The sequence below is a fragment of the Gossypium arboreum genome, chromosome 8, assembly GCF_025698485.1.
Source record: "Gossypium arboreum isolate Shixiya-1 chromosome 8, ASM2569848v2, whole genome shotgun sequence".
Classification (NCBI taxonomy): domain Eukaryota; kingdom Viridiplantae; phylum Streptophyta; class Magnoliopsida; order Malvales; family Malvaceae; genus Gossypium; species Gossypium arboreum.
The window spans coordinates 13,942,064-14,086,242 of record NC_069077.1 but is presented as its reverse complement, the minus strand read 5'-3'; the positions used below and the strand labels follow the sequence as shown (position 1 = coordinate 14,086,242).

Here is a 144,179-nt window from a genome sequence, read left to right as displayed (position 1 = left end):
TACTTCTTATCCTATTTCTTTTTAATACTATTTTTACTTCATCTTTAGGTTTTACAATTTATACTAAGCAATTTATGTTTTCGGCCATTTTGTTTAGAGTTGCCGTAGTTATTACGCAGGAATTTGCAACTCTACTGGGAAAGGTCCTCCACGACTGCCATGTCTTGCTCGACCACGACACCGACCACCACGATAACCTCTTCGCTGGACATTGTGGTTGTGGAACCCAACCTCTACGACCACCAGAGTATCCTCCTCTAATCTCACCCTTGCCTTAGCCGATTACTTTCCATAACTCTAATTTAAGGATTTCATTTTACATTTAGGAAGTTTCACTTCTCTCCCTATCTTATAAACTTATATTTATATTTTTCATTAAATCTATCTTTGTACATTGAGGACAATGTACATATTAAGTGTAGGGGCTTCTTTATATCATTATCAGAAATATCCCTAAATTTTGTCTTATTTTCACATGACTCACTCATATCACTATTAGAATGAATTTTGATTAATTTATGATTTTTATTAATATGTCTTGAATTAAAACATAGGCATTTATGCATTGATTTTTCAAACCTTTAGTAATTAGAGAATCAAGCATGATAAGTTGATTTTTGAAAATTAAAAATTTTTAGGTTATTTCCCCAAGTTTAGGTATTATCTTGAAGTTGAAATTCACAGAGTTAACATCAAAAAGGCATAATTTTTGTAAGATCTTGAGCCTTTAGAGCATATATTATTTCTTTCATGCTCACTTTTATTGTTGCTATGAGTGCGTCAATATTGATTTGTTATTCTAGAACTTGCTTCGATTATGCATGTCAAGACCACATCATTTGATTTGATATGGCGAGATGATAAAGGCACTTAGGTTTAACGCACTCACTCCATTAAATGTCTACCTTCAAAATTAATCCTTAGTGAACCCCTTTGAGCCTAACAAGTCATTCATTGATTTAACCTCAATACTAACTCATAACCCATTATTGTTGAAATCCCCTCAATTAATTTGATCCCTATTTTTGTCGATATTTGATTTGAATAAATAGCTTAGCTATGTTTATTTTTGATAGTTAGTAAAGTTCTATGTTACTTGATTTGTTCTTAAATATATATATATATACATACATACATATTAGTAGTAATTCTTTGTTTTTGAGCTTAAGTATTTAATTCTATATTCTGAGAAGAAAAGCTCAACTCTAGGATCATCTAATTAGGGATGAAATTTGTCATTTTTAGTATTTTTCTAGTTAGGTAATTTTTCAATTCAATCTCGATTCTAACCTTCTCTTTCAGCTTGTGACCACACCCCCTAACCAAAGCCACATTACAACCCTCTAAATACCTTTTGATTGATGTATCATCTCAATATATAGTGGTGGAGATTTGATTTTCACGTAAGCCTATGGTAATAACTTTTCATAGTTACTGCTGAGTGCTAAATTTGTTGTCCTTAAACACCTCAAGTGATTTGAGTGAGTCTTTAGTGAGGATGTTAAACTCTGTGATATTTTGGATCAAAGGTGATTACTTAGTTGAGGGGAGACACCTATGTTTTCGTGATAAAATGCTCAACTTGGAATGTTTGAAACTTTGATGTTCTTCTAGTTGAATTCTTAATGTATGATTACTTATGAATTATTTTGAGATATTATTGATAGGAATTATAAGTTGAGAAAAATGAATTCTTAACTGTGAATTGAGGATTTTGCTTGAGGACAAGCAAACGTTTAAGTGTGGTGTATTTGATAAGTAATAATTTATACATATTTTTATTCCATGCTTAGCACATTTTTGGATGAATTATCATTAGATTTATGGAATTTGATGCTCTTAATCCTTTAATTTCATGTTTTATACTTAGGTGAGCATAGGAGAGTAAAAAGAGTGAAAAACGGGCCAAAAACGGAGAAAATGGGCCAACATGGGAAATCAACACGGCCTGGACTTCCTCACACGGGTATACCACACGCCCGTGCCTATTTAACAGACTTTAACACGATCTGAAGCACTGGCACACGGCCGTGTCTCAGTCGAGCCCAAGTCTAGTTCCATTCGGAGAAGGCCACTTCTAAAGGTTTTGAGGCATTCTAAAGCCTATATAAACACCCTAGATAAGGATTAAAGAGGACACGGAGTGGGAGGCAAGGAATTACTCGAAGAAAGCCGATTATTCCATCTCAAAAGTCAGATTCTCCTTCAAGACTGAAGATCTCCCTTCAATTTCCTTCAAGGGTTTTTGGGTTTCTTTATGTTTTGTTATTATTATTCTTCTGAGATGTTATCTTTTACACATATGAACTAAATCCCCTAAATACCTAAGGGGGATGAAACCTAAGACGGATCTTGTTACTATTTTCTGAATTATATGATAAATACTTGATTTGTTCTTAATTATGTGTTCTTAATTCTTGCTTTAATATTCCAGGATATTGATTCAAGTGTTGATGTGCTTATTTAGAGCAGCAAAAGTCCCTGTCTAAGAGTAGATCTAGCATAATTAAGCAGAGTTAATTGCACCCCTAGACATAGGGCGACATAAATCTGCCGGATTAAGGTCAAACCTAATAAGGGAATCTATAGATCGAGTTAATGCAACACTAGGGGTTTTAATTAGAAAGAGATTTCAATTAATCAACCTAGGGTTAGACGTTGTTAGTCTCGAGAGAGATAATAATAAAAATTAGGGATTTTTACGGATCGAGTCAAGTGAATAAATCGTCTAATTCAGAGTCAAATAACAAGTGAAGTCTAGGTGGATTCTTTCTTGGGTATTGTCTAAATTAATCAGTTTTCCAAAAAGTATTTCCCCAATTTACTTCCTTTGCATTCTTAGTTTAGTTAATTAGTTTAGATAAAGCAAATCCCCTTATTTTTAGGCTAGATAATAAAAAGAAGGTTAATACTAGTACTTTTAGTTCCTGTAGGTTCGACATTCTTATCTTGCTATAAGCTATACTACTGTTCGATAGGTGCGCTTGCCTTTATCGTGATAATAGTTAGTATTCAAGTACGATCAATCATAACTATAAAACTTATCACACACATCAGCTTCCCACAACTATCTCTTTTTCAGAGTAACCAAGGAAAAAAGATAAAGAAGAAGAGAAAGTGAAACAAATTTAAGAAGAATTCTCCATGGGAAGTCATTTCCTGGTTATTTATAGCCCTTCACACTCGGTTATCAACCCATAGAAACCATCCGTTGGTAATCATTTTGTCCGCCATTAAGGAACTAGCTGGTTTTAATCCAACCGAACCAGAATTGGATCTCAACCATGTCAAATTCAGTCACTAGATTTTTCTAATTTTTCAGTAAAGATTGCCAACTTACGGCTTCTTTCAAATTAACCCCCACTTATTCCTAATTTCCGGACTTAAATAAAATCGGGTGTGACAAAATCAATTGAACTAGGTAAAAACCATTTAAAAGAAACCATTCGAACAAGATTTAAGTTAGTTTAAATATTTAATTTAATTTTTTTATAATTTATAACATGAATGCTTATGTTTCTATTATTATTTATTTGTATTTAATTTTTTATAATTTTTACTAGTTTTTTATTTTTTATTTTAAATATTATAATAGTTGAACTAGCATTCAACTAATTCAACCAATAATCGGTGGTCTAATTAGTTTAACCACTAGTCTGATTTTTACAACATTGGTTTTAATGCATTTTTTCTACAATAATATGCCTAATCATTTTCCAACTAAAGCATCATGAAATGTGGGCATCCAACTGGATATGGCAAGTTTCTGTAATGTTACATAAAACATGTTGATATGTGAGCTTGAAGTATTAGTCCTCTTGTTCCAAGTCTTTCTTACTTCACTTGTAAGCACTATTGCAGTTTTATTCCATTCGAGAATAAATCCATTTTTCCAACTAGAAACCTTAAAAAAACTCATTGAGGATGGATGGATTAAACCTTCATGTAGTGCTTAGATCTTAGCTCAACAATGTCCCCCCTTAAAAAGGTATAAAACCTATCATAACAACTTTAAGATATAATTCCCCAAATTTGGTAGTCTTGAGGAGTTTTATCTTCTACAAGGCTTGAACAATGCTATCATTAATATTCTTCTCTTAAATAAGATGTGATTGTTATAGCACAATTTGTTTCTACAAGTTTTATTAAGGAACATTAGTACTTTTTTTTTCAAAAATCATCTTTTTTTTCATAACTTTTGCAGGTGGTGTGGTGACTTGGCATGCCTTTTGCCCTTATTCGTTGTAGTAGTAGTCTTTTCCATAAGATTAGAAAATGGCATAATGTCTCCAAGATCATCTTCAACTCTGAATGGGAAGGCTAGTGGTATGCTTTTTTCTTTGTGTTTGGCTTTGTAGTCACAACTGGTGGTGTTGGAAAAAATCCAGTTCAAAATCGATTTTCCTGAAATAATACCTGTGCTTTGAGCGAGAAGGATTTTGGATGTTCTCAACTTTCAACCAATGACCTTCTCCCCTATTCTCATATAATGAACTGCTTCGAGTGTAAGCTCAAATAGTTTTGAATCAAACACAAAACCAGAAATAATTTTCTTTACTTTCAGTAGGAATGTAAATCTCTCTCAATAGAAGTCGTTAGAATTATTATTATTAGAAAATAGAATTTATTCTTAGGAAATAAATTTCCACTACTTTCTGGCAAAAATGTCCACGGAACTAACTAAAAATTTGACTAAGACAAGTGCACCTATCAAATAATAGTATAGTTATGGTGAGCAAATATATCATTCCTATGAAGACTAAAAATACTAGTAATTATCGTTTTTCTATTATTTAACTGAATAATTCGAGTGATTGATTAAAACTAAAATTAACTAAATTAATAAACTAAAGAGCTCGAAAAAAAGAAAAAATCACAAAAATAATCGACTAACAACTAAGAAGTGAATCAATACCCAGGAAACAATCCACCTAGATTTCATCTGTCACTGTCAATCTAAATTACGCAGTTTCTTTACTTAGCACATTGATCCATAGAAATCTTTAAATTATACTAATATCTCTTTCGAGCATAAGAGTCTTTCAAGCATAAGAGCAATTGACTCTATATGGATTAATTGAAATTTCTTTCTGATTAAAACTCATATTATCCCATTAACTCGTGTTATGGATTCCCCTATTAGATTTGACTCTAATCTGATAGATTTATGTTGTCTTATTTCTAGGATTGCATGAAACTCCACTTAATTAAGCAAGATCTACTCTTAAACGGGGTCTGATTTAAGTATATCAAATATGGATTAATAATCTAGAAATATCAAACCAATAATTAAGCACACATAATTGATAACAAGAAATTAAGTATTTATTGCATAAAATAAAAATCAAACGACAAAATCTATCATAGGGTTTATCATTTTAGGTAATTAGAAAATTAGTTCATGTTTGAAAATAAAAACATCCAAAATATAGTATAACCAAAAGAAATACAGAAACTAATGATAACTTCCTAAGAAGTCAACTGGTAATCTTCAATCTTGACGAAAATGTGCTTCCAAGTTAGCTTCAATAGTGTTTTTCAAGTTGTTTTTTTGAATATTCTATGACGGCTCACTTCTATCTTCTTATTATTATCATATATATGTTTTAGAATGCCCGAAAAACTTAAAAATCGTGATTTTTTGCAATTTGGCATGTAATTCCGTAAAATCGACGCGATCATGAGATCCGGTCTTATAGAATGGTTCAGCCTATGTAGCTTCTATAGCTTGCTCTGACACTTCGATTTTCACTCATTTTTCACTCCTTTTGCTCTCAAGTACTCTATCAAGCATTAAAACATGAATTTAAAATATTAGGCTATAAAATTCACAACTAACATCAAATAATTACCCAAAAACGCATTAAAAATGAGGTTAAAACATGTTACTTTTAGCACTTATCAACAATATTGAAAACTTATGTGAAACTTGTGTTTTTTCTTGTTGTGTCCTTAAAGCCCTTTTAGTGCCATCTATTTATAGGGATAGATGGAATAATCCTAGTTTAGCTAGTAGAATACAAATAATATTTATTTAATAGAAAAACAAATGTCCTACTACTACTAAGACAAAGGGGCGACAAACCCTAGCAAAAAATATTAAATTTGTCATCCCCTATATACATCATAAGGGGATTTGTGTCTCTCCTATATTGTCTCCAATTATTTTTGCTTCCTGGACTTCTAACTCAACATTTTATACTTCAATCAAACTCAATACATGTTTTTCTATTTCCAAAAATAAATATTATTTATTAAATTAATTTTTAATTAAATAATTTTCTCAACTCAATTCTAATTCCGCTAACATTATGACAACTTTCTTGTAATATAATCTATAAGAAAACATATTTAATTTCTACATTCAACGGATTCACAATGATCAATTAATTTAATTTCATTTCGAACTTCAGTTAATTAAATAATAATTGAAAAAATTAAATTAATTCTTAGAAATTTTAGCATTTCTATCCTTTCTGTTCATTTAATTCAACATGCAATTGATTTCTGGTTTCAACAAGCTAGCAGAGGGATTGATTGAACATATGTAATTAAGTTTCAAATGAATTATAATTAAGTTCCAAATTTTCGCCTATTAATTAGAAACTCATTTAATCATGAAGTCATTCCACTATAGTATCGCGACTGAGCTTTCTCCAATTACATACCATTACGAAAGTTACTCGATTAGTGCTCGTCCAATGACCTTGTCATAAGTGTATTACTCTTATAGGATATATTTAATATTTTTTGGATAAATCTATTCTCCCAATATGATCATATTTTATCTCATGGTAACCATTACATCTTTCTTCCTGAAAAGTCAAATACTATCAAATAGTAATTAAGTCATTCATCACAAAGACAAAGGACCCGTAGCCATGTTTAGTTTTCATTTATCATGTAATGCCAATGAGAAGATATCATTTATCCATATCTTGGGCTATGTATTCTACTATTATGAATGATGCTACATATTGCAAAAGTCTTAAACTCAACGCACCATCTTTTGGTTCCTTATCTATTTGAATTTAGACTTTTATTTACACTAAAGTATATTAGTCATGCATACATAGTCTATCATCCACTGAGGATTAAGGTATGCTGCACTATAAACGTCGCAAGTGAATAAATCCATAAACAGATTCAGGATCTATTCTACTTGGGTCCTGTCCGATGTATTGTCAGTACAGTCAATCACATCTATGTCTCTATCTTCTTGGAGTCATCCGCTCTGATGTTTAAGACAAAACATTTCCCCAATTAGACTTGATAGACGGCATATTAGTCTTTCAATCGATTTGCTCATTTTCGATTTGTGTAAGGATATGTTTAGGTTCATCTACTAATATAAATTGTCTTTCCGTATTACGATTTGACTATGTAATACTGCTTAGTATTAGCTAAACATTAGATAACTGGTGAGTTAATATTTACCTCTATTTTGCTTTGCATGCAAAAATTATCGAGGACAATATACAAAGGCTATTAATGTAATTCATGAATAATTTTATTAAATCAAACTATTTGAAAATTTATAAATTTACAAACGAATATACTATACTTAAGACACCAAATCCAACTGGTGGTACCTTAGCAAATTATTTTCTTTTCACTTTACTCAACCTATATATTTTAATTAAGAAAAGTTGGAGAAGAAAGATTTCTTACTTCTCAAGCAAAAAGATTAAAAAACAAACCACTAGTAATTTCGTCTATTAGTTTGTCCAAACCAATATTATTATGCTCAACGTGTATAGTACCAATATTCTCAAAATTAGTATCTACATTCTCACGCTCATCTTCATTCCAAGTTTCAAATTCATTAGTCATATTTGTAGTAAGGGATGTAATTGAGCCGAGTGGAGTTAAACTCGAATACTACAAAAATTTAAGTTCAACTCGAAATTCAACACTTGATATTCGACTCGAGCTTGATCAAACATTTATAATTAAATTCGAGTTTAATTAAATTTTTTTATTTATATTTATACTCAAACTCAAAATAAAGTCAATATATTTAAGCTTAAACTCGTTTGTGCATCAAGCCCGAGCTCATAGCTCGATTAAAAAAATTATTAATTTTAACAAAACAATCACAAAAAATGTGAAAAAGTTGCACGAATGAGAGATGAATAGTTCGACAAAACCAGCAAATCTAGTAGCGAAAATCATCAGTTAGGAAGTTTCAATTTGTCAATAACCCAAAAGATGACAAGCAAATGGAGGTGCAAGCCTAAAACATTTTTAATTCAACCCATTAATTTATTCAACGGTATAAATTAGTTACTAAGTATTTAAAAATATTAAATTTTTATTCTCATAATAAAAATATTTGGTATATTATTAATAGAGTTTTTAGATTTAAGCTAAATTAGTTATTTATGTCAAAAAAATGTATTCGTCAAATAGGTTGATTTTTTTGAAAATTTAGAAAAATATGTCATTTTTGGAGAAAGTGTGGTAAAGCGCACTCAGGACACGTTTTTCTTTTAAATTGCATTTTCTGAATTTTTTAATATAATTTGTTTTTAGTTAAATGGTTAAATATTAGTAGTTTTGTCATTGAGTCACAAGTTTGATTCCTCTCTCACTCATATTTATATTTTTTATTTCATTTTGTTTTAAGCTATTTATATTTTTAATTAATGTTTTAATATATTAGTTTTTTCGGTTAAATGGTTAAATAATAATGATTTAATCTTTAAGACCTAGGTTCAATTCCCTAATCTAAACACATTTGTAATTTTTATTTCATGTTGTTTCAAACTTTTTTATTTTTAATTAATTAATAAATATATAGTTTTCAGTTTTTATTTTTAATTCATATTTTTAATTAATTCATATTTTATTCATAAAATCAAATAATTATTAAAAATATGATTATTTTTAGTAAATATATTTTTATATGTGTAATATTTATTTTTCAATCCATATCATGACTATAATAAATTTTAGTATTATATATTTTTGTATGTGTATTTAAAATAATTATATTTGAAATAATTATATCAATTTATATTATTAGAAATCACTATACCCACAATATATGTGGAGAAAATATATATTTGACATTTAAAAATATTATATATAAAGAAAAATATATCAAAAAATTAGTTGATGTTTATATTATATATAAAGGAGTTATTAATTTCAAATTTTTTAATATAATGATATATGTAAAATATATATTTATTATATAATTACATATTTATTATTTGATTTTATGAATAAAAGAATTACTAATTAAAAGTTGAATTGAAAATAAAAATTGAAAAAATATATATTTATTAATTAAAAAACTTAAAACACCGTGAAATAAAAATTAAAAATGTGTTTAAAAGAGGATAATTGAATCAGTCTTAAGGATGAAATCATTATTATTTAACCACTTAACCAAACGAACTAATATATTAAAAACATTAATTAAAAATATAAAACACTTAAAACAAAATTAAATAAAAATATATAAATGTAAGTGTGAGAAGAATTAAACTTGAGACTTAATGGCAAAATCACTAATATTTAACCATCGACTAAATAAACTAATTATATTAAAATAAATTAGAAAATGTAACTTAAAGGAAAAGTGTATCTAGCTAGACAAGCGCTTTCACTCTCTTTCAAAGACGACATATTTTTCTAATTTAAAAAAAAAAGCCTATTCGACCAATAAGCTTTTTTTTTTTTTGACATATATGACTAATTTAACCATAAATTTCATAAGTAATATCAAGAAATAGCCTATAAAAATATAATAAAATATTAAAACATAGAGATTTTAACTTTTAAGACAGCTTAAAAAATAAAAAATTGTATATTGGTGGGTATATCAAATATTAATCTGCACATGATTCTGATGCCTTTTAAGACGAGAACATAGGTAATGGGTAGGTAGGAGCTTAACCTATTGTAGGTTTTGTCCCACCTAATGGTTAAAATCTCCCTAAAATTAATATATATATATATATATATATATATATATTTCGGCTCTCAAGTTTGAATATCCAACTTTGTATTTAATCATGAAGTTGTACACATTCTTAAATCTTTAAAAAAAAATTAGCTCAATTTTCCAAATATGCTTATTTTTCTAATTTAAGAAATGGAGAGAAATATTGGTATTTAAAAAAAAAAAAAAAAAAGAGGTCACATTTTCCATTAAAATGTGCTTACTCCAACCAAAAACAAACAAAAATTTCCATTTAACAAAACATCCATGAAATAATGACAATTTCTTTGTATACACTAAGGCCAACAACTCTCAATGCTCATCATGATTTGAAACCTCCCTTTTTCTCTTTCCTAAATTGGGGAGTGTATGTAACTTACACGTGTTTTCATTAATCAACTATCACGTCAGCATTAACTGAATAACACTTGATTGTCATGTGTACACGATCCAATTTCATACTTCATTTCTACTCCTGATCCCATATCTAACCCGGCTTGGGCCACAACTGAAGCCGAGGGAGCCACTTTTCTCCTCCTTTTCGGCGATCCGTTCTCTGAGCCGGAGGATGAAGAATTAGACGGCTCAGGTGATGTCCTCTTTGATGTTACCCTCACTGGATCAGGCTCTCCGGAATTGACCCTCAATGGAAAATTCAACAAAGCCTTGGAGCCGCGCATCCTATAAGCTGCTTTATCATAAGCCAAAGCCGCATCCTCAGCTGTTTCAAATGTACCTAACCAAACACGAGCCCCATTTTTAGCCGGGTCCCTTATCTCAGCTGCGAACTTCCCCCATGGCCTTTGCCTAACTCCTCTGTAATGCCTCGCTTTGTTCACAGCCCTATCTACTTTCCTTACCGGTGCCTCAAATGAAATCTCTTGCGGCTCTGGTTTTATAGGCAGGAAATTCATGGAAGAGTTATCGGAGGGTGCCCATCCCACGGTTAAAGCATCTCGGAGGAACCCGAAAACGAGCATGTCTTCAGAATCGTTTTCTTTAAGAGGGAGGTCACCCCAGGTTTCAGTCAAACAAGGGTACAAGCGGTTGAAGCTTGAGCTCCTACAAACCATGGGGGGAGCCGTGGTTGTGGTAGTAGTGGTACAATCAGTGGATGCATCGAGTCGGAAGTCTGATGGCTCGCCGAGTAAGTGTCGCCGAATTGAGTCCAACATTGCTAAGTCGGAATCATTGCTACTCGGATACATCTCCATAACGTAACCTGTTAAATCTTGAGTAAGTTTGTGATCGTGGGATTTGGAGTTCGTTTTGTTTTGTTTTAGGTAAAAGATTAAATGAAAGAAAGAAAAAAAAAAGAGGAAATGTGAGAAATGAGGAGTTTGAATCTTCGTACGGCAAAGGGGAAGTGGGTTTATATAGGGAAATCAGATGCATGAATTTGGGTTGGCGGATTTTTCCTTTTTCCTTTTTGTTATTATTAATTTTTATTTTATTACAATAATAATGGGGTTTTATTTCCTTCATTTGATAATAGCGGGTTTTATTTGTTATTTTCAAAATTGTTGATTGATACCTTTAAGGGACGAACTTCCTTGAAACTTCATTTCATACACGTGATAAATAATTGTCTATAATGTAATTAGTAAATTTTTTATTATTTAATTTTTATAGTTACAATATGATTATTTAATTATTTAATTTTGTTTTTTAAAATTAGCATAATAGTAATTTTATCTCTCAACATTTATAAATTATGTCAATTTAGTTAATTTAATTTTGATTTTTTAAAAATTAATCCTCAACATAACACATTGTGTATTTTTTTCAGTTTTGTTTTTTAATGACGTTAAAGATTAATTTTAAAAGAATGAGAAGAGATAAACTTGAATTTTTGTTGTTTTTATTTTTGTATATTTTCAATCAAATTTATCAGCTAAATTTATTTTTTAATCTTTTAGGTGAAAGTGTTACAAAGAAAAATAAAATTGTAAAAAATAAATCAAATTACAAGGTGTGTAAAGCGTTGAGAGTTAATTTTTAAATTTAAGACTAAATTGACACACTATATAAATATTGAAGGTTAAAATTAAAATAATGTCAATTTTAAAAACTGTTACCTTTAATCAATTGGTGAAAAAAATAAAGTTGAATGAATAATTAAGTGATCATAATCCAATCACTATTAACATAATTTACTTAATAAATAAAAATTTATTTGCTCACTTCCAAAAATCCATGACGTCATCCTTTTGATAGCAACAAATTGTTGGTTATCCATTGTCATGCCTAATTGCCCACTTGCTCTTCCCTCTTCAAGTTGATGGGCTGATAATAGCCGTGCGTTATAAAACTTTTAAAAAAATACTAAATACAAAATTACAAAACAAAAATCAATCAATTTTAATTCTGAAAAAAAAATTGAAGATTGGGCAACTTCAAAGATTTTAAACCAAATAACTTACAAAGGATGTTAAAAATTGCACTTGTATTTTTTTTTATAAAAGAACTAGTAAATGAAACATTGATTTCTATGAATAAATGGAACATAGAAGATATAGAAAAATAATATAAAAAATTAAAAGTTTGTAAGATGAAAACTTAAATTTATTGATTATAATGAAGGAGCATAAAGGACAAAATGACAAGACAAGATTGAGATTTGACTTTCCTTGTCCAAAACTGATACATTGGTCTTAGACAAAACATATGGTAAAATAATAGAAAATAATAAGATTGGATAAGTCAATAAGAAATATTAGAAACGGACCCACTATTCCTCAATTTGCACTACTAATTCCCTTTTCCCTTTGTGTGTTCCTTCTAGGAAGGTGAGTTTATACTGTGGCTACACTTAATTAAGCATTCTCTCTTAATTAATCTCCACTTTATTTAAAATTTTCATTTTCTTTTTGAGATAATTTTGATTGCCCATTGGCTGCTGATGTATTGATGATTAATGGGATTAGCATCATTTTATATAGATTTATTGTGCACCAATGGATCTAAAATGTGATTGGCTTTTTACTGATGCCAACTAGTACTACCCAAGAATCTAAGATATAGACAACCCCATCCTTTATCCCTTTATGCTCGGCTATGTGTTTAGACAACTCTATTGCTGGTGTCACCACTCGAAAATTTATTTGAAAAATAAGAGTATTTAAAGTAGAAATATAGATAAAAAATGAGCTTAAACAAAAATTAAAATTTGTTTTTTAAATGGGTTAGCCTTCAGATAAGATTTTTTTATCTTGACTCGACTCGTCCTGAATTTGTCTAATTTTTTTTCTTTATTAATGTTTGTTATTGTTTTGTTGCCATTTTGCTATTATATTGCTACTATCTTGTTGTTATTATTTTATTGTTAATTTTGCTACTATTTTAGAGGCATGTATCTACTAACAAGTAACTATCTTAAGTATAAAGACTTTTTTAATGTACTTTCAATTTGTTGAGAAAAACTTATTTTAATATTTCTAGTATATTTGATGTATTATATTTTTAAATATGATTTTATATAAAAATAATAATAATCTAAAAAATTTATTACGGGTGAGAAGAGTGGACTCAAGTTTAGTATTTTTTATTTGGGCTAAGTTTGGATAAAATTTTATGCCTATTTTTTGAGTCCATCTAAGCTTAAAAAACAAGACTAAATTTTAACATCGATCTAGCCCGACTCACAATTAGGTCTAATGTAAACTTCAATCGAATGGAATTTACTCGAATTATAAACTTAAATATAAATGTGATATTTAAATATTGATAATGGTTGAAAACATATTCAAGTTTAAAACGTTAGATTCATCTGTTATTGCTAAGAAATATAGAATATAAAAGAAATTAGATAATAAAATCTTTATAACATAAGTAATTGAGTTAGATATACTTTAATGTGTTGATATAAGATTTAGTTTGGTTTGGCATTACCACTTTAGTAATTTTTATGTTGATAATAAAAATTCCATTCCAATTTTGTATTTTAGTTAAAATAAATAATTAAAATAGTTGAAGTTAAGTAGAAAGAAAAAGGATTTCACTGTATCATTCATTGCAAAGTAGTGTAAAGATATTTTTATATGGGAATTGAGACTATGGATTATTCACAGTGGCAACGCCCACCTCGTCTACCAAACTACAAATATAACCTTTGATATTGACCAAACTTTGTTCGGTCATAACACAGACCATTGACAACAAGAAAAGTCTGCTTTCCATCAAGGGCGAAGCCAGGGCATGGCATGAGCCTAGCCCCTAAAATGTAAATTATTTTTTTGTCCTTAAATTTTTTTAAAAATTTTAAATTAGTGAAAGTAAAATTATACTTTAAATCTTCTTAAAATTATAAAATTTTGATTTAATCATTTATAAATTATAAAAATATAAACTATAAAAAATTAAAATTTTATCCGACTAATCTAAAAATTTATTCTAACTTTATCTCCGCTTTCCATTATATCTTAACCTTTGAAGCATTCTATGTGGCCACCACGTGCCAGACATCCCCACGTGCGGGTTTCTACATTCCACGCCGCAATGTTTGAGTCTGCTATTTATGTTATGTCACGACAAAAACAGCATCCTTCTTTGTCTTTGAAATTACACATTAGCTATAATACTTTAAAATACACACATGCATTCTATTTATTATTTTGAATACAATTCTAATCTAGATTTTTGGCTTAACATTTTTTTATTTAATCATCAAGTTGTGCATGTTCTTTAATTTTTCTTTTAAAAAAAACTAAGTTGCATTTCTTTTTTTTCATATATATATATATATATTAAACGCTGATTAAATTATATATTTATATTTTGATCTTATCATTGGTCATGACCCGTGACCGATGACTAAACTTCTTCCCATTAATTTGCAACTGAATGAAAGATTTCCAAAAGTAAATAATATGAACAGTATAGTTTATCAATTTCATATAACTATTGTAAATTATGACGTGATGTTTACATGTATGGACTGAATTTTGATGTCATTTGTTGAGGTTTTAGTACATTAATGCTATATTATTTAAGGATTAAATAGTTGTATCAATTTTAAATTTGAGTAAATTGATCATTCTTAAAAAATTAGAGTAATTTAATTTCTATCACTTTTAAAAATAAGTAAATAAAATAAATAATCATAATGTTAATATTTTATGTCAATTATACTTAATTTTAATTGATATAATAACAAATTTAGTTTTTGATGTTTACATATTTTGGGTAAATATTGATAAAATGTGTAAATTTATTAAACTAAGACCAAGTTGACAAAATATATAAATGTTGAGGGCTAAATTTGTTCAATTAAGACTAAATTTTTTAAAATAATATAGATTAATAGCAAATGCAGAATGAAATTTTTTTTTATTTTATTTATGGATTTCGATTTGATGAATAAATTTCAGGTGTGAATCAGCCGTTAATCTTGAAATGAAGAAATTAACAGCTGCATTACGTTTGTATTAAAACGAAAAAGGCTTAAAGCAAGAAGCTGGTAATCCATGGTCTCAAAAATTGCGGCCTAGACTAAACATTAATTTTCAAATGGTTATAATTTTATTATTGAACTTTGAATGGATTAAACAACACAGAATCCATGACCAACTAAAGCAAAAGATATGTAGTTAAATAAAACTAAAGAATTTGTCTGCTAATTGCTTCATGTCAATCTATTGCTACTTAAATGCACCCGTAAGGAATCTGCGCTCTCTCTCCTTTTTTTCTTTTTTCTTTTTTTATTCATTATTTTGACTGTTTTTCAAAACTTCAACTTTCAAACCTTGATGTGAAAGATGATCATCCTCATATAGTAATGTATTAAATATCTGTACCGACAAAATAATTAATATTAAATGCATATGTCATTCTCCACATGATCATCATCATCTATTTGCATGTGCATATTTAAGAGGTATAACTTCGGTTTCATGGAATTAAGAATAGAAAGGTTGAATATAGGCAATTATATGTACAAAATGGTTATAAAATATTTATTTAATAATATCAATACCGACTCTATAAAAGAGTTTATAACCATTAAAATTTAATGGGTCGATATTGTTTTTTTTTTATAAAATACAAATTTTTAATAATTTTTTAATATTTTAAAATATTTTTTGGTTATTAAGTTAATTTAATAAATTTTTAATTTGCTTTTAATAAAAGAATAGAAGTTAATTTAAATAAATGTATAAAAATAAAAGGTTAAATTTATTTTCATATCTTACCTATAAGAAATTAGGAAAATTGGAAAGTTTTGGGTTGAAGAAAGCTGCAAAATATTCTCGTAGAATTTGAATAAGTTAAATAGGAAAATTAAGAAAACGCAGGGATGGAACGTAATTAGATGATTACTTTAGTAAATTAATTAAAATGGATAAAAGGAAAGAATTATAAATCGGTTGTAATGGAAACCCAGAAATCAACCTAATTCCTGTTATGCAACTCTGTAATTAAAATAATATTTTTAGAGGAATTAAGGGATTTTTTTGGAAGAATTCACATGGTCTACTACGGTTGAAAAAAACTTCATAAGATATATTCAAAAGGCTACGGTAGGTTGTTACTTATTGAAAGAGAATTTGTAAGTTTTCTCTTTAATATAAAAAAAACTGATATGATAAATGTATTTTCTATATTCGTTTTATGTTAAATGAAAATTAATTTATTCGGGGTTTGTAGTTATATTTTTTAACAATATCATTTTTAGTATTTCAATTTGAATTCTTTTCGTGTGAGTGTAATGTGCCTTCATTCTACACGCGACACTTATACCATTTTTAGTTGGGGGAATAGAAATAAATTACAGCCTAATTCGGCAGGCTCACCACCAAACTAAAGTTTGGTTGTCTATAATGGCCTATTACGACCTACATTGAATCCATTCCTATTCAGGGAAGAGGCTGCATGGCCATTCCCTTTCCTCACCACTGAATTCGCATTGAATATGAGTCTTTTCCCTTTTTAGTCTTTAACCTCACCTCAACACGATAGCCCTTCTCACCCAGCCTCCCTTATTTGATTCGCCTCCAGCCACTTTCATTCCTCCGTACTTTCACGTCAGTCGATTGAAGTTATCATCCTCTGTTCTTTCTTCATTTTCTTTCCTCAGTTGATATTACCTTAAAGCCATTAGTTCCTCCTAGACGGTTGGCCATGAAGCTGTGGAGGTTGCCAAGACAGTTCTCGAAGTCGCCGACATCACTTGGACCACCATGGAATGTTGCACCACTTCCACCACCTTCACTGTAACAACTCAAATTTTACCGTTATCTAAAAATATATTTTCGGGTCTCCGTTTCTGAAAAATGGATTCGTAAATATTTATTAAAAATATTTATGAAGTTAATCAAGTGGTTAATTAGACTTTAATTAAGTGAATTTAACTTAATTAAGAGTAATTAAGAAAAATGACTAAATTGAATAAAGTGTAAAAGTTTAATTGTAGATTAAAAGAAAATAAAAAGGACCAAAATGAAAATTATGCCATTTGTCCTAAGTGAGGCGGCAAATGCATAAAAATCTTTAATTTTATGCATAAATATGTATTTTAAATTATTATTATTTATTATTGATTTTTATGCATAAATATGTATATTAAATTATTATTATTTATTATTATGGTTTTATATTTGATATTTATTAATGTTATTTTTATTAAATTGATATTATATTATGAAATAAATTAAAGTAAAGAAAAATGTATGGTAATAAAAATATAAATGTGTAAAAATTATATTTGTACAATTGTGATAAATTTATTTAATTACTTTTTATTTAAGTAAATATATATTTATTATTAAGTAAAAGATATTTATTAATTAAATAATTATATTATAAGATTTTTATGTAATAAATAAATTAAGATATGACAAATGTATGGTGATGAGACCATACATTTGTAATAAATATAAATATGTACACTTGTTATATAATTATTAATTTACTTAATATTAAAGCAAAGATGTTTTAATATATGATATTAATATTATATTATGTTAAAAAATAATAAAACATAAAAGAAACAAGAAACAAAGATAGAACAGAAGAACAGAAAAACAGAAAAACAAACGGGAAAGAAAGGAAGAAAGGGAGAAAGAAAAAAAGAAAAGGAAAAACTAGGGTTTGGGAGCTTTAAGCTTTAATAGGTAAGTCAATTAAGCCCTTTCTTTTAATTTTGATATTTTAGAAGTTTTAGAACAAAGTTTTGTAGAAATTAAGTTGAGATTTTGAAAGTTCTTAGGTTTTTTAGTATAGTTCAAGTTGATTAAATGATTGAATTGGGGATTAAATTGATAGAATTCTTATTTAGAATTGATTAAAAAATTAAATTGTAAAGTAAGCTATAAGTTTTGTGTTTGAAGGACTAAATTGGAATAAATTTGAAATTAGGGTTTTATCATGAACATTGGATATTTATGTTGAATATGATAGAAAATTGAGTAGAAATAAAGTATGAATTGAGTTAGAAAAGCTAGTGAACTTAGTTAGGATCAAATTGAAAATAAGGTATAAATTGAATAGAAATTCAATTATTCAATATAAATTAGTGTTATATTAATAGTATAAATTATCTTAATTTTTCATAGCTAACATCGCACCCAAGGCATCTATGAAGAAAGAAAAAGAAAAGGTGGAAGAGGAGTAAACTCGAGAAAAATTCACGGTTTGTATTTCTATAATCTGAACTTAATATATAATTGTTGAAATTATTATTTAATATGTATGTTAAGTGCATTGAGATGATTATTTGAATTGGAGTAAACATTGGTTGGAATTGAAAGGTGAATTTAATTATTAATTGTTTTATTTTATTAAATGTTATGGTAAGTAATTAAGGTAAGTATTAGTAATTATTATTGAATTAAATTGATATGAATTTGTGATTATTATGAAATTTGAATATTTTTTATTGAAAAGTAAAGTGAATTGTATTGAATTGAAAATATATGTGATTAATTGAAATGTGTATTGGTTGAAAAATTGAAAGTGAATTGAAAACCCTATTAACAGTATTCGGGCTAAGCCGGATATAGTTAGCATGCCATAGGATTGAAAACGTTTAGGGATATTTAGACCTTGAGTCGATGAGGCACTATAAGTGTCGTACTATTACTTTTACTGTTTCGGATTAATTTCGATGAGGTACTGCACTGCATCTTATTCTTTATTTACTTGACATTAATGAGGCACTATGTGCCTCTCTCTGATTAGTGTGATGGTTGGATCCGTGTATCCGTCAGTGTCCGAGTCATGTTAATAGGGGTAAATAAAAGTACTGAATGATTGACTGTTACTAAATAATTTATAGTTACTGAATAACTGATTGCTACGGAGCAAATGATTATTACTGAATAACTAATTGCTACAGAATAATTGAATGTTACTAAGTGAAACTGATAAATTGAGCGACACTGAAAAATATTGGCTAATATTGAGCTTGGATTAAACGGGTTACTGAATGAAATGTAATAGTTGAATATTATTTACTGAAATTGAATAGTGAACAGAAGTGTAAGTGAAACATATGAATGGAAAATATTATTGTTTTAAATGATTTGTGAATTTATTTTGAAAAGCTAATTGGGTTAATAGATGATAAAGATTAAATGAGTTACAAAGAATTTATCCATGAAATGAATAATTGAATATTTATGATCATTATATGATTTTAAGTGTATGTTATGTTATTAAGTGTTTAGATTATAGAAATACCACTGAGTTTATACTTAATGTATGGTTTGTTTCCGTGCGCAGGATAAGTTAAAGTCAGATCGTTGAATCAGCATCCCAGACCGATCCCAAATTGTAAGTGGAGAAGTATGTTCATTATTGGTAATGTCATGTACCTAGGATGTCAAAAGTGGTCATTTTGGAAAGTTATTGTAAATGTTGGTATAAATGATAATGGTTGAGTACATAGCTTAATTAAGTTTGGTATAAAGATACAAATTTGGGAATAATTATAAATAGGTTTGATTAGTAAATTAACGCTAGGTTTTGTTGATAAAAATTGTGGTACCAATGAAGGTACATTGGTTAGACACTTAAGATGGTCAATTTAATATGTTTTAGATGTGTTTGATCGTAATTTGAGTAAGTTAAAAGATTAGAAATTATGTTGTTTGTGGTTTATGATTTGCAAGATTGGTAAACTTGAATTGTAAGACTCATTTTGAGTCCACACGGCCTGACACACGGGCGTGTGTCTTGGCCGTGTGAAACTATTTTGTTCATAAGTAATAAGTCAGAGAGTTACACGAGTAAAGGACACGGGCGTGTCCCCTAGACCACACGAGCGTGTAGGTACTGTTCGATAGGAAAATTTTGAAATTTTGAGAAAAATTCGTAGTGATTTTAAACTAGTCCCGAATTGATTTTACTATTCATATTGGACTTCGAGGGCCTATTAAAGGGACGATACATTAAATTTAGGATAAGTGTAAACAATTATATTAATTAATGTCCGTAATTGAATTGTCTTGACTGGTAATGCCCCGCAATCCTATTCCGGGGACGGATAAGGGTTGGGGGTGTTACATTCACAAGCCTGACGATGATTTTTCTAAAAATCATGACGCTTTCAATTTTAAAAAAGAATTAATGTAACAACCCATTTTTAGTGGTGTGAGAAATAGTGGTTTCGAGACCACGATTTCGACGAGTGAGTAAGTATTTTAATATTTATTTAAGGTCTATGGGGTTATATTAAAGTTGTATTAAAGTTTCTTTAAAAAGTTTTAAAGTTTAAATAGTTAATTAGGTAAAAAAGACTGAATCGTAATAGAAGTAAAAGTTGAATTCTATTAGTTTAATGGGTTATTTGGCTATGGAAAGGAAAGTTAATAAACTTAGATGGTAATTATATCATACATGTTGATAGAGGACAATTATGGACATGTTTATGCTAGTATTCAAGTTATAACATATGAGCAAAAGAGTATATAATTAAATAAGCATGAAATAAATAAAACAAATCCTATCATCTTCTATATTTTTTTGTTCTTGTTCAACCGAAAACACTATTGAAGGGGGGAGAAAAGCTTCTTTTTTTTCTTAATTCACTTGCATGGTATGTATTCAAGTCCAATTTTTAGTAATTTTTATGTTTTTGAGCTCGTTTTAACTTAAACTACTTAGCCCAGGGGTTAAATTGCAAAATTATTTAAGGTTGAGGGATATGCCATGAATAAAATTGATGTGGTTGTGATGTTAATTGATATTTTATTAATTTTGATTTTTAAATGACCATGATTTGTTAAATGGATTTTTATGAATGTAAGGTTTAGGGATTAAATTACTTAGTTGAAGATTTTCATGTATATTGTATGAAATAATGGAAAAATGTAGATTATTTAAGCTTAGGGAAGAATTGGTTATCATGGGTTTAAGTTAAAATGGTTAAATTTCAAGTTACGAGCTTAAGGACTAAGTTGTGAAAAAGTTAAAATAGGGGGTAATTTTGTAATTTCATGATAATATGAATTATAGATTGAATTGAATACTTGAGGTTATTTGAAGTACTTAATTGAATAAAATTATCTATTTAGATCAAGATAAGCAACAATCAGACTTAAATCAGGGAAAAAAAAAGTTTTGGAATATTCTTCAACTCTACTTTTGGAGACTATAGTTATCGAGGTAAGTTAAAATGAATTATAATCTTATTAATGATAGTTTGATTGATTATCTTTTTTATTATTTTAGTTATAAACTGACTTGAATATGTATATAGTTGTTTTGAATAATTTACGGTTAAATAATCCCGTCGAACATTAAGAATTCTTAAGATACGAATGACATGTCATTAGGGATTTCATGTTTTGGGTGCTGATCTTGAATGTCTTACCGATGACTGAGGTCCTGCATTTGTTGCGTATTCTCCACAGCTTGTGTAAGCAGCATCGTGTAGCTAACATTCCGACCCACAACTCGTGTGAGCAGACCCATTTCACAGCTCGTGTGATCACTATTGAAAAGGAAAGGTTTCAGTTATTTGTAAAGGCACGCTATGTGTGAGCATTCCCGAGTATCTAATGAAATTCTAGATGGTTCAACTGGTAAGTAAGGGTTAATGGCAAGATATGTATACAATTGGATAATTGATCATAATCTTATAAAAAGGTAAATTTGATGAATGCAAATGATTTGAATGGAACAAAATAAGGGTGTGACGAATGATGTGTACATGGAGATTTACTTATGATATGGTTGATTTTCTATGTGTTATACATGAGCTTACTAACTTGTGAGTTTGGTGGTGTATATGGGATTTTATTAAGCTTATGAGTATGGTAATGATGTTATGCATATTTCATAAAATAAGTTTAAGAAGGGTAAGTTTATATTTGAGTTTATACGAGCTTATAGCACTAGTTGCTTACGTAGTTATTTTCCTCTATTTTGTAGATTGCCAAAAGCTCGATCAGTTGGAAGCTTGTCGGAGTTCTATCACACTATCCAGCAATCATTTCGGTAGTTTTTGAGTTATTTTGACTAATGTTATAAATGGCACGTGTAGGATTTTATATAATGCTAGTTTTTGAATATGCTAGTGATCAATTTGGTATGGATATGACTTTTATGTATGCTTTTTGTTTGTGTGGACTTATGGTGTTTTGGAAATTTTATGTCCTTTTGTCACTTTCAAATACATTGTAATATTTGGTGTAATTGGTTTGTTTATATATTAAAAGCCATATGAATATGGTTATTTTGGTGTGTTTTTATGAAAGGTGAATGGTTTGACAATTGATGCCATTAGGTAGCTAAATTGACTATGTTTTGTGCTTGAGTTGTGGCACTATAGATTTGTTTTCATTGAAGTTGTTGCGGTATAAATGAGGTGCCTTTGAATGGCATACTGGTTAGGAGAATTAGATTGAATGAATTGGCATGTTTATATGTGTTTGAAATGTTTTTAGGTCTATTGAATGTATGAACAAATGGAGTAGATGGTTGGGATAGTTTTGGACTTAAAATGTTTTGTTTATGTGACAGCCCTATTCTGACCCTAGTCGGGAAGTGGTTTCGGGACTGCTAAACCAAGTCGCAGAAATAATTGAATATAATATTTTATGTCTAAAATATGTGATCATGCATGTGTGAAATTTGAATGCTTTGATTTTTGTCAATTTGAATGTGTTTCTAAATAAAAAGGACTTATGTGAAAAGCTTTGAATATGTGTGTGGCTTATTTTAAGTGATTAATTATTGAATGATGCAAATAAGTGGGTTTGCATGTCAATTTGCCACTTTTAATGTTAGTGGCCGGCCATGATGGTTTTGATGAGCAAAATAAGCATATTTTATATGTATAATAATGAATTGATATTTTTTTTAAGTAGTTTATTGATATATTCATTATTATATAGTTTATTGATAAAAATAAAATAAGAATTTGGTGAAGAAAACAAGAACTCATCTTTGTTTCTTCACCTAGCTGAAATTCATAAAAAGAAGAAGAGTGAAGGATGGTTTTGGGACCGTTCGGTCAATTGGAGGCAAATTTGAAGGTAATTTGATGTGGTTTTGTAAATTGTTGATGAATTTGTGTTTCTCTTCTTTTTCTAGCTGAAACCCACTTGATAAATTTAGTTTATGAGGCATTTTAGATTCGGCCTTAGTGAAAATGAGTGAGGAAATTTGAGTTGAGGATAGAAGATAGTAAACGAATGTTCAGTGGACAATTTGATACCAAAATTCATATGTTTATGAGCTTGTTTTTGAAAAGTATGTTACATGTGAGTGATTAGTTCATGAAGGGATTTTCGGTTATGTTTGTTTTGTATGAGTAATGGATTGTTGAGTTCATGCTATTATGAATAAAATTGATTAAGAGAGGCTTGAGATAATTAAATATGCATGTTGGTGGTAAGATAAGCATTCGGTTTTTATCATGGAAGCATAGGGAGCTTGTTAAAAGTTGAATTTTATAAAAGTTAAATGTGTGTGTGCTTGTGCTAGTGCCGAATGTGCCTCGGGTGATTTAGCATTGAGTTTGGTATTATATGAATTGAGTTTTATGGTTTTGGATTTTTTTTTTTAAAAAAATATAATAATAATAAAGTTTTAGTAATTATACATGTGTTTGCCGAATCTAGAACTAAGGAAATGCATAATGAACATTCGATTTTGGACTTTTAAGTGTTGTTAAATACTTTGAATAATATATATAAGTGGCTTTGATATGTGAAATTCGGCCAAGTGGTTATAAGCATGATTTTAGAAATTCAATGATATTCGGCCAATTTGAATAATTCATGGCACCTCAAGCAAATTAGTTTTAGATGTTATTAAATATTGAAGATTATTTAAGCATATTACCAAATGTGATTTTAGTTAATGATTCGGTTATGAGTGCTGATTTTGTTTTATAATTAGCCGAATGTGTATATGTATGCTATGAGGTGGTTTAGCTTAAAAAAAATTAAGGTGCTCGGAAGGTGATTGCCGTGGATAGTTTAAGTAATGAAATTTAATTTCTGTTATGTAAAGTGATGACATTGCCGTTTCTAAATTGAGTAGTTAAAATTGTTGATTGAGCATCAAGAGCTTAAGGGGACAAACTCGGATTGAGGAAAAAACGAAGGTAGTCGTGTAGTCGATATAGCCGTACGATAACTTTTGAGGTAAGCTCTTAAACGATTAAGTTGAATTTATGTGTTTAGAGATTAAATGAATATAGAATAAAGTTTTAGTATATGTGATATATAAATATATATATTTTCGAATGATTAATAATTTTCATAATATGAGCCGAAAATGGCTAGCTTACTCGATTGAATTGTGCATGGAAATGAGGTATATGCTAAAAGAGTTTTAGAGAATGATATATGATCTCCGTGTTTCGATTAAGTAATGGTAAATAGAATGAGTATGAATTTAGTGAGGACTATGTGTGATAGCCAAATGTCTTATGAACTAATATGTGTGAATGGTATTTTGAATACATGAGATAATATGGAATAACCGAAAGCATCATGAGTTAAGACGTGAATAAAATACTATGAATTTCTTGTAAATGCCGAATAGTGAATACATTTGGCTATGAAATTATGCTTTAAATTCTTGAATGCATTTGAAATCAATATAAGGAAATGGTATTTTAATAAATTATGTGATGAAATTACTGAATGAATTATGAGATGGATTGTGGATTAATGTTACAAAGTAAGTGAAACTATTAATGTGATTAGGAAATTGAAGAAGGGAAATTGAGATCTTAGTAAGTTCTTAAGTGTTTGAACTTTTGGAAATTTAAGAGTAAATTGTAATAGATCTGCTTGGGACAGCAGCAATAATGTGATTTTGGAAAATCACCATAAATTGTGGGAGTGGAGTTAGAAGCTGAATAAATTATGTAATTAAAGCTCAATGAGTCTAGTTTCTAATGAAATCAATGAGAATATATTTTGACTTCTGTACAATTAGAAATTTGATTCGTAGTAAAGGGTGGTCAGACTAGTCAAACAGTGAAACAGGGGAAACTTTAAGAAAAATCTGGTATTGATTGGCCAAACTAAAAATTCTGAAAATTTTATGGATAAAAGATATATGAGTCTATTTTCAGAGAAATTTTATGGCAATTGATTTGGAGTTTCGTAGCTCCAATTATAAATAATTTAATGACTGTTGCTCAGGAAGACAGCTTGTAGTGAATTTGTGATTATGTTGTAAACATTGATAAAACTGTTTGAATTGCTTATAAGATATTGATTAAAACCATATGTGAATTTTGAATTGTGACGTTAGGAAATGATATATGAGTGTTAGATGGATCTTTGATGTTAAAATTTGTGAAATTATAAGTTTATAAGTATTGAATTATTGGAGATGAACATGTCATTGCCGAATGTAAAATAAAATGTTAAATAATTGTAATTAAGAACATGTTTGATTAAATATTGGTAACAAAGTACAGAATCCATATTAAAATGAGGCTATAAGCCATGAATGACTAGTATACCTAGTCGATTTTGATATGACGAAATTGATGTACAAGATATGTATATGTGGTGAGGCCGAAATGGCTATTATTAAATGTATGCAAGTTATCTGAATGGCCTTTATGAAAATGTGTGCTATCTTCTTTGTATAGTGAGGCCGAATGGTTACTTAGAAATGTAATATGGCTAAGTGGTTATATAAATGAAAGCAAAGTATATGATGTATTAGCAAGTAATGATAAAAGCATTATCTTATATATGTGCTTGCGTATGTGGTGTGACCGAATGGGCAAGTGTGAAATGTACATATGTTTATGTGTATATAATGTGGCTGAATGACCAATTGTGAAAAGTGTGTATTATTAGATATTTGATGAGGCCAAAGTTAGTAAAAAGTATATAAAATAAATTGTGCTGAGATTGTATCCGGGTTTAAAGTTCCGTAGGCTTCGTCTTTGGTGTTATGTTGGGTTTTATACCTCGCAGCCAAGTGCTAGTGAATTTGATAAAGTATATGACTACGAGATCCTATGCTAAAATGATAAATTGAACTCGTATTACACATTAAGTGATTCAGGTATGTGATATATATACATTATATATGTGAGATTGATCTGATGGGAATTAAGAATGTGTAATGAGAAGCATATGAAAAGATGTTGTAAATTCATATGTATATTTGTATATGTGTGCATTCAGTTATTATGCAAAGTTACAAGATAGTTTTCGATATGCCATTTAACTATGAATGTTGAAAGTAAGTGTGGGTAAAAAGTGATACACTAGTGAAATTTGAAAGAATTAAAGTTAATCCGGAAGCTTGTAAATACTATGTTTATATGAGTTTGAGTATAAACGGAGTAAAATGATATGTGTTTGTGCATAATCGGCCAAATAGTATTGTACTCAGAAAGTGTTATGTGATTTCGAACATTTGGTTTGTTTTTTTTTTTTTAAGTTCAGCTGTTTAAATTGCTTAAGACTTACTAAGTTTGTAATACCCTGAAAATCTTTACAGTAATATATTATCCTTGATATAATAAAATAAGGAAATAAAGTGATAAAAAGGGAAGTTTTGAGTTATGGCAACATTGGGAAGTAAATTATGATATCTTGATTCAGGAAAGGACTAAATTGTAAAAGTTAGAAAAGTTTTGTTGCCTAAGAGTAAATACTCAAGACTTAAAGGGTTAAAGTGTAAATATGAAAAAGTTGAAGGACCAATAGTGTAAATATTTTAAGGGTAGAATGATCTAGAAACTAAGGAAAATGGATGAATTAGGACCAAATTGAATAAGTGAAGAACTATGAGGGACTAAATTGCAATTTTACCAAATTAAATGATGACTCAAGGATGGAATTCTAAAAGATCATGAAGGGCAAAATGGTCAATTAGTAAGAGAGAATTCTAGAATGTAATGATTATGTTAATGATATTTTAAATTAATTAATTAGATAAATATTATTTTATTAATATTTTATGAGATATTTAATATTATTTTATTATTATTTATTTAGTATATAAGGAAAGAAAGATGAAGAATTTTCATCATCTTTCCTTTCCATGCAAACTAACGTGAGAGAAAGAGAGGAAGAAAGAAAGTTTTACTTTCTTTACAATTTGGTCCTTTACCAAAAATTCACCATTTTCACCAAAAATCAAATGAATTTCCATAGCTACCAAGAGAGAAAATGTTAAGGAGAACATGGGGAGTTAGAATATTAAGTTGGATTCAAGAAATAGAAGCTGGAGGAGAGAAAATCAAGTTAAAGATTGGTATCAAGAGAATAAGGTAAGTACATCAAGATTTCAATATGTTTTAAGTTTGTTATTGTTGATAAATCATGGAAATAATGTTATAGTAGAGTTTTATTACATAAGGTCCTATGTTCTTGATATGTTAGTGAAGAGAAAATAAGAGAAAGTGATGAGAAATGGTGTAGAAAAAGAAAATAAGGGTGTTATAACATGGTAATTAATATCTTGCACTAAAACAGTTATGGACAGCAGCAGTAGTCTAACTTTGAAAAATCACCATAAATTTTATAAATTGAATTAGAAGATGAAAAAATATGGAATTAAATCCTAATGAGTCTAGTTTCTCATAGAAGAAACAGTGTAAGCAATGAATTTGTAAATTTTGATATATAATGAATTTTGTGAGACAAGGTCAGAATGAATTTGGGTTCCCCTGTTCAGACTTTGAAAAATTATAAAAAAATGAATAAAAATAATTAGAGGCTTAAATTTATATTTATAGAATCCTGAATGAGTCTAGTTTTATTAGAAACAAACTATAACATCATTTGAATTCTGTAAAAGGAGATAACTAATTTTAGTGAAGAAGGGTCAGAACTGTCAGACAGCAGAACAGGGGTGACTTTAATGAATAAACTGTACTAATTGGCTAAACCAAAAATTCTTAAAATTTTATGATAAGAATACATGTGAGTCTAGTTTCAGGAAAAATTAACGGATCTTAATTTTGAGTTCTGTAGCTTAATATATAAATAATTTAGTGACTATGACGCAAATGGACAGTTTTGAATGTACATATAAGTAAATAGTGAAATTATTGATAATGTTACTTGTTGTATGTTATATAAATTAAGGATGTGGAATGGAGAGGAGGAGGAGGAAAATATGTATGAATATTCATCTAGCATGGCTAATTTGCATGTTTTAGGCTCGGGACTAAATTGAATAAAAGTAAAATTTTATGGGCAATTTTGTAAAAATGTCGAAATGACTAAATTGCATGAAATAGATTATTTTATTATTTAAATTACAAAAATTTAACGAAATTATCAATTTAGTTCAAGATCGGGGGAAAACATGTTTTAGGGATTAAATTGAAAAGTGTTGAAATTATGGAAAATTTTGATATTTTATAGAATTCATGGACTGTTATCAATATATATGAGAATAATAGTTGGAAATAAGGATTAAATTGCAAGAATTTTACTTTCCTGTCCCTAAGGATGAAATCGTCATTAATTAAAAGTTTAGGGGCAAAATGGTAATTTTGCCTAGAGCATTAATTAAATGTATTAGAATATGAAATGAATGAAAATGATGATCAAATTTATTTATAAAGATCTGGACGACACAAATACGAGACTTGATCATGGAAAAGAAAATATATCAGAATAATGAAATAATAAACACGAGCAATCAATGAGGTAAGTTCGTGTAACTTGAATTATATTCTTAAATTACTTGAGATTGTATGTTTTGATATGAATATGATTTGAATGTTCATTGTATGAAAATTTATGAAACATTGATATATTGGATAAAATGGGAAGAAATCCGTTTGAATGAAAGGAAAATTCGATGGATTTCGCAAAGGAATTGACGGTAAAAAGGATCTAGCAGGACGGGTGATCCTATCTGATATAGCCCTCCGAAGAATATGTGTAAAATGGATTTAGCCGGACGGGTAATCCGAATTAGGGTCTGAATTTAGCTTTGGGTGGTAATTGAGATCCAAGCTCATTAGAGTAATTGTCGTTGCAGGGATTTAGCTTTGGTGGTAATCCCGACAATACTCTATGAGTTTATATTGCGAGGATTTAGCACTGGTGGTAATCCATTGCAAGGATGAGGTTCATGAAGTGTGCTCTCGATATGAAATGTGTAAGACCATGGTTGAAAGATACCATGGCAACTTTGAGTGTAAGACCATGGTTGAAAGATACCATGGCAACTGATATAAAATGTGTAAGACCATGGTTGAAAGATACCATGGCAACTGATATGAAATGTGTAAGACCATGGTTGAAAGATACCATGGCAACTTGATATGAAATGAACAAGACCATGGTTGAAAGATACCATGGCAACATGACGAAAATGAGTAAGACCATAGTTGAAAGACACTATGGCATCATGTCAAAGATAAATAAGACCGTGGATGGGAGACGCTCTAGCATCATTGAACAATTGATATTCGGGTAATATGTATCGGATGACGAATGGTTATATGAAATAATTATGAAGATAGATAAACGAAATAAGTATAAGTACATGAAATATAATTTATGTTAAGTTTGAAATAAGCTATTCTTGGAATAAATATACATAAAATATATGGAAATGATGGAGCATGAAATATTGATATAATGAAATGAATGATATATGCTTATGAAGAAAGCGGTAAGAGCATGATATGTTTCATGACATGTACATATATGATTATCTTTGATATGTTGATACAAGGAAATTATGTAATTGAGACTATTATTAAACTCAAGTGCGATATGTCGAGAAAATAGATATATCAGTGTTGAATTTATATGAGATATGTGCAAGTATACTAACAATGTTGCTGTTTGATGCTTATACAACTGTCAAACTGTTGATTGAATGGTAATATATTTATTTATATGATGCATTGAATCGGTAAGTATTTAAATTTTTTTAGTGATCGTAAATGGTAGTAATGCTCAAAACCTGCTCGCAGCGGATACGGGTTAGGGTGTTACAAAGTTTATGAAAGCTTACTTTGAATGTTATGTTTCTCTGTTTATTTTTGTAGATCGTTGACTCTTACTATTAGCTCGGGGATCGTCAGCACTTCGTCACACTATCTACTATTGTGGTAATCATGTGATTTGGACTTAGCTTATGGCATGTATAGGATAGACTATAAGTAGAATGATATTTTGACTATTGTATATAAGCCATGCGAATATGGCATCTTATGGAAGTTTAACTTTATAAGTTTTAAATTCGATCTTTGTTTGTGTCTATTAGTTATATAAATAAATGATCTTTTGTTTAAGAAAAGGTTCAAAATTTTACTGTTCTGATCCGATTCCTAATTTCTGGTAACATCTCGTCCTATTCCGGCAACGATTACGGGATAGGGGTGTTACAATTTATAGGGTTAAATTGTGGAGCACACGGCTTGGGACACGAGCTGTCATACAGTCGTGTGACACACACAGCCTAGTTACACAACCATGTGTCACTTTTTATTTTAGGTATAATTATCACATGGTTTAAGACACGATCGCGTGTATCAAGTCAGAGAGTTACACGGTTTAAGACACGGGCTGGGACACAGCCGAGTGTCTCATTATTTGAACGCTACACGGTCTAGGCTATGTCACACGGCCGTGTAAACCCTGTTTTCTAAATTTCTAATTTTTCCTTATGTAATGACCCAAATATTTAGGTCATCGAAAAAGTGAATTTTTGGGTCTTCGATTTTGAAAATTAGATTCGTAAATATTTATTAGAAATATTTATGAAGTTAAGTGAGAGGTTAATTAGATTTTAATTAAGTAAATTTAGCTTAATCAAGGCTAATTTAGTAAAAGGACTAGACTGAATATAGTGTAAAAGTTTAATTATAAACTATAGAAAATTCAAGGGACTAAATTAGCAAATAAGCCTTAGGAGACAAGTGTGTGGTATGTATGAATACATTTGTATTATTTTAATTGGTACAAATGTATGTATAAATAAGTATTTACTTATTTAATAAGAAATAATAATTATAATAATTTAATAATATAATAATATATATGTTATAATAATAATAGAATAAAGAAAATAAAAGGAATAAAACATAAATAAAAAGAAATGAGAAAGGGACGAAATAGAACAGGGAAAGAAAGAAAGAAAAAGAAAGGAAAAATTAGGGCTTTGAGGTTTCAAGCTTAATTGGTAAGTCAATTTGATCCCTTTTCTTGTAATTTTGGTGTCTATGGAATCCTAGGAAGAAATATTTTTTGGGTTATATTGAACTTTAGAAAGTTATTGAATTTTTAGATGTTGATTAAGTTGAATAAATGGAAGAATTAAGTGTTAATTTGATGGAAATTCAAGTTAGAAGTGGGAGAAATATTAAATTGTAAAAGAAAATATAGGTCTTGCAATAATAGGGATTGAATTGAGAAGATGTTATAATTAATGTTTTATGCTGTAAATTTAAGAGTTGGAATAGTTTATAATGATAATTGAATGAAAATATAGGATTTATTTTGAAGAAAAGAATGGTTATGGTAGAAGGACTAAATTGGAATTTAAGTAAAAGATACATGGAAATACAAGAGTGTGTTATTAAATAATATATATTGATAATTTTAAATGTTAAATTTTATGTAGCTAACGTAGTATGGAAATGTCATCAAAAAGGGGAAAAGAGAAAGTGAATGAGGATATCGAGTAAACTCGAGAATTTCGGTTTGTATTTCTATAAACTATGCTTAATGTTTTTAATACAATGTAAATGATATTTTAATATTTAGAATGTATAATGAATGATATGATGGAAAGCTATTATCGTTTACGTATTATAATGATATGATTTGAATACCCTATTAACGATTGTCGCTAGTCGGATATAATTCGCATGCCATAGGATTGGAAGTGTTCAGGGATATTCCGACTGTGTGTCGATGAGACACTATATGTGTCGACTACTGTGACTGTTCCGGATTCGTTTCGAAGAGGTATTTCTACGACTATGTATTCTTTATTCTTTATTCTTGTTACTATTACCCTACGATGTATTCCGGTTTCGGCCGATGAAACACTGTATATTATCCCTGGTTTGTGGGTTGGATCGGTGTATCCGTTTAGGTCCGAGTCATGTTAATAGGGGTAAATAAAAGTACTGAAGACTGACTGTTATTGTTTGTGTAACTGAGACTGATATACGATGTTGAAAGACATTGAATGAAATGTAAAAGATATAAATTGAATGTAAGAGACGAAACTATTAAGATTATGAAAGTAAAAAGTTTAAGTTACAATGTATATACATAGCTTAATATTTGTTTAAACATTAGTTTATAGAAATACCACTGAGTGTATACTCAGCGTACGGTTTGTTTCTGTGCACAGGACTAGGCACGAAAAAAAGTTAAGGACTCAGCATCCAAGCCAATCCCGAACTCAAAGTGGTGAAGTACTTTTCTTCTAGTAAAATGGCATGTACCTAGGCTGAATATGATTTTATTTTGTAATTGAAAAGAATGAGTATGAAAGATGTTGAAACATGGTATGAAATATGAATATTTTGGAAGTTAAACTTACATGAGTTTGACTAGTATGATAACTTAGTATAATTTCAATATGAATTGAGGTATTGATGTGAAAGAATGAATATTTGCCAAGTTTGAATGGAATAATGAATGATATTTGATTTAAGAACTATTAGAAAATGTTTGGGCATGAAATAGATGTGTTTAACATGTGAAAATAGCTTAAAAATGGTCAAAAATCATGTTTTCACACGACCAAGTCACATGGGCGTGTGCTCAGGCCGTGTGAATAAGTCAGAATCTACCCATGACCTGGCCCCACGGCCATGTCCCAAGCCACACGAGCATGTCCCAGGCCATACGGGCGTGTGTCACTATCTTCAAGGAAAAATTTTCAAAGTTGTCAGTTTAGTCCCGAATCACTTCTAAAACATATATTGGGCCCTGTAGGCCCATATTAGGGACTTTATGATGAAGTTTGATGAATATTGATCTGGAATGTAGAGTTTATGACTCGGTTTTGTATAAATGTTAGTGTATAAGTCCGGTAATACCTCGTAGCCCTATTCCGGTGACGGCTTGGGGTTAGGGGGTGTTACACCTTAGATTTTCTGAATTGTTTTAAATTAGTCCCTTTTTGATTTCGAACTGTTTATAATGCCTCAAAAGTTCAATTTAAGGCCCAAATGTGTATGTTTGTTGGATTTGTTAAGATTTAAATAAATAATATTAAATACCATTATTAAACTATTTAGATGTTAATTGTTATGATTTTTACGGTAATGCTCCATAACCCTAGATCGGCAACGGAAACGGGTTAAGGGTGTTACAATTGAAAACCCTAAAATTCGAAAATCAACATCTCAATAATCTTTTGGATCAGAACCTCAAACTCTTCAACAATCTCTATGAATCTCCTGCTTATTTAAATGATTATCCTCCTAACGTACATAAATTTCATAACCCTTTATTCATGTTTGATTTTCTCTTTCTTTTTAATTTCTAGACCTAATTATTTAATTAATTGTAGCTCTATACTTAATTGATATCTACCATGGAATCTAATGACTTTTTGCTTTGACTCAAATCTTTTAATGGATCTAATACTAAAATTGAGTTTCCTTTCCAAGAAACTATAGGTTCTTATATTATTATTTTTATATCAATTATTTGCACTTTCTGACATCTTATATAACTTTTTCCATGAATGAAGGGAATGCAACAAGAATTTCTTAATCGAACTGATAAATTATCACTGCATCAAGTTGGATTAATAATTGTGACAATAATGTTGATGCAATTTTTTTCGTTTTCCTTTTATTTATTGTTAAGAATGTTGATATTAATTGATTAGTTACCATGGATTTTTTTTTTAATTTGATTTTAAATAAGGGGATGATAAGCATCCTGTTGAAATTCTTATTAATGTTAACCAAAATGAATCGAGTTGGTGGGTATGGGTAACTGATGAAATGGTTTCGAGCAATGTTGAAGAGCTGAATGGAATCGATGATGAGAATTATACTGTTATTAATGAAGAGCATGTTGTCGATGCGTTACTAACTTTATGGCCAAATGCAATTTTCCAATCCTAAAGCTCAGGTTTTTGGCTGTCGGATATGATTTTTATCCTTTTCAAGATATATGACATGTTATATACGGTTTTCTCATGTTTATTCGTGTTCCTAGTATTTCAAGCTTTGACACAAGAAGAACTACAAAAAACTAAGTTTTCTACTTACTTCACCTGGCTCTATGCCTTTACTACATAAATAAACTTATCTTTTTCCTTGCAAAATGGTTATTGTATTGGATAAATGCTTCATGGTAATTGACGGTGAATCATGCAGTTTCATTCTTATAAGAAAGAGTAAATTTATCTTTACTTGCTGCTAAAGGCTCCTTAAAGGTGGCTTAAATGTCTTATTTGGTTTGAAAGGTAGGGAATTTTGGAATGTTTTTACTTAGCCCTCTAGTGGTTGGCATTGGAAAAAGCTGCTTAAGTTAGAAGAGCTAGCTTTTTCTACCTTTTTTAATCTCCATGCTGGACAACTTTCTACCTCCAAACTATGCGGTGTTATCAGAACTAAAGGCAGTCGAGTGGCTTGGCATAAGCTTCTATGGTTTACTTTGCATGTGCCAAAGCACTTGCTTATTGCTTGGATGGATATAATTAATAGATTGCCTACTTGAGACAAACTCCTTTCCCATGGCATGAGTGTGGAAACTTGTTGCTTGTTCAGTGGTTGTGCCAATGAATTAAGGAATCACATATTCTTTGAGTTTGAACATTCTAAAAGAGTTTGGACAATGGTACTGCAATTATGTAATATCAGTCGAGCAATAGGTTCATGGTAGCAAGAGTTGAATTGTGTTTGTGATGTTTTGGTAACTTTTAGTATATGTAATATTTGGATGGTATAATGACATGATAGAATATCACATGCTGTTGTAACTTTTTGATGCTGTAAAATTTAACATATAGATTATGACATATAAGCTAATGACATTATGTAACTTTTTGTTAATGTATGAACATTATGTTTGGATGTAAAATATAATTCTCAAACTATTTATTACTTCTAATATTTGCTTTTTAGTTTAGGGACAATTAAATTATTTGTTTCGCTAATGACATTCTAGTACATTAAATATGCATTGCAATTTAAAAATAATAAAGTAGGCTATATATTATTTTTAATATTTTTTATTAAATTATATTTTAATAATAATTATATGAAAATTTAATAACAATAACAATAATTATCAACCTAAAAATATTACGCTAAAGGTATTACGATCATTTCAGTTTTTTTCCTTGTGCTATTACACTATCTATTTCATTCAACCAAATACAAGAATACTATTAAAAATTCTATTCCATTCCATTGATTATAGTTCTATTTCATTATAACCCTATTATATTACAGTTCTATTCCATTATAATAAACCAAATATAGTGTTATTGATTCCCCAAAATATATTTTTTTTGGTCAATAAAGGAACTAGATGCCATAACCGAAATTACTAAATTGTTCGGTATAATACACTTCCTTGCATATCATTAGTAAAAAAGGAAATTAAACAACTAGGAATAGTCCTACATAAATAAAATATATTGTGGGTTGTAATGTTGAGAATTGCTTCCAAGACATGCTAATTAAAGCATCCTCTTATTGCCTTATCGGAATACGTTCTTCAATAACCTAAAAGTCATACTATGGAGGAGTATTCAACTATCAATGATCAAAGAAGATAAATGGATGTTAGAAACCGTATCAATAGTCATAAAATGTATAATGGTACTTCTATCACTAACTCTATCACTAATTGAGTAATGTTTAGGTCCCTAGTCAAATTTAGTCTATTTCTCGATACCCATAATTCGGCTTGTTACTCATAAAATATGTAAATATGTTTCAATTATCTAATTTTCAGAATAATTTTTTATGAGAGTCCTAACACCTACACTACTAAAGAAGATCCATCGAATAATTGGATTTGCAAAACACGGGAATAAACTTGAATTGATGTAGTCTATTCAATATTAAAGAGATAGTAATAAAAATTACTGCTAGACAAAATCCAAAAATGTTGTTACAAAAATACAAAATATGAGTGAAAATACAATAAATTCCGTTTATCATAAGATGGAGTTCTAATTAATTCTTACATTATTATTTTAATATATCAAAATTAAAAAGTTAAAAATTTTAAAACTTTTAGATTAGAAATAAAATTTTCTTTTTTACATGCGGGAAGAAAATAATTTAAAAATAAAAGATTAAATCATTATGACAGACGATGATTTCAACAAAATGTGACACATTAGAGAAAAATATTCTCCACCGGGGAAAGTTCCATCTTTTTCTCCCTTGGTCACAACATTCTTTTAACATTTTAAAGTTTATTTTTTTTTTGTAAAATGTCACATGTTATATATAGTTCATTTTTAGCTTTTGGAAGTGATATATTTTATAAATAATTTAAAATTTGTTATGTATTTGTAAGTAATCTTTCATCTATATTTATAAAAAGAGTGGGAGATTACAATCAAGCGTAATAATATTAATAATATAATCATTTGAAAGTGACAATTTGTATATTTTCGTTTCAGAAAGCCATCAATTTAATCCAGAAAAATGTACAAAGAATTGGAAATTATTTTAATTTTTATTTTGTTTGACAAATAAAAATATGAGGTAGACTTAATTTTATATTAAATTTGTCCTTTTCCACTTCATTTTAAATTTATTACGAAAAAGACTTTTTAACTATTAGCTGACTCTAAAAGAAATAGCCAAATCAACCAAAAAAAAAAAAACGGTCGATTTAATAGTAATGACTAATTACGGAAGTGTCTTAAATTTTTATTGTCTGAGTTTAAGTTTATTATAGGGTGATTTTAAGTTCAAATTTTATTTTAGATTCAAGTGGTGTGTAGAAGCTATTTAAATTTATCTTGGTTTAAATTTAGGTATATTTTAATTATTAATTTTTTTTCTTTGTAATAGTTTAAACATTATATTGATTATAATGTTTAGTATAATGACAATATATTTCTTTTTATTTTATTTATTGCTAAATATTTACTTTTTAATATTTTATTATTATTTTACAAAATACTTGTTAATCTTCTGGCCCTACTTGTGAAATTTAAAAATATAAAATATTTTTCTTTATAGTTAAGTAGATGTATTATTTATAATTGTAAAGTGTGTACCTCAAAAATAATAAGATTTAAGTTTTAGGTGTTTATAAATTTTATATTTATTTTAATTTAAATCTAATTATATATAAATCATGTGCGAATATATTTTATATTTTGATTTTAGTTCATTCCTCGATTTAACTTATAATTATAATTGCACTTACCAATTTTTTCCAAAAAAATCAGAAGATGAAAAATAAAAAGTAATATTTAAAAAATAAAATACAAAAATTAAATTAAAGCCACCCATAAGAAAAGCACGTGTTTCTATTTCTATCTTATTTAATGCAGCCCAGCAGTATTGTTTGGTAAGCAGCGCAAATCATATGAATCATTTAATAAAAAAAAATAAAATAGAATCAAATAGCAGACATCAGGTATTGTGGTTTAATTAAATGGCGTATTGCTTGAGATTTCATTTAATTATGGAGAAAGGTGTTTGTGAGTGTATGATTAACATTTAACAGACTGGACTACATATAACTCTTTCCATATCAAAATGTGATTTCTAATGTTATTACAAATAATGAGATAATCTCGATGTCAAAATCAATTTCACTTTCCTTGATTTTATATTATATATATATTTTATTTCAAACTATGTTTTTTGGTTAATTAACTCTACGTCTCAACTCGTATATAAAATTCTGATTTGTTTAAAATTTAAAACCATATAATTAATTAGTCGAAAGAAAAAAAAACGTTATAATTAAAATTTTGCTTTATAAAATAAAAAATCAATTAAATTTATAATGAAAATTTTACTCAATTCAAATCAAGGTTTGATGTAAAAATAGAATGTCGATAATGGCAAGAAAAGAGAAAATATAGAACACGGTTGAGGAGAAGAAATGTAACAACCTGAAATAGGGCCTAGTCGGAACAGTGGTTACGAGACTACAAATCCGAAGTAGAAATATTTATTTTATGACTATTTTAGAGTCCATGATATGTTTGAGTGATTGTGTGCAAATTTTGTCAAGTAAATTTTATTGATAAAGTGCCCAATTTTATTATTGGGATTAAATAGCATTAATTGCAAAATATGAGTTCTAGAATATAAGTACTTGTTTGAAATGGGGGTTTAAACTAGAGGTTTTGAAATGACAAATAGACCATCATATTTTGGTATAGACAAAACTAGACATGAAAGGGTAAATTGAAGGGTTAGCAAAAAGGGCATTTTGGTCATTTGGGTGTTTTAAAGCATAAAAAACAAAATAAAAGCCCAAAAATCTGTTCATCTTCTTGATATGGCTGCTGAAATTTACATGACTCCATGACTAGGGTTTCAAGCTTTTCAAAGCTCAATTATCAAGAAAATCGAGATTTGAGCTTAAATCGAGAAAGTGCATTGTTAAAGACAAAAAGAGAATAATTAGCCGAAATTTCATTTGAGGAGAAAGTGATGTCAAATGTAAATGATATTTATGTGTTGATTGAATGCTTGCAGATTTGATGGAATATGATATTCCATTGAAACGAGTAAATTGTATGTAAATAATACAATTACATTGTTATTATTATGTGCTGAATTGATATATCATGAAATGCTTGATTGTGAAAATGAGAATGCATAATGATAATTTTGTTTCCCTTGATTGTTGCATTTGATTCTAGTGGGATGAAATGATGATTTCTTCTGGACTTTTTCTCTCTGAGGAATTATTGAGGTCTTTCATATTTCCTTAAGAATTTGATTTTGGTTTTCCAACATAGTATCGTACCTTTGGATTTCTCTAATTTGCGTGTAAGGATTTGACATCAACAAAGGCATAAGTGATGAAAATTTCGAATTTCAATTGGTATGATAGATCTTTTTTCTCAAGTAAGTTAATCAAAGCTAATGTCTTCAGTTGAGATATATTGGTTATTTGAGCTAATGCAAGTAAAATGACCTTTGTTTAGTATGATGAGTGAATTCTAAATGATTGTATGATAAAATTTTCATCTTATGAAAGTCGAATGGCTTAATCCATGATTAGCAAAACTTGGACTGATTAGAATATTATTAACCGAAGCATTTGAACTGGTCTGGTCTGCACTTGGGCAGAGACTTTTTAATTTTCAATGATTCACTGTTGTATGAATTGTGATGTGTTTTAAGACAATAAGATAATATGATAGCTTAGAGCATTCGATACCACTGAAAGATTTGAGTTGCTAACAGGGTTACAGCCGAACATCAGGTTTTACAAGAACTATCTTCTCCAGTGCTGATATTAGAATAGAAATGAGAAAGGATTATTCTCAAGGCCCTATCAAAATTATTTCTATCTTGAAAAGAAAAAAAAATGTGATGCAGCTTATTGTTAATGTTTGGTGAGATCTGTAAATCATGCCGGTATGTACTGAATTCAAACTCGTCAAATTGATGAGACTTCGTGTCTTTATGATCGTCGGATTTCTCAGAATACTAGTCTACATTAATCGGATTGTGTGAAATAGAGATTGTAAGGCCAAGATGAACTGACTAGTTTTATTATTTGAATTCGAAAAGATTCAAGTATGTGTGTATATGTGACATGATGGCATAGATGAGACCTTTGTGTATATGAACTCTTAGGTAAATGTTGAAATTTAGCCGAGGTATAGTATTGTGATGAATCGCTTATGATACTGATATGGGAAAGTAAAGAGATAAGTATTACAGACACAGTTGAGTGAAGGTTCTTTAACAATGATTATGGGAAAGAGAAGTTTATATGAATACCAAAACCACTTTCCTGGTAAGATTTTCGGAGAAGAAAATCCCTAAGGAGGAGAATTGTAACAACCCGAAATAGGGCCTAGTCGGAACAGTGGTTACGAGACCATAAATTTGAAGTAGAAATATTTATTTTATGACTATTTTAGAGTCCATGATATGTTTGAGTGATTGTGTTCAAATTTTGTTAAGTAAAATTTATTGATAAAGTGCCCAATTTTATTATTGGGATTAAATAGCATTAATTGCAAAATATGAGTTCTAGAATATAAGTACTTGTTTGAAATGGGGGGTTTAAACTAGAGGTCTTGAAATGGCAAATACACCATCATACTTTAGTATGGACAAAACTAGACATGGAAGGGTAAATTGAAGGGTTAGCAAAAAGGGCATTTTGGTCATTTGGGTGTTTTAAGGCATAAAAGACAAAATAAAAGCCCAAAAAGCTGCTCATCTTCTTGATATGGCTGCCGAAATTTACATGACTCCATGGCTAGGGTTTCAACCTTTTCAAAGCTCAATTATCAAGAAAATCGAGATTTGAGCTTAAATCGAGAAAGTGCGTGGTTAAAGACAAAAAGAGAATAGTTAGCCGAAATTTCATTTGAGGAGAAAGTAATGTCAAATGTAAATGACATTTATGTATTGATTGAATGCTTGGATATTTGATGGAATATGATATTCCATTAAAACGAGTAAAGTTGTATGTAAATAATACAATTACATTGTTATTATTACGTGCTGAATTGATATAGCATGAAATGCTTGATTGTGGAAATGAGAATGCATAATGATAATTGAGATAGTAGAATTCCCTTTTGAACCATAGGGAATAAATCGGATATTCATGCCATGACATATAGGTTATTGTGAGCTAGTGTAAGACCATGTCTGGGCCATGGCATCGGCATTGAGACGAGTGCTAGTGTAAGACATGTCTAGGACATGCATCGGCCTCGAGATGTAAGCTAATGTAAGACATTTCTGAGACATGCATCGGCTACTAGATGTGTTAGTGTAAAACCATGTCTAAGACATGGCATCGGCACGGATAGGTGAGAGCTAGTGTAAGACCATGTCTGGGACATGGCGTCGGCCTTGATTTTGATAGTCAGTGTAAGACCATGTCTGGGACATGGCATCAACATTATACCCTATGTTTGAGGCTTAGTGAATATCCGATAACTTTCTGAATGGTTCAACGGCAGAGTTATGGTTTAAGCTAAACGAGAAAGGTTATGACCATATTATGAGTGGTACAGGTACTTACATGAAATTGATGAGATGTGAATTCAATTCTTGTTATATGATTAGTAAGAAATGAAAATGAGCATGTTGAGTAACACAGGTATGTATGCCAAGCTGATAAGAAATGATTTTAGTTTATGATGCACCTTTAGTGAAGATGTAAATAGGTAATTCATACTTATAAGAATGATTTTGTGATGACCTTATAATTATAGGTCTGTACTTATGATGTATGAATATGTAACCTTACCAATGTAATAAAAGTGAATTAATATGGTGTGATAAACTTAGTATCGTTCATTTACACTAAAATAGTTTTGGACAACAGCCATAGTCCGACTTTGAAAATCCACCAAAAATTGCGAAAATTGAGTTAGAGGCTGAATAAAATATGAAATTAAAGCCTAATGAGTCTAATTTCACATAGACGAAACGGTTTAAGTAAAAGAGTTTCATATTATGAAATACTTGAATTGTTGTGAGACAGAGTCAGAATGACTTCGAAACCCCCTATTTTTATTTGAGAAAATCATTGAAAATTTTACAAAAATATTTATGAGTTATAATTTATATTATTAGAATTCTTAATGAGTCTATTTTCAGGAAAAACATACGAGAACATCATCTGAGTCCCGTATTATGAGATAATTAATTTTTAGTGAAGAGGGGTCAGAACTGTCAGACAACAAAAAATGGTAACTTTAAGGAATAAATTGTACTAATTGGCTAAACCAAAAATTCTGAAAATTTTATGGTAAGAATATATGTAAGTCTAGTTTCAGGGAAAATTATTGGAACTTAATTTAAAACTCCGTAGCTCTAGATATAAATAAATTAGTGACTGTGACTAGAGAAAATAGCTTGAATGGAACATGAGTAAAAATGCAAATAGGGTTGTATTACCATGAGAAGCAAGTTGATAAGTTACTTATTATTTTCATATGGTGTTACTAAGCTATTGAGCTTTCTCCCTTCCTTTCCTTTCCTTTAGTGTTTTTAGGATAGCTCGGAGTTGGAGATCGTCGGAGGCAACATCACACTATCAAGTCGCTACCTTTGGAAAAAAATGAAGTACATATATTAGAAATTTTCAAGTGAGTGGCATGTATAAGAATCTAGTTGATTGACATGCATTATTTTGCTTTGGCCAAATATGTTGGCTTATTTTGAGTTATATGCATATGGCCATGAGATGTGGCTCATATTGATTATGGCTTGTAAGCCTAGCTATTCATGTCATGTCTAATGTTTATAATGTGATTATGTTTGTTTGCCATGCCTGGTTAGTAATATGACATGTGTGTTGGATGTATGCTCTATGACCAATTAAGGTGGCCATAGCCATGTAGTAATTGCACGTTATATACACAACGTGATAATGATTAAACATGAGTGCTTGATGGATAAGTTGGTAACCATAGTATAATGGTAAAAATGGTCATCAAAATGACCAATCTTATGAATGTGAAGTAAGGAATCTAAACTTGGTATTGCATGAGTAGATGCATTACTTGTAAGAGGACTTATTAATGTTAAGGATATATCTTAATAAAGAGTGTTTAATCACTAAAATGATGTCATGATTTGCGATTTTGATGTGCATAAGGTTGTAAGAGATTATGGGCAACATGAAGGCTTGGAAAATAGCCTAAGTGTTGGCCACACGGGCTGAGACACGGCCGTGTGTCTCAACCGTGTGAGGGACACGGCCTGGAGACACGGGCGTGTGGCCCGGTCATGTGGTTCGTTGTACATGTTGACGTCATAAACAGAGAGTTACACGGTCTAAGGACATGGGCGTGCCAAAGGCACACGGGCGTGTGACCCTATTTCATGGGAAAATTTCTTAAGTTTTCCTGAAACTTTTCAAAATTCTCAGTTTAATCCCGAATCAATTTCGATGAATGTTTTGGGCTTCGTAGACCCAAACAATGGACGACATGCATGTGTTTGAAAGGTTTTGAATTAAAAGAGATTTTATGGCCCAATTTTTGCATAAATGTGTATATTTAAGTCCGGTAATGTCTCATACCCTGTTCCGGCGTCGGACATGGGTAAGGGGTGTTACAAGAAAATTCACTATGTCAAATTCGAATGATTACAAGGAGTATAGACTGGTCTATTTAAAGGTTTAGAAAATCTTATTCTAATCAACATCTAATAGAAGTAATGCAATAAGATTGAAACGCCTTATTCAAATCAATATCAAACAGAAGAAGTAAACTTCTATACGGATTCTTCTTGTGTACTACCGTACCTCGTGGATCCCCCTATCTTGCCACTTATATTTTATTTTAATAAGAATTTGGGTCACAACTCTAACATTTGATCAAGTTTTACAGTTACATTTTGCTAATATGATTAATGGAGGAAATAGATGGTAGCAGATGGTGTGATGTGTCACGTGTACATGATGCTACCATGACATTTTGTTCATGTACATTTAGGAAGTCCTTTTCTAAATTAGAAAAAAATATTAAGAACCATAAGAAATTGTAAAAAATTTATTTGTTCAAGTATGATTAAATAATGTTGTAATTAATAGGAATCAAAAAGAGGATTGTTTATCAAGTTCAACGGGGGAGATACATTATTCTAGGGACTATTATGTTATTTATAAAGGCTTAAGTGTGATTGTCTAGGTTGACAATACATCAGACACTACCCAAGTTGAATTTATCCTGAATTCATAGTGTAACTTACCTCAATCCTGAATAAGTGTCTGACTATGTATATGTAATTCATATACTTTGATATATTGAAAGCCTATGCTCAATTGGCATTAGAGCCGAGAACTGGTATGCTGAGTATATTACTTGTGTATGTCATGACTCCACCTAAAATAATGAAATTCATAGCTAGTTTAAAAAGTAAATGGTATCATCTTATTAATATTGCATGAATTATGAAAAAGGAACGAGGACATGAGTCATTCGTAAGAGACAAATGATTGTTATTACAATTTGTTAGTAATAATCTTTGTCATTGTGGAATGTGCAATGGTGATAATGAGATAACATAAGATCATATTGGATGAACCAATTTAACCCAATGAAATTAAGGATATCTTATGAGAATAACACACTAATGATAAGGTCATCGAACAAAACATAAATCTAACCTGCTTTCATAAAGGTATATAATGGGGAGTCCAGTCCAGGACTTTCAGTGAATTGACTCCATAATTAAATAATTTTGTAATTAATAAAAGAAAACTTGGAACTTAATTAAAAATTATTTAAGCCCTAATCATATATGTTTGATTAATCTCTTCATTAGCTCAAACATCCTTGTATGAATTGCAATTAGAACCTATACGATAAATGAATCGGTTACGTTGTTCGAAACCTTTTCCTACATTTGTGAGGTTTGGTCTAAAGAGCAATCCATTATAATTCAACAGTATAAAATGTTGTTTAACTTAACTTGCTCATCATGTTGCAACATTATCAGTATGCAATTATCTTGATTCACTCATCGTTAAAATTTCCCTGTTGAAAGCTTAATCACAAATTGATCAAAACATGCATATTTGCAAATCCAAATGAACTCAACACAAATTCCTCTATTAAACAAATTAGTGCACTTTCTAAATTGTAAATAAAACAGTAAAAAAATCTTCTATATATTGAGAGTTGTAGACTTGAAAAACCAAACTAGTATAATTGAAATATACTAGAAAATATTTAATTTCGAAAAGTTTAGCCACTAAATAAAAAAAATTAATAATTAAGTGACCAAAATAGAATGAAATGAATAGTGTATTAACCATGTCTATAATTTACCCTAATAAGTTTATATCAGCTTATCCATATTCAATACTAATTTGTAGTATGTTTATGTACTTTGAGACAAAATGATCTCCTATAGTGAGTTGAGTTGCTGATGCTCAAATCCTTTGCATTGCTTTGTTTTTATCTCATACATTACCAAATAAAATTGAAGCATCACACATAATGCAGCATTAGTTATCAATTACTTTACATGCAATCCACACCACTATTCAACAATATTTCAAAACCAATTTGAGTCGACCAACATAACCAATTATCTTGACCGAATCAATTTTTTTTTATAAAAAAAGATATATTTTCGATTAAATAAATTGATTCGGTTCATTTTGATTTTATCGATAATCAAGTGAGTTTCACTTTTTCATTAATGATCATATCTTTTATTTTAAGAAAAGAAAATCCCACAATAAATTGTGAGATACTATGACCAAATTTTGTGCCATGATAAGGATTTGTATAAAATCAATGACCTTTGATAGCAACAGCAAAAGATTAGTGTGAGGAGTAAGTAGATAGGAAGCTGATCTTAGGCCTTGCAATTGGGGAGCAATTTTCCTTTTCGAATAGCATCTAACATTTGAAGCTTGTCCTTGGAAGAAAATTGCTCCTACAATCGCTATGCCCAATCTCAGCCTTCGCAGTTTCCTCAACAAATGCCATTCTTTCAGATGGAGATCTGGAAGCACCAAATCAATAGTCCGCAAGGAAGGTCAGTGGTACTTGTACATCCTTTTTAAACTGCAATCTTTTTCATTTCTATCGATCGAATTATGCATATTACACAAAGATTGAACGTGAAAACAGGCATCATAACTTGAAACCAGGTGGTTTTCTGCTTATACAACTGAAAAATGCCCATGTTATCACTTAATGGAAAAGATCTTGGTATAATTGATATCATAAGCTGCAAATGCCGAGGTTACACAAATTATAATACGAGTATTTATTATATAAGCTACCATGATGTGAGCGTAATGTACAACTCCATGTGTGTATGTATATATCCAACCCAACGAAAACTATGGTTTAATGTGAGGCAGAAAGGTGAGAAATGGTGATAACTTGGCGAGGTCGACCTTAGACCTATAATTATGGAGGAACATACTTAACTGCTGGCAGAATAGTTTCCTTTATTGGTTCGGCATCGTGCCTCAGTCATGAGCATAATATAAAGAACCATTGACTCGATGAGGCTTTTGTCACCCCCAAGATACTATTGTTTGATTTTATATTTTATTCATAGCCTTGGAAATATTGATAGATTACTAGATGTTCTGATTTTATATGATTAATTTGAAAAAAAACTATCATGTTGTCCTTAACTTTTGTAATGTAGTTTATTTAAGCTATTTTTTCATTTTTAAAGAAGAATCATTTTACTTTAACCATATTTCTATTATTGGATACAAAATACGGGTTAAAATTGCATCTAAATATACTCTATTTTCATCTATCATATCAAAGGTGGAGTCAGAAAATTTTTTGAGGGAGCCAGAATAAAGTTTTATATTTTTATGATAACAAAAGTGAAATTTCACCATATTAATAGCCTATATCTTTTATCATTTTTAAAGAATTAAATCAATTTTTTTCTCATTTTGAGGGGCCAAAGTGTAAATTTACTTAATACTAATTTAAATTTTTTAAAATTATAAAAAAATTAAAAGTAAAAATTTCCATTTTAGGGGAGGTCGGGCTCCTGCCAACCCCTTTGGCTCTACCTCTGCATCAAGTTAAGATAAATATGTTTTGTTTAAATATTAAAAGAATTTTTTGTACGGGAAAGATATCAATGAAAATGAAATGTTTACAAGGATATCATGAAAAGTTATACACCTTTATTTTCTTTTATTTTCATTTTACAACTTTTTTATTTTTCTTCTTCAAATTTCTTTATATCCAAATATTGTTCCACCTTACCCATAGTGTGTTCACTTGACTGCATGAAAAAGTGGTTGGACGAAGAAAAAAAGTACAGAAGTTGAAAAAGGCCAAAAAAAAAAAAAGGTGCTTTGATAGTAAGTACAAATAAAAGCAAAGAAAATAGGAAGGATAGTTATTTAACATCTTGATGTATAAAAATAAATTATTTCAAAGTTAGAATAATAGGAAGAGATTTATTTTCATTTTCCAACTTCATCAAGTAATAGATTGTAAGAATTTTTTTCCCCTTTTTTCATCCTTCCTACCAAGCAAACTAAAGAAAAGAAAAAAAAAACATCTATCTTTTATTTTTCTTCCCCTTTAATTTTTCATTTTCCTAATTTGATTCCCATTTTAACAAAACCTTAAGGACAAACAGCTGCTTCTGAATATCCAAAGTTCAACTATTAATACGAGATGTGTCAAAAAAAATAATATTAATACGAGATCATAAAATTGGAAAATGTATCTCCTTTTTCTCCAATGATTTGCCTAATTAATAATTTTGATTATGGTTTCAGGAAAGTTTTCCATTAGTGAGTAGACCTTTCTAGGGTGGAAAGCTGATCCACAAGCCCCTTCCTTCTCCAATCTCCATATCCATACAAGAGATGGAGATGATGAAGGGGGCTTCATCCTAATTCCTAATAAAGAATATTAAGGATAAAAGCTTACAATAACCCAGGCAAACTATCACCAAATCTCTCATTTAAGTTGACACTGAGCACAAGCTCAACACAATGCAAATATATATATATATATTTTCTTTTCTATCTTTGATTCTTGAACATATTATCATCAACCCTACTTTCTTCAAACAACATCAAAACCGTCCCATTTCTACCCAGATGATTCCAACAGTTCTCTGCAGTCTTGCAGTTCTTATAGCCTACTATCATGCTTCCATTACTTGACCAAAATCCACCTAGTGCTCATATGTGTGCTCGTCTTATTCATAAATTTCATAGTACTAAACAGGCTAAATTCGCAGAAAATGCTTACACAAGTTGGGTTCAGTTAGCAAAATTAAGCTATTCATGATTTAGTTATACCATTAAGACTAAAGTGGCTCTCTGAATAGTAGTTACTGCAATCATGCTTGATGAAGAATTTAAAGTCTCGAGTATTCATCGAACTCTTCACAACCAACTCAGACAAACTTTAAGTCAAGTAGGCTATGAGTAAATGGACATTTGAATCCGACACAATAACTCAAGTAGGCTATGAGTAAATGGAAATTTGAATCCAACACAATTTGACATTAGCACGTATCAAAGGGGATCTAGAGTAAAGAGATCTAGATTAAGATCTAAGATATTAAAACAGTGTATGACCTAGTAAAAATTAGGCTTTAAAATCAATGAGTTAACAGAGGAATAATAATGAAAGGAACTTCCCTAAACTAGGTCAAAGAAGGCAGAGAATACACGTTTGATTAGTTTAGATCTTGTCAAAACTTGAAGTAAATTTCCCAATTAAACAAATAAAATTACTCAAAGCATATCAAATTAAAAGAAGAGAATATACCATTGGGTCAGCTGCATGATTGCTAAATCCAATTCTCCATGAACAATTTCCCCATTGTTGTGGTTTTTTTAAGGCTTAATGAACTTGTGCAACTTGATCCTGTTGGATCCTCGTGTTCTTAACGTTTGAAGTTCAAACCTGAGTCCATGCAAAATTACCAACTTTTTTTAGCACCAAAGGGGATAAGGAATGTATAATAATGAACAGTCACATCTAAAATTGATAACATAAAATTAAAAGGAGTGTATACTTCTATGATTGAAAAAAAACAAATCCTTGTAAAAAAACAATGGGAAAAAAAAGCATCTTCCATATATACTTGTCTAAAACTACGACTCGATAAATGCTTCTAGATTTTATGAATCAATGCAATCAATCATATTAATATACTATCATTTCCCAAGTCTTTAAGCCATGACTTTAACCATAACGATAATTACAACTCGGTGATTTCACTGCAACTTAAGAATTGGCAATAATACGCTTAGATGCGGTTTAAGTTTTCATCAATCCACTTGGTTAGGTTAGGTTTGAAAATGAGCTCTCAGGCACTTTACATGCATTTATCATATAAAACAATCGGAGTGGTTGAGTTTGAGACCAAGTGGATACTCAAGACATGGAATCAGTAATACAACACCGCAGATTGACCACTTCTCACCTAAACATCTATTCATTGGCCATGCTACTCCATCAAAGCTTTAATTATATCATTCTTCAGAAGAGGTTTCACATCACAAGCATTGATGTATGGATATATATATATATATAGACTTAGCCAAAAGCCCAAAAAAACCAAATAAGGAAATAGAAAATTATTTCATTGCAGACCTAGTGATAATAAAAGAAAGATGAAAGAACAAAGCAAACCCATCTGTCTTTTGTGATTTAATTAATTGTTTATTATTACATCAGTGCTTATGATTGTCTCTATTCTCAATATGTTATTACTCCTAGGGTTGTCCGGCCATCGTATTTGATCCTTGTACACTGCTCCTGGATGAAATTTAATTAAGCTTAGAAAATAGTCCCCCACCCCACTATAGACCTAGGATTTGAATTTGAACATATCAGCATTTAACATGAGAATAGGTAAATAAACTTAAGTTCACACACCATTTGTATTTATCCAAATGTAAATTGGATTTGTATAACCTGTAAAGCCTTCTTCTTTGCTTGCAAGTTAAATAGTAATAATCAAATAAAACATTCTAGAAAGATTAAAGTTCAATATTGTATTATTAGCTTCCATCTTAATCCATGTTTACCGCTACATCAGCTGACCAAACCATCATCCAAGAAAATTTTGTCTTTTACTTCATAACCCTTTAACGTAATCATTAAAATAGTTGTTTTATGAAACTTTGTCAAATATTTTTATGCAAAGGAGAACCTTTTTTAGAACCAACCAAGAAATGCAAGCAACAAGAAAGCAACAAAGGAGATACAAACATAAATTATTCTAATAATAATATAGAACTTAGCAAATTAGATTACCTCAAGCACTAGCCGTCTGATCCTCGATTTGACCCACTTTTTCAAGGAATCAGATGGTGAAATATTCAACCTGGTACAAATCCCTTTTGCACAGTGAAAAAACAAAAGTTTGTAGCTTCCTTGAACCTTCATCCATCGTCGAAGCCCCGTTGAAAAGTTTGACAAGTCTTCAAATTCAACCTTCCTTATGCGTTATAAATACCTTTCCACTCTCCCCTTCTACTCTCAGGCAAAAAACCTGAAAATCTTTTCTTAATTTAAACTCGCAACAACAATCCTTTGTTTCTTTCCTTTTTCTGTTCTCTGATTTTTCTCTAACTTTTTTCAATTTGTTGGTTATGGAAACAAGCAGTGAAATATCAACCGCGCTTCAATATATCCAACACTATTTACTTGATGAACTTTCTCCTGTGGGATTGGGGAATTTTTCAAATGAAAATAGATGGATAAATGAGGTAAAAGCGGGAGTTTCTACTTCTCAACCTGAATCTCTTTACTCACAAACTTCGAGCTCTGGTTCCTCTCTCGCAGAGTCTAACTTTAATTGCCTTGAAAATAATGATTTCTTCAAATTTTCTCCCAATTTCCGTGGATTCCAGCCACACAGAAGTGATGTTTTCGAATACGAGTCGAAACCTCAAATTATAGATCTCATAACACCTAAGTCCTTCCCATCCAATGCCAGTTCCTTAGAATTTGAAACCAAACCTCAAATCACTGAACTTTCAACGGCAAAACCTCAAGTTTCCTCGGGTTGTAACTCTAAGATTCGAAAGCCGTCGCTAAAAATCTCGTTACCTCATAAGGTGGAGTGGATTCAATTTGATAAACCGGATTTAACTCGGCCCAAGCTGAAGAAATCAAATTCTGAAGACAATAGGCACTATAGAGGAGTCCGACAAAGGCCGTGGGGGAAATTCGCGGCGGAGATCCGAGATCCGACCCGAAGAGGTTCTAGGATATGGTTAGGGACCTTTGACACGGCCATCGAAGCCGCTAAGGCTTACGACCGAGCCGCTTTTAAGCTACTTGGCTCAAAAGCCATCCTTAATTTCCCTCTCGAAGCCGGGAAGCTGGAGTCAGCTGCCAGTGACGGAGAGAGGAAACGGAGCAGAGATAACAGCGAAGGAGAAGAAAAACGGGCAAAGGTGGTGAAGAGAGAAAGCGAAAACGTGACGAAAGCGAGAGATAACGGTGATGCACCTTTGACGCCGTCAAATTGGACAGCGTTTTGGGATTTGGACAATGAAATTAAGGAGATTTTTAACGTGCCACTATTATCGCCGTTAGGGTTTTCTCATGTTATGGTTGTATGATGCTGCGAGTGTTTGAAATGGAGAGCAGTGACGTGGATATTTTATGAAAGACGTGGAATTCTTTTTGGGTTGTATATTTTGGTTGTATACTTGGATTCACTTTCTATTACTTCAATAAATTATTTTATTATATTTATTACAAAATATTATTATTTTTAATTTAAAAATTCATTTAATTAGCTTTTAAATGCATAAAAAAACGTCTATTATCATAATATAAAATTATTTGATACATTATCATGTAAAACTGTCATTTTATAATAATTTACTTTATTGTAGAACTAATTTTTATATTTTATTTTTGTTCTCGAGTACAATAAGAGAAGTTCACTCTTAACTAAATTAATTCGCTATAATTTTTGTCTCAAATTTTAGTAAAATTAATTATATTCTCGAATGAATTAATTCAATAAATTTTAGTTAAAGATCTTGTTATAAAATAATGATAATAATACAAAAACACAAAAATAATAGATGAAAATAATAGTATACTCCTATATATATAGAGGAGGATTAGACTCCTCATTTTCTAATACATAAATAGGAGAAGGGATTATAAGAAAATGAAAGGTGCAGAAGGGTTGAGGAAGATGAAAGATTGATTATAATGAACATCACTTAATAGCATTCACAAATTTTAATAAAATGTTTAAGTTTTATATAAAAATCTGAACAATATTTTATTAAATGAAAATAATCTTTAATAAATAAAATTGCATTTGTAAATTTTATTAAATATGTTATCTAAATTAACATTATAAATATATTATAATTTTAATTTAAAATTTTAAAAAGAATTTTAAATATTATTTAAATCTCAAATGTTTTTATAGGTTTCTTAGATGTTGTTATAGGTGCATAACAACTACCTATTTATAACATCCAAAATTTTGACAGAGAAATAGAACTGTTATAGAAATAGTTAACTACACCTTATTTGGTTCATTTGACTCTAAATATAAGAATATGATACTTAATTGACGAAAGATAATATTACCTAAAAGTATATTTTTAAAATTATCCTTATATTGGTTTTTTATTTTTCATTGAAACTAAAAATATTTTATTTTAGAGATAAATGAATGTTGTCATCTAATAAATCATTTTTATATTTTTTTCTTAAATAAATAAACTGAAATGGAAGAGGAGTATTAAGCGGTTTAAGGCTTCTCTTTCAATGAAATTAATAGTAAAATAAAAGAAAATTATTTTATTTTATTAAAATACATTATTTGTTATGATTTAACATCAAATAGAATCAAAATGATGGATGGGTATCATAATTTCAATCCTATAATACAAATTGATCATCTCATCACTCATGTAAAATTGAATATTGAAGAGATATAAGATGATATGCAATTTGTATAGGATTCAAAGATTTGATGGAATTTTACCTCATTCCCTGGTTTAATATTTTTAGCAGATACATCAGAGTTAGGTTTTTTCCATAAAAATAGATCAAATATAAGTAAATGGAATGATAGAAAGAAAGAGAGATATGGTTTTGACCAAAAGATGGATGAAATGATAGGATTTGAGTACTGGTATGGGTATGCGGTGGTGCATGCAGGTTGATAATTAACGTTGAATACTACTACCCATTTAGCTTGACTTCACCAACCTCAATGGTAAGAATTAAGCGGTAAAAGTCAGCTCTCGGATTTTCACTATTTTCATTCATTTAAAGAAAGTGTTGGCACTATTTTTATAAAATAGAAATATTCCCACCAAAAATTCAGTGTCAAAACCATTTTTTTGAAAACAGGAATCGACTTGGTTTGAAAGCGAAAATTAAAACGGGAGTCGCCACCGATCTTTATTAGGTGTGATCGGATCACCTTTGTTTTAATAAAACAATTTTTAGTTTACTAAAACGGTATTTTTAATCTACGAAACTCGAGAAAATGAGTTCGGGAGTCGGTTACGTGCGAGGAAGGATTAGCACCCCCGACACGCCCAAAAATTGGTACCGAATTGATTAATTAGTGTCTTAATGTCGAAAATTAAAAATCGGGAATAGGTTTGAAATACGATCTTTTCTATTAATAAATGATTTTAAAATTCTCAAATTAGCTTAAATCGATTGTTTAAAGATTTTCTTATCTCGAGATATCGGAGTATCACATCCCGTAAGTTAGGACACAATACCATGAATTCTCGAGCACAAGGTCATCTTTTAATTTAAATGAGAATTTCATGTGTTTTAAAACTCGAAAAGGATATTTAGCTATTTAGAAACAACGAGGGAATCGAAACCCCGTAAGTTAGGGCACAACTTCTCGATGTTCCAAAACGTGAAACATTGCCTTATTTTAAAATTTTTATTTTTTGAATAATAGTGAATACGATACTTAAATGACGTACATTATTTGTGTGGGTCAAGATACAATGATTTATTGGATAAATATAAAAAGACTTGATTCATGGGCCGATGATATGAAATAAAAGTATAGTGCGACATGGAACAATGATACATGTATAAAATATTCCACAAGCGCATGGCAAATAATATGAACACGAGTAAGCAAATTAACGTACATGCAATAGCAATAATCTCACAATGTGCACTCTTTAAAAACTAATCATTAATAATAAAAACAAATGAATTAAATAATATAATTAAAAAATATAATAATTAAATAATTAAAATCAAACTAAAATAACAATTGCAAGATGAATTTTAAATGACCATGAATGAATTTAAAATAAATAATGTAAAAGGTTAAAATCAACAATATGCAAAACGTTTTTTTTTTTTGAAAGAAAAATGATATATACATATGAAGAACTTTTAAAATAGATAATATATATATTATACAACAGTATAAAACAATGTATGGAAAATTAAAGTAAATAATAATAGCAAGACATTTCAAAATAAGTAAATAGGGTTCAAAATATATAAACAATTTAAAATAAGTAATAAAATGATTTTTAAATAATACCTAAATAAATCTAAGCTATATAATATATAAAGTATAAAAAGTTTTAAACGAATGATTTTAAAAAAAACTTTCAAATAAATAATAAAAATTTTGAATATAATATGAAAGAAATTTAAAATAAAATATAATAAAATGATATATATAAAACATAAACGTTTTTTATTCTAATGGAAATAAAGTAACCTATAAAACTTAAAAGGTAATATGTATGTATGTATATATATAAGCCTATAATAAATAATATACTAAGTAATAATAATATGTAAAACAATTTAAATAAGGCAAAAAAAAACTCAAAATAAAAGAAATAAAAGATTTTAAACAGGGGGACCAAAGCAACAATCATGCAAACTTGTGGGGATAATTTTAAATGTAGAAAAGTGCCAAAAGGGATGACTGAAACACGCAAGACAACAGAGGGACCTGAGTAGCAAATAGCCCATTCGGCTTTGAAAATGTCCCCCCCTTTTATGCGTCGTTTCACCGTTTAAAGAAAACAAAAGGGTTTCTTCCATTTTTAGGCAGATTTCTGCTACTTATTTTTAAAAGAACTAAGTCTCCCTACCCCCTTTTCTCTTCCGTTCGGCTAGGGTCCTGAGCCCCTCGTCGCCGCCCTCGGTGGTTTGTCACACCACCATTACAATCAGTGGCCGACGACAAGCGAAATAGGCTACCAAGCCTCTGTTCGTGGTGCCTTTGAAGGTCTCAAATCCCTCAGCCGAGTGCCCGAAAATAAAGGGACTTCCCAACCTCCCCTTTTGGGTTCAACTCCGATGGAGAAAGAAGTCTCCGGAGACTGACCATGGGGGTTTTCCGGTAAGTTTTATTTTCCTTTATTTTCATAAGTGAAATAAAATAAAATAAATAAATAAAACTAAGAGGAACCAAAGTAAAAACAAGATAAAGAGACAGAAATTTTTACAAAATAAAAAAAATCACCTTTGAAACGAGTATTCTATTTTTTTGATTAGTTTTTTTGCTTGTAAAATGTATGTAAAAACTTACAGGAGAGTAGATCTAGGCTTTTAAAGCCATTTACAATTGATTCCCTTTTAGTTTTTTTTGTTTTTTTTGCTCTTGATTTCTCTGCGCTCACATGCTTCTTTCTCTGCTATTGTGCTTGTTTCAAATGTCAGACGACTCGTGGAGGCGTGATGGAGGAGCGTCTTGACAAAGCAGACGTAAGAGGCGAGGCGGTGGCTAAACGTTCCTAGGGTTCTCTGATATTTTTTGCATTAGATTGATAGTTTGGGCTGTATTTGTTATTGGCCTGTTTATTTTGGTTTGAAATTTTGTTTTTTGGTTTTGAGTTATGGGCATCGGGCAAATTTAAGCCCGTACAGCTGCCCCTCTTTGCTCATTGTCGTGTAACGAGAATAGACCAAAGATTTCAAAAGGGCCAAATTTGCCTGGTTTTGTAGGATCCCAACTTCTTGTACTCCTCTTCTTCAAGTAGCCTTCTTCTAGTCCATTGCATTTTGTTGCTTTGACCACTCCATGACCATCTCGGAGAGATGGGACTTGAGGTTTCAATTTGCTTCTTTGGGACTTCAAGGTGATATGGGATTTGTGATTTTAGTTTGCTCCGCTGCAACTTCGAGGAGACAAGGCTTGCTATAAAAGATTCAATCTAACCTACTGCAACTTCAGAGGTATAGGACAAGATTAGCTATCTTCGGTCTGCTCCACTGCAACTTCAGGGAGATAAGACTTGTGACTTCAATCAACTCCATTGAAACCTCAAGGAGATCTACTATGGCTTTTAGCCACTCAAATGCCATTTCAGGGAGAGGATATTTGATTTCCAGCCTGTTACCGTACTACTTAGGGGGTTAAGGCCTATCATCTTCGATCTGTTTCCCTACTGCTTAGGGGGTTAATATCCATAAATTTAGCCTGTTACCCTACTGCTTAGGGGGTTAAGGCCTATCATCTTCGATCTGTTTCCCTACTGCTTAGGGGGTTAATATCTGTAAATTTAGCCTGTTACCCTACTGCTTAGGGGGTTAAGGCCCTTCGTCTTCGATCTGTTTCCCTACTGCTTAGGGGGTTAAGATCTATAAATTTAACCTGTTACCCTACTGCTTAGGGGTTTAAGGTTCTTCGTCTTCGATCTGCTCCACTACTGCTTAGGGAGATAAGATCTGCAATTCAACCTGTTACCCTACTGCTTAAGGGGTTAAGGCTCGTAAATTCAGCTTGTTACCCTACTGCTTAAGGGGTTAAAGCCCATCATCTTCGATCTGTTTCCCTACTACTTAGGGGGTTAGGATCTATAATTGCGGCTTGTTACCCTACTGCTTAGGGGGTTAAAGCCCATCATCTTTGATTTGCTCCACTACTGCTTAGGGAGACAAAATCACTGTCCTCGATCTGTTCCACTGCAACTTCAGGGAGATAAGATCTGCAATCTCCAGCCTACTCCACTACTGCTTAGGGAGATAGGATGGTGGCTTAGATCTGTTCCACTATTGGTTAGGGAGACGAGATTCACCGTCTTCGATCTGTTCTACTGTAACTTCAGGGAGACAAGATCTGCGATCTTCAGCTTGTTACCCTACAACTTAGGGGGTTAAAGCTTGTGAACTTACTAATTTTAGGGATATGACCTGTAAAATCAGTTCTATGTATCTAGCCTTATGTCAAATGATTAGGATGCTATGGTCGAATCAAATGCTCCTAACTAGATGTAATGAATGTGTCAAATAATTAGGATGGTATGATCGAAATGGATCAAATACTCTTAATTAAACGTGTTATGAATGAATCAAATAACTAGGATGCTGTGATTGAAATGAATCAAATGCTCCTAATTAGATGTGTTATGAATGATGTATGAATGAAAGTGTCATTTTTTTTGAATTTTTTTGCCTAATTTGGTATTACTCGTTGTTCATCAACGTATTATTCTGCCTTTCCTTCGACTGGTACCTCTGGCAGAAAACCCCAAGAATAATCACAATCTGGGCTATTCTTCCTCTAACATTTCTAACCCTTAAATTTGGGTAATTCAAACCAATTAGTCCCGTTTCAGGCCCTTGTATCATTTAGAAGCTTTTCAGAGTAATATGCAAAACTCTCTTGTGAATATTATTAGTCCATTAATCATCATTTCAATGAAAAATACTCGACAAAGGTTGTCGCATTAGACAAAATGGAATTTTATTTGTGAACAAAACTCAAAATGAATAGGGTAATCAAGATAGTAAATTTGCTAAGATACAAAATGAGAACTAACGAATTAATCGAGATAGCACATTCTGCCAAAAAAAAATGTAAAGTGAATGAGATAAGAATAAGTGTCCCAGATATCGTAGTATGAACTTCTCTGCACAAATTTCTCGAGGACCCTTTGAACTCGGTATGCGTTAGAAGATCAAGAGTATTTTGTCGATTCCCCAAGATGTAGCATCCCTCCTTCTTGTCAATTCAGAGGAAACAGGACCACTGCATGCCCCCAATCTTCGATCAAAATTTGAATCGCCCATTCCTGGGTTTTCAACTCAAAACCCCTTTGGTCTCAAAATGCCCTTTTACGGGTTTTCGCCTTGGCCTCTTCGTTTTGTTTTTTTTTTGTTTTTTTTAGGTAAAATACCTCTTGACCGAATCTGAATTCACGGGATTAGGCAAGCTTTTACCATCCATCTGGGTCAAAATCAGAGCCCCTCTAGAGAAAGCCTTCTTTACCACATAAGGTCCCTCCCAATTCGGCATCCATTTTCCTCTGAAGTCCTTTTGTATGGGAAGGATCTTTTTCAATACGAGGTCTCCTTCATGAAATTCTCTAGGGCGAACCTTCTTATTGTAAGCCTGCATCATTCTCTTTTGATACATTTGACCATGACGGATAGCCTTTAGCCTCTTTTCCTCAATCAAGTTCAACTGGTCGTATCGAGACTGGATCCATTCTGCTTCATCTAACTTTAGTTCTGAAAGCACACGTAGAGAGGGAATCTCGACCTCAATAGGTAGAACCGCCTCCATTCCATAAACTAAAGAGAATGGTGTTGCCCGGTAGATGTTACGACCGACGTCCAGTGGCATCTGAGGCAAATGGTAATTTCTCGTGCCAATCTTTATAGGTCTCATCATTTTTCCTATGATTTTCTTTATATTTTTATTGGCGCTTCTATCGCACCATTCATCTTTGGGCGTCTGGTGACGAGTTATGATGTTTAATCTTGAACTGGCTACAGACCTCTGCTATCGTGCTATTGTTCAAGTTCAGTGCATTGTCCGATATGATTCACTCAGGCATCCCATATCGACATATGATTTCTTTCTTCAAGAACTTACTGACTGCCGACTTTGTGACGTTGGCGTAAGAAGTGGCCTCTACCCATTTGGTGAAGTAATCTATAACCACAAAGATGAAACGATGTCCATTAGATGCTTTTGGTGAGATTGGCCCAATGACATCCATACCTCACATGGACAAAGGCCATGGAGAAGTCATGACGTGAAGGGGTGAAGGAGGTACATGAATTTTATCTCCATAGATTTGGCATTTATGGCACTTCTTGGCATAGTTGGTGCAATCTCCTTCCATAGTAGACCAATAATATCCGAATCTCATGATCTGTCTGGCCATGGTGAAACCATTAGCATGCGTCCCACAGACACCTTCATGAACCTCTTCTAGGATTTGCTTAGCCTCGACAACGTCCACACATCTTAGGAGCACTTGGTCTTTTCTTCTTTTATACAGGATTTCTCCATCCAAGATATAGTCACTGGCCAACCTTCTTAATGTCCTCTTGTCATTCTCAGTCGCTTGGTTTGGGTATTCACGACTCTTCACATATCGTAAAATATCCTGATACCAAGGATGGTCATCTTTCTCTTCTTCTTATTCGATGTTGCAGCAATGAGCCGGAGCCTCATAAATGCTCATTTGGATAGGCTTCATATCCTCTTGCTTGTTCACTTTGATCATAGAAGCTAAAGTTGCCAAGGCATCAGCCATCTAGTTTTCATCTCGTGGGAGATAGCAGAAAGTGATATCGTCAAACTCCTCGATTAACTCAAGAACCAGTCTTCGATAACTGATCAGCTTAGGATCTCTTGTCTCCCATTCACCTTTAAGCTGATAGATCACTATCGCAGAATCTCCGTATACCTCTAATACTTTTATTTTGCGTTCTATAGCTGCACGGTTGCCCATGATGCATGCCTCGTATTCCGCCATGTTTTTTGTGCAGTCAAAATCTAATTTACTGGCAAAAGGATAATGATCTCCGTTTGGGGATACCAAGACTGCCCCGATTCCGTTACCTACAGCATTTGAAGCTCCATCAAAATTCAGCTTCCAAGGGTGGCCTTCTTGAGAGTCTTCTTCTGTGGTTGCAACATACATTAGATTTTCATTCGGAAAATCAAAGCTCAATGGCTCATAATCTTCTAGAGCTCTACTGGCCAAAAAGTCTGCTATTGCACTCCCCTTTACAGCCTTTTGATTCACGTAGACTATGTCAAACTCAGAAAGTAAAATTTGCCAACGAGCCATTCTTCCGTTCAAAGCGTTTGATTCCATCATGTATTTCAAAGAGTCCAGTTTTGAGATGAGCCAAGTTGTGTGGTACAACATGTATTACCTCAGTCTTCGGGTTGTCCAAATCAAAGCACAACACAACTTCTCGATCGGCGAATATCTCGTTTCACATTCAGTGAATTTATTGCTGAGATAGTATATTGCTTTTTCTTTTCTTCCAGTCTCGTCATATTGGCCTAGCACGCATCCCATGGAATTCTCGAACACCGTCAAGTACAATATCAGTGGTTTATCCGGACAAGGTGGCATCAGTACTGGGGCATTGGATAGGTAATGCTTGACCTTGTCTAAAGTTCTCTTGCAATCCTCATCCCAAACACTTGGATTATGCTTCCTAAGGAGATGAAATATCGGATCACATTTTTCTGTCAGTTGTGAGATAAACCGAGCGATGTAATTCAGCCTTCCTAGGAAACCTCGAACTTCTTTTTGAGTACGTGGTGGAGGTAATTCTTGTATAGCCCTGACTTTATCTGGGTCGATCTCAATTCCTTTTTCACTGACCACAAATCCCAACAGTTTTCCTGACTGGGCTCCGAAGGTACACTTTGCGGGGTTGAGTTTTAGTTGGAACTTCCTTAACCTTAAGAATAGTTTCCTCAGGACCTGCACATGCTCATTTTCTGTTCTGGATTTTGCAATCATGTCATCGACGTAAACTTTGATCTCCTTGTGCATCATATCATGGAATAAAGTTACCATGGCTCTCTGATATGTTGCTCCCGCGTTTTTTTAGCCCAAATGGCATAACTTTATAACAAAATGTTCCCCACATGGTTACGAATGTGGTCTTTTCCATGTCTTCCGGATGCATCTTTATCTGGTTGTATCCTGAGAAGCCATCCATGAACGAGAAAAGTGAGTAACCCGCCGTGTTATCCACTAATGTATCAATGTGAGGCAACAAAAAGTTATCTTTTGGGCTGGCTTTGTTTAGATCTCGATAATCTATGCACATCCGTACCTTCCCATCTTTCTTAGGAACTGGGACTATATTGGCCACCCATTCTGAGTACTTGATCACTTGTAAGAAACCGGCGTCGAACTGCTTCTTGACCTCTTCTTTTATTTTCAACAAAACATTGGGTCTCATCCTTCGGAGTTTCTGTTGAACTGGCTTGTATTCTTCCTTTATAGGGAGTCGATGCACCACGATATCAGTATTCAATCCGGGCATGTCTTTATATGACCAGGCGAAGACATCCTTGAATTCCCGGAGTAACTCGATGAGGTCTCGCTTTGTTTCTGCAGCGATACTAGCTCCAATTTTCACCTCTTTTCCTTCTCCTAAGCTCACAATTTCCACCGACTCTTTGTGAGGTAAGATTTGTTTCTCCTCTTGTTCTACCATTCTTAACAAATCAGGAGATAGGCCATAATTTTGGTCATCTTCAAAATCCTCCGTGTTCTCTATACACAAGTCTTGTTCGAAAGGAATCTCTGAGTCATTGGCAATATCGCTCATATCATTGATATCTGGGGACCTGTTATGGATAAAGAAAGAAATCCAAAGAACAATGAATCTAAGAATATTTTATTTGTATGGTATGATTATGAATGAATTGGAAAGAATAAAAGAATATTCACTCAAGATGATACGCAAAAATGCATTTTTTATTGAAATAACGATATTTGGACATATGCCTATTTCATAAAAGGATTCTTATTGCCCCTAGGCTTAGAGCAATAAGCTTGTTTTGAACATTACTCTGAGTTAACCCTAAAAGTTACAGGGATCTCCTCCACGGTCCAATTGTTCAAAACGCCGTGGATGTAAGGCTAATTCGGCTAAATTTTCTTCAATTTTCCCCTCGGATATGGTGTTAATGCTCAAACTGTTCAATATTTCTTCGGCGGGCTCTTTCCTTGTCGATCTTCCTTTAGAGTGAATAGTCCCTCCTGAGACGAATGTTTTGGATAAATGAGGGAAGGTCATCGGCTCCCACTTGACCTCCTCACCGCACAAATGCGCTCTCCTCATCTCTTGCCTTTTCTCCAGCTCTTTCTTCTTTTGCTTCGCATCTGGCTTAAATCCTAAGCCAAAGCGGTCTCGTTTTTCCTTCAACACTGGTACCTCGATCCTTCCTTGGAGGCATCTTCCAAGTCCTTTCCTTGGCAAAGCTCATTTGCCAACAGTTAATCGTAGGCCCATCCTTGTGGTTTTGGATATTCTAGGTGCTGGGATCTTGTTTCATTCGACGATGAATGTAGCATTGACAAATTCTAGTGATCGAAAAGAACATTCTATCACCTCATCGTCTGTACCCACGTACGGTGCGTCACTGGTGACAGATGCAATGATGTCTTCCTCCGCGTTTATCGTTACCAACCTACCCTCAGTTACCAACTTTAACTTTTTGTGTAGGGACGACGGTACTGCCCCTGCCGAGTGAATCCACGGTCTCCCTAACAGGCAATTGTATGAGGGCTTGATGTCCATTACTAAGAAGTCCACCTCGTATGTATTTGGGCCAATCAAGAGAGGTATCTCGATTCTTCCCATCACTCTCCTTTCCATACCATCGAATGCTCTCACGACGTTTTGACATGTCTTCATGTGAGAGCTATCAACTGCCAGCCTATTTAGCGTGGACAAGGGCATGACATTCAATGCCGATCCACTATCAATCAATACCCCCGGCAATGTGTATCCTTTGCAGCGAGTGGTAATGTGTAGGGCCTTTGTAGATCCCATGCCTCCCGGTGGTATTTCATCATCATTAAAGAAAATAAAATTATCCGCGCTGATGTTATTGACCAAACGATCGAGTTTGTTGACAGAGATGTCATCCGCAACATATGTTTCATTTAAAACCTTCATCAATGCACTTCGGTGAGTATCTGAACTCAAGAGCAAGGCTAGTACAGATATACGAGCTGGCTGTTTGTGCAATTGCTCCACAACGTTGTACTCGCTGTGTTTTAAGAATTTTAAGAATTCCTTAGCCTCTTTTTCAGTTACAGGCTCATTGACGGGTGATTCAGGTCTGGTCGTCTTTCCCTTTTCTTGTTCAATGACCACAGATTTTCCTTTAGCTGATTCTGCCTTTGTGTTCGGAGTATAACGCCTTCCGCTGCGTGTATAGAAACCCTCGTCTTGGCCTTTCTCCAAAGTGACAACTGGATTCTCCTCTCCCGAGATCGTTACATTGCAGTCGTAATTTCAAGGAACCCTTTTGCTATCCTTATAAGGGAAAGCAACGAGCTTTTGAATCATGACCTTTGGTGCAATTGGTACTCCGACTTCATTGACTCTTGGTCGGGATATAATTACGACCGGGTGATTGACCTCTCGGACATTGTTGGTTGGCCCTTGCTCTGACGTGCACACATCTTCTCCCTTCGGGCCCTCGGTGTACTCAAAGAATTCGATCTCTTTATTTTCTATCAATCTCTGTACCAGAGCCCTGAATTTATTGCACTTTTGGATCTCATGCCCTTCCTCGTCGTGGAATTCACAATAGTATTTCCCTCCTTCAGGCTTCTCCTCTAAACCTTGTATAAGTAAACCTTCTTCCATCATTTTCTTTCAAACCCATCTCAACGGGGTCTTTACCTCCGATACATCCATCTTAGTTCTCCTTCCTCCACTTTCCCTTATCACGTTTACATCCATCTCAACGGGGTCTGAATGACTGGGTAACGGGTTTCCCGCCACATTAGGTTTTGTGGGATCATCGAACTTCACAATGCCCATCTTTATGAACCTTTCGACTAATTTTTTGAAGGCCGTGCAGTTCTCAATTGTGTGCCCCGCAACTCCTGCATGGTATTCGCATTGCGCATTTGCATCATACCACTTTGGGAATGGAGGTTGCATGGGTTTTAGGTAAAAGGGAGACACTACATGCGCATCGAACAGGTTTTGGTAAAGCTCCCTATACGTCATTGGGATTGGCGTGAACTGGACTCTTTCCGTGTTAGGCCTTGGGTTGGAATCTTGACTCGCGGAGCCCTGATGGCTAGTAGTCACTGCCCTCAGCTGGTTTACTGTGACCGGCTTGGAATAACCCTTATGATATGCGCTCACATTGTTCACCTCGTTTTCTTTCCTTCTTGGAGCCGTTCTCTTGGCATTTTCCCCCGCTTCAATCTTCCCACATCTTACTGCGTTTTCTATCATCTCCCCGGACATTACTATGTCCGAGAAGCTTTTAGTAGCACTTCCTAACATGTGGTTAATGAATGGGGCCTTTAGAGTGTTGATAAATAGCATGGTCGTTTCCTTCTCCAAGAGGGGTGGCTGGACTTGCATCGCTATTTCCCTCCACCGTTGTGCATACTGTTTGAATGTTTCACTCGACTTCTTTTCCATGTTTTGTAAGGTAATTCTGTCAGGTGCTATGTCCGTCACGTGACCGTATTGTTTCATGAAAGCTTGAGCCAAGTCCTTCCACGAACCAATTTGGGTGCAATGAGTTTGGTTATACCACTTGGCAGCAGATCCATCGATATCACGAAAACAGTGGATCAACAGCTGATCATTGTTAACATACCCTGTCATCCTTCGACAGAACATCGTAATATGAGTTTCAGGGCAGCTCGTCACGTTATACTTTTCGAACTCCGGGGTTTTGAATTTTGGTGGGAGCACCAGATCTGGGACCAAGCTTAAATCCTTAGCATCGATCCCGCCACAGTAATCAGCAGCTTCCATTGCTTTGAATTTTTCCTCAAGCCATTTGCATCGATTATCGAGTTGTTTTGCCATATCTACTTTTCCTTTCTCTATTTCTGCCATGTCATCAAGGTCCGGGACAAATGGATTAGTTGGATTATCCCCGGGATTAGAGCCTGATCCTATAGGAATGTTTATTGGTGTCGAGGTATTGGCCTGGTATTGCTGGGGCTTAATAGTGACGGATACCGTTCGTGGATGTACCTCCGATTGTGGTTGGGTGTTTATTGGAGCAAAGCCTGGATGATAGATAGAGTCTTCATTATTGTTCCCCATGGTGCTCTTCCCTTTCTCGCGTTCTCTAGCCAGCAATTGCGCCAACTGGCCTATCAGATTATTTTGGGATTCTTCCATTTTTTCCTTCATATCTTGTTATATCTTAGCCAGTTGCTCTTGCATCTGTGCTTGTAATTGCTCTTGCATTTCCCTTTGCATTTGTTCTATTCTCTCTAATCTCTGATCCATTGCTTTGGTTTTACGGCGGGTATAGTAGCTGTGTTCGGTTGGTTGATTCTCATTGGTTTCCAGATTAACTGAAATGATTTTGTTTAATCAGGGTCTTTTCGCGAAATTTAATACACATAATTAAATGTAATGCAAATGAATGAATGCAAAAAAAAAGAGGCGTTGATTCCAATTCAATTTTATTAGAAGAACTTCACTAGAAGAAAAATTTCTTTACATAGAACGGATGATTACATATACAACTTTGCCCTAATGCCTAAAGCCTTAATTTTTCTAAGGAGCCAAGCTAGTTTTCGACCTCGATCTGATTCTGACTCGTACTTTAAGCTTAATACATCAGCTTGGACTGCCAAGGTTTGCAAGTGATCGGCTACCTCTCGAACCTGAGCCACAGCTTCGCCCATGACATAATCTCTATCTCTAATCTGGTTCTGAGAGTGGTGAAGCTGTTTCCTGCAATGGTCGTTGTTTGCCTCAAGTAGTTCCACTCGAATTTTACTATCTCGTAGTGCAGTCTCGAGTTCTTCTACTTTCCCTTCCAACTCTTCGATCCTGCTCAGACTAGCTTTCAGCTCAATTACCGAATTACAGCTACGATGTTGATGAAGTGATTTTTCCAATTCAACCACCCGAGTACGTAACTTCTCCTTTTCGTTTTGGCTTTCTAACAAACTCTTTTTCAGAATGTCCTCTCGTATTCGGGCATCTTGAAACCTTTTCTCCGAATGGTCGGCTCTAGTCTTTTCCACTTTGATCTCTTGACGCCATTGCTCCGACATTTTACCTAAACCGGTAGTTCTTATTGACATACGCAGCTTCTTGTAATCGGTTTTCAAACTATCCAAACCTTCCTCGGCCTTGTTCTTTCCTTTTCTTAACTTCTCAGCCTCTAGCTTGTGGACATCGACGTCTAATCCCAATTTCATTTTCTCTTCTTCTAGCTGCTCTATCTTCTTCCCCAACTCTGAGTTCTTTTTCTCAAAGTCTTGTTTAATGATCTCTAACTCGGATGGGATAACCCGTAAATGCTCCTCTATCGGTTGAGTATTCCCTTGATTTGGCCTAGGGATGTTGTCGTTGACTCTCCTACCCCACCACCATTCATACCCGGGGGTGGTCATCGGGCCTGTGGTAAATCCTTTCATTCTTCGAGCTTGGTTCCATGCATCTGACACCTCGCGAACCCTCTTCTTATAATTATTGTCTTTATAGGAGAACTCACATTGTGCCAAACCCTGTGTCACTGGTATAAATTGCCTTGATCGATATTGCCTTAACACTATCAGTGGAGCGTATCCAACGGCTCCCCATATTCCGGCCAGGGGGACCCAGTCAAAATCACCGCACCTATATAAGATCTCGTCAGGAATCAACCACGGAGCTCTTCATTCAACGTCTTCGGCCCGCAAATTCTGGAGAATAGTTATCCATTTCTCTTCTGAGATGTCATCCCGCCTCGGTATGGCCACGAATTCCCTTAATGGGGAATAATCCTTAGAGAAAACCCGATAAGAGACCTTCTCTACCCTCTAGAAATGGCTATGGAACCAAGCCAAAAGAAGCTGAACACAACCAATAAATCTTCCCTCGCCCGCTCTCCGGCATACATTCAAGGATCTGAAAGTTTCTGCTAGTATTGCTGGGATAGGTGTAGTACCTTTATCAAGCCGATCGAATAGATCTGAGACCGCTTCATCTATGTGTCCTAGCGCCTTGGGAAAGATGATCAAATCGTAGAGGCTTAAGGCAAAAACATCAACCCTTTTCTTCGAATCCGGGTGCGCAAGAATCAAGTCCCTCAAATTCCTCCAAGGAATACACTTACTATCCCCTTTTTGCTTGATGCGGGCTGCAATCCATTGCTCGCTCATCCCCGTTACATTCATCAACTTCTTCAAAAAGGGAGAGATGTTGACAGGTCTTGAATAGGCCCTATCAGCCTGAATCTTCGGGCAATTAAGTAACACCATGTATTCCTCCACAGTAGGTACTAAATGAACTTCTCCGAAGGTGAAGCAACTGTAAGCAGGGTTTCAAAACTGCGCGAGAGCCCGGAACAAGTACTTGTCCACCTTTACATCGAGCAAATAGGGTAAATCACCGTAGTTACAGTAAAAGAGTTGCTTAACTTCGCCATTCCAACTTTTTCATATATCCTTTAACTCTTGCAGGTCATTTTGAGTCACACTGATGCGAGTGAAATCCCACAACTCTGATTCATATCCCTCGGTCAAACTATCTCCTTTCTCTTGTTACGTTCTCTCAGACCACACTCGGACGGCCGCATTATCCTCCACTCTATCAAGAAATCCTTTTTCCATGCTAAACTCTTCTATTTAGTAACCGAACGTAAATCAACACCCTTTTATGATGAGATGCCATGCGAAAACAATCAAAACACAACAAGTTAGTATTATATACAAAGAATAGAATTTAAAACAAATAAGGAGTAAATAAACGCCTAATAGGGTAACCACTAGGGTTAGGTGTGGTTCTACCTAGGGTAGGCTCCTAGGGCTCATTACATGTAGTTCGGTTTTAAGGTAAAGGTACCTGAACCAGTAGATTCCTCAACCCTCGCCCATTATAGGCTCATACAGACCGAGTTCGATTCAGGGGAATACATTTCCCTACGGCTATACGGAGATGAAAACCTCACGAAGACGCGCAGTGCGGATGTATCCCAAAGCGATCCACTATCCTATACGGAGGTGAAGACCTCACGAAGGAGTAGTTTCTCACTTCCACTTAAGAGGGTGAAATTGACCAATAATGCGATGCAATATGCAAAGATACATCATAGAACTAAACTACTTAAAGCAAGCATATTATGAAGAAGGCCACGAAAATAACAAACAATATGCAATGCAGATAATTTAAAACCGATTTTCAATTTTCGAAAAAAGACAAAAATTAACCAATTTAAGGCTTGACTCTCGAAGTCCCTAGTGGAGTCGCCAAGCTGTCGAAACCATTTTTTTGAAAACAGGAATCGACTTGGTTTGAAAGCGAAAATTAAAACGGGAGTCGCCACCGATCTTTATTAGGTGTGATCGGATCACCTTTGTTTTAATAAAATAATTTTTAGTTTACTAAAACGGTATTTTTAATCTACGAAACTCGAGAAAATGAGTTCGAGAGTCGGTTACGTGCGAGGAAGGATTAGCACCCCCGACACGCCCAAAAATTGGTATCGAATTGATTAGTTAGTGTCTTAATGTCGAAAATTAAAAATCGGGAATGGGTTTGAAATACGATCTTTTCTATTAATAAATGATTTTAAAATTCTCGAATTAGCTTAAATCGATTGTTTAAAGATTTTCTTATCTCGAGATATCGGAGTATCACATCCCGTAAGTTAGGACACAATACCATGAATTCTCGAGCACAAGGTCGTCTTTTAATTTAAATGAGAATTTCATGTGTTTTAAAACTCGAAAAGGATATTTAGCTATTTAGAAACAACGAGGGAATCGAAACCCCATAAGTTAGGGCACAACTTCTCGATGTTCCAAAACGTGAAACATTGCCTTATTTTAAATTTTTTTTTTGAATAATAGTGAATACGATACTTAAATGACGTACATTATTTGTGTGGGTCAAGATACAATGATTTATTGGATAAATATAAAAAGACTTGATTCATGGGCCGATGATATGAAATAAAAGTATAGTGCGACATGGAACAATGATACATGTATAAAATATTCCACAAGCGCATGGCAAATAATATGAACACGAGTAAGCAAATTAACGTACATGCAATAGCAATAATCTCACAATGTGCACTCTTAAAAACTAATCATTAATAATAAAACAAATGAATTAAATAATACAATTAAAAATATAATAAATAAATAGTTAAAATCAAACTAAAATAACAATTGCAAGATGAATTTTAAATGACCATGAATGAATTTAAAATAAATAATGTAAAAGATTAAAATTAACAATATGCAAAACGTTTTTTTTTTTGAAAGAAAGAATGATATATACATATGAAGAACTTTTAAAATAGATAATATATATATATACAACAGTATAAAACAATGTATGGAAAATTAAAGTAAATAATAATAGCAAGACATTTCAAAATAAGTAAATAGGGTTCAAAATATATAAACAATTTAAAATAAGTAATAAAATGATTTTTAAATAATACCTAAATAAATCTAAGCTATATAATATATAAGGTATAAAAAGTTTTAAACGAATGATTTTTAAAAAAAAACTTTCAAATAAATAATAAAAATTTTGAATATAATATGAAAGAAATTTAAAGTAAAATATAATAAAATGATATATATAAAACATAAACGTTTTTTATTCTAATGGAAATAAAGTAACCTATAAAACTTAAAAGGTAATATGTATGTATGTATATATATAAGCCTATAATAAATAATATACTAAGTAATAATAATATGTAAAACAATTTAAATAAGGCAAAAAAAACTCAAAATAAAATAAATAAAAGATTTTAAGCAGGGGACCAAAGCAACAATCATGCAAACTTATGGAATAATTTTAAATGTAGAAAAGTGCCAAAAGGGATGACTGAAACACGCAAGACAACAGAGGGACCTGAGTAGCAAATAGCCCATTCGGCTTTGAAAATGTCCCCCCCTTTTATGCGTCGTTTCACCGTTTAAAGAAAACAAAAGGGTTTCTTCCATTTTTAGGCAGATTTCTGCTGCTTATTTTTAAAAGAACTAAGTCTCCCTACCCCCTTTTCTCTTCCGTTCGGCTAGGGTCCTGAGCCCCTCGTCGCCGCCCTCGGTGGTTTGTCACACCACCATTACAATCAGTGGCCGACGACAAGCGAAATAGGCTACCAAGCCTCTGTTCGTGGTGCCTTTGAAGGTCTCAAATCCCTCAGCCGAGTGCCCGAAAATAAAGGGACTTCCCAACCTCCCCTTTTGGGTTCAACTCCGATGGAGAAAGAAGTCTCCGGAGACTGACCATGGGGGTTTTCCGGTAAGTTTTATTTCCCTTTATTTTCATAAGTGAAATAAAATAAAATAAATAAAAAAAACTAAGAGGAACCAAAGTAAAAACAAGATAAAGAGACAAAAATTTTTACAAAATAAAAAAAATCACCTTTGAAACGAGTATTCTGTTTTTTTGATTAGTTTTTTTGCTTGTAAAATGTATGTAAAAACTTACGGGAGAGTAGATCCGGGCTTTTAAAGCCATTTACAATTGATTCCCTTTTAGTTTTTTTTTTTTGTTTTTTTTGCTCTTGATTTCTCTGCACTCGCATGCTTCTTTCTCTGCTATTGTGCTTGTTTCAGATGTCAGACGATGCGTGGAGGGCGACTGATGGAGCAGCGTGCGAGCAGACGAAGAGGCGCGGGGCGGTGGCTAAACGTTCCTAGGGTTCTGCTGATATTTTTTTTGCATTAGATTGATAGTTTGGGCTGTATTTGTTATTGGCCTGTTTATTTTGGTTTGAAATTTTGTTTTTTGGTTTTGAGTTATGGGCATCGGGCAAATTTAAGCCCGTACACTCAGCATTGAAAATGTTTCACTCACTAACGATGCACAATGGAAGGATTTCCAGCGTGATCTTTGGGAGAAAAAGAATCCCTTGTTTATTGCCTTGAATGAACAAGGGACTTCATCAACCCTAAAACCAAGAAATTAGGATCTAATTAATTAATGATGTAATCTAAAAAAACTCCTAAGTCCTCTCAATTTCTTAATATTGGGGTCTTATTTCAAACGACTACTTCTTTTTATCTGACTTTTTCCTTTAAACAATTTTATTTATTTATTTAATGCTGTGTCGGGATCTCTAGGGTTCATACTACTATGATAATTGCTAAATTACACTATTAGTTATTTAATTGTATAAATTTTTATTTTGGTCAATTAACTAACAACATATTATAATTTGATCATTAATGTTTTTAAAATTATTTTTTATTATTGACGGTAATTAACTTACACTTTTTAATTGATATAATAACAATTTTAATTCTTAACTTTTATACTTTCTATCAATTTGACCTTAATTATATATAAAATGACAAAAAATTAAAATAACATAGAAAAAAAGTAAAACATTAAGCATGGTTCTATATATATATTTTACCTTTTCTGTTTCTTAACTTAGCCTTTTCCATTGTAAGAAAAAATTTCAAAAAATATATATAGTTTTTACATTTTGGATTTTGAAAACAATTTGAATAAATTAAAATTTTGAATTGGTTGTCTAAAAAGTAAATTTTGTGGTATATTTTTTATTTGGCTAAGAAAATGACATCAAAGTCAATTTTAAAAGCTTTTGTAATATCAATTTTGGATGTTCTTCAACGGTATGGAACTTAACTTGAACATATTACTAATTTGATTTCAAGAAACAGTGAGAAAACGTGTAATGATTTAACCTTTTTTTTGTTTTGTTATATTTTAAATTTGTCATTGGATTCTATTGAATGATAAATTTCTTTATTTCTCATACATATTAATTCTTCAACAATATATTATTTTTCTAGATTTTTATATAAAGTATTCTATTTTGAAAAACAATTTTGAGTGTTTTTATTATTATAATATTTATATAAAATCAAAGTCAAATTAATAGAAAATATAAAAATTTATGGTTAAAATTATTATTATTCCAACAAAAAAGTGCCTAGTTAATAGTTGGGTGAAAATAACAACTTTAAAAATATTAGTGATCAAATTATAACTTTTTTAATTAAGTGATTAAAAATAAAAATTTATCTATAATTTAATAACTAATGATGTAATTTATCCTATTATACGGACCTAACAAGTAGGACCTGACATCATCTTCGCTTTGAACACTATTTTGGCCATTCAATCCTGACCGTTGGATGCCGTCATATCTCTACTACTGTATCCACCAGGCCTGCTTATCGGTTTGTATATTATATTAATATTGGTTGACGCAAAATGCATCTTTTGTCTTGAATTTCACCTTGTCAACTTTTATATGCAACTATCAAATCAAGCTTGGAATATACGTAAATGGTCAATTACACATGTGGGGTTAAAAAAAGTAACTCGGTAGAAATTTCAAACTTTGAATGTAAAAACAGTTTATAATTCCCTTAAGAATGAGACACTTTCAATGTGATAATATATAATTTTGGATAATAAATTAATTTGACTCTTTATTTTCAAACTCATTTTGTAACACCCTCTACCCGTATCTATTGCCGGAATAGGGTACGAGGTATTACCGGAGTTTACTGAACATTTTCAGATAATTCTGAGTCATTTATTATTCAAATTTTAGAAAAAAATCATAACGTCTCTCTATTGGGCCCTCGAAGCCCCAAACATACATTAGAAAACAACTGGAATTAAATCGGGATTATAAAAAAAATTTCGCAAAATCTTAAATTTTATTTTCATCTAAGTACTTACTATTTCAATGCTCCTTATAATTAAACATGTTACCGTTCTATCAATAGTTTGGCACTTGTCTAAGCGTCAAACAACATCATTGTTAGTATACTTGCACACATTTCATCTAAATTCAACATTGATATACTTATTTTCTCTACATATCGCACTTGAGTTTAATAATAGTCTCAACTTACATAATTTCCTTGTATTAACATATCAAAGATAATCATATATGTACATGTTATGAAACATATTATGCTCTCACCGTTTCTTCATAAGCATATATCATTAATTTCGTTATATCAATATTTCATGCTCCATCATTTTCATATATTTTATGTATATTTATTCCGGTAATAGTTTATATCAAACTTGACATAATTTATATTCCATGTACTTATACTTATTTCGTTTATTTATCTTCATAATTATTTCATACAACTATTTTGTACATATATTTCCATATGACCAGTTCTTGTAAACATTTCACACAACCATTTCATATAACCATTCATCATCTGATAAGTATTACCTGAATATCAATTGTTCAATAGATGTCATAGCGTCTCCCATCCATGATCTTATTTATCTTTGACATGATGCCATAATGTCTTTCAACTATGGTCTTACTCATTCATTTTTTGTCATGTTGCCATGGTATCTTTCAACCATAGTCTTACACATTTCATATCAGGTTGCCATGGTATCTTTCAACCATGGTCTTACACATTTCATATCACGTTGCCATGGTATCTTTCAATCACGGTCTTACACATTTCATATCAGGTTGCCATGGTATCTTTCAACCATGGTCTTTATTTTCAATTTATATCGAGTATTAGCAATATTTCATCAAGTATCATGAATTGAACATTCAAATCATATTTTCATCACATAACCACATATTTCAAGTATTTAAAATACAATTCAAGTTACACAAACTTACCTCATTGCTTGTTTGTGTTTATAATTTCATTAGTCTGATATCTTTTATTTTCCACAATCAAGTCTCATTTTTGAGTTGTCCGGATCTTTATAAATAAATTTGATCATCATTTTCATTCATTTCATATTCTAATGCATTTAATTAATGCTCTATGAAAATTACCATTTTGCCCCTAAACTTTTAATTAATGACGATTTCATCCTTAGGGTCAGGAAAATAAAATCTTGCAATTTAATCCTTATTTCTAGATATTATTCTCATACATATTGATAACAATCCATGAATTCTATAAAATATCAGAATTTTCCATTATTTCAACACTTTTCAATTTAATCCCTAAAACATGTTTTCCCCCGATCTTGAACTAAATTAATAATTTCATTCAATTTTGTAATTTAAATAATAAAATAATCCATTTCATGCAATTTGGTCATTTCTGACATTTTTACAAAATTACCCATAAAGTTTTACTTTTATTCAATTTAGTCCCTGAGCCTAAAACATGCAAATTAGCCATGCTAGATGAATATTCATACATATTTTTCCTCCTCCTCCTCTCCATTCCACATCCTTAGTGTATATAACACACTTGTAAGTAACATTATCTAAAATTTTTATTATTTACTTTTATGAATATTTAAGCTCTCCATCTGTGTCAAAGTCACTAAATTATTTATAACTCGAGCTACGGAACTCAAAATTAAGATCTGTTAATTTTCCCTGAAACTAGACTCATATATCTTCTTACCATAAAATTTTCAGAATTTTTAGTTTAGCCATTAGGTGCAGTTTATTCTTTAAATTCACCCCTATTCTGCTGTCTAACAGTTTCGACCCTTCTTCACTAAAAATTAATTATCTCACAGTACAGAACTCGGATAATATTCCCATTGATTTATCCTGAAAATAGACTCATTATGAATTCTAAAGATATAACTTTAAGACTCTAATTATTTTTCTTCAATTTTTGGTGATTTTTCAAAATCAGAACAGAGGAACCCGAATTCATTCTGAACTTGTCTCACAAAATTCATTATATCTCATAATTTACAATTCAATTGCTTACACCGTTTCTTTTATAAGAAACTAGACTCAATAATATTTAATTCCATATTTTATTAATTCTCTAATTCAATTTCTACAATTTTTGGTGATTTTTCAAACTTAGACTACTACTGCTGTCCAAAATAGTCTTAGTGCAAAAATGTTGATTTTCACTTTTAATTTCAATTTAATCCTAACTAAATTCACTTACTTTTCTATCTTAAATCATACTTTATTTCTACTCAATTTTTAACTAAACTCATACTTAACTATTAAATTTCCAGCATATTTTCCTAATTTTGAAATTTCATCAATTTAGTCCCTACAACATAAAACTTATGAATTAATTTACAATTCAATCCTTATTTCATTTCTAACTTGAATTCCTATCAATTTAACACCTAATTCATCTTTTTATTCAACATGAACAATATTTAAAAATCTAATAACTTTCAAAATATTCACTTAATTTCATCAAAACCTTGTCCCAAAGCTTCCAAAACATCAAAATTAAGTAAAAAGGGCTAAATTGACTTACCTATTTAACTTTCAAGCCTTGAAATCCCAATTTTTCCTTTTTTCCTTCTTTCCTTTTTTTTTTTTTTTCCTTCCTTCTTTCTTTCCCCCGCTCTCTGTGTTTCGCTTCATCCTTTCTTTCTTTTCTATTCTTTTTCTTTTTATTTCTTTTACTATATATATATATATTATAATAACTTAATAATAACTATAATTAAATATCTATTTAATATCCAATATCTATTTTACATTTATATACACATATATTATTACATTTGTCTTTCTTTAATCTATTTATTATATAAATATCTTTTAATTAATAATAATATATAATTTAATAATATACTTATATAATAAGTAAATATACATGTATTTTACAAATGTATGTATATTAGCATCACACATGTCACTATACATACCATACATTTGTCAACTTTTTATTTATTTATCATATAATATTAATTTAATAATAATAAATACATTAATATTTACTTAAATAATAAGCAAATAAATATATGTATTACAAATGTGTGTATTATATTTATTATACTTGTATTTTATTTTTGCCATACACTTGGCACTCTTTTTGATTTATTTACTTATTTAGTCCTTTTAATTTTTTTATTCTATAATTAAACTTTCACACTTCATTTAATTTAACCCTTTTATCTAATTATCCTTTATTTAAGCTAATTTGCTTCATTAAACTTTAATTAATCACTCTCTTAACTTCGTAAATATTTTTAATAAATATTTACAAATCTATTTTTCAGAAACGGAGACCCGAAAATACACTTTTTTGATAACTGTAAAAATTCGGGTCATTACACATTTGATAATAATTGTCAATTTTCAAAAAAACAATAGAGTGTAAGTGAGGTTGTTAAAGTCTCGTAAAGTTAGGTTAAACAATATGTTTCCTTTCATAAGGGTGGCTAAGTGACAATAGGTTAGAAAGGCAATTCTTTAGACAAATAATTGAGTTCAGTTAAATACTAATGGAGAGGTTGAGGTAGACTCTAGTAATGTTGCTTCAAGAAGAGTCTTGAGGGATCACGGAGGAAAGTGAATTTTAGGCTATAATAGGTGCTTGGGAAATTGTTCAGTTTTTAAAGCTGAATTATGGGGAATTATGGATAGTTTGAATATTATGTTGAGTAGGAATTTTGAGAAAATTTTGATATAGACTAACAGCATGGAAGCAACGAAGGCTATATAAGACTGTTTCAAGACACCTTCAAACTCTGTATTGATACAATAGGTTTATTAATTTTTAAAGAAGGTTAAAAATTGACTTTTACAATATGCAGAGAAAGTAACAAAGATGATGATTACATAATTAAAATGGCTTTTGATAGAGATGAAGGCTTGATGATTATTGAGGAACCTTCTTGGTGGATTTTTTGTTTTTTAAGTTAAAGTAATTTTCTGTTTTTTTAATAAAAAAACAGGTTAGTTAAAATTTTTAATGAATTCAACTATTATAGACACCATTCATCGAATAAAACCCTCGATTACGTTTTAGTAATTATATTTTATATAATTTTAAGGGGGTGAACTCAAGAAAAGAAAAAGGCAACTTTTGAACAAATATGGTAATTGATATAGTAAAAAACATTGAAATTTGCCACCAAAAGGTGCAAAAAAATAAAATAGACCAAGTATGTCTGATTTGGTTTGCTAAAAAAGAAAGAGTGAATGTTGACTATTGGGCTGATCCTAACTTCTTCATACATTTGTTTCTTCATACATTTGTCAATATCATGTATTTGGGCTTTACCCAATTCTTGCTAAACCAATGAAAACGAAGGAAAAATTATTTGGTTCACCTTCAATATAAAAATATTAAAAATGTTATAATTATAATCAATCCATCAAAATAGCTACAAGCACAATTCAACTAATAATCGAATCTAAATAAAAAACAATTTGGACAAGATATATATAATGCGACTTAATCCAAAATTAATATGAATTGGAAATCCGTAGATATTATAATTGGAATAAAACATCTCAAAATTTCCAGTGTCTTAAAATTACCATTACATCAAGAATTCATTTGCAGGTTAATTAAATTTTCACGCTCCTTTCAAAAAGTGACTCCTGTGCTCAAGGTTTGGTAAATATAATTTATTAACTTCATTTGTTAAATTAAAAAAAGTATGACAAACTTGAAAATTAATAGCGATGGAGGCCTCATGACAAACTTGAGCATGGCTACTTGTGGAGGAGTAATGCGTGACCATTATGGTTAGTGAGTTGCCGGTTTTTGCAAGAAGAGCTAGGACTAGTGGACTACTACGGTGATTAAAGCAGAGCCTTTTTTTTTTTTTTTGGCCGTGGGGGGTTGATGGTTTAAATACAGCCCTGTTGATTGGAGAGCAAAAGTTAATTCTCTTCGTTAGAAGGGCGGCAATTCAACTAATTGGCAGGACATATAACGAAGCTTCGTCCAATACCTGCGTTAGGGCAATCCAGCAGATGTTGAAGCGGAATGGGGAAGTGAAGGTTGTGCATACCTAAAGAGAAGGCAATCGGCTAGCGGATGTGATAGAGAATTTAGCACAATCAAGAAGCTCGGGATTTCATTTCTTTAGGGACCCTCCAGCTCAGAGGCGAAACCAGAAAAATTTTTTAGGGATGGCGGATGAAATTTTAATTTTTTATAGTTTATATATTTATAATTTATAAAGAATTAAATCGAATTTTATAATTTTAAGAAAGATAAAGTGTAATTTTACATTTACTAATTTAAAATTTTTAAAAAATTTTAAAGACTTAAAATGCAATTTTACATTTTAGGGGCACATACCAGCCCCTGGCTTCGCCCCTGCTCCAGCTGAAGTTTACTCCTTACAAGCTGATAACGCATGCAGGAATAGTTCTAGGGTGGTGTTTCTCTAATCTGTTTGTTGCTCTTTTGTATATATATAATAAAAAAATATGATATTGAAATTTGTTTAGAAAAAAATCTATGAAGTTAGCATTAAAAAAAACGAAGTTCTTGTTTCTTCATTTAATATTTTCATTTCCTTTCATGGAAGATCCTACATTCTTTATGTTTTGTATGATTATTAGCGTAATAATATAAGATCAGAAGTTTTGATTTCCTATATTCTTTATCCATTTGTCAATACCAACTCCCTTCCTCTCTTATTCTCTCCTTTTTTTCATCTTTAATTTTCAAAACCGTCATTTTTTTTTTTCTTTTGTCTTTTATCAGTGAAAAACGTTGGTGACATTGGCCCAAGATGAGAAGATAAATTTATCACAACGAGAAAGATGACACAGATTAGAAAAGGAAAAACTCCTATGTTCAAGAAAGAAGAAAATTTCCAATATTGAAAATTACCAAATATACATATTACTAGTTTGGTTGGGTCTCAATTAACAGACACTAAAAGCAAAATAAATAAATAAAAATATTCTAAAAGTAGAATTCAAATGTTATGGAAGAAAAGTCTAGCAGCAATAAGCACCAACTGCGCATCACAAATCTTTATAATTATGTTATTTTCAGTTATTTTAATTGTAAAAATGTTGCGTTTTGAGTCTTTTCATTTTAAGAATACGATGCATTTTTTGTTTAAAATGGGTCGGTATAAAACGACTCGTTTTTCATGGCCAGTAACCATTTAAGTGAAATGGTGCGGTTTGGAGAACACCTGGAGTAATAAGTGTTAGGTTGTTTTCAAGCTGTTATTCTACAACTTTAGGGCACTAATCAGGAAAGGAGGGTGGTTAAGTAACAGTCTTTTTCTCTCTAATTCTCTCCATCTCTCTCTTTGTTTCTTCTACAGATTTTCTATTCTTTTCGTTACAAGGTATCAAAGCCACTATTTCCTCAAGGCCAACGAAGGCGTCACCACCAGACTTCAGAAGGAAATGGGACAGATGCAACAAGAGCTACCTCAATTGCAGTTGGAGGTTTCTCAAATTGACACCAGGATTGACTCGCGTTTGAAGGACTTCCATGACAATATCAAAGGTGAGATTCTTTCAGAACTTCATTCACTCTTTGAACAGTATTTTGGCCTGTCACCATCAGCTAGTGCTGTGGGAGCTAGGGTAGACAAGGGAAAAGGCATTTTGGGAGGCCATCCCTCAGGGGCATCTAAGGAGCATCTAGCTATATCTCTTATGACAGTTATCAAATATATAAATACATCTCCTCGAGTAGTTCGAACTAAGCCAGCAAACAAACTTTTGGGGTTGGATTGTCCACGTTTTAATGGGGTAGACTTTAGGGGTTGATGGGTTAAGCTTGAGCAATTTTTTGAAGTTGAATGTATGGGAGAGCTAACTAAGGTAAGAATGGTGATGCTTCACTTAGATGGGAAGGCTTCGGATTGGCACCACTTCTTTGTGTAGAGATAAGGGGGTTTGCATCAACTAACCTGTGAGACTTATGCTCGAGGATTACAAGAATGATTTAAATCTGACACCTTCATAGATCCCATGTCTGAGTTGGTTACCTTCAAACAATACGGCTCCGTAGATCTTTTCCATGATCGCTTTGTAAGCTTACTGACTTAGCTGCAGCTGCTAGAGATCTATGCCCTGAGTATTTTTATCAGCAATCTGAAACGCGAGGTTTTTAATATTTAAGGTTATTTAAACCTCAAAACTTGGTAGAGGGGTACTTACTGGTTAGACAAGTGAAAGGCATATTGACGGGACCGTAAAAAAAGGGTGTTGCTATAGGTAGTAGCATAGGAAAATTTAAACCTTTGCTGCCTAGTGCCAATGTGCATCAGTATTCAAGTGGGGAAGCAGGATCTGGAGGATTGTCTACTCATCTTGTGAGTCAAAGAGCCTTGTCAAATCGCTATCACAAGTTGAAATAGATGAGACAAGGAAAAAATGACTTTTTTTCTAGTGTGCTTCCAAATACACACCAAGCCAGAAATGTGCCAAGTCACAGTTATTCCAACTGGTAATCGAGGCTCTATAAGATAGTGAAGATGATACTAAGAGTCCAACTGCTGAAGAGTTCCAGCATTGCAAGGAGCAGTTGGAACCAAGTGATCAAGACACAGAACCTACTTCGCCGATTCTATCCTTACATGCTCTCTAAGGGTCTCAAGGGAACAACGCGATGAGATTCTTAGCTCACATTGGCCAAGTTTAGGTGATTTTTTTGGTGGACTTTGGAAGCACACACCACTTTTTGAACTCTAGGGTGGCTAGGAGGTTGAATATTCCAATAGAACAATCTACTCCACTGACTGTTATGGTAGCTAATGGGGTTGGACTCTTTACACAAGGACTTTGTCGAGATGTCCAATAGGAAGTACAAGACTCTAGCATCAGCACTGATTTTTTGATACTTCTAGTGAAGGGAAGCGACATTGTGTTAGGTATCCAGTGGCTTCTGTTCCTAGGTTCCACCATTTGGAATTTTGCTTTGTTAAGGATGCAATTTGATTATGGTGGCCAGACTCATGTTCTTCGAGGAATTGTTCCTAGAAGCTTACAACTGATGTCAAGGGGTTAATTGTCCAAGTTTTTTAGTTTCGCAGGTTTGGGTCCTTGCCCTATGTTGCTTGCTTCCTGCCTGCCAGCAAATGTCTTTATCCTTACCTCATTGATAGCTAACGCCAAACTTGCAAGCACTCATTATTGAATTTGATGATGTGTTTCAATCACCCTCAGACCTACCTCCTATTAGACGACACGATCATCGAATTCCCTTGGTTGATGAGAACCAAGTGGTGAAGGTCAAGCCCTATAGGTATCCAGCAATCCAGAAAACTGAGATGGAAAAGCTTTTCCAAGAAATGCTATAGGCTGGAGTGATTAGGGATAGAGGTGAACAAAATTCGATTCGATTCGAAAAAATTAAAAAAAAATTCGAATTTCAAATTATTTGAATCGACTTGAAGTTTTTTCAAATTTTGAGTTCGAGTCGAGTTAAATTTTTAAATTCAAATAATTTGAATAATTCGAATAAACCGAATATAAACTATATTTTTAAATTTTTTTAAATTTTAGGCTTTTACTTAATTACTTTAACCCAATTTTCCTAAACCTAAACATTTTATTTTATCCCATTTTCCTAAGCCCATCAGCCTAAAGATTTATTTTCTCAAATCCCAATTCCTCCCCCAAATCAATCCCTCATGCCCCAGCAGGCAGCAAATTTCATCATCCAAAGCCTAAATTATTTTTCTTCTCTGTTATCTCCATTTTCATTCAATTCAAACCTTAAAATCTATTTTTCACAAAAAAACCTTAAAATAAACCCTTCTTCCTTCTTCTTATTCTTAATTATTAGTTTCATTCAAACTTTCAAATCAAAATCCTTACCCCCAAATCGAGTTGCTGTTCCTTCTAACCGAAGCCCTCTGTTCTCTTCCATTTTAAGCTCGATTTTTTTTTCATCTTTAAGGTTTGTCTTGAAACAGTTTTGAATTATTGAATGATTTTCGCTCTATTTATATCTGTTGAGCTCTATTGAATGATTTTTGCTCCATTTTCCTTCTCCACTTACCTGGTTGCTTTTGTAGTGTACTGGTATGGGGCACAACAGAGTCATTATCTGGTTAAGTTTTTGAAATGAAAGAATTTGACTTATTTGTTGCTGGAATTATTTGGTAAAGTCATTTTTGGCTTGAGAATAATTAAAAATGATACCTCCCCACTCCCCACAGATGAAACCTTTAATTACACTGTTAAAATAATTGATTTTTTTACCAATAATTAAAAATAATTAAAAAGTTTTTTTGTTTTTGTTTTGGAAGATGTAAAATTCTTTTATTATTATTAATAACTAAGCAGTAAGCAGTTAAGCACGACCTAATATAATATTAGTAATAATGTAATATTAAAATTTAATAGAGAAAAATGTTAGCCAATTAATTTCCCAAAGTACTAATGTTATATTAGAAATAATATTAGTAATAATGTAATATTAATAGTAATAAAGGATTTTGCTAACATTAAATGATGAATAAAATATTAATTACCATATTTAAATTATAAATAAAATATTAATTAACTTTATAAATAAAATAACACTCAACTAGAATTTTTAAAATACCATGTTAACTAACTTTTAAAGTTTAAACTATAGTTTAATAGACACCCAAATCTTTTAATGATAAATCTTTTGGGTTCAATTTTCCTTTCATGTAGCATAAATTCATTTAGGGTTAATTACAAGTCACAAGTTAAATTTTAATTCAGTTCTTAAATTTTAAAATATTTCAATTGAATCCTTAAATCAAATTATTGGTTCAATCAAGTCATTTCATCGTATAGCTATTAGTTTTGTTTAATTTATTTAAACTTTTCTAAAAGTAACAAGACCCATTTCTAATTGAAATTTCTATCTTATTCTTTTTTTTTTGTTTAATTTATGCTATTGTACTATTATATTAATTAATTTTTAATTTAACCGATGTATTAAGTTTGATTTTAAATCAATTATTGGTCATGGTCAGTGATTGCAACAAATGTTTACTTGTAGATGAGTGATCCAAAGTGAGATGGTTCAACTCAAAGTTCACAAAATTCTTCCCCAAGTAGAGATGATCAAAAAACAACTAAGCAAAATGTTCGAAAAAAGATTACTCCAATGGCAGCTTGTTGGAACCATTTTACCAAATTTGTGACTAAAGAGGAGGAGAAGAGAGCAAGGTGCAATGCATGTGATGTTACTTACGCCATGAAATCAACTTTGGGTTCTACAACAAATTTGAATAACCATTTGAAAACATGCCTAAAAAGACCTTGAGGTAATACTTCTGATCCGAAGTAATCAGAATTAGCATTTGTGAAAGCTAGCCAAGAAACAACGGATTTATCAACTTGGGTGTTTGATAAAAATGCTGTTAGAAAAGTATTGGTTCGTATGATAATTGTGGATGAACTACCTTTTAAAATTGTAGAGGGAGAGGGTTTCAAATACTTTTTTTCTATAGCATACCCACGGTTTAGTCTTCCATCTCGTTGGACAATTAGAAGGGATTATCTTGATTTATTTAACTCCATGAAGAGTGTGATAAAGAATTGTTTTGAAAAAGATATAAGTAGAGTTTGTTTGACGACAAACACTTAGACTTCATTGCAGAGGATATCGTACATGGTTTTAACAGCACATTGGGTGGATGGTGAGTGGAGGTTGCAAAAAAATGATTATAAATTTTTGCCCAATATACACTCATAGAGGTGAAAGCGTAGGTCAAGCCATTGAAAAATGTCTTCGAGATTAGGGAATTGAGAGGGTTTTCACTATTACGATTGATAATGCATCCGCTAATAGTATTGCCATTGAATATTTGAGAAAAAAATTGAATTATCGAAATACTTTTGTTGCAAAAATGGAAAACTTATTCATATGAGATGTGTTGCACACATTCTTAATCTAATTGTGCAATACGGTATTAAGGATGCTTTTGTGTTTGTGAATCGAGTTAGAGGTGCTGTGAGGTATATAAGAACATCACCATCGAGGTTGACAAAATTCAACCAGCGGGTCAAAGAAGAAATGTAAGGCTCAATTGTGTTTAGATGTGCCTACTAAATGGAACTCAACATATATGATATTAAAGGTGGTCGAAAAGTATGAGCGTGCATTTGAATCATATGTACGTGATGACTATAATTTTTTTCTTGACCTTAATGCTGGAGATGAAGTTTCTATATTTGATGATTAGGAAATTGTTCGAAGAGTTATAAAAGTATTAGAGCCTTTTTATCACCTTACATTAAAGGTGTCCGGATCTTTGCATGTTACCTCTTATTCACTTTTTGAAGTATTGACGGATGTGTATTGTCTTTTTGATGGGTGACAAAATTGTGGAGATCTAGACATAATTTCTCTAATTTCCAAAATGAGAGATAAATATAATAAGTATTGGGGTGAAGGAAACAAGATCAACATGCTAGTTTACTTGGCTGTCATCTTTGATTCGCGATGTAAAATGATTGGACTTTGGGGTCAATTTGCTTTTTCCTAATATTGCTAATGACATTATGAAAATGATTGATAAAGAATTGCATTGCTTGTTCAATGAGTATTCTTCTAATGTCGGAAGAATTCAATTGTTTGAAGGTAGATCTAGTTCTTCGACAAATCTTTGCAGTTCAATGGAAAATGAACAGTCTTAGATTCCCTATTCTTGCATAAATGACTTCGAATATTCTTACTATTCCTATTTCAACGGTTGCCTCAGAAAGTGCATTTAGCACGGGTGGACATGTTTTCAATAGTTTTAGAAGTTCTCTAACTCTTCTCATGGTCAAGACTTTGTTTTGCACACAAGATTGGCTTCGAAATCTAATGATGCCATCAATCTTAAAGATTATGTTGATGAACTTCAAACCATGGAAGATGGTAATATATAAATTTTAATTTATAAAATAAACTTTTTGTTATTTATATTAGTAAGCATTCTCATAATTTAACAAATACTTCTGTTATTAAATTTGCTAGACTTATCCAAAATACCCTAAGATCAAGAAGGTAATATACTTAGCATTAGTTTATAAAGTTAACTGTTTATTTAATTTATTTTTGCAAACATTTTTTATCATTTAACTAACTCATTCAATACTTTTGCTAGATATTTCAAGATTATCAACGGTGTTTGAAGCACAAGAAGAAACTTAAACTATTCTATAATGGTTTTTGAAGTGATGTGTTATTGTTATTAGTTTGGTTTGATTTGTTATTGTTGTTGGTTAATTGGACTTTTGTTGTTTTTTTTTTGGATTGGTATAGATTTCTATTGTATTTGGACTTTTGCTTATGTTTTTCTTTAATTATAATGTTGTTGTTTTCTTTGACTCATGTTGTTTACTTGGACTTTTACTTATGTTTTTTATTATAATCTTGTTGTATTATTTTTGTTGTTTATTTGGACTCATGAAGAAACTTAAACTATTCTATAATGGTTTTTGAAGTAATATGTTATTGTTATTAGTTTGGTTTGGTTTGTTATTGTTGTTGGTTAATTGGACTTCTGTTGTGTTCTTTTTTTTTTTTTTGGATTGGTGTAGGTTTCTATTATATTTTGGACTTTTGCTTATGATTTTTTTTATTATAATATTGTTATTTACTTCGACTCATGTTGTTTACTTAGACTTTTACTTATGTTTTTTATTAAAATCTTGTTGTATTGTTTTTTGTTGTTTATTTGGACACATGTTGTTTGTTTAGGTTGATGTTATGTTGCTTTTATTTATTCATTTATTTACTTCAATTTTTGTTGTATGATCATGTTTAAAAGCTTTAAAGAAAATTATTTTTTTGAAAAATTACATAAAAATAAACAACACTAAAGTCATTTTTTAAAACATTTAACTCGATCAAATATATTTGATTCGATTCGAATTTTATTTCACTCGACTCGATTCGAGAAAAATTTCAAATTAAATTAGGATGATAAAATAAGATTTAAAAATTTGATTAACTTAAAATTTTTTTATTCGATCAAATGCTCACCCCTAATTAGGGACAGTAACAGTCCATTTGCTTCTCATGTTGTGATGGTGAAAAAGAATTGACCATCAAAGACAAGTTCCCTTTACCTGTTATTGATGAGCTTCTTAATGAGTTGGGTCATGCTTCCTTTTTCTCCAAGCTAGATCTGTGGTTGGGCTATCACCAAATCAAAATGTATGAGAAGGACATGCAAGATTGCCTTTAGAACATGTGAGGGGCACTACGAGTTCATGGTAATGCTATTTGGCGTAACCAATGCACCCTCAAGTTTTCAGTCATTAATGAATTGTGTTTGTAAGAAACTGTTGAAAAGATTAGTTCTAGTATTTTTTTTATGATATATTAGTGTATTCGAGGGATTGGTCATAGTATCTCAGACACCTAAAAAAGGTTTTGCAACTTCTAAGGGTGAACTAGTTGTATGCAAAGAAAAGCACATGTAATTTTGGCACCATACAAATCGCATATCTGGAACATTATTTCTGTAGGCATAGTTAGCATGGATTAGTATAAAGTAGGAGGGGTTTTGAATTGGACTACTCCCACATTTATTAAGGAGCTAAGAGGATTTTTAGGGTTGTCAAGCTACTATAGGAGATTTATCAAAGGTTATAGTGTATTGGCCAGGCTCCTTATTGCACTTTTGAAGAAAGAGGCCATCTGGCAATAAGATGTCAACTATAAGGAGCCTTCTAACAGTTGAAGGATGTTATCTGCTAAGCACCAGTGTTGGCATTACCTAACTTTCAAGAAGTTTTTTGTGTTGAAACTAATGCATGTGAAACTGGGGTGGATACAGTTTTACAACAAAAGAGGATACCAATGGCCTTCAATATATGACAAAGATATGCTAGTAGTGTTGTTAGTTGTAAAAAAAATGACACCTTACATGGTTGGTAAACATTTCTTCATCAAGGCTTGAAATTCTTGTTTAAACAACAAGGCATCACCCCATATCAAAGGAAATGGGTGGCTAAAATGCTTGGCTACGATTACTCCATTTACTGTAGGAGGGGAACTCAAAATACAGTTGCTGATGCCCTATCAAAAGACCTCGTGAGCGAGAAGGTCAGTTGTTCCAATGTTCTGCTGGAGTAATACTGACTTGGTCTAAAATGTAGGATAAAATTTTAAGTGTCACTTCAACTAATCCTAGGTTAGAACAGTTGTGGAAGGAACTAGAGCGACAACCTCACCTATATCCTAAATACTTCTGGGATGGTAAGGCTGAGAAGAAAAGGGAAAGTGGTAATAGGAAACAATCTCGAGCTAAGGAAGTCCATCTTTGAACTCTTTTTTGGAGAAGCTAGAGGGTGTCATTCTGGAGTATATACTACCAAACATAAAATAGCAAGCCTCCTGATAAACCTTAAAAGTAACATATTTTAATCCTATGCTTGGCATATTTTTGGGTGATTTATCATAAGATTTAGTGGATTTGATGCTCGTAATCCTTTAATTTCATGTTTTATATCTAGATGAGCATAGGAAAGCGAAAAGTGCAAGAAAAAGGCCAAAAACAGACAAAATGGGTTTATTTTAGTGCTTCACACGGCCTAGACACTTCTATACGGGTAATCCACACGTCCATGTGTCATGGCCGTGTCAACTTAAAAGCATGTCAGAATTACACACGGCCTGAGCACCATCACACAGGCATGACACGAGCACGCCATACGGCCGTGTCCCTGTCGAGACCTATTTTAATTCTACTTGGAAAAGGATAATTTTAGGCTATTTTGGGCATTCCAAAGTCTATTTAAACACACGATAATAGGATCAAAGAAGAGACACAGAGTAGAAGGCAAAAAATACTCGAAGACAGTCATTGGAATCTGCTCGGAAGCAGGATTTACTTCAAGATTGAAGATCTCCATTCAATTTTTACCGAAGTTTATGGGTTTCTTTATATTTTGTTGTTTTCCTAATTTTGAGATATTTTCCCCCATCATTATGAACTAGATTTCCTAAATACCTAGGGAAGATGAAACCTAAGACGAATCTTATTATCTTTTGAATTATATGATAAATACTTGTTTTTATTCTTAATTATGAGTTTTAATCCTTACTTTAATATTTCAGGATATTAATTCAGGTTTTAATGTGCTTAATCAGTGGATCAAAAGTCCCTATTTAAGAGTAGATCTTCCATAATTAAGCGGAGTTGATTGCAATCCTAGAGATAGGACGACATAAATCTGTCGGATCATAGATCGAGTTAATGCAACAATAAGGGTTTTAATTAGAAAAAGATTTCAATTAATCGACCTAAAGTCAATTGTTTTTAGTCTCGAGAGAGATATTAACATAAGCTAGGGATTTTTACGGATTAAGTCGAGTGAATAAATCGTCTAATTCAGAAGTAATAAGGGAAGTCTAGGTGGACTCTTCCATGGGTATTGTTTTCTCCATCGGTTTTCCAAAAGTTTTTTCCAACTTTTATCTCTGTCGTATTCTTAGTTAACTAGATAGTTAATCTTAGTTTAAAAACATTCCTTTAATTCTTAGGCTAGATAATAAAAAGATAGTAATTACTAGTACTTTTAGTCTTTGTGGATACGATATTTCCGGTCTCACCATAACTATACTATTGTTCGATAGGTGCGCTTGTCTTAGTCGAATTTTTAGTCAGTTTAGCGACCATCAAATTTTTGGCGCCGTTGCCAGGGACTAAGATATTAGGAACGCTTGAATTTTATTACTTTATCCATTTTTTATTATTATTGCAAATTAATTTTTTTTAATTTAATTCTTACTTCTCTTCCAATCTCCCTATTATTTACTTCTGGCAGGAATCTCTAGTTTATGACTAGAAGGAACCCGTCAAGGCTTTTGCTATTTGACAATGAGATAGAAAGCACAACTCGCAGAAATAAAAGAAATAAGGCGAAGCCTACAGTATATAGAGGAAGAGCAAGAGGACGAGACCAATATTATCGAAGAGATGATGAAAAATCTGAATAATCCGCTACCTCCTGTAGTTGCTGCAAATTCACTAAATCAGAATCCTGCTCCTCGTACTATTTATGATTAAGCTAAGCCTACTTCAATAGGAACTAAATCGAGTATTGTTAGACCTGCTATTTCTGCAAATAATTTTGAACTAAAACTTAACATGATTCAAATGACACAACAGTTTGTCCAGTTTGATGGTTTGCAGGATGAAGATCCAAACACTCATTTAGCAAATTTTCTGGAATTCTGCTGCACCTTTAAGATCAATGGTGTTTTTTACGATGCCATTCACCTTCGGTTGTTTCCCTTTTCATTAAGGAATAAGGCTAAACAGTGGTTGAACTCGTTACCTTAAATATTTATTGCCGGCTAGAACGGCTAAATTGAGGAATGATATCGCTTTTTTTGTACAGATGGATTTAGAAACAATATATGATGCATGAGAGAGATACAATGATTTATTGAGAAGGTGCCCTCACCATGGGTTACCTTTATGGCTACAGGTTCAAACTTTCCACAATGGTTTGAATCCCTCAACTAGACAGATGTTTGATGCAGCAGCCAGTGGAACCATAAATAATAAAACATCTGAGGATGCTTATGAGTTCATTGAGGAAATGTCACTGAATAATTATCAGTGGCAAGTCATGAGGACAAAGCCGATAAAAGCAGCTGGAGTTTTTAACGTGGACTCGGTTACAATACTGTCCAATCATGTAGAACTTTTGAATAAGAAGATTGATGGTTTATTTGGATCCACTCAGGTACATTCAGTAATGCAGTGCGATACAAATGGAGGTGAAACAAGTAGTCCAGATTCATACCTTATAGTCCCAGCATGGAAAACAAACAGATGAATTATATGGGTAATAATCCTTAACCTCAAAATAATCCTTACAGTAATACATACAATGCAGGTTGGAGGAAGCACCTAAATTTTTCATGGGGAGGATAAGGTAATCAGAGACCACCACCACCGCTAGGTATTTAGTAACAATCTTATCGGAAGGAAAAGAAATTGAACCTTGTGGAGATGATTTCGGTGTCAGAAACCCATTTTCAGAATATCGAATCTACACTTAAAAACTAGCAAGCATCAATCTAAGGACTCGAGAATCAAATTGGCCAACTTGCAAAGATGATTTCTGAACGACTACAAGGTAGCCTGCCTAGTAACATTGTGTAACGCCCCGTACCCGAGACCATTGCCGGAGTCGAACACGAGGTGTTAACAGACTTAATTCATTACTTAAACAGCTCATACAATTCATTTTAAAATTTCCAGACAAGCTGGCTAACTGCATCACAGTCGCTTTAAAAATCATATCTCGAGTTTCGAAACTCGAAATCCAATTCCGTAAATTTTTCCTGAAACTAGACTCATATATCCATCTACTAATTTTTTTCTAGAATTTTTGGTCGGGAAAATTAGTACAGTTTATTAGTTAAAGACTCCCCTGTTTCAGGGTTCGACTACTCTGACCTCTGTGTATTTCGAATCAGATATATCCTTGTACAGATCTTCAATGACTATTCCATTTGTCTCTAATAAAACTAGACTCAATAATGAATCTGTACATATAAAGTATGACTTCTAATTATCTTTGTAAAATTTATGGTGAATTTTCCAAAGTCAGAACAGGGGATCTAGAAATCTCTCTGGCCCTGTTTCACAAAAATTTAAACATCTCATAAAATATAGCTCATATACCTGTTTGGCTTCTTCCATATGAAAATAGACTCATCAAGCTTCGATTCCATAACTTATTCATTATTTAATTCCATTTCTACTATTTTTAGTGATTTTATAAATTCACGTCACTACTGCTGTCTGAATCTATTTTATGGTAAATTTTACCTATTTCATGGTTTCCATGGATTAGCTAGTAATTTGACATACATAACACCAAATATGATCATGATTAGCCATTCCAATGGCTACTCATTACCAAGCATTTCCATACCACTCAATAACCATATTATAAGACCATATATACAAAATGATTATAATGCTATACATGCCATACTCAAAATATACAAGCCATTATGCCAAGATGGTATACGGATAGTGTGAGCGAGCCTCCGACCGTTCCCGATTTTCGAGCTGGCTTGTCAAAACTACAAGGAATGAAAAGGAGGGAGTAAGCATAAATGCTTAACAAGTTCACATGCAAATAGCAAGTAACATAACCATATAAGCAAACATAAAACATCATTTGCATAATCATCACCAAGACATTCATATCACATTTTCATTTATCATCTTACCATATTGTTGTTATATCGATTTTTCAGCCCGAGGGTTAAGTACATACCTGTTCAAAGTACCCATTTCACAACACTTACCAATACGTCCCTTTCATCTTGAGTATTCCTCCATTTCAGTAGAACTTTACCCGTTGAACACATCGGAATATAATTCGGATACATGGAAAGTTTGCACATAAGTGCCACATATGTAGCCAAGCTACCATGTAACCCGCCCATAAGCGAACTCGGACTCAACTCAACGAGCTCAGGTGTTCGCATCCATAGGTGAACTCGGACTCAACTCAACGAGTTCGGATGCCTAGTTACATTTCACAAACTCGGACTCAACTCAACGAGTTCGGACATTCGCATCCATAAGTGAACTCGGACTCAACTCAACGAGTTCGGATGCCCAAATATCCCAGTGACATGTCACTTGTATCCTAATCCATTCCTAAGGTTCAACGGGACATTTTTCCCAATCATATGTCTCAACCATCTTCTATGGAATGTCGATACCGATACTTGGTAGTATTTCACATTTTCCAAGTATATCACATAATTTGACATATTATCAAACAATTGTCACAAGTACGATATTTCATAATAATTATCATATCATTTAAATAACATAAAAACAATTAAAATAATAACTATGTTACCAACATTTACATATGAACTTACCTCGTATGCGAAAATGGCTACTTTTACCATTTCGTCCGCAACTTGGTATTTTCCCCATTTTAGCCCGAATTTCAGTTTTCCTTGCTCTATCATTTAAAATATAGTCTAATTAGGACTCACATTATTCAAATTAACCCAAAATCATATTTTGGAAAAATTACAATTTTACCCCTAAACTTTTGCATATTTACACTTTTCCCCAAAGCTCGTAAATTAAACTTCAGCCTATTTTCTTATGTTTTATGACATGCTGATCATTTTTCCCTTCTATGGCAACATCAAATTCTCACTCTAACATGTACATATGACTATTAGGTATTTTTACCGATTAAGCCCTTTTGCTCGTTTTCACTTAAAACCGAGTAGCACAAGTTGTGTAACATAATTTAAAACCTCATATTCTATCATAAAACACCAAAATACACAAATTTCACCTATGGGTATTTTTCCAAATATAAACCCTAGGTTAAATTATTGCTAGCATAAACTAAATCGAGCTACCGGGACTCCAAAAACGTAAAAATCATTAAAAACGAGGCTAGAACGAACTTACAATCGAGTTTGGAAGCTTGAAAAACCCTAGCCATGGTTTCTCCTTGCTATATTCGGCCATGGGGTTGAGGATGAGCAAAACTGGCTTTTAATTTTGTATTTTAATTCATTTTACCCCTAAATGACCAAAATGCCCTTACTACTAAACTTTCCAAAAATTCCATCCATGTCCAATTTTTGTCCATAGACTTATAAATTGGTAAAATTTCTATTTAAGACCTCCTAATTAATATTTCAAAACAATTTCATACTAGAAACTTCTAGAATGCAAGTTTTGCAAATTATTCGATTTAGTCCCTAATTTCAATTTAAGCACTTTATGCATAAAATTTCTTCACGAAATTTTCACACAATCATGCAATCATATCATAGACTTTAAAACAATCATAAAATAATTATTTCTATCTCGAATTTTGTGGTCACGAAACCACTATTCCGATTAGGCCCAAAATCAGGATATTACACACTGAACCCAATCCAAGAGAGCATGTGAAAGCAATTACATTAAGGAATCGAAAAATGTTAACTGAACCCGAAACGAAGTTGCCACAAGAACCTGATAAGGAAAAGGGCGAAGAGGTCAAAACTGATGAGGCTAGCACTTTAGTGCTTAAGGAATATAAACCATCCATCCCATATCTAGTAAAGTTGAAAAAAGACCCTTGGATGCTCAATTTGGTAAATTTTTTGAACTTTTTAAACAGTTACATATTAACTTACCTTTTGTTGAAGCTATTTCGCATATGCCCACATATGAAAAATTTTTAAAAGAGCTTTTAACAAATAAAAGGAAGTTTGAGGAGCTATCTACATTGGAGCTTAATAAGGAATGTTCAGCTATCTTACAGAATAAATTGCCAACCAAAATGAAAGATCCAGGGAGTTTTACTATTCCCTACTTAATTTGTAGTTTAAATATCGAAAAGGCATTAGCTGATTTAGGTGCAAGTATTAATTTGATGTCTTATAAAATGTTCAAGCAACTTGGTCTTGGAGAGCCGAAACCCACTAGAATGAGTATTCAATTAGCTGATAGATCTGTTAAGTATCTTAGGGGTATTATTGAGGATGTGCTTGTGAAAGTCAATAATTTTATATTCCCTATTGATTTTATTGTGCTTGACATGGATGAGGATGTTGAGGTGCCTTTAATCTTAGGGCGTCCCTTTTTAGCCACTGCTAAAGCTGTTATTGATTTGGGTGATGGTAAATTTGTGCTTAGGGTAGGTGATGAAGAGATTACCTTTAAAATCTATGATGCCATATGATTCTCTATAGAGCAAGTCGATTCCTATTATTTTATTAATTCTATTGAAGACTCTTTTCAGGAAATTACTCTTAAGGACACGTTGGAATTGTGTCTTGTTCAAGGAAAGGGGGAAGATAACGCTACCACTAAGCTAGGTAAGATACAAACGAATGAACCCTCTCCAAGACAAGCAAAATATGAGGGTATTGAGGTGAACGGTGACCTTAAGAAAAAACCCTCTATCGAAGAACCTCTTAAATTAGAACTAAAGCAATTGCCAAATCACTTGGAATACGCATTCCTTGGAGATAATTCTACATTACCAGTGATTATTGCTTCTAACTTGCAACCCCATGAGAAAGAAGAGTTACTCTAAGTATTAAGAGAACATAAAAGGGCCATAGCTTGGAAAATTTCTGACATTAAAGGGATCGGCCCTTCTTTTTGCACCCACAAAATTTTAATGGATGATGAATATAAACCGTGTGTGCAAGCTCAAAGATGACTGAACCCCAACATGAAAGAATTTGTTAAAGTTGAGGTAATTAAAATTCTAGATACTAGAGTTATTTATCCTATTTCTGACAGTTCTTGGGTAAGTTGGATGCAGGTTGTTCCTAAGAAGGGAGGCATGACTGTTGTAGCAAATGAGAAGAATGAATTAATCCCAACAAGAATAGTCACAGGTTGGAGAGTTTGCATTGATTATAGGAAGTTGAATGATGCCATGAGAAAAGACCATTTTCTGTTGCCATTCAATGACCAAATGTTGGAAAGGTTATCAGGGCATATGTATTACTGCTTCCTAGACAGACTCTCTGGTTACTTCCAAATCCCAATAGCTCCTGAAGATCAAGAAAAGACGACATTTACATGCCTATATGGTACGTTTGCTTATCGTAGAATGCCTTTTGGATTTTGTAATTCTCCTACTACTTTTCAGCGTTGCATGTTGGCCATCTTTGATGAACTCGTAGAAGACATCATGAAGGTATTTATGGATTATTTTTCGGTATTCGGTAATTTTTTCCATCTTTGCCCTAAAAATTTAAAACGAGTTTTAATAAGATGTGAGGAAACGAACCTTGTGCTTAACTGAGAAAAATGTCACTTTATGGTTCAAGAAAGTATTGTGTTAGGGCACAAAATTTCTAGTAAAGGGATTGAGGTTGATAAATCTAAAATTAAGACCATAAAGAAATTACCTCCTCCTTGTTCAGTTAAGGCTATTAGAAGCTTTTTAGAACATGTTGGATTTTATAGAAGATTTATTAAGGATTTTTCTAAAATAGCTAAGCCTTTAACTAAATTACTAGAAAAATATGTATCCTTCAATTTTGATCAGGAATGTTTAGAAGTATTTAATATTCTAAAGGACAAATTAATTAATGCTCTGATTATAATTACACCTGATTGGAATTTACCTTTCGAACTAATGTGCAATGTGAGAGATTTTGCAGTAGGTGCAGTTCTTGGACAGCGAAGGCAGAAGCATTTTCAACCTATCTATTATGCTAGCAAAACTTTGACAACCGAGGAATAAAACTACACCACCACGGAAAAAGAATTGCTAGCTGTGGTTTTTGCATTCGATAAATTTAGGCCATATCTAATATTGTCTAGAGTTGTCATTTATACTGACCATTCCGCTCTACACTATCTTTTAACTAAGACTGATGCAAAACCTCAACTCATAGGATGGATTTTGTTATTGCAGGAATTTGACTTGGAAATTCAGGATAGGAAATAAGCTAAAAATCTTGCAGCTGATCATCTTTCCAGGCTTGAAAATTCAAGTACCAAAGAGCTCGATGAAGTTAAAATAAATGACTAGTTCCTTGAAAAACAACTCTTTGCTATATCTGACTCTGAGGTACCTTGGTTTGCAGACATTACGAATTATTTAGCTGCTAATGTTACACCAAAAGGGTTAACACATCAGCAAAAGAAGCGATTCTTTACTGATGTGAAAAATTACTTTTGGGTAGATCCTTTTCTTTTCCGTATATATGCATATCTAGTCATTAGAATATGCATTACAAAATCAGAAGCAATTAAAATCTTGGAACATTGCCACTTAGGACCAACTGGAGGACATTATAGTGGGACTAGAACCACACATAAAATGCTCGAATCAAGTTTTTATTGGCCCACACTATTCAAAGACCCCAACATGTATGTTAGTTCTTGTGATAAATGCCAACGAGCAGGTAATATCTCCAAACATGACGAAATGCCTCAAACGTATATGCTTTCATGTGAAATATTTGATGTATAAGGTATTGATTTTATGAGTCCATTCCTTAGCTTATTTGGGAATAAATACATCTTAGTAGCCGTTGATTGTATGTCCAAATGGGTGGAAGCCCAAGCTTTACCTACTAATGATGCTAGAGTGGTGGTGAGGTTCCTTAAGAAACTCTTCTCTCAATTTGGAACACCTAGAGCAATTAAATTATCAGTGATAGGGGTACTCATTTTTGTAATACTCAATTTGATAAAACTTTTAAGAAATATGGAGTTTACCATAGAACAGCTACCCCTTACCATCCTCTAACTAGTGGACAAGTTGAAGTAGCAAACCAAGAGCTTAAACGTATCCTAGAAAAGACTGTAGAGTCAAATAGAAAGGATTGGGAAATGAAAGTAGATGACGCTTTATGGGCCTATAGAATTGCTTTTAAGACCCCTATAGGAACATCTCATTACAGACTTGTTTATGGGAAAAGTTGTCATTTACCGTTTGAAGTAGAACAAAAGGCATTCTGGGCTATAAAGTTTCTAAACTTTAATCTCAAACTTACAAGTGAAAAAAGGTTGATGCAGTTGAACAAGCTAAATGAGTGGCGAGCTAATGCATATGAGAATTCACGATTATATAAGGAAGCAATGAAGCGCCGCCATGATGCTATTTTAAAGTAACACAAACAATTTGAAGTTGGAGATCTTGTCCTGCTATACAACTCAAGGCTCAAATTGTTTCTTGGGAAGCTAAAATCACGATGGTCAGGTCCATTCGTGTCCAAACCATTTTTCCATATGGTACAGTAGATGTAAGTCACCAACCCACGACACTTTCAAGGTAAACGGACATCGCCTTAAACTTTATAACGGTGAGGATTTTAAATATAATAGAGAGGAGCTACGACTTCGCGAACCTGCCTAAATATTCCCACAAGGTAAAGTAGAGCTTAGACTTTAAATAAGAGCTCCTCGAAGGCAACCCGCGCACTAACCCCACTAATAAGTTTATTTTTCTTTTATTTTTCATAGTTTAAATGCAGATATTTTTGACACACACGGCCTGACACACTGGTGTGTCTTAGGCCATGTGCTCACCACAGGTTGGAGACATAAGCATGCCTTGAGCCGTGTAAACTCTTAAAGCCTTAGTGTTGACATACAATAGTGACGAACACGGCCTGGACACAAAGGCGTGTCCATGGCTGTTTTAAAATAGGACACACATTTTTCCAAGTCAAAGTGACACACGGGCTGCGATAACTAGCCACAGACGTGCGATACAAAGTGCGAACCACACGGCTGAGGGACGCGAGTGTGTCTCAGACCGTGGTGAAACTGTACTTTAATTTCTCAAAAATCGGCAAAGGCATGGAATATATTAAATCACAACAGCAGCGCGATGTGGCCATTTAACCTACGCGGTCATGAAACACGGGCGTGCCTGAGGTCATGTGGGAATCTGAGCACACACTTTGAAATTTTCAACAAGTTAGAATAGAAAATGGGCAGATCCCACGGTCGTGCCCAAAAGTCGTGGGCAATCCTAACTATAGAACACGAGCGTGGAGAGTATGACACGGGCGTGAGCGTAGGGAACCAGCAAGCACATGGCTGTGCGATGCGGCTGTGTGCGCCACACGGGCTTGTCCACAGGCCATGGGCGACACTAACTTAAATCATCAGACCACAAGCATAAATTAAGACCCGGGCGTGTTGAAACTCACACGGGCGTAGGAGAAGCGAATGAAAGAGCACATGGCCGTGCGATGCGGTCGTGTCATGTCTAAAGGCCGTGTGCAATACTGTCTTAAATTTCATAAAAAACACGGGCTAGGAGTGAGACACATGGGCATGGGCCACGACCGTGTGGTCCAAAACGGGGCCTACACGACCGTGGCCCCCTTTTTTTTACTTGAAACCCTTACCCTAAAATTTTCCATCTCTATTTAAACCTACTAATCACACCCTCTTTTTACTATTCACCCCATTGTCGCTGCAGCCTTACCCCTATTCCGGCCACCACTCCCCGGTAAGCCACCGACGACCGATTCCCCCCACACGAAATCCCATCTCCCCATTCACCATTCTTCAACCCCTTCACTATCCCCCTTCTCCTTCCCTCACACAAGTTTTCAATCACGCCCAACTCAACTCCGGCCACCAACTGCAACTACCCAGCCACCATTACATGCCCATGACGAGTTCACCTTCACCGTTCGCTGCCATTAACAGTACTACCATCGTTCTTCCTACACAAAACACCACTGGCTCCCTCATTTTTTTCCTTTTATTATTTTATTACTAATAAAACTCTAATTCATTCTTTGTTTTCTATTTTCTTAGTTATCACTGGTTTTCCTTTATTTATTTTCACGACTTGATTTCAAGATGAGTACTGATTCATGAACATTGTGATTCACGTAACTTGTTGTCCTGTTTCTAAACGTCATGAATCATGGTTAACTATTGATGTTATTACTTTATTTAGGTGTTTAAGCATTCTTTGATTGATTTTCAGATTCTCATTAATTTTTTCGCTATGTCATGATATTATTTCAGTGTTTTTGTCGCTAATTGTTACTATAGGTTTTCAGTATACTTGAGTGTGCATACATTCTTTTGGTCATTTGATTCTATCATCTTATGACTTAGTGCATCTTGAGTGATGTTCCTTTGCTTTCTTTTAGGAACACATGACAAATACTCATGGTAAAAAAGTCTGCAGTCCTAGTTTCTAAAAAGAGAAAGGGGTCAGGTGTGACCTCCTCGAGTGCAACCACTGAGGTGCGCCATCCTTTTCTCCAATTCCCACCAGGACTTCAGGAAGAGTTGTTTCAGATTCTACATGCCCGACCCCTTGGTGTGGGTCGGTGCATCGATTGGGCCGCATTAGAGCAGGTCCACCTAGCTGACTCAGTTCGAGCCCTTTTCACCACCGCTTCATGGGACTGTTTCTTCGACATCGTAGAGCCGACTTATATGGAGCTCACTTTGGAACTGTGCTTGATCGCGTGATAGGTTTTAAATATTTATAATTACTCATTCTTAAACTAACTATTATCGCGATGTAGGCAAGCGTACCTATCGAACAGTAGTATAGTTTTAGCAAGACCAGATTGTCGAAACCAAAGGAACTAAAAGTACTAGTAATGACTGTCTTTTTGTTATCTAGCCTAAGAATAAAGAGATTTTTGTTTTAACAAACTAATTATCTACACTAAGAACGCACAGAGAATGGAATTGGGGAATTGCTTTTGGAAAAATTGATTGAATAAAGACAATACTTAAGGAAAAATCCACCTAGACTGTACTTGTTATTCTGGCTCCTAATCGGACGATTTATTTATTTAACTTGTTCCGTAGAGATCCCTAAGTTATGTTATTTTCCCTATTCAATACTAATAACGTCTAATTCCTAGATTGAATAATCGGGACTTTTCTCTAATTAACACTTTAGGGTTGCATTAATTCGATCTATGGATCCCCTTATTAGGTTTCACCCTAATCCGAAAAAATCTTATCATCCTATGTCTAGGCGCGTAATCAACTCCGCTTAATTATGACAAATGTACTCTTAAATAGGGTCTATTCCTCTTCTGAATAAGAGCTTATCTTGAATCGGTATCCTGAGATATCAAAACAAGAATTAAGAACACATAATTAAGAACAAGTCAAATATTTATCATACAATTCAGAAAATAATAACAAGATTCGTCTTAGGTTTCATTCCCCTTAGGTATTTAGGAGATTTAGTTCATAACTAAATAAGAAAACATCTCAGAATAATAAAGAATACAAAACATAAAGAAAAATCAAAACTCCTGAAGGGGAATTGAGGAGAGATCTTTAGTCTTGATGATGAATCCGGCTTCTGAGATGAATCAATCGGCTTTCTTGGAGTAGTTCCTTACCCCCTACTCTGTCCTCCCTTTTCTTCATACTCTAGGGTGTATTTATAGGCTTTGGAATGCCTAAAAGCCCTCAAAATTAGCCTTTTCCGAATTGGACTCAACTTGGGCTTGGCAGGGACACGTCCGTGTGCGATTACTTCAGGCCATGCTCGAGCCTACCAAATTGACACGACCGTGTGGTCTGCCTATGTGAGGAGGTCCAGGCCGTGTTGATTTCGTACTTTGGCCCATTTTCTCCGTTTTTTCCTGATTTCTCGTTCCTTTCGCTCTCCTATGCTCTCCTAAATGTAAAACATGAAATTAAAGCATTAGGAGCATCGAATTCACCAATTCTAATGGAAAATCATCCATAAAATGCGTTAAACATGGGGTAAAAATATGTATAAATTACGGTTTATCAAATACCCCCACACTTAAGCATTTTCTTGTCCTCAAGAAAAATTCTCAACTCATAATCAAAATAAATTCTTCTCAACTTATAATTTCTATCGATAATATCTCAGAATAATCCATAGGTAATCATACATTGAGAATTCAACTAAAAGAACATAAAAGTTTCAAACATTCCAAGTTGAGTATTTAATCATGCAAATATAGGTGTCTCTCCTCATTTAAGTAATTACCTTTGATTCAGAATATCACAGAGTTTCACATCCTCACTACAGATTCACTCAAATCACTCGAGGTGTTTAAGGACAATAAATGAAGCACTCAATAGTTAATAATAAAAAGGCATTACCATAGGCTTACATGAAAATCAAATCTCCACCACTATAATTTAAGATGATACATCAATCAAAAGGTCTTTAGAGGGTTGTAATGAGGTTTGGTTAAGGGGTGTGGTCACAAGCTGAAAGAAATGGTTAGAATCAAGATTGAATTGAAAAATTACCTAATTAGAAAAAGAGTTAATCGTCACTTGCGTACAACAGAGCTTCTTCTCAGACTAAGGAATTTAACTTCTGAAGCTTACAAACAGAAGATCACTACTAGTATGTATACATGTTTTTTTTTAAGAGCAAGTCAAATTACAGAGTAGAATAAAACATAGCTAAGAAACTATTTAAATTCAAATCTCGACAAAAATGGGGCTTAAATTAATTTAGGGGATTTCAACAATAATGGGTTAAAGGTTAATATTAAGGGTAATACAATAAATGGCTTGTTAGGCTCAAGGGGGTTCACTAGGGGTTAATTATGGAGGTAGGCTTTTCATGGCATGAGTGGGTTAATCCTAAGTGCCTTAATCATTTTGACATATCAAATCAAATGGTGTGGTCTCAACATGAATAATCAAGCAAGTTCTAGAATAACAATTCACTCCTGACGCATTCAAAGCAATAATAAAAGTGAGCATGAAAGAATTAATGGATGCTCAAAAGGCTCAAAAATCTCACAAAAATTATGGCTTTTTGATGTTTAAAACTTGTGAATCCCAACTCAAAGTATTACCTAAACATTGGGGAAACAACCTAAGATTTAAATTCTTAAAAATCAACTTATCATGCTTGATTCTCTAATGTCTTAAAGTTTAAACAATCAATGCACAAAAGCCTATGTTTTAATTCAAGATATATCAATCAAAATCATAAATCAATCAAAATTTATCCTAAATATGATATGAGAACTTTTCAAGAGAATAAGACAGCCGTTCAGGAATTTTTCTGATAATGAAATAAATACCCTCCACACTTAAGATGTACATTGCCCTCAATGTACAAAGATAGATATTAGAGTATAAAAATAAGATAGGGAGAGAAGTGAAACTTCCTGTATGATGAATTCCTCGAACTGGAGTTTTGGAGAGTAATCGATTCGAGAGTGGAGGAGGATACTTTGGCGGTCGTAGAGGTTCGTTAGGCTATAAGTCCTGCGGCAAAGGGATATTATCTCTAGTGGTAGCTATGGTCATGGGTGAGCAGGACATGGCAGTCGTGGAGAACCTTTCCCAGTGGAGTTTTAGTTCCTATGTGATGATGAGCTTAAGAGCTCTATATAACTGTGATAAAATTAGGAACTCTTTAGGGGATATTAGAAAGAATAATTACTCAAAAAGAAATAACCAAAATTAATAATTAAAAATAAAATTTCTAAAATCTAATAAAAATAAAAAGTAGTTTTAATAAAAATTACAAACATAAAATAATAAATAAATGTTTTTAAACATCTTCATTGCTAGATGGTTCGCGAGGTGGGACTGGCGATGAGATGTGGAGGTGCTGACAAATCTGCTGTAGAGTAGCATCAATGTTGTCAAATCGTTGAAAACACTGCTGCTCAAATCGAGTAAGGCACTCAGAAATGTCAGTATATGAAGCCGCCGCATGAACTGGATAAGAGGGTGGTGGTGACTAAGTCGGTGGGTCCTCGTGCTATGAAGGGACATCATCAAGAATGTCCTCGTAGGCCTCTTTCTCGGTGGATTGCGCATGATGATATTGAGGACGTTAGGTTCCTCGGCGCCTCTCGATCATCCTTATGCTAAGCATGCTCGAGATGCCTTGTGGAGACAACTGGCCAATGAGGGTCAAGGATGATTCTTGGGCTGTGGTGTTAAGGAGCCCGAAGTGTCGCTCCAGTCGAGTCACAGAGGGGCCAATGAAGATGTCCTCCTTCCTATGCCATTCCGTCTGGTGCTGAATCGTTAGGGCGATGAAGTAGGCAAGGTCGATGACGTGCCCGTGCGACATACACTATAAGAAGTAGGTGTCGTGAGTGTTGAAGATGTCAGTGCTCTCTCGTATCCCTGTAATGGTGTGAGCTAAAATGGTGTGTAGGTCCCTAAAGGATGGTGGGAGAACTGATACCTTGGAGCGGCTAGGATTGTAGGAGGCTGCACCAAGGGCCAAAGTGTGCCAGTACTTTGAGGGAGAAAAATGTATGTGGCGAGTGAGAGCATGTAGTTCATTTTCCTCCTTAAACTCCTCCGTATATAAGCCTAGTACAGCACCAAATTCTGGGAAGCTTAACTGGCGGACTAACCCGTCTAGGCGAAACTGGACAGTGCCGGGATCATCGTAATTCGTCATTACGGTCTGAAGATGGAACGTTGAGCATAGTTCTATCATGAGTTTGAGGTATGTTGGTTCGATGATCCCAAAGAACAGCTCCCAAGGGTCGGTGGTTAGGAGGGCCCGAATCGTATCATCCATCTGAACTTGTTCTACAGCAGCCCAGTCGATGCAATGGCCCGCAATTAAGGGTCGGGCCCGAAGTATTTGGAAAAGCTCTTCTTGGGGCCTTCGGGGGAACTGTAGGAGAGGGTGATGAATTTCTGTGGCTGGACACGGGAAAGATGAGGCTCCCTTCCTCTTCTTTGAGGCAGGTACGACGGTTTTCTTTCCTCTGGAAGACGACATTAAAATCCTAAAATATAAAGAATAATAATAATAGGTAAACGAATTCGAAGAAGTAAAAGGCTTGAATTTGAACTAACTATTTTAGCCAAGACTACTAATATAAAGCAAACTCAACCACAATAACAATGAGAATGAGAATAGAAATGTAATGGGTATGAGGTTTTTCTAATCTCAATTTAACACGGAATGTATGATAACTAACCTAGGAATGCAAATTAAATGATAGATATTGGCATGGTAATAGCATGAGAATAAGTATAGTAATGTCATGGGTATGAGGTGTTCCTAATAACTTGCTTTAACACGAAATGTATGATAACTAACCTAAGAATGCAAATTAAATGATAGCAAAATGAAAAGTAGTTCAAAAGATCTGAAGATTATGTTGATAATAAGCATTAGAAATAAGTAAAATAGAAGTAAAAGGAGTAAACAAACGCTAAGGGAAAGAGATTGAGCTTAAAAAATGAAGTGGGAAGCGGCGCACGGGCGTGGCAGGGAGGCCGTGTGGAGTTGCAGCGACTAGGGTTAGGGTTTTTGAATGGTGAAGAAAGTGAATAGTACAGGGTATTTATAGATTTTGGGCCACACGACCAGGGCACACGCCCGTGTTCCCCAATTCCAGCCCGTATGATTCTCGAATTTCGAATTTAGGTGCGTTTGACATTTAGTACACGCCCGTGTTCCTTGGGCGTGTGGGTGCACACGGTTGTGTCCCACAGTCGTGTCTAGCGTTGTTCGCTTCTTCCACGCCCGTGTGGGAAATCTCCACGCCCTTATCAATCTAATAAGTTCGTCCACGGGTGTTAGACACGGGCGTGTCGCATGCCCGTGTTGTTTTGGCAGGCTTGACCACGGCCATGTCGCACGGCCATGCCATTTTATCGTAGCTCGTGTTTGGGGAAATCCTTGCCCTATTTTCACACGGCCAGAAGCACACCCGTGTGCTTGGCCGTGTCTCTGTGGAATACCTGTATTTGAGAGCTCTGTTAGTAAGTTAGATGTTGAAGACTAAATTTTTAAAGAAGTTAATATAATTAGTGCTCGGTTGCCTCCCGAGAAGTGCTTATTTATAGTCTAAGCTTGACTTACCTCTACGTTGAATAATCATGGTGGTTTTAGGAGTTTATACTCCTCATTCCTGTCATCAATCTTATCAAAATAAGGTTTTAAAAGGGTGTTGTTTACCTTAAAAGTGCCGAACTTGGGGTGCTTTACCTCGACCGTACCGAATGGAAATATATTAAGTACCGTAAGAGGGATTTTTTCATTCGGTGTGGTAGCGACAATGTGGGGATCTGCGACATCTAATAAGACTCTATCTCCAATCTTAAGTTGATTTGGAAAGGTATTGAGCTCGTTTTGTCGTAGATTCAGTTTGTCAGGTGTTCTTGGTTTATGCGTCCACCATTCATCGAGTTCCTCGATTTGTAATCTTCAATTTTCATGAACAGGTCCTCTACTATTTCTTGAGAATGACTCGTGTACTTCCTTCAAACTCATTTCCTGTAAAGTAGGTTGTACTATATTGTCAGTTCTAGGAAATGGATTAAACGATCACCTTCAATTCCCGATGTGTTGCCAGAATTGCGAGCTTGAAGGGTGATTGTGTTGTCTCCCACACGGAGTGTGAATTCACCTGTGCCAACATCAATAATCGTTTTAGCAGCTGCTAAAAAGGGCCTTCCCAGAATTAAAGGAGTGTTGCTATCCTCCTTTATATCTAGAACAATAAAGTCAATGGGAAATATAAATTTATCAATTTTAACTAGTACATATTCAATAATGCCCCTAGGGAACCTTATAGTTTTATATGCTAATTGAATGCTCATCCTAGTTTGTTGGGGATTCCCGAGACCTAATTGGTTAAACATTTTGTAGGGTATGACGTTAATACTAGCCCCTAATCAACTAATGCATTATTAACATCTAAACTACCAATTAAGCAAGGAATTGTAAAACTCCCTGGATCTTTTAATTTGTTCGGTAGTCTATTTTGGAGAATAGCTGAGCAAACTGCGTTAAGCTCCACGTGCGATGCCTCGTCCAACTTCCGCTTATTTGCTAAAAGTTCCTTTAAAAATTTCATTGCGTTTGGCATCTGCGATAGGGCTTCAATAAACGGTAAGTTAATATGTAATTTTTTTAAGAGTTTAAGGACTATACCAAATTGTTCATCTGGGCGATCTTTCCTTGTCGCGTTAGGGTATGGCACACGAGGTTTATATTCGACATTCACCGTTTTGTTTTTATTGTTATCTACCTCACCTTGACATTTGCTTACCACAGTTTCTTGCCTCAGTTCTAGTTCAGGCTGAACAACTCCTTCTTCATCTTGAATATTAATTGCGTTGAGCTGTTCCCTTGGGTTGGGTTTAGTATTACTTGGCAAGCTACCTTGTGGTCATTCAGAAATTAGTTTGAAAGGCTGGCCTATCTGAGTTTCGAGCCCTTGGATTGACGCTTGTTGATTTTTAAGTGCTATCTCGGTGTTCTGGAAATGATTTTTTAACACCGATATAAACTTTGAGAGCATCTTTTCAAGGTTTGGCTTCTTTTCCTGTTGGTAGGGTAGTTGTTGGTAGCCTGGAGGTGGTTGTGGTCTTTGATTTCCTTGACCGCTCCACGAGAAATTGGGGTGGTTCCTCCGACCTGCATTGTAAGTGTTACTATATGGATTGTTTTGAGGTCGAGGATTATTACCCATGTAGTTTAATTGCTAGTTATCCATGTTGTGGCCATAAGGTTGGTATTTCGAATGGCTTGTTTCACCTCTACTTACTGCGCACTACATTACTGGGTGAACCTGTGAAGAACTAAGAAAACCATCAATCTTTTTATTTAAGAGTTCTACCTGATTAGAGAGCATGGTGACCGAATTGACATTATAAGCGTCGTCTGTTTTTGTTGGCTTTGTCCTCATGACTTTCCACTGATAGTTATTCAATAACATCTCCTCTATAAACTCATAGGCATTTTCAGGTGTTTTATTATTGATGATTCCGCCAGCAGCTGTGTCAATCATTTGTCGAGTTGAAGGATTCAGGCCATTATGGAACGTTTGAACCTGTGGCCAAAGCGGTAACCCATGGTGAGAGTACCTTCTCAGAAGGTTCTTGTACCTCTCCCATGCATCGTAGAGTGTTTCTAAATCCATCTGTACAAAATAAGAGGTATCATTACGTAATTTAGCCGTTTTAGCCGGCGAAAAATATTTTAGTAAAAATTTTTTGGTCATTTGTTTCTAAGTAGTAATTAACCCTCGTGGTAACGAGTTCAACCACTGTCTAGTTTTGTTCCTCAATGAAAAAGGGAATAACCAAAGACGAATGGCATTATCAGAGACACCATTAATTTTAAATGTATCACATAGTTCTAAGAAGTTGGCTAAATGAGCGTTGGGATCCTCATCCTGCAAACCATCAAACTGAACAAATTGTTGTATCATTTGAATAGTGTTAGGTTTTAATTCAAAAGTATTTGCAGCTACAGATGCTCGATTCAGTTCCTGTTAAATAAGGTTTAGCATAATCATACATAGTGCGTGGAGCAGGATTTTGATTAACCGCAATTGCAGGAGGTAGCTGATTACCTTGGTTTTCAGCCATCTCTTTGGTTGGGGGTTGAGTATCGTCATCTTGCTCGTTCTTTATGTATCTTAAGCTTTGCTTTATTTCTCTTTGATTTCTGCGAACTGTACGATCGATTTCTTCGTCAAAAAGTAATGGTCCTGACGAATTTCTTCTAGTCATAAACTATAAAAACCTGCCAAGAGAAGGAAAAAGTAAATTAATAAATAATAATAATAAATTAAAGTGCACGAAAAATAAATGGCTAAAGTAATAAAAATTGAGTGTTCCTAATATTTCAGATCCCTAACAACGGCGCCAAAAACTTGATCGCGTGATTTCATGATAAGTTTTAAATATTTATAATTACTCGTTCTTGAACTAACTATTATCGCGATGTAGGCAAGTGTACCTATCGAACAGTAGTATAGTTTTTGCAAGACTGGATTGTCGAATCCAAAGGAACTAAAAGTACTAGTAATGACTGTTTTTTTATTATCTAGCCTAAGAATAAAAATGTTTTTGTTTTAACTAACTAATTATCTAAACTAAGAACGCACAGAGAATGGAATTGGGGAATTGCTTTTGGAAAAATCGATTGAATGAAGACAATACCTAAGGAAAAATCCACCTAGACTGTACTTGTTATTTTGGCTCCGAATCGGACGATTTATTTATTTAACTTGTTCTGTAGAGATCCCTAAGTTATGTTATTATCCCTATTCAAGACTAATAACGTCTAATCCCTAGATTGAATAACCAAGACTTTTCTCTAATTAACACTCTAGGGTTGCATTAATTCGATCTATGGATCCCCTTATTAGGTTTCACCCTAATCCGGTAAAATCTTGTCACCCTATGTTTAGGCACGCAATCAACTCCGCTTAATTATGACAAATGTACTCTTAAACAGGGTTTATTCCTCTTCTGAATAAGAGCTTTTCTTGAATCGATATCCTGGGATATCAAAACAAGAATTAAGAACACATAATTAAGAACAAGTCAAATATTTATCATACAATTCAGAAAATAATAACAAGATTCGTCTTAGGTTTCATTCCCCTTAGGTATTTAGGAGATTTAGTTCATAACTAAATAAGAAAACATCTCAGAATAATAAAAAATGCAAAATATAAAGAAAACCCAAAACTTCTGAAGGGGAATTGAAGAGAGATCTTCAGTCTTGATGATGAATCCGGCTTCTGAGAAGAATCAATCGGCTTTCTTGGAGTAATTCTTTACCCCCGACTCTGTCCTCCCTTTTCTTCCTTCTCTAGGGTGTATTTATAGGCTTTGGAATGCCTAAAAGCCCTCAAAATTAGCGTTTTTCGAATTGAACTCAACTTGGGCTTGGCAAGGACACGCTCCTGTGACACGCCCGTGTGCTATTACTTTAGGTCGTGCTCGAGCCTGCCAAATTGATACTGTCGTGTGGTTTGCTCGTGTGAGGAGGTCCAGGCTGTGTTGATTTCGTATTTTGGCCCATTTTCTCTATTTTTGGCCCGTTTCTCGTTCCTTTCGCTCTCCTATGCTCTCCTAAGTGTAAAATATGAAATTAAAGCATTAGGAGCATCGGATTCACCAATTCTAATGGAAAATCATCCATAAAATACGTTAAACATGGGGTAAAAATATGTATAAATTACGGTTTATTAATGCTCAACATTCCTCCTCTAGATTTTCATGGTAGAGTTCAACAACCCAAGCACCATGCAGTTTCAACTTGGCGGTCTAGTGAGTCAACTAAGTGTCTCAGAGTTAAACGTGGCCTTGGGACCTTATATCGACAAATTTATGGAGGCTGACGATTTTCCTCATCTTCACTATCAGATTAATTATTCACCCTCATCCTTTTGGGACTGTCTCTCACCTAAAGTAGGAGCCTATGATCCCAGTCGTTCGAAGGCATTAGCTCTCTCCCCAGCCGTACGATACGTTCACGCGCTACTTACCTACACCTTAACAAGGTGACGAGAGAGCATTGGCGTCATTAATATTCACGACGCATACTTCTTATGGAGCATGAGACAAGGGCATGTTTTTGATTTTGCATACTTCATCGCCCTCGCCTTTCACCATCAGACCGAATTACACAGAAAGGGAGCCATCTGCATTGGCCCTTACGTGACTCGTCTAGCTCGACACTTTGGGCTCCTGAACACATTGGTGCAATCCGCATCACTCACATTCATCGGTCAGATGTCCCCACAGGGCATCTTAAGTATGCTCCATATGAGGATGATAGAGCGTCGTCGTGGGTTCGATCCTCCTCAATACTGATTAGCACGAGCTATCGATCAAGATGACCCCAAGGATATTACTGACAATATCTCTTCTTTTCATAAGAACCCTCCTTCTCAGCCACCACTGAGTCACAGACCAGTTCATGCGGTTGCTTCATTGACATAAATTTATGACCACCTGACTCTATTCGAATAATATTGCACTCAATAGTTCAACAGCTCCGCTCCGTGATTCGACAGTATAGAGACGACTCTACAGAAGATTTGCCAACATTTCCACATTTCGCCTCCAGCAACACTACCTCATGATCCTGTTGCCGATGATGACTTTTGAGTCCATTTATTTTCAATTTGTTTTTCTTTTCCTTTTATTTTTATTTTTATTTTTCATGTTCTAAAATACTTTTATTAGTATATTTTGAACCCCTTAATTATATGGTTGTTCCTTTATGAGTAACAATAACAACCCCATCGATATAACTCCCTAAAACATTACTGGTGATATCGTAGTTTCAAAAGGTTCAGTCAATTGGTGCTACTCAGGAAAATACAAACAATCCTCTAGGGAAAGATAATCCACGACTGTCATGTCCTGCTCGACCACGACCATAGCCACCAAGACACCGACCACCACGATAACTTCTTCGCTTGGCGCTATGATTGTGGAACCTAGCCTCTACAACTACCGGAGTATCCTGCCCCACCTTCACCTCTGCCTAGTTACGCATGCACTTCATTTCCAATGTATATAAATCTGCTTTCGCTATTCCAAGTATTACATCCAAATTCAGAGCAGTTTCGCTTCTCCCCTTCTTTTATGATATTATGCTTATATTGTTATTATCTATCTTTGTACATTGAGGACAATATACATCTTAAGTGTGGGGAGGTTATTTATATGATTATCCGAAAATCCCTGAATTATATTTTGTTCTCAAATAATTTTCTCATATTACTATTAGAATGAATTTTAATTGATTTATGATTTTTATTGATATGTTTTGGATTAAAACATAGGTAATTGTGCATTGATTGTTTAAACTTTAGGACAATAAAGAATCAAGCATGATAAGTTGACTTTTTGAGAATTAAAATTGTTAAGTTGTTTCCCTGAAATGATGTATTATCTTGAAGTTCTAAATTTATAGAATTGACATCAAAAACCCATAATTTTTGTGAGATTTTGAACCTTTTAGAGCATATATCTTTCTTGCTCACTTTTATTGATGGTTATGAGTGAGTCAATTCTGATTTGTTATTCTAGAACTTGCATCAATTATACATGTCGAGACCACACCTTTGATTTGATATACTAAGATGATGAAGGCATTTAGATTTTAACCCACTTACTCCATAAAAAGCCTACCCACATAACTAAGCTTTAGTGAAACCCTTTGAGCCTTGAACATCATTTATTGATTTCCCTCTAACGATAACCCACAACTTAACCATTTTTGATTCTTTAAGAATTTCTCCCTTTTTATTGACTCTCTTTTTATCGAGATTTGATTTAATTAGTTGCCTAACTATATTCGTTCATTTCAGTTGCTGAATTATTTCTTATTATGTACTTTCTGTTCTTATTCTTAAAAAAAACATATATTTATATATTCATATAATTACATATTATTATTCTTTCATAGTGAGCTTGGATAAGTTAAAGTTACTATTTTGACAAAAAGCTCACTTCATTAGTTTTGGATAGTTTTAATTTTGGCACTTGTTTGTAATTCAGTAATTAGCTTTATTTTTCTAAGTTTGGTAATTTATTAAATTGATCTCGATTCTAGCCCTCTTTTTCAGCCTTTATCCACACCTTTAACCCAAGCCCCATTACAACCCTGCTAAAGACTTTTTGAATTGTGTATCATCTCATTTATAGTGGTGGAGATTTGATTTTCATGCAAGCCTATGGTAATAACTTTTCATGTTTGACTATTGAGTACTTAATTGTTGAATCTTAAACACTTTGAGTGATTTGAGTGAATCTTTAGTGAGGATGTCAACTCTTATCGATTTGGAATTAAAGGTAATTATTTAGATAAAGGGAAATACCTATGATTTTATGATTAAAATACTCAACTTGGATTGTTTGAAACTTTGATATTCTTTTAGTTGAATTCTCAATGTATGATTATTTGTGGATTATTTCAAAACATTATTTGATAAGAATTAATTTTAATTGTGAGTTAAGGATTTTGCTTAAGGACAAGCAAATGCTTAAGTGTGGGGATATTTGATAAACCTCAAAAGTAACATATTTTAATCCCATGCTTGACACATTTTTGGATGATTTATCATAATATTTAGTGGATTTGATGCTCCTAATCCTTTAATTTCATGTTTTATATCCAGATGAGCATAGTAAAGCGAAAAGTGCAAGAAAAAGGCAAAAAAAGGACAAAATGGGTTTATTTCAGTGCTTCACACGGCCTAGACACTTCCACACGAGTAATCCACACGCCCGTGTGAGACACACGGGTAGGCCACATGCCTGTGTATCATGCCCATGTCAACTTAAAACCATGTCAGAATTACACACGGCTTGAGCACCATCACACGGGCGTGCCACACAGCCGTGTCCCTATTGAGACCTATTTTAATTCTACTCAGAAAAGGCTAATTTTAGACTATTTTAGGCATTCCAAAGTCTATTTAAACACACGATAAGAGGATTAAAGGGGAGACACAAAGTAGAAGCAAAAAATACTCGAAGACAGCTGTTGGAATCAGTTCAGAAGTAGGATTTACTTCAAGATTAAAGATCTCCATTCAATTTTTACTGAAGTTTTTGGGTTTCTTTATGTTTTGTTGTTTTCCTAATTTTGAGATATTTTTTCCCATCGTTATGAACTAGATTTCCTAAATACCCAAGGAAGATGAAACCTAAGATGAATCTTATTATCTTTTGAATAATATGATAATTACTTGTTCTTATTCTTAATTATGAGTTTTAATCCTTGCTTTAATATTTCAGGATATTAATTCAGGTTTTGATGTGCTTATTCAGTGGATCAAAAGTCCCTGTTTAAGAGTAGATCTTCCATAATTAAGCGGAGTTGATTGTAATCCTAGAGATAGGATGACATAAATCTGTCAGATTAGAGTCAAATCTAATAAGGGAATCCATAGATGAGTTAATGTGACAATATGGGTTTTAATTAAAAAGAGATTTCAATTAATCAATCTAGAGTCAGTTGTTTTTAGTCTCGAGAGAGATATTAACATAAGTTAGGGATTTCTACGGATTAAGTCAAGTGGATAAATCGTCTAATTCAGAAGTAATAAGTAAAGTCTAGGTGGATTCTTCCTTGGGTATTGTCTTTTCTATCAGTTTTCCAAAAGTATTTTCCAATTTTTATCTCTTTCATGTTCATAGTTAATTAGATAGTTAATTTTAGTTTAAAAACATCCCTTTAATTCTTAGGCTTGATAATAAAAAATATAGTAATTGCTAGTAATTGTAGTTCTTGTGGATATGATATTTTCGGTCTCACCATAAATATATTACTATTCTATAGGTGCGCTTTCCATAGTCAAATTTTTAGTCAGTTTAGCGACCATCACCTCCTCTACTGGAAGAGACTCTCTAAGGATGTTAAGAAGGGGTGAGAGGATATGTTCCATATTAGACATACAACAGTGACAATGCAACATACTCGGGGTTATTGCAACCCTTACCTATACCTGATTGAGCTTGGACAAATGTTAGCATGGACTTTGTGGAATGCCTGCCATTGTCTAAAAGTAAGAGCAACATTCTGATGGTAGTCGATAGACTAACCAAATATAGTCACTTCTTGACCTTGGCACATCCCTACACTGCTACAACAGTGGCCCAAACCTATTTGGAATAGGTATATAAGTTGCATAGAGCATCTACCACAATTGTGTCTGATCGTGATAAAGTGTTCCTTAGTCTATTTTGGCAAGAACTATTCAAATGTTTGGGCACTAAGCTACACCTATCAACAGCCTACCACCCCCAAACAGACGACCAAACAAAAATATTAAATAAATGCTTGGAGGGGTATCTAAGGTGTATGACAGGGGAAAAACCTTTTGAGTGAGTCAACTGGATTCCTCTTGGTGAGTGGTGGTACAACACCACTTATCATTAAGAAATTGCCACCACCCCTTATGAAGCTTTGTACGGCCAGGAACCACCCATTCACCTGCCCTATTTAGCTGGCTCCTTACAAGTGGAAAAAGTGAAAAGAAGTCTCCAACATGTGGAAGTAATGAAAAGCTACTCCAATTTCATCAAAAGAGGGCTTAGGAGAGAATGAAACAAATAGAAGACAAAAAGCGTTCAGATAGGGAATTCGAGATTGGGGACTTACTATATTTGAGGCTCTAACCTTATAGGCAGCATTCTTTGAGAAAGTTGAGGAATCAAAAACTATCCTTAAGATACTTTGGACCTTATTTAGTAGCATCTAAAATAGGGAAGGTTGCCTACAAATTGAAGCTGCCTAAGAGCCCTAGGATCCACTCCATCTTCCATGTTTCTTAATTGAAGAAACATGTTGGAACAACAATTAGCTCAGTTGTATTACCCCTTGTAGGTCTAGATGGGGCCTTTTTGAAAGAACCAGTGAGGATTTTAGAAAAAGGATGACAAATAAAGAGAATTAAACCATTACTGAAGTGTTAGTTGAATGGAGGGATACGTTTCCAGAGGATGCAACCTGGGAGAATTAGAATGAACTTCATCAGAAATATCCTTCTTTTGATCCTTGAGGACAATGATCATCTCTATGAAAGGAGTATTTGTTATGGAAGAAAAGTCTAGCAGTAGTCAAGAACCAGCTGAGCATGACAAATGTCTTTATAATTATGTGATTTTTAGTTATTTTAATTGTTGTAAAAACTTTGCATGTTGAGTCTTTTCATTTTAAGAATATGGTGCTTTTTTTTTTAGAATGGCTTGGTATAAAATGCCTCGTTTTGATGGTCAACCGTTTAAGTAAAATAGCACGGTTTGGAGAACATCTGGACGAATAAATACGAGGTTGTTTTGAAGCTGTTATTCTAAAATTTTTAAAGCACCAATCAGGAAAAAGAGGGTAGTTAAGGAATTTCATTGATAGAATTCTCAGTATCTTTCTCTCTAATTCTCTCAACTCTCTCTCTCTCTCTCTCTCTCTCTCTCTCTCTTTGTTTCTTCTACAAATTTTCTATTCTTTTCGTTACATAAAAATAACATCATGTTACACATCATTCATTACAAAAAGATTTTGATGGATTACAAGAGAATGATAGGAAGAAGAAAGAACCTAAAACTAGAGGGATAAGAGTGATGAACTCTTAAAATATAAGTTTTCAAGAAAAGGAAAACAACATAAAAAACAAAAACCCTAAAAGAAACATTGAAGAAAAAAAAAGAAACTATGATAGTCGAATTCAAGAAATTAGTCAACAATGAAAGAGAAAAGTATAAGGCCTGAAAATATAAACACAATATTTCTTTACTTAAGTTAGTGTAAAAAAGTTGTGATTGGTAATTTATTAATATGTGTGTTAAATTTTTTTATAACCAAACTGTTCGTGTTAGTTACACATCTCTGATGCATCACCAATTGCAACTCACTTTGCAACTAAACTTGTCATATATGTTGGCATACTTTTGATTGAAAAATCTTGGTTTGATTATGAGAATCTTAAGAAACAATATAATAGATTGGGTCATGTTGAATATTAGTTAAGCAATGACACTTTTTGAAGACTTCATGCGTGATGGTATTATCTTAAGTGAAGAGGTCTAATTTTTTTTTATAAAGGTTCAATCTTTAAAGACCTTTGTTTATTTTATGCAATATAGAAATCTTATTAAAACACAATTTAAGGGCATATCACGTTCACAATAGCTGAAGATTTGCAAGCCTATAATGCCTATTTAAGGAAGGCTTTCTTACTTGATTTTGTATGAATTAAAGAGCACCTATTTGTTCACTGTAAGGAACTTGTTTTTAATGCAATTACTTTGTAAACAAACTATTCTCATAATCAGTTTGTAACTAAACTTTTAAATGAAGGTTTTAAGGAGGAGAATAATCATATAGGAATGGGATTACAACATGGTGAATGAGTTGAACCTAGATCACATCTTATACTGTTGATACATAGTGGATTGCTCTCAGGGCCCTTGTAGACGTAGGAAAAAGGTTTCGAATTACATAACCAATTATCGTGTCCAATTCTATTTTTATTTTTTTTAGTTGTCCATCTAGTTGTAACTTAACTAACAATTGTTAAAGAACTTAACATTTTACAATTGTTATCGACACTAGACAATTAGCGTACTATGTGAAAATCCTAATATTAAAGAACTTAAAACCTTTTGCGCCCACTAGAAGGCCGAGATGGGGCATTTTTCAAGTCAATGGACAAGATATCTTAGAAATTTATACTAACTAGTTGAGAGCCCTCTGCAATTGATATTAGTGGTGTAAAAACTCCCAAGCCAGAATTTATTTGGACTTTTGAGAAAGATAAGTTGGTTAATGCAAATTCAAAAACACTTAATGCCAAATTCAATGGCGTAAACCCTCAGGGGTTTAGGATAATCTCCAAAGATCAACTTCTAAAGAAGTTTGGGCAATCTAAGAAACAACATATGAAGGAATCAATACTATCAAACAATCCAAACTCCAAATGTTAAAAAACCAGGTGTAAGACTCTCAGAATACTTGATAATGAATAATCATCAAATTTCTATACAAAACTCTGTGATATATGTTGGATCTGGTGCCTTGAGTGTAGTATATTCGTTTGTAAACTTGTAATTTTTTTGAACAGATTGGTTAATAAAATAATTCATGGATTACATTAATATACTTTGTATAATTTTCCTCATGTGGTTTTTTCAAGCAAAGCAAAATATAAGGAAATATTGGTTCACTAGTTGTCTAATGTGAAAACTAATACTAAGCGGTATTAAGTGGTCGGATTGTAATACAGAAAGACAACTTATATTAGTAGGCAAACCTAAACATGTCCTTAGTCTAACCAAAAATGAGCAAACCGATTGAAAGATTAATATGTCATCTATCAAGTCCAATCGAGGAGATGCCTTGTCTTAGACATCAGAACGGATGAATAGAGACATAGATGTGAATGACTGAACTGACAGTACATCGAATTGGACTCAAGAAGAATTGATCTTGAAAGTGTTTATGGTTTTATTCACTTGTGATGTTCATATTATAGCATAGCTAAAACCTAATTGGATGTTAGACTATGTATGTGTGACTCGTATACTTTGATGTAAGTAAAAACCTGAGTTCAAATAGACAAAAATTCCTTGTCTCAAGACATTCAAGCATAGAAGCAAAAATAGGAAAATAGGGGAGATTGGTCTCAAAAAATAAACTACTTTCCCTTGAGACATAACATATAGTGTCTCGAGACATGTTAAATTCAAAGCTAAGAATCTCAAAATTATTTATGACTTGTCTCAAGACATGGAGACCCCTACTAGGGGTCTCGAGACAGAAATTTGAAATTTAACATTTGAGTTTGGATATTAGTCCTAACTCTGAAATTAACCTGTATAAGCCTCATAATATGATGAAATGAAATCAATGATTGTATAAATGCATGCATATGAATTATTTTGACATTTGAGTTGAACGTATTTTTGTTATAGTAGCTTGAGTTGTTTTGGCGATGTAATGTGACATTGCATACTTGGGTTTGATGATCAAGTTTGATAGGGGGTGTTACATCACCTATCTTTAAAGGCTACTACTAAGCATATATAGTACTTTGGTAGTAGGTATTCCATGCACATGATTGAGAATCGAAGTTGCCTTAAGGAATTTCAAAAAACCATAAAAGGAAAGTGATCTTTGGTGATGGTAAAAAGGGAAGAATCTTTAGCAATGGAGATCCTAAATGTTGAAGGAATGTCACTGTAATTATTCGAAAGTTGGGGTGTTGGAAAACATACTCCCGAGACCTCGCCTAATATCCCGAAAATTTATATAGTAAGATATTATCCTTAATATAAAAAAATAAGGAAAAATAAGGAAATAAGTGACAAAAAGGGAAGTTTTGAGTTATGACAACATTGGGAAGTAAATTATGATATCTTGATTCAGGAAAGGAGTAAATTGTAGAAGTGTGAAAAGTTTTATTGCCTAAGAGTAAATACTCAAAACTTGAGGGGTTAAAGTGTAAATATGAAAATTTGAAGGCCAATAGTATAAATATTTTAAGGGTGGAATGATCTACAAACAAAGGAAAATGGATGAATTAGGACCAAATTGAATAGGTGAAGAGTTATAAGGGACTAAATTACAATTTTACTAAATTAAATGATGACTCAATGATGGAATTTTAAAAGATAATAAAGGAAAAAATGGTCAATTGGAAGAGAGAGAAATCTAGAAAGTAATGATGATGTGGATGATATTTTATAATTATTTAATTAAGATAAATATTATTTTAATATTTTAATGAGATATTTTACTATTTATTATTATTTTATTATTAATTTATTTAATATATAAGGAAGGAAAGATGAAGAATTTATATCATCTTTTCATCCATCCAATTCACGTTAGAAGAAAAGAAAAGAAAGAAAATTTTCTTTTCTTTACAATTTGGTCCTTCCACCAATAATCCACCATTTTCACTTAGAAATCAAAAGAATTTCCTTAGCTATCAAGAGAGAAAGATGACAAGGAGACTATGAGGAGCTTTAATATCAAGTTATATTCAAGAAATAGAAGCTGGAGGAGAGAGAAAATCAAGTTAAAGATTGAAATCAATAAGACAAGGTAAGAACATCAAGATTTCAATATATTTTTAAGTTTGATACTATTGAAAAAGAATGGAAATGATGTTAACGTAAGTTTTCTTATATAATTTTTTATGTTCTTGATATGTTAGTGAAGAGAAAATAAGAGAAAGTAATGAGAAATAGTGTAGAGAAAGAAAATAAGGTTGTTACAAACATGGTAAATAAATATCTTGCACTAAAATAGTTTTGGATAAAAGCAGTAGGCTAATTTTGAAAAATCACCATAAATTTTGGAAATAGAATTAGAGAATTAAAAAATATATAATTAAATCTTATTGAGTATAGTTTTTATAGAAGAAACGGTGTAAGCAATGGAATTTTTAATTATGAGATATAATAAATTTTGTGAGACAAGGTCGGAATGATTTCGGGTTCCCCTTTTCTGATTTTGGAAAATCATTAAAAATTGGATAAAAATAATTAAGGACTTAAATTTATATGTTTGAAATCCTTAATGAGTCTATTTTTAAGAGAAATAAGAAGAAACATCATTTGAATCTCGTATGAGGAGATAATTAATCCTTAACAAAGAAGGGTTAGAACTGTTAGACAAAGATAATTGGGGTAACTTTAAAGAATAAATTGTACTTATTGGCTAAACCAAAAATTATGAAAATTTTATGGTAAGAATATATGTAAATATAGTTTTAGGAAAAATTAGCATATCTTAATTTAGAGTTCTGTATCTTAAGATAAAAATAATTTAGTTACTATAACACGTATGGACAACTTTGAATAAACATATAAGTAAATAGTAAAATTATAGATAATGTTACTTATAAGCATGTTATATACATTAAGGATGTGGAATGGAGAGGAGGAGGAGGAAAATATATATGAATATTCAGCTAGTATGGTTAATTTGCATGTTTCAGGCTCAAGGACTAAATTGAATAAAAGTAAAACTTTAGGGGGAATTTTGTAAAAATGTCAAAAATGACCAAATTGAAGGGAATGAATTTCTTTATTATCTAAATTAATAAATTTAATGAAATTATTAATTGAATATCGGGTGAAAATTGGGAAAATGGTAAATTATCAAAATGCCCTTAAATCTTGGTATTTCTGCAATTTAGTCAGATAGGTTCGTACAACTTGAATGAGCATGTAAATATGTCAATTTAAATATTTTATTGTATTTTATATGATGTTTGAATTGAATATATGAAATGTATAGATGTTGAAATGAAAGAAATAATACATGTGCTGAAACTACTTGAAAGGGATAAAATCTGTTTGAATATTAGGTTCCGGATGGATATAGGTGATTTTCCAAATGAAAGAGTTCCTGCATGTGTTGCAGAAATAGATAACCCAGACGGTTAATCTGACAAAAGCCTTCTCGAGAATATAAAGTGGATAGGATTCGTTCATGATTCACTATAATACCTCAAAGTGGATAGGATTTGTTCTTGATTCACTATGGTAATTTAAAGTGAATAGGATTTATTCCTGATTCACTGCGGAAACTTAAGGCGGATAGGATTTGACCTGAAAAGGTAATCCTGATTTGCTACGGTTACACAATATATAATTCCTTATAATAACTTAAGGTGGGTAGGATTTGACCTGAAAAGGTAATCTTGATTCACTACAGTTACATGAGATGTGACTCGAGAGAGTGCTTGATGATTAAACGTCCTAAAGGTTATTTCTGAATATGAATCGATGGAATATGGAAATGTACGCTTTGAGTGTTTTGTTGAAAAATCCATCGGAACTTCAATGATTCAACGGATAGAATATTTGACATGAAAAGGATGTTACATGAAACATAAATGAATACTAAATGATATAAATTAATTGAAATTATTTTGAAAATTTCGGTAATGCCTCTTATCCTATCCCGATCTCGGGTACGGGTATGGGGTGTTATAACCTTTGTATGTCGAGTTTAAATATATTGATATTATATTTTGGGAAATTACTTTAGAGGTAAATTGAACGTTAATTTGATAACTCTTAATTCTTAAGGGCTATATTATATATATGAAAAAAGAAATAGTTGCTAGGACTATTTGAATAAATAGTCCATTTCTTATGTTAGTCAAATAGAGGTAGTGGATGAATATGAGACTAATAGATATAGACATATAGGTGATATCATTAATAATTATAATAGGATATCTATTATATATGAAAGGGAAGTGAATAAATAAAAGAAAAAGGAAAACAATGATGAATAAATTAATAATAATAAGAGATAAAAGAGAGAGTAGGTAAAAAGGAAGGTAGAAAAAGGGAGTAAAAGTTTTCATTCCCTCTTGCTGCCAAAAATTGAAGAAGAAAAGTAAGAATTATGTTCAGTTATGGGGGTTTGATATTTATATAAAAGTGAACGAATCAATCAGACGTGAACCGAGGAACAACGAAGGTAACAGAATAGCTATTGGTCTCACTAATACGACTATTTTGTTAAGGTAAATTCGTGGACTTAAACTTAAATTTGCTTCTAATTATTATTTAAATTGATTTATTGCTAAATTAATTCTTGATATCAAATGTATGCACATTATGGAATTAATGATAAGAAAATAAATGAGGTAGTTATAGAAGTAAATAATCGTACAATTGTCGATATAATTGACTAGCGCTAGGCGCAATTTTTGTCAGCTTGTCTGACTAGTGCTGGGCACACAACTGTTGGTTAACCCGACTAGCGCTGAGCTAGGCTCACAATTGTTATCGTCGGTTAACCCGACTAGCACTAGGTGCTATTATTGTTGGTTTATCCAACTAGAGCTAGGCTCACATTCATTATCGTCGGTTAATCCGACTAGCACTGGGCGTAACCTCTTCTACGAATTACCGCCAAGCACCAGTTGCGACATTGTTAACTGATATTACGATAAAGTTAAATGAATTAGCAAGGGATTAGAATTCTTATTTGGCGAAGTTAGAAATTTATATAAATGGAGATTGGGATTTCATTTAGTTAATAAATGAAACCTATTAATGATAAATTGCTTTACGTGTTACAGGTTAGATAGATAGTAGAGTTGGACTTGGCATCCAGTGAGAATCCCGTCCTAAAAGTTGGTGATGTTTTTTCTTTTTGGTGTTTGAAATGTACCTAGGATGCAAATTTAATGATAGTGTCATTTTGTTTATTGAACACTAAAGTACTAGCTTTTGTAAGTGTATATGATGGTAAATACTTGTTGACATTTAATACTATGCTAAAATGATGTTTGTCTTAATGAGTCAAATGTGAATGATAAATGAAGAATGTGCATTTAAAAAATTCAATGTTGTAAGTGGTACTGCTACAAGTTTTTAAGTCCAATTCTGAGTTGAATTGAATGCCTATTATATTATGGTCATACACATATGGTTGAATTTAGGTTGGTGTTAATTTGGGTGAGAAATAAGGATTGGAAAATAGCTTATTTTTGTCCACACGGGCAGAGACATGGGCGTGTGTGACACACGGCCATGCGCACAGGCCTGTGGTTTGGCCGTGTGACCCTGTATTTTAAAATGCATAAAAGTATTGCTCAGGTAACTTTACATGGGCAGAGACACGGGCATGTGTCTCAGCCGCATGCGATGCAGGGCCTAGCACATAGGCGTGTGACTTGGCCGTGTAAACCTTACACTTAATTTGTGAATTTTACAATGTCCACACAGCCTGGGACACGAGCGTGTCTCCTGGCTGTGTAAACCACACGGCCTGGCAACACGGGTGTGTGGTTGGTCGTGTGTCTCAAGTCAGTGAGTTCTACGGGTATGGACAGGGCTAGGACACAGTCGTGTGCCTTACATCGAATGTCCACACGGCCTGGGACATAGGCGTGTCTCCTGGCAGTGTAAGCCACACGGCCTGGCCACATGGGCGTATGTTCCTGCATCTTTGAAAAATTTTCTTGAGTACTGGTTTAGCCCCGAACTAATTTTAATGATTATTTTGGACCTCGAGGGCTTATTTTAGAGACTATATGAATGTTTACGAATGGTTTTTGATTTGAATAAAATATGTGCAGGAGATGTTTGATTTATTAAGTTATAAGTCCGGTAATATTCTGTAACCCTATTTCGACGAAGGACACAGGTTTAGGGTGTTACAGTCACAATACTAAAATGTGTTTTTAATGGAAGGTTTCAAAGCTAACCTGATCAGTATCAACCAATTGTATGATCAAGGTATGTTGGTGAACTTTACAAAAGAAAGGTACAAGGTAACTGGTAAATTATATAAGTATGTTATAGAAAGGGTCAAGACATTTGATAATTGTTATGGTAACTTGTAAAACCGTAGAATAGATTGGTCAACTTCATGAAAAACCATCATGATAAACCATAAAATTAACACATTTTAATTTTATGCTTAGCATGATTTTGGATTATTTATTATATAATTTAGTGAACTTGATGCTCCTAATTCTTTAATTTAATGTTTCTATACTTAGGTGAGCATAGGGGAACAAAAGGAGTGGAAAATGGTCCAAAATCGGACAAAACAAGCTATTTTAAGGATCCACACGGCCTAGCCAACTCCACACTGGCTGAGCACACGCCCGTGTGAGCCACACAGGATGGCCACGCGCCCATGTGCCCTGCCCGTGTCGATTTCACTCCCTGTTCCCTATTCACGCGAAAAAAGCCAAATTTTAGGGTTTCTGGGCATTTTAAAGTCTATAAATGCACACTAGAAGAGGACCTAAGGGGCACACTAGAGGAGAAAACAGAAATTACTCGAAGAAAGCCATTGGAATCATCTCGGAAGTAGATCGACTTCAAGATTGAAGATCTCCACTTAAATTTCTCTTGAAGTTTATTTGGGTTTTTTATGTCTTGTTGTTTTTCTAAATTTGAAATGTTTCCTTTTACATTATGAACTAAACTCCTTAAATACCTAGGGAAGATGAAACCTATGATGGATCTTATTATTTAATTGTCTAAATTACACGATAAATACTTGTTCTTGTTCTTAATTATGTGTTTTTAATCCTTACCTTAATATTTTTAGGATATTAATCCAAGTTTGATGTGCTTATTCAGTGGAGCAAAAGTCCCTATAGATCTAGCATAATTGAGTGGAGTTGATTGCAATTCTAGAAATAGGATGACATAAATCTGTTGGATTGAAGTCAAATCTAATAGGGGAATCCATAGATCGAGCTAATGCGACGATAGGGGTTTTAATTAGAAAGAGATTTCAGTTCAAAAGCCGGATTCACCTTCAAGACTAAAGATCTCCCTTCAATTCCCTTCAAGAGTTCTTGGGTTTTCTTTATGTTTTGTTATCATTATTCTTTTGAGATGTTTTCTTTCATAAATATGAACTAAACCCCCTAGATACCTAAGAGGAATGAAACCTAAGACGGATCTTGTTATTATTTTCTGAATTGTATGATAAATATTTGACTTATTCTTAATTATATGTTCTTAATTCTTGCTTTAATATTCCAGGATATTGATTCAAGTATTGATGTGCTTATTCAAATGAGCAAAAGTTCCTGTCTAAGAGTAGATCTAGCATAATTGAGCGGAGTTGATTGACGCCTAGAGATAGGGTGACAAGATTTTGCTGAATTAGGGTGAAACTTAATAAGGGAATCCATAGATCGAGTTAATGCAACACTAGGGGTGTTAATTAGAAAGATATTTCAATTAATCAACCTAGGGTTAGTTGTTGTTAGTCTCGAGAGAGATAATAATATAACTTAGGAATTTCTACGGATCAAGTCAAGTGAATAAATCGTCTGATTCAGAGTCAATAACAAGTGAAGTCTAAGTGGATTTTTCCCTTAGGTATTGTCCAAGTCATTCAGTTTTCCCAAAATTTATTTCCCCAATTTAGTTCCTGTGCATTCCTAGTTTAGTAATTAGTTTAGATAAAACAAACTCCCTTTATTTTTAGGCTAGATAATAAAAAGAAAGTTAATACTAGTACTTTTAGTTCCTTTCCGTTCGACATCCCGGTCTTGCCATAAGCTATACTACTGTTCGATAAGGTGCGCTTTTCTTTGTCGTGATAATAGTTAGTTTTCAAGAATGGACATTATAAATTATAAAACTTATCACGATTAACATCACATCAAGTTTTTGGCACCGTTGCCGGGGAGCTAAGATATTAGGAACACTCGATTTTTATTACTTTAGCCATTTTACTTTTATTGCAATTTAAAATTTTATTTTCTTTTCTAATTTTTTGTTTATTTGCTTCTGGCAGGTTTTTATAGTGCATGACTAGGAAAAACCCGTCAGGACCATTACTTTTTGACAGTGAGATCGATCGCACAGCTCGTAGAAACCAAAGAGAAATAAGGCAAAGCCTAAGATACACAGAGGAAGAGCAAGAGGACGATATTTCCACCACAACCGAGGAGATGGCTGAAAATCAGGAAAACCCGCTACCTCCTGCGATAGCTGCTGATCCAATAAATCAAAATCCTGCTCCACGCACCATGTATGATTTTGCTAAACCTACTTTAACAGGAACTGAGTCAAGTATAGTTAAGCTTGCTGTTGCTGCAAATAATTTTGAACTGAAACCTAACACAATTCAAATGATCCAATAGTTTGTTCAGTTTGATGGTTTGCAGGACGATGACCCAAACACTCATTTGGCGAATTTCCTAGAGTTTTGCGACACTTTTAAAATCAATGGCTTTTCTGATGATGCCATTCGCCTTTGGTTGTTTCCCTTTTCATTGAGGAACAAAGCTAAATAGTGGTTGAACTCATTACCGCAAGGGTCAATCACTACTTGGGAACAAATTACCGAAAATTTTTTACTTAAATATTTTCTGCTGGCTAAAATGGCTAAATTGAGGAATGATATCTCTTCCTTTGTGCAAATAGATCTAGAGACACTCTATGATGCATGGGAGAGATACAATGACCTATTGAAAAGGTGCCCTCACCATGGGTTACCACTATGGTTGTAGGTTCAAACGTTTTACAACGGCGTAAACCTCTCAACAATGCAACTTATCGACACAGCTACTGGTGGGACTATCAATAACAAAACACCTGAAGTGGCTTACGAATTTATAAAGGAGATGTCACTAAATAATTATCAGTGGCAAATCAAGAGGACAAAGCCAACGAAAGCAGCTGGTGTTTTTAACGCCGATTCGGTCACCATGCTCTCTAATCAGGTAGAACTTTTGAATAAAAAAATTGATGGTTTACTTAGCTCTTCACAGGTTCACCCAGTAATGCAATACAATACAAATGGAGATGGAGCGAGCAATTCAGAATACCTACCATATGGCCACAACATGAAACACGAGTAACTAAATTTTATGGGTAATAATCTTCGACCTCAAAATAATCCTTATAATAACACTTATAATGTAGGTTGGAGGAACCACCCAAATTTCTCATGGGGAGGCCAAGGAAATTAGAGACCAAAACATCCTCCAGGCTTCCAACAACAACTTTACCAGCAAGAGAAAAAGCCAAGCCTTGAGGAGATGATGTCAAAATTTATTTCAGTAGCGGAAACCTATTTTCAGAACACTGAAACTGCATTTAAAAATCAGTAAGCGCCGATCCAAGGACTCGAGAATCAAATTGGGCAGCTGGCTAAAATGATTTCAAAAAGACCGCCAGGAAGTTTACCTAGTAACACCGAACCCAATCCAAAAGAACATGTGAAAGCAGTTACACTAAGGAGTGGGAAGGTGTTAGCTGAATCCGAAAAGAAGCCACCACAAGAAGTTAAAAGAGACAAAGGAGAGGAGGAAGAACCCGAAAACAATGACAATCTAATGCCAAAGGAATATAAACCACCAATCCCATATCCAGCAAAGTTGAAGAAAGACCGCATGGATGCGCAATTTGGTAAATTTCTTGAACTCTTTAAACAACTACATATTAACTTTCCTTTTTTTGAAGCTATATCACAAATGCCTACATATGCAAAATTTTTAAAGGAGCTTCTAACAAAAAAAAGGAAGTTTGAAGACTTATCTACAGTGGAACTTAATGAGGAGTGCTCGGCCATACTTCAAAATAAACTGCCAACCAAACTAAAAGACTCAGGAAGTTTTACTATTCTCTGCTTAATTGGTAGTTTGAATATTGATAAGGCACTAGTTGATTTAGGTGCTAGCATTAATTTGATGCCATATAAAATGTTTAAACAACTTGGTCTTGGGGAACCTAAACCCACTAGGATGAGTATTCAATTAGCTAATAGATCTGTTAAATATCCTAGGGAAATTATAGAGGATGTACTTGTAAAAGTAGATAAATTTATATTTCCTGTTGATTTCGTTGTGCTTGACATGAATGAGGATGTTGAAGTGCCTTTAATCTTAGGTCGTCCATTTTTAGCCACTCTAGGGCTGTTATTGATGTGGGTGATGGTAAATTGGTACTTAAAGTAGGTGACGAAGAGATTATCTTTAAAATTTATGATGCCATGAGATTTTCTAGGGAACATGATGACTCATGTTATTTTATTGACTCTATTGATCATGCGACTCAAGATTCTTTTCAGGAAATCATACATAAGGACACGTTGGAACCGTGTCTTGTCCAAGGACAAGAGGGGGATGATAATTCTGAGATAGGAACTGAACTGAATTCCAATGAACCCTCCCCATGACTAAAAGAATATGAGGGTGTTAAGGTAAACGATGAACTTAAGCAAAAACCCTCTATTGAAGAACCTCCTAAACTAGAACTTAAACAATTGCCGAATCACTTGGAATATGCATTCCTTGGAAATAACTCTACATTACTGGTAATTATTGTATCTAACTTGCAATCCAAAGAGAAAAAAGAATTACTCTAAGTCTTAAGAGGGCATAAAAGGGTCATAGCTTGGAAAATTTCTGACATTAAAGGGATCAGCCCTTTTTTTTGCATCCACAAAATTTTAATAGAAGATGACTATAAACCATGCGTGTAAGCCCAAAGACGACTGAATCCCAACATGAAGGAAGTTGTTAAAGATGAAGTAATTAAACTCCTAGATGCTGGAATTATTTATCCTATTTCTGACAGTTCTTGGGTAAGTCCAGTACAGGTTGTTCCTAAGAAAGGAGGCTTAACTTTTGTAGCCAATGAGAAGAATGAATTAATCCCAACAAGGATAGTCACAGGTTGAAGAGTTTGCATTGATTATAGGAAGCTAAATGATGCCACGAGAAAAGATCACTTCCCCCTTCCATTCATTGACCAAATGTTGGAAAGATTGTCAGGGCACATGTACTACTACTTTTTAGATGGACTCTCTGACTATTTTCAAATCCTAATAGCTCTTGAAGATCAAGAAAAGACGACATTTACATGTCCATATGGTACTTTGCTTATCGTAGAGTGCCTTTTGGATTATGTAATGCTCTTGTTACTTTTCAGCACTACATGATTGCCATTTTTTATGAACTTGTAGAAGACGTCATGGAGGTATTTATGGATGATTTCTCGATTTTCTGTAACTCTTTCCATCTTTACTTTAAAAATTTAAAATGAGTGTTAATAAGATGTGAGGAAACAAACCTTGTGCTTAATTGGGAAAAATGTCACTTTATGGTTCAAGAAGGTATTGTGTTAGGACATAAAATTTCTAGTAAAGGGATTGAGGTTGATAAATCTAAAATTGAAACCATTAAAAAACTACCTCCCCCTAATTCGGTTAAAGCTATTAGAAGCTTTTTAGGACATGCTGGATTTTATAGAAGATTTATTAAAGACTTTTCTTAAATAGCTAAGCCTTTGACTAAATTACTAGAAAAAGATGTACCTTTTAATTTCGATCATGAATGTTTAGAAGCATTTAATACTTTAAAGGATAAACTGACTAAAGCTCCAATTATAATTGCACCTGATTGGAATTCACCTTTTGAGCTAATGTGCGATGCGAGTGATTTTGCAGTAGGTGCAGTTTTGGGACAGCGAAGAGATAAACATTTTCAACCTATCTATTATGCTAGCAAAACTTTGACAGTCGTACAAGAAAACTACACCACCACAGAGAAAGAGCTGCTAGCTGTGGTTTTTGCATTCGATAAATTTAGGCCATATCTAATATTGTCTAAAGTTGTCGTTTATACTGACCATTTTGCTCTTCACTACCTTTTGACTAAAACTGATGCAAAACCTCGACTTATTCGATGGATTTTATTATTGTAGGAATTTGACTTAGAGATTAAGATAAGAAAGGAGCTGAAAATATCGCGGTTGACCATCTCTCCAGGCTTGAAAATTCAAGTACCAAAGAGCTAGATGACGTTGAAATAAATGATTTATTCCTTGAAAGACAATTTTTTGCTATATCTGATTCTAAGGTACCTTGGTTTGCAGACATTGCAAATTTTTTAGCCACTAACATTATCCCAACAAGGTTGACACATCAGCAAAAGAAGCGATTCTTTACTGATGTAAAAACTACTTTTGGGAATACCTTTTTCTTTTCCATATATGTGCAAATCAAGTTATTAGGAGATGCGTTACAAGGACAGAAGCATTAAAGATCTTGGAACATTGCCACTTAGGACCGACTGGAAGATATTACAGTGGAAATAAGACAACACATAAAATCCTTGAATCAGGTTTTTATTGGCCCATACTATTCAAAGATGCCAACAGGTATGTTACTTCTTGTGACAATGCCAACAGACAGGTAATATCTCCAAATGTGATGAAATGCCTCAGACATATATGCTTTCATGTGAAATATTTGACGTTTAGGGTATCGACTTCATAGGTCCATTCCCTAGTTCATTTGGGAATAAGTACATCTTAGTAGTTGTTGATTACATGTCCAAATGGGTTGAAGCCCAAGCTTTACCTACTAATGATGCTAGAGTAGTAGTACGATTCCTTAAGAAACTTTTCTCTCAATTTGGAACACTTAGAGCAATTATCAGTGATAGGGGTACTCATTTTTGTAACGCCCAATTTGACAAGACCCTTAAGAAATACGGTGTTCACCACAGAACAGCCACCTCTTACCACCCTCAAACTAGTGGCCAAATCGAAATAGCAAACCGAGAGCTTAAACATATCCTAGAAAAGACAGTAGAGTTAAACAGGAAGGATTGGATGATGAAAGTAGATGATACTTTATAGGCTTATAGAACCGCTTTTAAGACCCCCATAGGAACATCACCTTACAGACTTGTTTATGGAAAATTTGTCATCTACCATTTGAGTTAGAACACAAGACATTCTGGGCTATAAAATTTCTAAACTTTGATCCCAAACTTACAGGTGAAAACAGGTTGATGCAGTTGAACAAGTTAGATGAGTGGCGAACCAATGCATATGAGAATTCACGCCTATACAAGGAAGCAATGAAGCGCCACCACAACGCTCGTTTAAAACAACGCAAGCAATTTGAAGTATGAGATCTTGTCCTGTTGTATAACTCGAGGCTCAAATTGTTCCCAGGGAAGCTTAAATCACGATGGTCAGGTCCTTTCGTAGTTTAAAATGTCTTTCCATATGGCATAATAGAGGTAAGTCACCCATCACAAGGCACTTTCAAGGTAAATGGACATCGCCTAAAATTTTACAACGGTGAGAATTTCAAAGACGATAAAGAGGAGTTACGGCTCCACAAACTCCCTTAAATATACCTGCAAGGTAGAGTCGAGCTTAAACTCTAAATAAACACTTCTTAGGAGGCAAACCAAGCACTAACCTCACTAAATAGGGTTTAATTTTTCTTTAACTATTCATAGTCTAACTGCAGGAAATGTTGACATTTGATAAGGGCAAACACGGCCTAACCCACGGGCGTGCCTAAGGCCATGCTCATACCACGGGCAGAGACACGGTTATGCAATACAGTAGTGTGAAAGTAGAGTAAAATTTTTCCCAAAACATGAGATCTGATACATTGTCACGGCCATGCGACATGGCCGTGGGCAATCCTGCCAAATCAACACGGGCGTACAACATGCCCGTGTCTATAAACCGTGGTCGAAACTAAGAAATTAGCACGGGTGTGGGCACATAAACACGGATGTGGGAGAAGTGAACGAATTAACACGGGCAGTCGACACGCCCGTGCCCACCAGCCATGGTTGAAACTGTCAAAATGACACGGCCATGTGCACCAACACGCCCCGAGGAACACGGCATGTGTGTTTTACTATTATTTTTATTTTTATCTTTATTTCTATTTTTATTCCATTGTCTCTTATTTACTTTTGAAGACCTCCGTCTTATATTCTACCTGCCTTTGTGGTTATCATCGAATTATTCTCTTAATCCTCATTCAAAGTGGTGGCTTCTCATTTATCCCTCAGAATCATACCTTCCTTTCAACTTTTTCTTCAATTTTCGCTCTCGCTAACCAAGGATATCGTTCACAATTTCAGGGCAGTTTCACTTCTCTCCCTCTCTTTTGATATTATCTTTATATTACTATTATACATCTTTGTACATTGAGGACAATGTACATCTTGAGTGTGGGGGTCATTTATATCATTATCAGAAAAATCCCTAAATTTTGTCTTGTTCTCATATGATCTTCTCATATCATTATTAGAATGAATTTTGATTAATTTATGATTTTTATTGATATGTTTTGAATTAAAGCATAGGCATTCATGTATTGATTGTTTAAACTTTAAAGAATTAAAGAATCAAGCATGATAAGTTGATTTTTGAGATTTAAAAATTTTTAGGTTGTTTCCCTAAGTTTAGGTACTATCTTGAGTTGAAATTCACAAGTTTAAACATAAAAAAACCAATAATTTTTGTAAGATCTTGAGCCTTTAGAGTATATATTATTTCTTTCATGCTCACTTTTATTGTTGCTTTGAGTGCGTCAATATTGATCTGTTATTCTAGAACTTGCTTGATTATGCATGTCAAGACCACACCATTTGATTTGATATGTCAAGATGATAAAGGCACTTAGGTTTAACCCACTCACTCCATAAAAGCCTACCTTCATAATTAACCCTTAGTGAATCCCCTTGAGCCTAACAACTCATTCATTGATTTACCCTCAATATTAACCCATAACCTATTATTGTTGAAATCCCCTAAATTAATTTGATCCCTATTTTTATCGAGATTTGATTTGAATAAATTGTTTAGCTATGTTTTATCTTTGATATTTAGCCTATGTTATTTGATTTGTTCTTAAAAAAATTACAATACATACATTTATATTAGTAGTATTCTTTGTTTTTGAGCTTAAATGTTTAAATCTATATTCTGAGAAGAAGCTCACTTGTATTCAATTGATGATTAGTTATTTTTCTAGTTAGGTAATTTTTCAATTCAATCTCGATTCTAACCTTTTCTTTCAGTTTGTGACCACACCCCCTAACCAAAGCCACGTTACAACCCTCTAATGACCTATTGATTGATGTTTCATCTCAATATATAGTGGTGGAGATTTTAATTTTATGCAAGCCTATGGTAATAACTTTTTATATTGACTATTGAGTGCCTAACTTGTTGTTCTTAAACACTTCGAGTTATTTGAGTGAATCCTTAGTGAGGATGTTAAAACTCTGTGATATTTTGAATCAAAGGTAATCACTTAGATGAGGGGAGACACCTATGTTTTTGTGATAAAATGCTCAACTTAGAATGTTTGAAACTTTGATATTCTTCTAGTTAAACTTTCGATGTATGATTACTTATGGATTATTTTGAGATATTATTGATAGGAATTATAAGTTGAGAAAAATAAATTCTTAATTGTGAGTTGAGGATTTTGCTTGAGGACAAGCAAACGCTTAAGTATGGGGGTATTTGATAAACCGTAATTTATGCATATTTTTATCCCATGCTTAGCACATGTTTGGATGATTTATCCTTAGATTTGGTGAATTTGATGCTCTTAATCCTTTAATATCATGTTTTATACTTAGGTGAGCATAGGAGAGTAAAAAGAGCGAGAAACGGGCTGAAAACAGAGAAAATGGACCAACATGTGAAATTAACAAGGCCTGGACTTCCGTACACGGGAAAACCACACGCTCGTGTAGTTCTAGCAGGCTCTAACACGGCTTGGACTTCCTTATATGGGTAGACCACACGCCCGTGTCCTTTCAGCAGAATCGAGCATGACTTACACGGGTAGACCACACGCCCGTGTCTATTTAACAGCCTTAAACACGGATTGAAGAAATCGAACACGGGCGTGTCCTGTCGAGCCCAAGTTTAGTCTTATTCTAAAAAGGCCATTCTTGAAGGCTTTTATGCATTCTAAAGCCTATTTAAACACACTAAAGGAGGATTAGAGGGGAGACACGGAGTAGGAGGTAAGGAATTACTCGAGGGAAGCCGATTGATCCATCTCAAAAGCCGGATTCACCTTCAAGACTAAAGATCTCCCTTCAATTCCCTTCAAGAGTTCTTGGGTTTTCTTTATGTTTTGTTATCATTATTCTTTTGAGATGTTTTCTTTCATAAATATGAACTAAACCCCCTAGATACCTAAGGAGAATGAAACCTAAGACGGATCTTGTTATTATTTTCTGAATTGTCTGATAAATATTTGACTTATTCTTAATTATATGTTCTTAATTCTTGCTTTAATATTCCAGGATATTGATTCAAGTATTGATGTGCTTATTCAAATGAGCAAAAGTTCCTGTATAAGAGTAGATCTAGCATAATTGAGCGGAGTTGATTGACGCCTAGAGATAGGGTGACAAGATTTTGCTGAATTAGGGTGAAACCTAATAAGGGAATCCATAGATCGAGTTAATGCAACACTAGAGGTGTTAATTAGAAAGATATTTCAATTAATCAACCTAGGGTTAGTTGTTGTTAGTCTCGATAGAGATAATAATATAACTTAGGAATTTCTACGGATCAAGTCAAGTGAATAAATCATCTGATTCAGAGTCAATAACAAGTGAAGTCTAAGTGGATTTTTCCCTTAGGTATTGTCCAAGTCATTCAGTTTTCCCAAAATTTATTTCCCCAGTTTACTTCCTGTGCATTCTTAGTTTAGTAATTAGTTTAGATAAAACAAACCCCCTTTATTTTTAGGCTTGATACTAAAAAGAAAATTAATACTAGTACTTTTAGTTCCTTTGGGTTTGACATCCCGGTCTGGCCATAAGCTATACTACTGTTCGATAAGGTGCGCTTGCCTTTGTCGTGATAATAGTTAGTTTTCAAGAACGGACATTCATAAATTATAAAACTTATCACGATTCACATCACATCACTTTCTTGGGTATTATCTCTCTCGTTGGTTTTCTTAAGTATTTTCCCAATTCGATCTTTGTCGCGTTCATAGTTAATTAGTTTAATTTTAGATTAACACACCTCATTTAATTATTAGGCTAAATAATAGAAAGATAGTTATTACTAGTACTTTTAGTCCTTGTGGATACGAGATTTTGAACTCACCATAGCTATACTACTATTTGATAGGTGCGCTTGCCTTCGTCAAAATAATAGTTAGTCTCGTGACCCATGACATCATAGCCTAACAAAGACATAGTGTTTCTTTATTTGTTACTGTAATAATCCAGCAACAACCATCTAGTGTTCCATACTTTTTTGAAAAAAATTATTGAAGTAGAAGAACAATTAGAACAAATTGTTAGTGGTGAGGCCATTTTTAAAGACTTGATGTAGTTGCAACCTCAATTACTACAACACCTACAATTCAAAAGAGAACCAAGGCTACAGTGACCAAGCCAATTGAGTCAAAATATGCCAAGGTGAAAGTTCCTGGTAAGAGAAAGAAATCACTCATTCTTAAAAAATTCCTGGTAAGAGAAAGAGACCATTCATTCCTAAGGTTCCCAAGAAAAAGTGAGTTCAAAAGAAGAGAAAAGCCCTTGTTATGGCAGAAGATGGCATGCCACTTGCTGAATTGGCACCACAGGTAACAAAACACCGATATAAGAGACCTAGTACCATTCCTTGTTAAAAAAAGAAACAAAAAGCTCAAATTGCTAATGTACAAAACATTCTAAGAGAAATTATTGAAGCTGCAAAACTTGCACTCAAACCAAAGAAATTAAGATTCTTTATTTTAGTTTACGCAATAAAAGAATAAAGCTAATTGTAATACCCCGAAAATTTTTACAGTAAAATATTATCCGTGATATAGTAAAATAAGGAAATAAAGTGACAAAAAGGGAATTTTTGAGTTATGTCAATATTGAGAAGTATATTATGATATATTAATTCAAGAAAGGACTAAATTGCAAAGATGAGAAAAGTCTTGTTGCACAAGAGTAAATACTCAAAATTTAAAGGGTTGAAGTGTAAATATAAAAAATTTGAAGGACTAATGGTGCAAATATTTTAAGGGTGGAATGATCTAGAAACCAAGAAAAATTGATGAATTAGAACCAAATTGAATAGGTGAAAAATTATGAGGGACTAAATTGCAATTTTACCAAATTAAGTGATGACTCAAGGATGGAATTCTAAAAGATCATGAAGGGCAAAATGGTCAATTAGTAAGAGAGAGAATTCTAGAATGTAATGATTATGTTGATGATATTTTAAATTAATTAATTAGATAAATATTATTTTATTAATATTTTTATGATATGTTTATTATTATTATATTATTATTTATTTAGTATAAAAGGAAGGAAAGATGAAGAATTAACATCACATTTCCTTTCCCATGCAACCAACGTTAGAAGAGAAGGAAAAGAAAGAAATTTTGTTTTCTTTACAATTTGGTCCTTCCACCAAAAATTTACCATTTTCACCTAGAAATCAAAAGAATTTGCATAGCTACTTAAAGAGAAAAATGTTAAGGAGACCATGGGGAGTTAGAATATCAAGTTGGATTCAAGAAATAGAAGCTGGAGGAGAGAGAAAATCAAGTTAAAGATTAGCATCAATAGAACAAGGTAAGTATATCAAGATTTCAATATGTTTTTAAGTTTGTTATTATTGACAAAGCATGGAAATAATGTTATAGTAGAGTTTTCTTACATAAGGTCCTATGTTCTTGATATGTTAGTGAAGAGAAAATAAGAGAAAGTGATGAGAAATGGTGTAGAAAAAGAAAATAAGGGTGTTATAACATGGTAATTAATATCTTGTACTAAAACAGTTTTGGACAGCAGCAGTAGTCTAACTTTGAAAAATCATCAAAAATTGTAGAAATCTAATTATAGGATGAATAAAATATGAAATTAAATCTTATTAACTTTAGTTTCTTATAGAAGAAATGATGTAAGTAGTGGAATTTTTAATCATGAGATATGATGAATTTTGTGAGACAAGGTCAGAATGATTTCGGGTTCCCCTGTTTTGACTTTGTAAAATCATAAAAAATTGGATAGAAATAATTATGGGCTTAAATTTATATTTTTAGAATTCTTAATGAGTCTATTTTCAATAGAAATAAACGGGAACATCATTCAAATTCTTTACGAGGAGATAATTAATTTTTAGTGGAGAAGGGCCAGAACTGTAAGACAGCAGAACATGGGTAACTTTAAAGAATAAATTGTACTTATTGGCTAAACAAAAAATTCTGAAAATTTTATGGTAATAATATATATGAGTATAGTTTCAGGGAAAATTATCGGATCTTAATTTTGAGTTCTATAGCTCCAGATATAAATAATTTAGTGACTATGACGCAGATAGACAGCTTGAATATTCATAAAAGTAAATAATAAAAATTATGGATAATGTTACTTACAAGTGTGTTATCTACATTAAGGATGTGGAATGGAGAGGAGGAGGAGGAAAAATATGTATGAATATTCATCTAGCACGGCTAATTTGTATATTTTAGGCTCAGGGACTAAATTGAATAAAAGTAAAACTTTATGGGCAATTTTGTAAAAATGTCAGAAATGACCAAATTACTGAAATGGATTATTTTATTATTTAAATTACAAAATTGAATGAAATTATTAATTTAGTTCAAGATCGGGGAAAACATGTTTTAAGGATTAAATTGAAAAGTGTTGAAATTATGAAAAATTCTGATATTTTATAGAATTCATGAACTGTTATCAATACATATGAGAATAATAGCTGGAAATAAGGATTAAATTGCAAGAATTTTATTTTCCCTGACCCTAAGGATGAAATCATCATTAATTAAAAGTTTAGGGGCAAAATGGTAATTTTTCCTAGAGCATTAATTAAATGCATTAGAATATGAAATGAATGAAAATGATGATCAAATTTATTTATAACGATCCGGACGACTCAAATATGAGACTTGATCGTAGAAAAGAAAAGATATCGGATTAATAAAATTATAAACACAAACAAGCAATGAGGTAAGTTCGTGTAACTTGAATTATATTCTTAAATGCTTGAAATGTATGTTATTGATGTGAAAATAATTTGAATGTTCATTGTATGAAAATTGATGGAACATTGATATATTTGATAAAAAGGGGAAGAAATCCCGGTTGAATAAAAGGAAATTTCGATGGATCTCTGAAAAGGAATTGACGGTAAAAAGGATCTAGCCTCCCGGTTGAATAAAAGGAAATTTCGATGGATCTCTGAAAAGGAATTGACGGTAAAAAGGATCTAGCCCAGACGGGTGATCCTATCCTGATATAGCCCTCCGAAGAATACGTGTAAATGGATTTAGCCCGGACGGGTAATCCAAATTAGGTCTCAATTTAGCTCGGATCGAAATTGATCCAAGCTCATTAGAGTAATTGTCGTTGTGGATTTAGCCTGGACCGGTAATCTCGACAATACTCTATGAGTTTATATTACTGAGGATTTAGCCTGGACCGGTAATCCCTTTGTAAGGATGAGGTTCATGAGTGTGCTCTACGATATGAAATGTGTAAGACCATGGTTGAAAGATACCATGGCAACCTGATATGAAATGTGTAAGACCATGGTTGAAAGATACCATGGAAACCTGATATGAAATGTGTAAGATCATGGTTGAAAGATACCATGGCAACCTGATATGAAATGAATAAGACCATGGTTGAAAGATACCATGGCAACATGACGAGAAATGAATAAGACCATGGTTGAAAGATACCATGGCAGCGTGACATGAAATGAATAAGACCATGGTTGAAAGATACCATGGCAACATGACAGAAAATGAGTAAGACCATAGTTGAAAGACACTATGGCATCATGTCAAAGATAAATAAGACCGTGGATGGGAGACACGATGACATCTATTGACCAATTGATATTCAGGTAATATGTATCAGATGACGAATGGTTATATGAAATAGTTGTGTGAAATGTTTACAAGAACTGGTCATATGGAAATATATGCACAAAATAGTTGTATGAAATAATTATGAAGATAGATAAACAAAATAAGAATAAGTACATGGAATATAATTTATGTTAAGTTTGATATAAACTTTACCGGAATAAATATACATAAAATATATGGAAATGATGGTGCATGAAATATTGATATAACGAAATGATTGATATATACTTATGAAGAAACGGTAAGAGAATGATATGTTTCATGACATGTACATATATGATTATCTTTGATATGTTGATACAAGGAAATTATGTAAGTAAAGACAATTATTAAACTCAAGTGTAACATGTCGAGAAAATAAGTATATAAATGTTGAATTTATATGAAATATATGCAAGTATACTAACAATGATGTTGTTTGACGTTTAGACAAGTGTCAAGCTATTGATTGAATGGTAACATGTTTAATTATAAGAAGTATTGAAATGGTAAGTACTTAGATGAAAATAAAATTTAAGATTTTGTAAATTTTTTTTTATGATCCCGATTTAATTCTGGTTGATTTTTAATGTATGTTTGGGGCTTTGAGGGCCCAATAGAGAGATGTTATAATTATTTTCAAAATATGAATAATAAATGACTCAAAATTATTTGAAAATATTCAGTAAACTCCGTTAATGCCTCGTACCTATTCCGGTAATGGATATGGGTAGAGGGTGTTACACTAATGGCTCAAAAAGGCTTCATCAATGAAAGGAATGTTTAGGAAGATGAGTTTTTTTTTTAGCATGGAATTGAGATCATTCTAGAGGGGAATGATCTAATGTTCTCATTGGCCTATGTCAAGAATGTAGTGCTTGAATTCTATGTAAATATCCCCAAGGTGATCATTGATAAAGATTATAAGCATTTTATATAGGCTTATGTGTGCGAACACTACTTCACCTTTAGCTCTACAACCATTAACAAGTTTCTACCCTATACAAGAGAAGATGCTAATAAGTTTCTCCTTGATTATGATCACTTTGCATCACAATTTACCAACAAAGTCAAATCCACTTGACCTAAAGGTCAAGATTTCAAGGATTGGCTACGATCACAACTATACAAAAGAAGATGCTGATAAGTTTCTTCACTACAAGCTATTGTAACCAAGAATTGGCTACCATCCAAACAAAACATGATTGTCAAAGGTTTTAAATCTTACATCACCTCGAGTAACAATTTAATGGATTAGATCACGTTGAATATCAATCAAGCAATGGCTCTTTTTGAAGACTTTATGTGTGATCTTGTTATTTTAAATGAGGAGATCTAGTTTCTATAGAAGTTCAATATTTGAATTTCTCTAATTATTTTATACGATATAGAAGTTTTATTGAAGCATGATTTCAGGGCATATCATGTTCATATCAATTGAAGATTAATTGCAAGCCTATAACACCTACTTAAAGAAGGCTTGCTTACTTGATTTTGTACAAATTAAAAAGAACACTTATTTGTTCATTGTAAATAACTTGTTCTTAGTGCAATTGCTTTGCAAACAAATTGTTTTGATGACAATTTCTAATTAAGCTTTGAAGGAGAAATTTTTATCAGAGAGTGATCTTATAGGAGTGAAATTGCAACTCCGTGAATGAATTAAACTTAAATAACATCTTGTACTATTGATATATAGTGAATTTTTTTTTAGATATCACCCTACATACGTATCCATTTCTACTTTCATTCTCTTAATTGTTGATGTAATTACAATTTAACTAGTTGAAAAATAACTCACCATTTTTATGTAAACAACTCATTATTTTAAACCGATTAATTAAAAGATATTATAAATTGTAATATTTCTACCAAATGAGATATGGTTGTCACAATTTAGGGTACTTGATATCATTATGTTGGCTGACAAAAATGGGTAGATGATACTGTGGATGACAGTTATAATGGTAGCCCCCAAAACGCAAAAACCAAGAACATGTGATTATAAGCACAATTGTTTGTTTGGTGGCTTACATTTATAATTCTCCAATAGATAAGATAAGCTAAGCAGGATTTTTCTTATGGCATTCTTCAATGATGGTGTTTCCTTAGTAACTCAAGGTTGCCGAAATTATTTTATCTTTAATGAAATCCCCGTAAGCTTTTGTTTTGTGAAAAAGAAATTCACAGCCTTTTGGATCCTATATATCCTCGTTCCTCAACACTAAATTAATTGGGTAAATTACATAGTGATTAAATTATTAGTAAGTTTATATTTTGGTCACGTAATTATAAAAAGTTATAAAATAATGATTGAATAGTTTAAAAGTTTTCATTTAAGTCATTTGGTGTTAAAATTGCTTTTATATATGACCTTCTTTGTTCCCATTACCTGTACCAATCAAAAGTTCTTCTTCCATTTTTCTTTTACAATTCAATTTTTTTCATAAAACAGTTTTAAACACTATGAATCAATGAATTAAAATTTAAATAGCTTTCTTCTTTGAACTCTGACATTGATTGTTTGAACTCTGACATTGATTGTTAGATTAACTTAGATTTAATATATGTTCTTTTACTCATCGATGTGTATTGATACAGCGTACTGATTGTCAAATTATCACTAGCTGAATTTTTAAGAAAACTTAGCAACTTAATGATTTAAATAAAAAACTTTCGAATAGTTTAATAATTCAAAAAACTTAGTAACTTAATGATTTACATAAAAAACTTTCGAATAGTTTAATAATTCAAATGAAATCTTTGTAATAATTTAGTAACCATTTTGAAATATTTTAAAATTGAATGAATAAAACATAAATCTTAATAATTTAGTATAATTTACCTTAATCAAATTGAAAACAAATTAACCTAAGTGATGTCTACCTCCATAAGTTAATAATTTCGTTTTCATTAAAAAAACAAATATGAATTTGTTTGTATGGTTGGATCATTCGTGGATCCAACTCTTTTTTGTTTGTTGTAATAAGAAGAGACGTTTTTGTCCTAAAATATTCTATGATTTTTACTTTGAGAAAAAGAAATCAATTGATTGAAAAAAAAATACATGATCACTTAATCAAATACCATCGTTGGATTAATAAAAGAAAACTTTAATTAATTTTAAACACATGTAAAACACATATTAGAGCTCACATCTATTAAATTTAGCTTGAATAAAATGTTGATATACGTAATTCTTTTACTATTAATTTTATATTTTGGTATAGTGGAAAACAGTTAAGTGAGGTGGTTGGGTCCATTCACATACGCAATGAATTAAACGTGATAAATGTGAACCCTTCCCTTTGTAGTTTTCTAAAACAAATTACTGTGTAAATTATTTAAAAAAAATTGAAAAATCTTAATAACATAAGTAATTAGTAGGTTTAAATACTTTGAAGTTTACAAACTTTAATTTTTTTCAAGGCGATTAATGTAAAGATCATTGATGGATTAAGGAAAAAAGCATTGTTATTATGAGATTGATTTTGGTAGCCGTCACTATCATTCATTACAAGTGGGCTTCAACACAATTCATCATGCAAAGTATTATATGGGTCCCTCACTTATTTCATAATTAAATAAACTATCCTTACTGTTCATATTTGAATCCTTATTTTCCAAATAATAGAATTAGGTTGCTAAGAAATCTAGCACTGTTCCCTTAGATAAATAAAGATTATCAATTAGAGGGGTGTGATGAGTCATTTCATCACAAATTCTGATGGCTAAATAGAGTGTAATTCTCTACTATAATGTTTCCTGCAGTATGGGATCAAAACCTTTTCGATAATAGCAGCACCAGAAAAACAAGTGTCCAGCAGTTCTCTCAAAAGCCTCGACCAGACATCAGAAACTCACGTGCGGTAATGCTATCCACGCAATTTTTACTCACTAAACCAAAAAATAATTAAAAATAAAAAGAATGCTACTTCGATAGTTTCACACGCGTGAGAAGGGTGTGCATACCACGCGACAATATAACACTGTACAATTTTTTTCGATTTAAGGAATATTGTCTTAAAATGAAAGATATATACTTTAAATTATATCAAGTGTATAGTTTTTTTAAAAAGATTATAAGTTAAATAATGTTTCAAATTAAAGAGTTCGAAATTGTCTATAATTTTTGTTTATCGCACCATTCTCTTTAATAGTATTATATCTTACGATATGATGTAAGAAATTTTTTCTATTTACATAATTAACATCGATCTTATAATATTTGAGTTCATAGTCTAAATAGTCTTTAGCTTTAATTATAAAAATTTCTATAAACTTAATTTGAAGAAAATTTTATACTAAACTATATCACTTTTATAATATCTAAATTTAATAAAAATTAATATAAAATTTAAAATATATAATCTTTATTAATTTTTTTTATAAATTGTCTAAAACTTTCATAATACTTTTATAAATAAATTATGATAAAAACAATAATACTTTTTATGAATAAATATATTATTTTTATAATATATAACATGAACATATAAATTTGTTATATGAATAAATTTTTAGTTATAATCTTTTATAAATAAATATATTATAAATATAATTTATTTTTATAATAACTTTTACTATAATCATTCTAAATATGAATAAGTATTTATACTTATAATATAATTTTTCTAATTTATATAAAAATATTTTAAAAATTAAATTTGAGGGTAATTATTTCGAATCTCACCTTCAGCTAAGAATCGAAAAATATAATTAAGGGATGCTCCAATTTAGTGGGAGCCACAATTAAAATAGCTACCAAACAAATCAGTTCCCAAGTTCCCTCTTTTTTCATTCATTTCAGCCGTGAATGAATTGCAGATCTTCATATATATAAAGTTGGCTCTTTCTTTTTGATTGTCATCCATCACCCAACACCCATTTCTCACCACAGCTTCACCAAACACATCACTCTTAACTTATTTTAACTTTATTCATTTTGTTTGCTAATTTAGGTAAAGATTATATAGGCTTACTCATGGCTTACGAGGCTTGTCTCAAACATTAAACCTTGTTCCAAGGATTCTCTTCATCAAGCTTCATGTGTTTGTTTGTTTGTTTGTTTTCCCCCCTCTCACTACATTTTCAAAGTGATGTTTTAATTTCTCAAGCAATCTCTTTGGCCAATCCGTTGTCTTTGGCAACGTTAAATTCTATAAATCTTTCTTGTTTTCTGGAATCAAAATTATTCTGATAGTTACAATCGCTTTGTTTTTATATATGTCAGGATAATTTATATGTATTAAGCAGTTAGGGTATCGTTGAACCAGTGGGGGTTTAGGTCAGGGTTGGTGTTTAAAAGTCGTTTGAGAGTTTCGCATACTGACATAAATGGAGTGCAGCTTTTTTAGTTCAAAGTATATGCCAATGTCTGAGATAGCACGTCTTGAAAGGACAAATTCAAGCCAGTTTTCGAGTTTCAGGCCATTGGTTGAAGTTAAATCCACCCCACACTTCAGTTCTTGCAGAGGTAATTTTAAATTCTTATACTTTTAATTAGAAGGGCCTGGCAGGTTATGTTCAGTCAATTCAATTTTTGTCCGATTCCTGATGTAAAACAGAACATAAAGTTGAGGATTAGTTGTCCTGTTTTGATTCTGTTTCATGTAGGGAAATGATTAGCTTAAGATGCCATTGATTGGAAAGTAATGATTTCAGGTATATCTCCGAAGGCTTCTCATTCAAGTACTCCGAACTACAGTTATGTGCCAAAGCAAGCTGTCAGTTCAGTTGATGAAGAAAAACTTGGAGCAGGAAATTTATTATATCAGATTAATGGCACAAATTCAAGTTTGTTTTCGAGGAATTTGAGAATATTGGATTCTTTTGATGATGAATATGGTGGAGTCATTGTTGATTCAGAAAGATTACCAGCTAATTCAAATGTCTTTGCTTCCATGCTTAGTTTCTCAATTTCTCACTGGAAATCAAAGGTGATATAAATCTCTGTCTGTGCTTTGTTTTCTTTGCCTCCCAAGTCTTTAACCATAGTGCTTCCCTGTATTTATATTGTGACGGGTATGTCACAACCTTTGGTGACAAAACCTCGAGAGACATGTAGGTATTTAAGAAGGACAATTTTTAGGTGAAGTCATGACATAAAAATGCAACTTTTTATTATCAAGAGATGGCCGGACAGCAGTAAGTTTAGGATATTACTGATCTTAATTCATTATCTGCAGGGAAAGAAGGGAATTTGGCTGAAGTTGCCAGTGGAAAAATCAGATCTTGTTCCAGTTGCTATCAAGGTATCTTCCAGACATTAAAACATGGCACAAATGTTTCACTGGCTTCACTAAACCTATGTTATCCAGACTTGAGTGCTCATGAACTACATATAAGTCTTATATGGTGTCATACCTTATAAATGTTGGATACTGATACTTTTAGAGAAAATAGGGAGATTGGAAGTAGATGAGAACTTAAGCGGTTGACAATTAGCACTTAAGTTGGATGAATTGACAAAAAGTTGAGGGAAAGAAGGTGAAACTGGAGAAACATTTTGCCTATATTTTGCATTCAATTCACTCTTTCAATAATCTTCGATGCAGGAAGGGTTTGAATATCACCATGCAGAGAGAGGATACGTAATGTTAACTTACTGGCTACCTGAAGGACCCAGCATGCTTCCTGCCAATGCTTCACATCAAGTAGGCGTTGGAGGATTTGTCATCAATGACAAAAACGAGGTACCATATCACTTGCGCTTCAGCTGACACTGCAGGAAGAGAAGAACCACTATTAAGTTATCTGTCTTAAAGTTGAGTTATAATTCAATCATTTGCAATGATCAACTACAGGTTCTTGTAGTACTAGAGAAATACTGTGCTCCCCAATTTGTTGGACTTTGGAAAATACCAACAGGTTTCATTGTTGAGGTATAGTTATTTGGTTCGAATTCTATTGAAAGAAAGTAGAACTCAAAATCAAAGCAAAGATTTTTTCAATCAATACACTTTTTATTTGGTTTGGCAGTCAGAGGAGATATTTACAGGAGCTGTAAGAGAAGTCAAGGAAGAAACTGGGGTAAGTATTTCTGTTTGATAGATCTCCTTTTAGGTACTATTCTGAATTAGATCTTATAGTTAGTTCAAAGTATTTAAAGAGTCTGATTAGGCTAACGCGTTGTACTTGCAGGTTGACACTGAATTTTTGGAAGTAGTAGCATTCAGGTAACAGATTACAACTGATATTTTTGATGTCATCGAATCCTATCGAAAGTTTCTTGTATGGTAATCCATGTAATATAAATTTTTGGTATCTGGTTCTTAATATTTGGCAGGCATGTGCACAATGTGGCCTTTGAAAAGTCTGATTTGTTCTTCATCTGCATGCTAAAGCCTGTATCAACTCACATTATGGTTGACGATCATGAAATTCAAGCAGCCAAAGTAAGTTCCTCCCTACCCTACACGTATTCGAAAAGAGATGTTTAGTGCTATGAAGCAGATATCTTGTTGATACTATTAGATTGGCTATTATTGCAGTGGATGCCATTAGTTGAGTTTGTGGAGCAACCATTGATTCAACAAGATTGTATGTTCAAGAAAGTGATTGATATCTGCATTGAGCGTCTGGGGAAGCGTTATTGCGGGTTATCTGTACATCAAGTGGCTTCTACATTTGATGGCAAAACATCGTCTCTGTACTATAATGTCATCGACTCACAACATAACAACTGTATAGGCAACTGAAACAGATTCTGATCTCACTGCC

At 32.9% G+C, this 144,179-nt stretch overlaps 4 protein-coding genes, 2 long non-coding RNA genes and 2 other non-coding genes across 14 annotated transcripts in view; 4 read left to right on the top strand and 4 right to left on the bottom strand.

The window, feature by feature from the left end:
- Positions 1 to 10,172: 10,172 nt before the first annotated feature.
- LOC108470034 (ethylene-responsive transcription factor 2-like) lies at positions 10,173 to 11,321 on the bottom strand. The gene has a single exon (XM_017771213.2). It carries the CDS (start codon positions 11,164 to 11,166, stop codon positions 10,366 to 10,368), a length of 801 nt encoding a protein of 266 aa, XP_017626702.1. The 5' UTR covers positions 11,167 to 11,321; the 3' UTR covers positions 10,173 to 10,365.
- Positions 11,322 to 50,426: 39,105 nt separating this feature from the next.
- Positions 50,427 to 51,729, top strand: LOC108470033 (ethylene-responsive transcription factor 5-like). The gene has a single exon (XM_017771211.2). The coding sequence runs from the start codon at positions 50,608 to 50,610 to the stop codon at positions 51,583 to 51,585; it is 978 nt and encodes a 325-aa protein (XP_017626700.1). The 5' UTR covers positions 50,427 to 50,607; the 3' UTR covers positions 51,586 to 51,729.
- An 18,063-nt stretch (positions 51,730 to 69,792) lies between these two features.
- Positions 69,793 to 70,952, top strand: LOC128279395 (uncharacterized). The gene is made up of 2 exons (XR_008269514.1): positions 69,793 to 70,204; positions 70,522 to 70,952. It is a non-coding gene; the product is annotated as an uncharacterized LOC128279395 (long non-coding RNA).
- Positions 70,953 to 78,653: 7,701 nt separating this feature from the next.
- On the top strand, positions 78,654 to 88,750 carry LOC108470035 (uncharacterized). 7 transcript variants are annotated; one of them, XR_008269511.1, is made up of 3 exons: positions 78,673 to 78,800; positions 78,917 to 79,104; positions 84,686 to 84,952. XR_008269511.1 is itself a non-coding variant. In XM_053018177.1 (3 exons), the coding sequence occupies exons 1-3, from the start codon at positions 84,250 to 84,252 to the stop codon at positions 84,752 to 84,754; spliced, it is 306 nt and encodes a 101-aa protein (XP_052874137.1). In that variant the 5' UTR covers positions 84,235 to 84,249; the 3' UTR covers positions 84,755 to 84,952. The 7 variants fall into 7 exon arrangements, 1 of the variants encoding a protein (XP_052874137.1); XR_008269513.1 differs by having other exon boundaries at positions 78,723 to 78,856; positions 78,941 to 79,104; XR_008269509.1 differs by adding an exon at positions 82,588 to 82,855 and having other exon boundaries at positions 78,727 to 79,104.
- A 151-nt stretch (positions 88,751 to 88,901) lies between these two features.
- Positions 88,902 to 89,008, bottom strand: LOC128279993 (small nucleolar RNA R71). Its single transcript, XR_008270176.1, has one exon. It is a non-coding gene; the product is annotated as a small nucleolar RNA R71 (small nucleolar RNA).
- Positions 89,009 to 90,361: 1,353 nt separating this feature from the next.
- On the bottom strand, positions 90,362 to 92,074 carry LOC128279396 (uncharacterized). Its single transcript, XR_008269515.1, has 2 exons — positions 92,009 to 92,074; positions 90,362 to 90,639 (listed from the first exon to the last, which is right to left on the bottom strand). It is a non-coding gene; the product is annotated as an uncharacterized LOC128279396 (long non-coding RNA).
- A 32,087-nt stretch (positions 92,075 to 124,161) lies between these two features.
- LOC128280111 (small nucleolar RNA R71) lies at positions 124,162 to 124,268 on the bottom strand. The gene has a single exon (XR_008270293.1). It is a non-coding gene; the product is annotated as a small nucleolar RNA R71 (small nucleolar RNA).
- A 16,997-nt stretch (positions 124,269 to 141,265) lies between these two features.
- LOC108467972 (nudix hydrolase 8-like) overlaps positions 141,266 to 144,179 on the top strand; it is a 3,042-nt gene continuing 128 nt past the window's right edge. Inside the window, exons 1-9 of the mRNA XM_017768810.2 lie at positions 141,266 to 141,933; positions 142,122 to 142,396; positions 142,646 to 142,711; positions 143,015 to 143,152; positions 143,264 to 143,341; positions 143,439 to 143,489; positions 143,601 to 143,635; positions 143,746 to 143,854; positions 143,951 to 144,179. The exon at positions 143,951 to 144,179 is cut by the window's right edge and continues 128 nt beyond it. Of these exons, the coding sequence (XP_017624299.1) occupies positions 141,795 to 141,933; positions 142,122 to 142,396; positions 142,646 to 142,711; positions 143,015 to 143,152; positions 143,264 to 143,341; positions 143,439 to 143,489; positions 143,601 to 143,635; positions 143,746 to 143,854; positions 143,951 to 144,157 (1,098 nt within the window). The 5' untranslated portion in view covers positions 141,266 to 141,794 and the 3' untranslated portion in view covers positions 144,158 to 144,179. The remainder of the gene's footprint in view (positions 141,934 to 142,121; positions 142,397 to 142,645; positions 142,712 to 143,014; positions 143,153 to 143,263; positions 143,342 to 143,438; positions 143,490 to 143,600; positions 143,636 to 143,745; positions 143,855 to 143,950) is intronic.

What these genes read in the sequence shown, in the direction of transcription:
- LOC108470034 (XM_017771213.2), bottom strand. Translation starts at nt 11,166, where the DNA reads ATGGAGATGTATCCGAGTAGCAATGATTCCGACTTAGCAATGTTGGAC.
- LOC108470033 (XM_017771211.2), top strand. Translation starts at nt 50,608, where the DNA reads ATGGAAACAAGCAGTGAAATATCAACCGCGCTTCAATATATCCAACAC.
- LOC108470035 (XM_053018177.1), top strand. Translation starts at nt 84,250, where the DNA reads ATGACTTCGAATATTCTTACTATTCCTATTTCAACGGTTGCCTCAGAA. An exon ending in ACTTCAAACCATGGAAGATG is followed by an intron (nt 84,457 to 84,555) that starts GTAATATATAAA and finishes TAAATTTGCTAG; the next exon opens with ACTTATCCAAAATACCCTAA. An exon ending in AATACCCTAAGATCAAGAAG is followed by an intron (nt 84,586 to 84,685) that starts GTAATATACTTA and finishes TACTTTTGCTAG; the next exon opens with ATATTTCAAGATTATCAACG.